We start from the raw sequence: 144179 nt of genomic DNA, 5'->3' as shown, positions 1-144179 counted from the left end.
CGGGGTCAAAAATGTGTTTGCGCTTCCCACTCACAATGTATTACAGACCAACAGCAAAATTATTAATTTGCGTCCGTGTACATTATAGTCCTAGTATAAAATTAAAGTTAACATTCGTGCAACCCATGTACATGAATTTCATTTCACAGGTTTTAGTATAAAAAAAATTTGGTTTGATGAAGCACGGACTGGATAAAAATTAGTAATTTTCCTAACTAAGAAATGTGGTGAATGTAGCCGACGCTCGGTGGGTTTACTTGGGGCTCTCTCGTGTTTTATCACCCCTTGAGGAAAATATATTTTTAACAGATAATAACAATTTTGTCACTATTTATTACATACAGCAAGCACTACGCGGATTTCACAAGGGACTTCCAGAAAAAAAAATCTGTCGCTCTCATCCCCACCCTGCTGTTCCTCCCGCGGATCAAAACAACTGCATTCCATGGTGAACACACCACAGATTGCACAAGTCACTGGTGATGTTCTGGCTTGCGATGCTCGAGCCGATCCCCCAAGAGAGACTTCACTCCTCACAGCACCGAGTCGGCACACAAGTCACACAAGTGATTCAAAGCCCACTATCGCCAGGCTCAGGCTTACACGCTATATTAATTCTTCCCCCCCCCCCCCGGTAGCATTTTTCATTTTCTCTCAATAAGTATTGGTCAATAGGTAGTACTGCTAATTAAATATTATATTTCTTTGCGTGTGTTGTTCTGTCACAGATATGTCCAACTGATATTTATAAAGTGTAATATAACGGGCGTAAAATGTTGCGTAAGTGTTAATTATTAGCAGTTTCGCAACTGTCTACACTCATTTTGTTGTAGTAGAACTACAAATGCAAAAGAGTTCTAAAGATAAAATCTATAGAAATAGCCCTTATAGTAGAGAAATGTCGTAAAAATGAAGTCATCAACATATGCAGGCTGTGCTCGGCTTGGCTTCAAGGTCACAGGTTGTGGAGTTAAGACGGGTCCTGTTGTTTTTCTGTAATATAAGTTTATTGTGTTGGTTGGGGGAGGGGAGTGGAGAGGTTTGTAAGCTGTCACCAGCTACCTACCCAGTAGCAAGATAGGCACACATAGTCTAGCCGTGGTTTTACTTCGCTCCTGACTGTGCGACCGGCCGAACCAACAGCAATTAGATACGGCACGCGGCAGAAGCGCCACGAACTCTTCGGCTGTGCACTTGATTTGCGCTGTAGGACGCAGCAAGCCTTGATCTTTACATTTAATGACCAATCCCCAGGTGCTTAGTCGGAGGAATTAGATTAGTTTTTCTGCGAGTCCGCCGGGATTCTACTCTAAATTAAAAATGACAAAAATCTCTACAGAAATTTGTAACATAAATTAACCTGCCCTCTGTAATAAGAGACCAGCATTTAGTTATGAAGATACCTTTATGAATACGTCCTGTTGACAGCGACGAGTTTTGTTATGACTGCAGAATTTTTGAAATTAAACTTTATGCAGACAATAAACGCATTTATCCTTAATACTTGATCTATTATTTGCAATAAACGATTTGTTCATCTCCAACTTAAAGGCGTATATAACACTTGGAAAGCACTAATAACCATCAGTTGTATATTTTTGGATTATATTTTCGTAATAAACCTTCAGCCGAAGTTTGTTGTTTGAATTCTTACTCATACTGGATAGCATCAGTTCTTCTTCATTGCACTAACGGCACAGATATCCATGAACTTAAATCATCTCTCTATTAATAGACGTAATTGTGTCAATGAAGCAAAATTTCCTTGAATACACCAGCAATAGTCTCCAAAAATAAAACACTTACGTAGGTTGGTTACTAAATGAGATTTTCTCCATGGTATCTCGGCTTCCTACATATAAAGAAGAATATTATAACAAAGTCTTACATTACAAATAAATAATAAAAATAATTAATATGGCTTAGGAAAATATTACTTATTATAGATAATATCAACACATGTAATAAATAATTTCTTTCGTTTCACAATCATAATCCTTGATTTATCTTCTCTTTGAAAATTTTATTTTTTACTTCCAAAATTTTCCTTGGCCCTGTATATGATTTTACTTATCTTTGTAAATGATCAAATCTATAGGGAAAAGTCGGTTAAATTACTCGTTTCCTTCGTTTATGCGAAGTGGAAATGAGCAGAAATACTGGCCTTCCTAATTAAAATCACTGTGGTTAAGTAACAAACGGTACATTGTGTGTACCTATTTTAGTTATAATCTGCTTTTTTAACAGTTTAACTATAAAAATGCGAGTAATTAAAAGCACGTTTTTAAATATTACTATTAAAGTAAATAATTTTATGATAAGCGGGGGTGAATATGTCAACAGCACTTAACAGATCAATATAGTTGCTAAGTTATTTAAATGCACTGTATTTATTTCAGTAACATACTTATTTTATAGTACACGTTTTAGTCCAATTACTTATAGCGTGAGTGTAATAAATACTATTCATTATTAAATTATTTTTTAGGGGCTAGTGTTATAAACCAAAAGGTTATGCAAGTTTTGTTTCCAACAGTTGACCGTATTAACACGTCCGTGTACCACAACATTCTCTAGTGAGAAGTTATAAACATAAATTTCAACAACAAATATGTTTATTGGTTTAAATTTTTTAATGGCTTTTAAGTAGATAAGTTTATTACATTATTTACGATTGGTATATTTCGTGTCCATTTGCTGGCTATAAACAAGAGCGATTATAATAACAAATACGTAATTTATAGACAATATTCCATTATGATTTTATAAATTATAATTTTTTCTAAACAATTATTATTTATAAATTAACTCAAAGAGAGGTAAATAATAATTAAAAAATACATTCCTAAGAACTACAGCAGAAAATTTAAATGTGTAAGTGAAACACATTTCTCAAACATGCATGTTATTCGGAAAGTCTTAGTTTTGCACCACGCGCGCAACGCGTTAGAAGAAGACGTGAGAGGATGACCTTGCGAATGGGTTGGTAACCTTCCAGGAAGGAGTTAGCAACGCAGCCGGCCTACGCCTCCTCTCCCAGACGCGTTATGGAGCCTCGGACCCTCTATGTCTCCATTAGAAATGTGCTTGCTGTGTTTATTCTGTGTTTTTACTGTTAAGTTGATTAAATGACTAGTCTGGAACCTATACTATTTTGAAATTCTTCATTTTTAAATATAAAATAAATATTTACGCCATTCCTCTACAAAGCTCTTGAAACTCTCAGTTTTTTTTAATCACAATGGTGATAACAGTGCGAAGATTTATTTTGCATATGGATACCTGTCCGGCAGCCGGTCTGGATTCGAATGATTCAACCATGCGACTTCGAAATCTTCTTAAGAGGATAGGAAAAGTAGCAACGTGCATTACTGACGAAAATATAAATACAAAAATAGAATTTGAGCGACCTCAAAGAATACAACGGGGTTTGTTATGTCGTCTAAATATTTTCATTAAGGTGACCTGAAGTACAGAGACAGTAAAAAAAAAGACAATATTTAGTTTTAAAATTTTTAACTTTCTTCATTAAAAAATGGGCTTTAAAATAAAATTATATGGAAAGAAAAAATTGATTGTAAAGTTATAAAAATCAGTTAAGTTAAACCTCTGCAATAACCAAATAAAAGAAAGAAAGAAATTCATTACTATTTTCGTTTTCAATTTTTAAATTAATGTGAAAATAATTTAAAATTATTATTTTGTTAAAATATTTAGTAATTATATTGCTTTTTCTTTTATGATTTCAATAATTTTACAGTCATGTTTATTTCATAGATTGTATTTTTTTCTAGTGTTTCACAAGCCATTATTTTATTTTAAAAAAATTCGACTAAAAATAACAATACACTCTATTATTTCAGGAAATCCAGGTCTCCATAATGAAAAGATCTAGTCGCCCAGATTATATATATAGATAGATAGGTAGATAGATAAGATAGATAGATAGATAGATAGATAGATAGTTTCTCAAAGATGTTTTTGGTCAGTTCGCCATATCTTCCTTACAACTTCAAAATTAATGATTTAATAACGTAAATAGACAATTTACAAAAATTAATGTTTTGAATTTAATTATTATAAAAACATGTTTATAAAAGCCTTATTTTGGTCACAAGTCTACGCCATTTTTGAGATTGCCATAGCTATATAAATAATCTTACATGCATGACAGCTGTTGAAGCGAATTAACCGAAGTAAGTTCCACATACTTTTATAACTTAATTTGTAATATAACTTATTTAATTTTTTCATTAATTATTTATATAGGGTTTGCAATGTTACTTTATATTTATCTAAACCCCAATAACACTGATATTCTGTCTGCTGTTAGGCTATATATTATTTCTCAAAGGTGTTTCTTTGCCGTTACGCTAAATCTCCCATTGTACTTCATCAAAATGTATGATTTGCATTTACACAGCAACTTTGCTCATAGACTCCGCATTATTCTCACAATTTATTATAAAACTTTGTATTTCCAAATGATGAGGAAATAATTCCCAAGAAAAGTAGGCATAACAATGACCATTAATAAATCACAAGGTCAGACGCTTTAAAGGGCAGGTTTATATTTCCCAGAACCTCTTTACCACATGGTTTTTTCACGAGTTGGTATATTCAATGGTAGGCCTATTTATGTTTGTATCAGGCACATAAGCCCAAAAGTAAAGGATTATCACATTATAACTTCTAACATTGTTATTGAAGAAGATTTTAACTGTAAGAAGTGTAAAAATAAATATTCGATACGGCAAAAATCTGTTGGTACTATATTTTCAATACTTTGCATTAATAAATACTTGCATTTACATACTACCCCATTATTATATTACCATTCGATGTCTGATCAAGATAAAATGTTTTATTCGCACGGGTAAGTTATTTGTTTTTATATTCTCGTCATTCATCCTTACAGCTCCCGCACACTAGGCGACTAATCACACAAATGACATGGTCTGCATCCACCTTCAAGTCGTAGCGACACGCCTGAGCCTGGCCGCCGCAGACAAGTGTGTGCTCTCTCAGTAGTTGCCACGCACTCTCAGGTCGCGGCGAACTGGCCACGGCAACTTGGCCGTCTAGTGCGGGAGCTGTTAAACATTATATTTTAGGATTGGCATCCATGTTTTCTGGACCCGGCCACAGGCTGAAAGCAGTGATTTTGTTATCCATGCGGTGTCATTATTGACAGTTGAAATAACCATAAAGCCATTAATTATTATCTCCTTTAAAGAGTTACTTTATGTGATTAAATACTACATATCTCAAAATAAATAAGCTACTTTAAAACACGTGCTGTTCTGTTAAAACCAAAGTTAATTCAATTGTTGATATCAATCACTTCACCACTTGATGCCGGGAACATAAAATGGGAACGTTTTAAAAACTGATCTCATCTAACTTACGTCAAGTACGTCACAAACCATCTCCCGAATGTTCTTTTGCTATAAAATACGTAAAGAGGCCGGCAAAAATGTGTTTAGTTCAAGTCCTACAAACGTTCATGGAAGTTACTTAGTTATATATTTGAGTTCAATTATGATACGCAAACACAAGTATCTATAGGTGTAATTTTGCAGAACTACACAGAGTTGTCTATGTCATTAACATTAAACTAGGTCAAAGTTATTCTGTTTATTTTAACAAGGCGTGAAAGTGAGAATTTCGCAAGAATATCTGAATAACTGTTTATTTATCCTTACATATACATTTATTATCTCAAAGGTGGCCATATTGTGTTTTCGCTACGTATGGCGACATGTGACACAACGCTAAGGCGGAAAAATACTTTGTGATCCTTACGGTGTTCCCGAGCCGTGATAAAACAGTCTGCGTTTGAACTTCACTGTGAGAAACGATAGCAACAATATTCACTGAAATACCATTTGCAAGTTTCATAAAAATTATAATTTGTCATCATTATAAAACTATTGCAAGTAGTGTTGTACGTTTTCTCGTAAAAATACATATTTATAATCAAATTCCCATGAACTTAATGAAACACGCAGTAAAATATTTTCGGGGCAGTAAATTAATCTTAAGAAATATTTTGTTCAATAATAAACTTTTTTCCCAACAAATATATTTGTTTAATGAAACAACGTAGGTTACGTAAATTATTTTTATTTATTATCTAGGGATGAGCAGTAGGATGGAGGTTAGGGGGAGAAGCAAATTGCCAGAAGTATTAAAAAACATTGGTTAAGTCAAAGCGTTCAGAATCATAAAAAAAGACTTTATTTGATGCCCCTGACTTTTTACTTACTGACATCGGCGATAAAGTAAACGTGTATAGACGGTTGCAGTGAATGTCCGAAAATATTCGTGTATGGACTGCACTACACAAATCTGAAATAACAACTAAGAAGGCAAAATTCGTTTGTAAAACAGCGTTTTATACATTCCAGGAAAACGCAAATTTCAGCTATTGTATTCAAATGGTTGCAACTTTTATGTTTAACCGCATCCAGTAGGCTAAATTGAACAAACTTAAAACGTCCACACACCATTTGGGTGTATATATACACATATATATATATTCATATGTGTAACATATAAAATCACTGTTCGTACAACGTACAAGTCCTCGTTTACCACCAGAAAATGCAAGGCCCTCTGATAGCAGTGTAAATATCAACGTGTGTGTAAAGCTATAGGTCCGCACTTCATATGGGTATATTTATATCATATTAACACACTGTGCCTACAAGTCCTCGTTTAACACCAGAATATGCAAGGTCCTCCGATTGCAGTGTAAATACCAACGTGTGTTTGAAGCCATAGGTCCGCACTTCATATGGGTATATTTATATCATATTAACACACTGTGCCTACAAGTCCTCGTTTAACACCAGAATATGCAAGGTCTTCTGATTGCAGTTTAAATACCAACGTGTGTTTGAAGCCATAGGTCCTCTTTTCATATGGGTATATTTATATCATCTAACACACTATACTTACAAGTTCTTCGTTTAACACCAGAAAATGCAAGGTCTTCTGATTACAGTGTAAATGCCTTTGTGTGTTTGAAGCTATAGGTACGCATTTCACATGGGTACATATATATATATATATATATATATATATATATATAGTTTGGCACCGACTTTAAACCGATTAGTAGGTAGCACCTACCAATTATAATATTTTATTAAAATTATAGGTAATAATTATGTTTGGACAAGAACTGTCACATTGAAATTTATTGTATTGTTTATACAATTTTATTGTTTATACAATTATAATGTGAGAATTCGTGTCCAAACATATTACCTATAATTTTAATAAAATATTATAATTTTAATTATTTATTTTTCGATTTCTAGTACCTATAGTATTTTTTTGTGTTTTTTTAGGGCCGTTTGGTTTTTTAAAAATATTATTTTTATGTTTTAATCTTCATGTTCGAAGGCTTATGGTAGTTATGACTTCCAAATAAAATTAAAAATACATATTTCTAATAATACATATTCCTACATATTACAACTAAGAAGTTTATGAATTGAATGTAAGATAAAGGCTGTAAAGTAACGCGTAATAAAGAATTAATTGTTCATGTAGCACAGCTTACATGTATACGCCTGAAATGGCACCCAGTTAAGGTCCTCGGATCATGCGTCTGTGGCTTCGTAATGTGTGAAATGAGAGACGTCCACCACGTCCTCGCAACCAGCGTTAGACACTACGGAGATGTGTATTAGATGTGTGTAAACTCGAGCGAAATGTCCTCGTTTGGAGCGTTGAGAAACATGGGATACACACCGTGTGTAAAGGAGTGTAAGTGACAACGATACTAGCGCGACGTGGTGGTAACACACACACACTACATACTTGATTCTCTACGGTCTATCCGAGGACCTCAAAAAAAAATTTAAAAATCATGTTTTCACACACTAGGTTGACAGAACAGCGTGAATCCGAGGTCTTTTAATCCGAGGACCTGGGGGAGGTCCTCGGATTGCCAAAGGTCCTCGGATCCACGCTGAAATATCATGCTCAAGTCCTCGGATGATACCCTAAGTCCACACACACACACACACACACATGGTGTGTGTACATACAGACACTAGCTGGAATACCCGTGCTTCGCTACGGGAATCTACATTAAGAACCCTCACGCCTGCTAATGGATACGCAGAAGGCATCAACAATGCACTCAATATCCCGTTGCCATGACTACAAATAAAGTTGTAATTATATTAATTTATACTATCCGATACGGCTCGCGCTCCACCTATTTTACGTTGATGGTATTAGGTCAGAAACTATTGCGAAAGTGCCAAAAATAAACTGCACAAATTTTCAACTTAATCGGATGAACGATGCGCGAACGCATTTAAGACGAACACACAAACACGTACTTACACGTATCTATATACATTCATATTTTTATTTTAACCTGTCACAGGTGTGATATAGGTATTAAAACACGCGAGTATTGGAAAGCAACGTTGTGTCAAAATTTCAAAGCAATCGATGAATAACGTTGAGAGATTTAAATTTTGTACAAACGTTTACACACACTCTCAAACACGCACACAGATTCACACATACACACACACACACACATATATATATATATATATATATATAGAGAGAGAGAGAGAGAGAGTTTCGTATCCCAACAGCCTTGCGCTCTCGTTGAAACGTGAAATGTATCTGCGGATTGTTTCCTACCTACGTATTCTCGTTCCATATTTTGTAGTTCAATGGTGCTTGAATTTCTTTTTGTTCCATACTTTAATATATCTACAAACTTTAATATTGAATTAAAGTTTCAAAGAAAGCGCAAGTCTGTTTGACTACAAAACTAAACTAAACGCGCGCGTCATTATTCGTTTCACGTGGTTTTCGAAATGATTGTGTTAATGTGAAAATTCAATACATTGTTATTTATATGTGTGTTTCGCTACCCAAACCTGATCATGAGTAACAGAACCAGAAATCGAGAGTGTTATCCTCATTTAAAATCTTACCCATCGCTTCCATCACATAATCTATACTAATATTATAAAGCTGAAGAGTTTGTTTGTTTGTTTGTTTTAACGCGCTAATCTCAAGAACCACTGGTCCGATTTGAAAAATTATTTCTGTGTTGGATAGTACATTTATCGAAGAAGGCTATAGGCTATATTATATTATCAATAACATTAGGGATCCTTACTAAAAGTCCAATTTAGAATCAAATGCAGTGGAGGGGTTTAGATACAACATGCAGTACACGTACGAAGTGTGTGTTGACAATGCCGCAGGCGCTAGAAATTTATTTCCTATTGCCTATTAACATTGTTGCCACGCACTAGATGCCTTATCATTCTTAATTTTCCCATACAAGTAAAAAAAACACCCGTGTGATATTAACAACGAAGCAACCCTCATATAGAATACATAGAGATAGTGTGAGGTATATATGTAGATATAAAGAGATAAATACAGATAGAAAGATACATAGATATATAGGACTATAGATGTAGATAGAGATAAATATATATTTATAAACATGGATAGATTATTTTCATATGTGTAACTACTTCAAACATATTACAAAACAAAACTGAATGAGGCATTGCAATGCATGCCGAGCATTAGCTAGATAATGGAATCTTTTCAATATTAGTAATCCCTTATTTTTCAATTTTTTTTCTATATTGTTTTATAGAGTCTAGATTACATACAGACCAGGTAAATAACTATAAACTGGCAGAACAACGTCTGTCGGGATCTGAAAGGGATATAAATTATTTTGCACACTTGACATTCAAATTAAGAAGACAATTACTAACTACATCTGATCTCTAAACAGTTCCCCTTCACCCTGTGTTCATCCCGGGCAACGCTGGGTACTGCAGCTAGTGTGCTATAAAATAATAATAATAATAATAATAATAATAATAATAATAATTGGCCTCTGCGCCTATTATAACTTCCATATCGTGACGCAAATAAATAAATTTATGTGGTTGGAAATCAACAGTTGGAAGAAGTAAGTACTGTTATTTTCAATGACAAGAAATAAGAGAGAAATACAAGATACGACAGGATATGGAATCAATTAAATGGAAAAATAGGAAAATTCCAGTGCTCAGTTAAGTTGTACGTAATATAAAGAGGTAGGTAAATATATTTGAAAGATGGGACATTTTTTATTTTAAACGTCCCCGCAACCCACCTTCGTAGTTAATTAAGATTTGAAAGTGAGTAGGGAATTAAAAAGTAAAAGACATCGCCAGTAGACGCAGAAGGCAACAAAAATGCAATAGCCGTTGCCATGGAGACGAAGAAAGCACTAGCAATGCAACACCGATGAAAAATAGTGAAATTAGGATCTTTAAAGCAATCCTCTTTGGAAGATGATTTTCGTAAAACCCTTTCTTAGCTGATGTCTATGTATCAAAAGAAATACACGTGCAAATTTTCAAATATATAGGCTTTATAGTTCCTGAGAATTCGTGATGAGTGTGTCATTGGGTAGCATTTCGCTTCATATGAACTTTACCACCCCTTCTCACCCCTTTAGAAATGGAATTTCAAAATATATATATATCCCTCCTTAGTGCACCCCTAAGGTACTCAAGGAATATTTCCTCCAAAATTTTAAGTCTCTAAGTCCAACGGCTTAGGCTGTGCGTTGTCTGCCAGTCAGAGTTATAGTTTTATTCAGTAGATATTTTATATATTAGACATTTAATCTATATTATTATTATTAAGATCCAAAATGAATATATCCTCAACAATCTAATACACGTTGCCAGTACACGAAGAAATAATCATCAATGTAATAGCGAAATTTCATCAATAAGTTTTACAATTATGCTTTAAGGGTATGCGAAAGGGATATGGTGTGATTTTTGACGTGATAACGTCTTATAAATCGATGAACGCCGGCTGCACGCTCGAAAAATTGTCTCGTTCCGCCTGAGCCGAGCGTGCAAGAACCGGCCAACCATCGTGCGAGAAAATCTTCTATAATATCAAACAGGTTAAGGCGGGCTTTTTAACTAATTGTTCGTGATTATATTTAAACAAATCATTAAATTAAATTTGCAAAAACTGTAAATAATTTTTGAAATTCAAAAAATGTGTAATTTTTTATCAATGTTTTCTTTCTTATGACGTTATCACGTACAATTACCGACCGTAAACCGACTTTACAGACAACACCCCCCCCCCCCTTTTTTTTTTAACTCTCATGTAGACAGGGGCGTTCATCTTGTTTTGGAAGCTCAATTGTACACAGATTCATCAATTTTGAAATAAAACAAACATTCACACACACTAAAGAAATCTTTTCTTTAGATATACGTGATGTGAACCAAGCCTATATTATAAACTTCATGTTAATTGTCGTGTTGCGATGTTCCCCATTGGCCCGAGGAATTAACTATCAATAGAGCTATAAATATTTTTTTTTTCCAAGAATATTTTCAGACCAGCTGTGTGTTATAACTTTGTAGCATTTTTTTCGTTTCGTGTTTCCTGGTTGGCTGGGTTTCTTCCAGATGCATGTACACTGTCAGCACGCCAACTGTAGAAAATTCACAGCGGTGGAAAACGTGTCCTTAATGACCCGCCGGCCAAAATAGGGCAATGCTTATCTCGCAGGCAGGCCGCCAATCACAAGGAAACAATCGCTGGCGTAGGCGAACCTTATAGCAGTCTAACGAGCGACAAATACGACGTACAGCGCCTGATAGGTAGGCATCATCCACCACAGTCGAGGTGGTATGGTGGCGGACTACACCGGCTGCTTCGAAGTACACGAGGCACGTAGGGAACCCCAGCCATCGGCTGGGGGTAGGTGAACGCGGCGTGGTCGGGATGGACCTCATCAAATCGAATGTTAAAAATATTCTCGAAGTCGAATCGAGAATCGAATTGCGAACATTGTGCTCGTCGAAGCTGTATTACTCTTATTTCAATTATATACAAGATTAAAGTAAAAAAAAAATGTCGTTAAACATTTATTTATATGATTAACCACTATTTTAGTAAAATTACTATTCATAGAAATAATATATAGTATTCTTTTGATTTTTTTTAAGTAACCAACTTTATTCAAGCAAAGCGTATACAACACAAAAAAAAACTAAATATTTACACCAAAAAAATCTTAATTTTTAAAGCTTTGCGTCAAATGCGAAGTTTCACACCAGACGCGGAGCTTTGCAACACAACCGAAGCTTCAGCTAATACGAATAGTAAGTTTTCTGGCCAAGTCTAATTGCGTATTAAAAAAAAAAAAAAATAGGCTGATGCGCGTAGTGGAAAGCTCCGCACAGACCTGACCCCGGGTGACGGTCTCCGACTCCGCCAGGCTTGGGACCTCGTCGCCCTGCCACTCGTTCCTCGGACTGCGGGACTCCGTCGCTCGCCGGGTTGACACGAGGGTCGCTCCTCTTCGGCCCCTCTTCAGCTAGCCCCCCCCCCCCCCCCCCCACACACACACGCGACCAGTCCAGCTCACAGCCCGGACCGCTCAGCCGGACTGACAGTTGGACCTGAACTGAAGCCTCCTCCCCCACACGGTCAGTCTTGTGGTTGCTGTTGCTGCTGGGTGTATCGTTTCATCGTAGAGTAACGGAAGAAACTGTCGATGTTGCAATTGCAGTTGCAAGTTTAGTGATAAAAGCAAACCAAAGAGTGTAAACAATGGTTACTGCCACGACACCCAGCTAATGGACTGATTTTTTTTTGGACTGACGGTTTGGACTGGCGAGACGGCTGTTCCCAAATTTTGATGGGAAGCCATCAGTTCGTCAGTCCATCGGTTACGACTGATAAGTCCACCGTCCACGCTCACACAACGACGGTTACGACTGTGCATTTCCAGCTGATAAGTCCGAACTGACGGTTTGGAATGATGGTTTGTGGGGGGGAGGGGGGAGGGGAGCTTTAGGTACGCTACGGTGGCTGGAGAACACCTCGTCCTCTTGCAGGCTCACGTGGCCGACTGCGTTGAGAAACTGACAACCTCTCGCCTCCACTCGCTGCCTCCGCCGAAGCGCCCTGCTCGCTGCTCGACGTTCCTCCAGAGAACTATCGTCCGGTCTGGTATTCGGGCAACGTCTGGTCTGGGTATCGGACGGAGAACGGAGGACGGAGGACAAATGAACGGAAATTTGTTACCACGTTGCCGAAGTCGTCAAGATCGCGGAGCCACGCGTGGCAACATAAACCCGCACATAGCGACTTTCGTAAACATTAGGGGACATAACAAACGTATTGGTATGCCAATTTAAACTTTTTGATAGTGAAACTACCCTGGACTATAATTGGTAAACTAAAGTAGTCATGGAAAAAAATAATAACAATTTTTAAAATACTTAAGAAAACTGACATTACAACGATTGTAATACATATTCGCCTTACAAAATCCCGCTTGGCAAATTGCTGATATGGTTCAAATCCCGTCCCTTAAAAATGTTGTTTTAATTTCATAATTATATAATATTATGTAATAACAATGTTGAATCAGCTCAGTAATTAAAATTTTTATTTGCATGAAGCATTACAGACTGATTTAAATTTTCTAAGCAAAAACAAATATACAAATATACAACTACGTAATATAATATGTATTTTAAAATGCTTTAGGTGAATATTTTAGAAATGCTACAGAATTATAATTTCCAACGTGTGTTAAAACTTTATGGAATTAAGTTTTCAGTAAATATTAACAAGATACGAGGTATTTTAATAAAATTCCTTTTTGAAAATCATGTCCAAAACCGGGATTTGCGTTTTTTCAAGTATTTCTTACTTTTATCTGAGCCGTTTCAAATAATTTAAAATTTCCTTCTGTTTTTTGCTGCTATCTGGGCGTGATGGTGGCAAGCAACGTTTACGAATTATAGCGGCGGGCGCAAAAAAAAATTGTGTGTGATTTGCATTTAGAAATTTGATATTTAAAAAGCGAATAATATTTATCATTATATGTATCAAGCTCGGCATTATTTTAAACAATTATAATTGAAATATCGTGTCCGAGTTTCAATTTATTAGCTTATTTGCAACATGAACAACATGAGAACACATGAATTTACTCGTTACTGACATTGGATGTTTACACATCACTGCTAAGTATTAAGATATGATCATATTTTTTGTCAATCGTTTTTAAAACAAGGAATTTTAATTTAAGTGTTTGTATTTATGAATTCTGTTAATTCGTTAAGATAAGTATGAAGCTATTCAACAAGTACGACATAAAATATTTATTGTTTCTTACGCACAAAAACATGATTCATCCTGGTTGTAATGAATTATTCAAATTTGCAAAAATATTATTCAATTATATTCAGTAATGATTTTAACTAAACAAGTATATAATTAAAATGTTTATTCACTCTAATTCACCAAAAAAATGAGTTATTTTAATTGATAAATATGCAGCTTTACAATAACATTGTTTGTGTTATGAATGTTTAGCACCGAATTACTCAGAACCGAAAACTAAATTATCAGCGTTTTTTTTTTTGGAAGGAAGGGTTGTGTGAAACATGTGCATACATACATCAGCAATATAAAAGTAAGTATTTAAATAAAGCAAGCAAATTTGTTTTGCAATCCATTATGTCTTAATATTATCGTATAAAACTTCATTTACAATGAATTATATTAATTTAATTTAATACACTCATATTAAAATTTATTATTTTCAGTTCAATCTTGTTAAAATTATAATTTTCTTTGTGATTTTAGCTGCATTTCGATGCCATATGGCGAGTTAACTAGTATTTCTGTGTTTTACAGTGTATTAACAATCTTTTCGGTGTTATAACGGTTTCGTGTAAATCCACCATGGAATATTGTCCATAGCGGCGAGTTACTTTCACTAAGAAGTAGAACGGCAAATATTGAATTAAAGGGCTCGCTGTATTTCGAAGCCTCCGCACGATGTTGGGCGCTGCGACAAAATGGCGACGCCACACGCCGCCACAGCACGCCTCCAGTAGCGGCCTAATTCTGGCGGTGCGCTACCTTACTATTTCTCTCATCCCCTCCCCCTACCCCTTTTTACTTTTTCCCCCTCAAGATCACAGCACCTTTCCTTCCTAATCCCATCCTGTATTATTCTCTTCCTCCGTTACCCTCCTCTCTTTTTTTCCTTTGCTTCACCCCCTCTCTGCAAGGTAGGTCGCCTTTTCAGCGATGGTAAGAGGCGGGTGGGGTGGATGGAGGGGGCTGGGGAATAGGGGTTGCGGGAGCAGCTCGCAAATTGAGTTGTAATCAAATTTGCCGTGACGCTTTGACTAAGCGCCGCGGCGCCTCTTAGTGACACCGGAGACGAAGGCAGGCGTCGCGTCGCCGGGGACTCTCTCGACAGAGAAGCGGCCGTAACCTCGTCGCCGACGTCGCACTTCCGCGATAAGGCTTAACTGTGAAGGACAGGAAACTAAAGTCGCCATCTTGGTTTCTCAACGGTTTTTATGGCCTTGAACGTAATTTGATCGCGGGCCGTATTCCAGAACGTGACCAAACTGCAACCCCTGCAAGGAAACAAATCGGCAACCGTTTTAATAAACAGTAGGCCTACCCTGCGCGAGGCTAGAAAATGGTTTCAACGCATTCACGCGGACGTTTCGCAACCATCGACACAATTGTTACGGCAAAAACACTAGAGGTAGCACAAAATAGAACCGCTTTTCTAATTCTCTCAAGTAGTTTTTAAGTTGCGATTATTTCTTGTAATAAGCATTAAAGTGTAATAAAAAGGAATTCCAGGATAGTTTCGCTATCATTAAGTTTCTTTTGTCACACCAACACGTTTGGTTTATTCCCCACTGTTCACGAAAGTGACTATATACGAGTTAACGGCACCCGACGCGGGTCCGCCAATCTGGACGAAATCAACGAACAAGCGAGATCTGCGCATGCGTGAGATTTGGGCGACAGATAGGTCACGGATAAGACAACAAAATAAGTTCCCTAAAAATAAAAGATTGACCGTGTACTATCGTGCGCTAGGAATACAGTTAGGGCACTGGTGTAGCATATTCAACAGCTTAAACCTTATTTTCGTGTCTTGGAATACCGGCCTTAGTGGAATGCCTGAAGCTAAAATTGCTAAAAGTAGCTTTCCTTATGAAGTCATTGACGCTCAGTATTGAATTCAGTTTTGTGGATGACAAAAACTGTAATAACACTGTCAACAGAAAATATTCCGTGTTATATAAAAATTTATTGATGTATGATCTCTGCGGTAACCAAAGTTAATATTCAATACTAACTGATGCCTTGCTATGCCTCTTTCAATTTTTTTGTAATTAATTTAAAGTAGGAACACCTATACAAAAGCATCTCTTTCTGTATCTTCATACATGCCCATCTATAAATCTTACTGTATTTCTCTATAGATATAAAAATCTCTCCATACCTCTCTATCTCTCGCCATATATATATATATATATATATATGTTTCTTTCTATATCTCTATCCATATCTCCATCTATATCTCTCTACACCTCTCTATATATCTATATATCACTCACTCTATCTTTCTTTATCTGTACCTATATCTAGTTCTATTTACTTCTCTATGTCTATATATTCCTATCTATAGTTTTATATACCTGTCACAAGTGAGACAATGGCGTAGCCTTTATAAACACACGAGTATTCGAATGCAACGTTGTGTCGAAATTGCAAAGCAATCGGTGAAGAACTTTCTGAGATTCAAGATTCTGAATGAAAGACATTTACATTTCTATTATTACAGATTAGTCCTTAAAAAACGTTATGGCTTAAAAAATATTTAAACCAATATGACTGTTTTCGTTTTCAATCCCACTCCATACAGTTCAACAACTCTATATTGAAGAAAAACTCAATACCAATTTGCAGCTTTAAAAATGGTGGTAGTAATGAAGATAGTTCAAGAGCATATCTATAACATTTCTTCTTCCGGAATTCGCCTCAAATAAATGCTAATTATTTATAAAGGGGGAGGGATGGGAACAGAAAAGCACCACCTTAGAATTAAAAAAAAAAATCTTCTTTAAATGATTTACGCAACGGGAAATTTTAATTTAATACAATTTTTTTGGGCATGTAATTTCAGTTTTGCACTAATGGTGGTGTCTGATATTTTAAGTTTTAGTTTGTTCGTCTGTGCTGTCGTCGTTGTTGCCCGTAACACGTGCTTTTATTTTCATCGTTGGATTCATTTGTATGACATCACCTTATTTAGGTTTGTTCTCTGTAGGTTGACATTTTAAATTTTAAATTTTTTCCACGACAAACAGTGCAAAATTGCAATGGCGTATGTCCAAAAAAATTATTAAATTAAAAATAATTTTTTTCCGCTTGTTATTGAAGGGGTTTCTTTTTCTTTTTCGTTAGAGCCTAGCACATAATTTAGCCAAACATTTTAAAGCTTTATAGAACTTGATTTGACTGAACTCCTGAATTAGACAGGTATGCCCATACCAAATAATAATCACCCTTGAGAAATCAATGGCGTAGGTTTCGAACTCCTACGTAAGAATAACTACAACTGTGATAATACTATCAAATACCACACAAAATATAGCCAAGTGTGTGTGCGCGATCTGTTTTCCCAAACGAAGGCAAATGTTCAATCACATGCCCACTTCCCCCTCCCTTCATCAATGTTGAACGTCAATATCAAATATACCTGGAGCGGGACACAGGCGTTTAACTAAGCTAAGGTAGGTCCAAGCAAACCTGAGAAGACACAGTGAAGACCTTGGTTTCGGTCATGCGTGGTGCGGCATGGCATGCACTAGAGCAAGCAGGATGGATACAGGACAAGAGGATGGTCCATTAAATAGCTGGACGGGCAGAATGATCTACCACGCAAGAAGATTTACCGTGGACAATGTGGCCCGCATTAAATTTTCCGCGCTGGGTTTAGTAACCAGGGACGGCTAGATGGCTGCCTCCCATTTCTGGTCATTATTTTATTTTTAAGTTAGCCACAGATAAAACCTAACACTTTTTTTTAAATGGTTTGACTTCTACGAAGTGAAAAATACATACGTCGCACACTTTTTGCATAATTATTTATTAATGTTACTTTTTTATTGTTTTTGGGGAGTACAATAAAGAATAATAAAATTATTGCATAACAGAGACTTTTAAGGTTCAAAGGCAATGTTGCCGTCTACTTCATGGTAAGGATTGCATGTCAATTATATATATAAAAAAATATTTTGCTTAGCTGCCAAAATCCTCACAAATTTGACAATTTTGAAAAAAAAAGTAAAATTAAATATACGTTTCCTGAAAAATATTTCCAACCATTTCTTGAAGTTGCCAGTAGCATTACCGTTACACAAAAAAAAAAGCTTTAGTCCTGTTTTCCAGTTTATTCTCATTCGTACGCCCCAAAAACGTTAAAAATTCAACTTTGACAGCTAATAATGTAAAAAGTATGCGATGTAAATACTTTTATCTTCATGGAAGTTAAGCCATTGAAAAAGTCCACATTTTAACCAGCGTTTCCATAAAAATATAATGATGACTTCAAATGTGACGCATACCCTTAAGAAGGACTCTCAATTAACCGTCGAGTCCATCCGATACGCGTCTTTCCGTCATGCGTCCTTCCGTCAACAACCCGAGCGATTTACAATGACAAACACTTTCTCCATCTTGATGCTGCCCACAGATTAGAAGGCTTAAATATAGGTGAAAATTTTTCTTGTATATGTATATTATTTTGACAATCACGAAAGTTAAGCTCTTATAAATCATTAAACTCAATTTTTTTTTTCGCCCTGAAATTTAATTATATAATTTCAGTTTTACCATACGTCTATGTAGGTACCTCGATCAATTTTCGTACTAAAACATGAAACATTTAAAACTGGTGAGTCTCGTTTCAGGTCATAATTATAATTTTACGTTAAAAACCGCTTAACTGATCTAATTTTTTCGTGGCATTAACCTTTGCAACGTGAAAAAAAAAATATGTTACGTATTTTTCACATAATGAGTTGCCAAACTTGTTTTTTAACGACTTTGTACCATACAAATAAGAAGAATCAGCTGTATCGCAGAATTGAAATATTTTAGGCTTAAAGGTAATGCTGCCTGGTACTTTATATATATTTTTAGTTTTATTCAGAAATGTAAATTTCCTTTCCGTGTCTGTAAATCCTTATGAAAAAGATCATTTTTTCGGAAACATATTCAAACCGTATTATGAGGTCGCCAGCAGCATTGTTGTAGCATGTTTCAGTTGTGCGATACATTTGATTTTCCTTATTTGTACGCCCCAACATCGTTAAAAATGTAACTTTAGCAGCTAATTTTGCAACACAAAATATGCAACGTTCATGTTTTTACATCGTCAAAGTTAAGCCACTAAAAAAATCCCAATAATTTAACATTTTTTAACGTAAATGTTAAATTATGACAAAAATGATTTGCACGCCCTTAATGGAAGCAGCTTAACAAATAAACAAACCACGGAACCTTAAAAAAAAAAAGCAGAGGTAGCTGACAATACCTTGTTAACATTTTGGCGGTTATAATTTCATCTGACCTTCCGTCGAAAGTTAAACCTTGGGAAGCTTTTGATGGACGGAAGGAATTTTTCTGGCCTTCTGATGGGCTTGAGGTCACGCGATCGACGGAAGGATGGGAAGCGGATGACGGGTCATCGTTAGGGGCATGCAGATTTCGCGAAAAGATCTGAACACTTATTAGACTGCAACAAGGTATACCCGCAAATGTGGTTTCTTCCTTGTGGTTGGCGGCCGTCTATGAGAGAAGTCGTTGCCTTATTTGACTGAGCCACTCAGGACGCGTTTACTTCCGCACTGAATCACTGTGATTGGTGTTGTTACAATGGATATGTACCTGGAAGAAACTCACCCAATCACGAAACACAGACGATGCTACAGTGTTTTGACTTTCATCTAGTCTCGAAATCTTTTCGCGAAATCAGCATGCCCTTAGTCATCGTGAATCCAATTTAAGATGCAAGGTACGGACAGACTTTGCAGCTGTGTCCGCAACCGGCTACTCAGTGTTATAGTCCAGGAAAACAAGACTTAAAAAGGCACAAACCTGTGAAAAATTTGTCCAAAGCTGAATTTTTGCACAGTTGCAGATTTGACTATGCTTAATAACATACCGAAAGTTTACCGCTGTAGACCTTGTGCGTATCACCGAAAATTTGCATTTAAGTCCTAGATGACAGCGACTTACATCAGTCAATTTAAATGCTACCCATTTGTACAGTTTTTAATTTAGACTGTCCATAAAACTACCAAAATAATCTTGAGACTCTAATACAGCCACTAATGTTGTAAAAAGCATAAATTGTTAATATTAAAGATTTGATATTAAGCGATTAATTCATGACATATTATTTTTTATCTTTGCCACTCAGATAAAAATACTATTTACACCAATTTGAAGAGTCCAATTCGAAAAATGTCCAAATAAATGTTTTTGGTTATACCTTTAGCTTTAAGACAGTATATTTATAAAGAGTCTAACGTAATTAGTTGGCTCATTAAAGCGGCCCGAGCGTTGCAGTGTACTGCGGCCGTACTGATCTCTCACGGCCACCGCCATTCCAGCGCGGCATTGCGACACACTGCGTACTGCGACACTCATTCAACTGGGTCTTATTTAGGTATTACTTAAAACATAACTAATTCATATGAGAGGGTGTATGTTACATGTAATGAGATATGCATTTTTTTTCTTATATGAATGTTTTTTGATACAATAAAATTAACAATAAACGATTTCTGCTTGGAACTTGTAAATGAAAAACTCTAGAGGACCTCTGGTTTTATATATGCATGGATTTATTCTGTTTCAAAAATTTTATTATTAAAAATTATTTTTTAGCAACAATTTTTTTTTTATTTCTGATACATCGTTTTATTTTCGATCAGAACAATGCAAAATTTTAATGTAGCCTGTATTCGACAAAATTAAAAATTATATATTTACTTCTTTAAAATCAGTTTACTACATAAAAATTGAATAAAACGATACATCGTAAATATACTCTGAGTTTTTTTTTTTCACTTTTACAACATAATTCCTATAATAATAGGTTTTTTTTCTTCATAAAATAAATAAAACCTGAGTTGTGTTGTAAAACGTATAGGTAGCATTACATATTCAGTTTTTTTTAAATAAGTTAATGTATTTGAGTGCTGCGCCTAGCTGACGTCGTTGGATTGCTAGTGGCAAAGAGCGGTGGTGGATGTTTTTGCAAGAGTTTGACCGTATTTTATGACCCTACCTGTGAGAGGGCGTTCGTACCAGAAATCCTAACGGTTAAGGAAACTATCCATTCTCTGTAGTCACGTACGGGTGTGCTACTCGCGCAATATCGTCAAATATCACAACTTTCTGGGACGTTCGGTCATTTCTCGGTTAGCTCTGGTTTCACCATAGTAAACGGAACAAAATCTTGTCTGTAGTGATTTCATATTCCTATTACCGTAGTAGTATGGTGTTTGAGGACAAACCAAGTTTGCTGTATAATGGGAGCCTACTTAAAAAAAGTATTTATAGAGTTATTAAATTATTTACGAAACACAATTTTGTAGATCGTTTGGGAAATTATCATTTAGGACTTAACTGCTCGTTATTGGTGAAATCACAAGGGATCATCGGTAAACTTTTGACATGTTACTAAGAAATGTTTATTCTACAACTGTACAAATTTTCTACTTTGGGATAATTTTCCATGTTTCTTAACAGCGAAATTCGTCCCGACCCCAAGCCGACTTCGGCAACCTCACAGTAGTACACACTACACGGCTCGGATAGCTTCAGGGGTCAAACAAATTGTATGAGACCCTTAACAAATATACCCATTTAAAGAAGAATAAATATGCAACAACGTTTATTGAAAGCGATTTTCACGTAGGGCTCTTTATATTTATGTAAGATGTATTAACTTTTCCGTAAAATTGAATGAAAATGAATTTCTCAACTTTAATGATTTAAATTGTCTATTTTATATTAAGATGTTAAAACTATGTACTTTTTATTACTATCCTCATATAGGACAATGTTTCTAGATTATTTTGGGTTCCATACTGTCAGTCTACTCCATAAACTGCATTTGCAATATTCATTATTGTGGATCGTTGCAAAAAATTGACATTTTGGGCTTAACTGCTCGTTTTTGGCGTGACGCACAAGGTTTGCATCGGTAAACTTTTGATATGTTACTAAGAAACGTTCATTCTGCAATTGTACAAAGTTTTTTCTTTGGGATAATTTTCCATGTATTAAAAACCTTTGTTTCTTTACGGCAAAATTCGTCCCGACCCGAGCCTACTTCGACAACCTCGCAGTAGTATACACTACGCGGCTCGGATCGCTTTAGCGGTCAGACACATTGTAGCAAGCTCTCAACAAATAAACTAATTTAAAGTTTAAGAACTTTGCAACTACTTTTATTTAATGTTTTCACATCGGGCTCTACGTGTTTTTGTAATACGTATTTTCATTTGTGCCCTTTTTTCCAGAACACATCTCTTCTAATATTATTGAATAAATATCATATTTAGTCAAACGTAGTGAAAGATTTTTAAATTTAATCATTTAGAATAATGTTTTGAGTAAGTTTTGGTTTGCTATTCTGAAAGTATACTATAGTAATTACGTTATAGTGCCATATTGTTGAGTGGTCAATAAAGTATTATTTAGGACTTAACTTCTCGTTCTCGGTGTTCCGCGCAAGGTTTGCGGAGGTAAACATTTCAAATGTTGCTAGAAAACTTGAATGTTACCACTGTTTTAAATTTCAGTTAGGAGCAAATTTTACAAAGATTAAAAATCTTCGATTTCGTGGGAGTGAGAGTGGCCACAGCGCTTGCGGCTGTGGCTCTGTCGCAGTGCGTAGACGACATTGATAAGCTCGGGAGTCTCTAGTGATCCTATAAACTAAGCTAGACTATTGAGAGATATGTCCCTGTAAAGCTTAAGAACTATACAACAACTTTTGTTAAAGAAATATTTGCGTAAGACCCTTTATTTTTAAGTGAATCGTCTTTTTATTTCCTTGACTGATGTAAAAAAACTTATTTCATTAATTTAACATTTTTTTCTTACCTTTAATATTAACTTTTAGAACTCTATTCATTATAAATGTGAGTAGTAGTGCTTTAAGATTATTTTCATATAGCTATCGAGAGTCTACGGTAAAACGTGCGTCAATGGGAAGCATTTTAATGAACTGCTGCAAGTCGCTGTCATCTAGGACTTAACTGCAAATTTTCAGTGATACGCACAAGGTCTACAGCGGTAAACTTTCGGTATGTTATTAAGCATAGTCGACTCTACCACTGTGCAAAAATTCAGCTTTGGACAAATTTTTCACAGGTTGAAACCTTTGTTTCCTGGGCTATTAGTGCGGCCTCCTCCTGGTACGCAGGGGGCGTCGTCGACTTGCGGCGGCGCTGGGACCTCTGCAGGTACGCGCAGCGGCATTCAGACCCCGCCAACTCGCCCCCAACCAACAAACCCCTTCCACTTTCACCCCACACAAACACCCCTTTCCCTGCTCCCATGCCCGTGCGGAGCGCCGCGCATTGGCGTTGACAGGTTCCCTCACCCACCGCCGCAGCGCTGGATGTCCCGACCAGAAGTCCCGTCCCCCCCTTCCAGGCACGCCCAGCGCAACTTTTTAACTGCTCGCCCCTCCGCACCGACCAACCAACACACCAAACCAACACTGAGCTACAGTTTGGTCCGTGCCTGGTCGAACACCATCAGCCAACCTAGGGCACTCAGCCTTGGTTCCAACAGAAACAACACCATAACAATCCATCCATCGTTTGGTTTTCAAAAAAAAATAATATTGCCTTCGTCAAAGCGTAGTATGTAATTAAGTTTAACGTCTGAAGACATGTTAGCTGGCTGCTACAAGAATTTTCTCCTATTCAGTCATTGACGTTTAGTTTTATAGTAATGACTACGACAGAAATAACACAGTGAAACCTCATCAATAAAATTTGAGTTGATACAAAACTCTCATTAAAACAAAAGGTTTTCACAATCCCTAGAAAGAAAAACGCAGGAGTTATAGAGCTAAAGTAATTTGTAATACAAATGTGTTTTCTTTTTTGTTCCAAGGATAAAGAATTACATTTAGTAAGGAGTGCTTGATATAAAAGAAACAATGTGATGTTTCAACAAAAAAAAAATTACTAAAGACATTGTTTTTGGTTCGTCTTGGAAATTTTATTCTTCCAATGATCTGTAATCGTATTGTACAATCCCTGTTGTATTTTTCATGAAGTTTAAACTGTGTAAAACATTTAACTTTATTTGAAAATGATTAAGAAATTACATTTGGTTAATGCAAATTTCTTTATTGCAAAGTGACTACTGACAATAGACACTATGCTTTGAAAATTCTTAGAAAATCTCTTGAGGTGTTATCTCGAGTCCAAACGAATGATAATTTTCAATATTAAATGACAACAAAATGATTACACAAGCATGCAGCCATTTCCCAAATGTACCTACACTTCGGGGCTCTGATACAGGAAAGATGATCTAGATGCAAAAGGTTGACAGATAAAAAACTTGTCAAAATATATTATTTGTAAATAACTGAAAACGATATCCGCAGAAGGAAAGTGTGTGTGTGTGTGTGTGTGTGTGTGTAGGGGAGAGTCTTACAGTACCGACCATTCTGAGTTCTCACTTCTGACACTAGATAGCAGCACTTTGCAGGCGTTCGTGAATAACTTTTATCTTCATTGATTATTTTCTTTGGACTGTCGTCCAGTACCGACCAAGAAATATATCAACAAAAAAAAATCATAAGCTTTTTTTCTCTTTTTATAAAAAAATGGCCGAAAATGAAAGAACAAAAAAAGGAAAATGGAAAGAAGACGATATGAGATCGGCAATACAAGGAGTTGTTTCGCACAATATGACACGTCAAGCAGCTGAGATGTTTTCTGTTCCCAAAACCACATTAGAATATAGACTGAGAGCCATTAAAACTAGCAAAACCTTAAATTTAACCCCTCAGATGGGCAGATTTCAAATAACTTTTGATGAAGAAATGGAAAAACCACTTGTTTTTTATATGCAAGACCAAGATAACAGATTCATGCCTTTCAGCAGGAGAGAATTTATGAAATTAGCATTCGATTTGGCTGAGTAAAGTTGCCTCACCAGTTTAATAAGTAACACAAAATAGCTGGGAAGCAGTTTTATTACGACTTTATGGCTCGTCATCCCGAGCTTTCTTTGAGGACTCCAGAGTCCACAAGCCTTCAGAGAGCTTTAGGATTTACCAAACATCAAGTAGATCGCTTCTTTAATAAGTATTCCGAGCTACTTTCTAAACACAATTTCCCAGCCAATAGAATTCACAACTGTGATGAAACTGGGGGCTTAATTGTTCATGACAATGATGTCAAGGTGATCTCACAAAAACGGAAAAGGCAAGTAAGCAAGATTACATCAGGAGAAAGATGAGAAAATGTTACAGTTTTACTGTGCATAAATGCTGCTGGGGAAATTTTTGTTCCCCCCTCTTTGTTTTCCTTAATAAACAATGAGTAGATGCTGTTCTGAAAAAGATGATCCTTTTAGAAGTTTTTTTTGCAGCTGAGGAAAGTGGCTGGATTACAGCTAAAGCATTCTTGAAATGGTTGGAATTATTTGTTGAGAGGACTCATCCCACTAAGGAAGAACCAGTCCTCCTCATTCTTGATGGGCACAGCAGCCATAAAGATCTCGATGTTATCATGTTTGCTAAGAAAAATATCACATGATAAGCCTACCTCCACACACTACACATCAGTTGCAACCATTGGATCGGGCGGTTATGCAGCCTTTCAAAGGAGCATTCAATCAAGGTTGTAGTGCCTGGATGAGGAAGTATCGGCCTTTAAAAATTGCTCAGAGGGATGTTGCTGGTCTGGTTAACAATGCATACACTTCAATCTGTAGAATGAATTTGGCACAGTCAGCTTTTGCATGTACAGGACTTTGGCCTTTGAACCAAGGTGTGTTCTCATATTTAGGTTTCATTCCTTCTGAGCACTTTCGAGAGTCAAAGATTACTGATGATGAAGATACTCCAGTAACTTCAGAGGATCAATGCCAGTCTGCAACATCGATGCCAACTGGAGAAATGGAAAGGAAGAAAGGCGAAAAGGTCACTAGAAAACATATGAAGAAACTAGACTTTTGTGAAAATTCTGATTGGAAAAACCATACAGAAGACAAAACAGAGTGTATCATTTATAGTGAATCATTTGAAGAAGACTGGGTGCAGTGTGTCCAATGTAAAGGTTGGGCACATGTTGAATGTACAACTCAAGAAGGCATATTATATTTTAAATGTGACCTTTTCAGAAAGTGAACTCATCCTTAAGCAAGTGTAGTGAATATTTTTCAATTTTTTGTTGGATTAAAATGTTATTATTATTAAAATATTAGTATATAAGATCTTAAAACTTTTATAATAATTTTTGGTCGGTACTGGACGACCAATTTTTGCACTCCACAAAAATAAGCTTTTTTATATTTGGAAATAAAAAGATTTTTAATATAATTCAAGAAACATTATATACGTGCTTTTATAAAGTACTAGTTAAGGTAACAGATTAATGTTTTAAAATGCAATATTTAATAACACAACCTAATTTACCGTTAAAAAACTTAAGGTGGTCGGTACTGTAAGACTCTCCCCTATATATATATATATATATATACACACACACATAAACTTGGAATGCTGTATTTTCGACCACAGTTGCAAGGGGCGTGTTTAATGAATTTAATTTCCATCGTACTGAACGGGATATGTGAATGGAATAAATAAAATAATTCAACAAAATTTATGTTGCTTTATTTTTTGAAATGAGCTCGTTACACGTCTTATTTGGCGGTCGGGCGGCCACGCCAGAAAAATTAAGAAACCAAAAAAATTTGCGACACCAAACCGCGATAAACTCGGCCCATCGTTCACAACCACAGGGTCGACTGACTGCATATCAAAACCAGAATCATCAGAGGGCATATCCACGTCCACTACCAAACAATTCTCTGCATTCCCCGTCGCTTCTCGCGAGGCAGACGGCTGAGGTTCGCTCGAGCGCAAATTTCGCGCCTCGTACAGAAAACTCGTTTTGCCCCACTGGCTCTTTTCTCTCGGCTACGTGTTGTACTTTTCTGCATTTTTAATTGTTTCTGCTCAGGCGATTTTCCTTGTATTCTTTCTTTTCTCCAACATAATGTTTTCGCTTAAGCATTTTGCGATTGATGGCTCCAAAACGAAAGTTAATAACTTTATAGTTATTCCACTCAACTGGCACCACTCAGTGATCCCTCACGAGCCACTCAAAGTCTAAATCAAGCAAATAGGTCAATTACTCTCGAAGTCACAGCTTTCACTGACTTCAATTCGACGCTCACCACCCACGCTCATTACGTCGTTACTGAAAATTTTAACCGGGTGAGTCATACGTAAAGACCAGGAGCAAAGTCTGCTCTACTAAGATATATTTACTTAAACTCTGTACCTTTCATAGTTTACGAGTTTTAAGCAGTGTATAAATCTCAGCTGAAGTGACACTCAAACCGAGATTAAAAACTTTCATATTCCCGTCGGAAATTCATGTCAAAAATGTGCGCAGACATGTGGTCAAAACAACGAAAATCCAGCGCCTTCAACCCTTTTTACACTGTTCAAATAAGGCATACCTTAAGCTTAGTAGGAGGTACAAAGAAAGGTGCTCCCTCTCCCAAACTGCCATCGAGCATCCCACTCCTTTGCCCCCTCTCCCTCAATGCCATCGAGCATCCCACTCCTGTGCCCCCTCTCCCTCAATGCCATCGAGCATCCCACTCCTGACCCCCCTCTCCCTCACTGCCATCAGGCATCCCACTCCTGACCCCATCTCCCTCACTGCCATCGAGCATCCCACTCCCGATTCTACGGCTCAGACATTCTGTAATGCGGCACCAATCGAGTTTCTTGCGTTGAGATTTTGTTTTTGTATTGATTCCTGCTTTTGATCTTGGCCGTCAGGTCATATTACTGTGCTTCCGGCGTGTTTAATTCGCTCAGAGTTTTTTGTTACTCTTGTTTTTCAATTCAGTACAGTGTTTATCATTTAGTATCATGTTAAATTTCTTATTTTACGAGTAGATATATTTCCCTTTTTTTGTTTTAGACCAATGCTTGTTCTTTATGTTTTTTTTTATAGAGCAGCTTAAGATGATAGCGCATCGTGCATGAATGACGAAAATATAAAAATAATAGAATTTAAACGACTTGACATAATTCAATGTGATTGGATTTTTTTTGTGTATAATTTTCATTAAGGAGACCTGAGTGTACAGTTATATTCAATACAGTGTATATTTTAAAAGAAATCGCAAACTGTTTTTCATAAAATATGGGTTTGAAACAAAATAAAAAAGATACAAAAAATGTTTTATAAAATTATTAAAATCTTAATAATAATCAAATCTTAGAACAAAAATACACATTAGAATTTTAAGTGAATTTTAACTCATTTTAAAATTTTATCATGCAATTCTAATGAAAATTATTGAAATATATTTAGTTCTAAGATTTGGTTATTATAGAGGTTTTTCTTAAGTGATTTTAAGTTTTAAAGCCATTTTTTATAATATTTGTTTATTTGTTGGTTTCATGCCCTTATTGAAAAAAAAAGTTAAAAATAAACTATACACTGTATTGGCTACCTATATCTGTTCGTTCAGATATCCGTAATGATAATATCTAGCCGACAGAACTAACCCCAACAAATTCTGTCAAGTCGTTCAGATTATATTATTGTTTTAGGTAGATTTATAAGAAATACTACCTATTGTAGCCGTTACCATGGTGAGACTTCCAGAAAATTTTTTATATTGTTTTTCGTTTCATGGTCTATAGGCACCAAAACCATCGTCACTCAAAAGTGAATGTGTGTTTATTTGTATGTGTGTGTGTGTGTGTGTGTGTGTGTGTATATATATATATATATATATATATATATATATAACTTTTTTGAGGACACGATAATCACCGTAATTTTTCATAAATTACTTCCAAGCTGGTACATAAAATCTAATAGTGGAAAATCTCGGTCTTGTTCGTTAATGGGAAATAAATGGGGAAGGTTCTAGGCACAACATCGAATTCGCACAAGTGTTAATCTTATAATTTTTTATCTAGAACATGTCTGAAACAATTTTTTGATTAGACAATCCATTGCTGCAATGGGTTGAAAATACCTGGAGTTGAAACAAGAAAATAAATTAAACTTCCCTACCATGTAGGTACTCTATCGAATTAATGTTTTTTTTTTTTTACTTTTTAAATATTGTTGAAAACTTTTGTCTAGAGTAAATTTCATGTCATAAATCATTCCTGCAAGGGGTGGAAATAACAAGGGCGGACAGACAAAATGTTATTATTTTTTTTAACAGATATATCAAATATATTATAATTTATTGTAAAAACCCCTAAACATTATCTAAAAGATTTGTCTAAAAAAAATTTTATACGACAACATATTAGCTGTTTGGAGGTCCAAGACAATTGCAAAACTACCTTAGTAGGCTTAATATGAAGTTCTTTAAGACATTAAATCTTGGTTGCAGTATTTAAAAATATTCAAACTCATTTCGCTGCCTGGAATGAGAAAATTTTAAATCAATCTTTTTTTTTAATATTGGCGAACATATAGGATGTTATGTAGGTTACATTAAGTTATTAAAATGTTCCAGGAATTTATAGAAGTTTTCACAATATTTCCAGAAGAAAGAGGTACTTCGAAATCTACTCACGCCTGACGGCTGTGCCGAAAGGGATTTTTATATTCTCGTCATTCATACACGAAGCTACTTTTAAAATACACTTAATGCAACGTTTTTTTTTAAATACCACTGTATTGTAGGTATAATAATACTTCTTTGGTGATCTAGTTAAAACCATACTGACGTTCGATAACCCGACAAAATGCTAGTCCGGCATATAAGTGGTCCAGAACTAGTCGTATTAAAAACCTTTCAATGTACACACATTGTTACCCTGCAAATTCTTGTAATATCTCAGAATGAAATGATGTACTTTCTCTGCCAATTTTGCACAGTGTACGTGCATCTTACGATTAAAAAAATATATTTTTTTCTCTGACTTCTTCTCAATACACGGCGGAGAATACTTCGCAACAGGTTTTGTGCTGGTAATTAGTTCCTGTTAAGACGTTACAAATGAGCAGCTGACTGGACCACACGTACCCACACTCGTAAAATTTTAAATGCGTGATTCATTTTTGCCTTTTGACCTCAGATTTTTTTTGCTGGTTATTTATGTTTTCAAGAGACCGCCCTTTGATGTCCTGAATACTGTTTGTCTACGCCTATCGATGCTCACAACGTAAACACACGTGAGTGATGATGGCTATTTATCATGGAAAATATTCGTGTCGGAATAGTTTTCAGAATGTTATATCTCTTTCTGGGCTGTGTTTGGTTGGCATATTACTTATGTACTGTAACTGACTATTTTTTTTTTATTCATATCACGATGTGCTAGTAGCCTATCACAAACCAACCAAATAGGAAAAATATTTTCCCAAGCTGGCAGCAACTAAAATAAAACCCTCAAGTACGCCCTTTACGCGATACATTGATTGTTTTGCACACAAGATACATTTATTTTTTAAATTTTCATCGACCTAAAATTGTAAATATGAACTTCTTGCGCCAAATAATAATTTTCTAGAGTCATAGTTGACATGCATATGCTTTGCCCTTAAATGGATCCAATATTAATTTTTTAGATATGATAACGGACCTCCCCCCCCCCCCCCCCCCCCCCGCAAAACAATCCTTTAAAAATAAAAAATGAGTGTGGATGAGAGCTGTTATTTATAATATTTCTATGGTTTCTGTTTGTTTTGATTTATCTTTAAACTTTGTAATATTTTATTTGTACGTATTTCCTTGTGTAAATGTGCATGGTATTGATATGAAATGCTTTTTAAAAGCCTTTTTGTTGTTAGTTGTGTGTGTTGGTGTGTATGTGTGGGTGTGTGTGTTGGTATGTGTGTGTAGGTGTGTGTGTGTGTGTGTTTCCAGGCAGGCGGGCGCCTCGAGCATACCATTCAGCACCTGTCCAGTTCCGTGGTCCAGGAATACCGCTGCGGGTGATGCACGGCTGGGTCGCGTGTCGAGAGGTGTTTCCGACACGCCTTCGCAGGAACCGCAGGAAACTGCAGGTCGTGCAGTTAATTATTTCCCAGAATCGAACGCAACCTCAAGTCGAGACGACGAACGTGTATATCGCGTCGTCGCGCGGGGCGAGTTATCGTCGGAGCCAGGAAGACGAGAGCGCTGAAACATGCATCACGCCGACAAGCAACGAGGCGGAAACTCATTAGCAGATATCTAAACCCTGTTTTGTAAATAGCTTACTTCGCCTTTCCCTTTGTTCGGATTATGCACGCAGGAAATCTGAATATGAAATATTCAATAGCCAATTTTTTTTTTTTTTTTTTTTAACATCTTAGCTTTAGGTGTAAAGCATTTGGTAGCGGCATCTGTGGCGGATGGCGCGAATCAAAGTTCACAAATCCAAAATGACACGTATGGAATTACCTCTTTAATAAAACTCCTTGTTGAAAATTAGGTCTAAATACCGGGTTTCATACTTTCTCAAGTTTTTTTTTTCCGCTTTTGTTAGAGTCGTTTCATTATATAGTTCAAAATTTTGGTCTGCTAATCAAATGATTCAATAGTCGACGCCTGTACGCCTAATCATGCTGGGAATTAGCCATGCAAGGAAAGGGTCGCATGCATCGTGTCCTTTGTTCAGGGATTGGCCAGCCATGGCAGCGATTGGCACTATGACTAACTCCCCTATCTTGAAAGAATTGAACTATGTTCATTTGGGCTCAGGTAAAACCGGCATGGACACAGGGAAAACCCTGGGCTCAGACATGCGGTGTGCAAAAGGCAAGAATTTGCGTCTTAGAGGAATGCAGGAGTCGGATTTTCTTAAACAGCAGTAATAGTCGACGAGAAGAGAGAATGTGCTAAGAATCTACCCCGCAAAACGTTTAGCTGTAAATAATGTCGCAAGAATTTGCAATAAATGATAAGTTTAAAAAGACACATGAATACATACAAAGGTCTTGCTTTTCAGCATAAAGTAAAGTTTTCGCTACAACAGCGATTTATTGATGTGCTTATGAGTACACCGTCACATCAGTTACAATAGCATCTGGTTCGAGCCTGAAATGATCGTTTTTATCAACTAGGCATCCTTGCAGCTACTGTGATATGTCGTTCGCATTTTCCCATGATGCACGAAGACATGAGAGGAGCAAATGTGTAATGATTTTTCTCGTATGAAGTTTCGCTGCGATGAATGCCATGTTTGGTTTACGCGTATAGACAGTTTACGACGAAATGCAAAAAACTGTAAAGGCGAAGTCCGTGTGCCTACTGTTGAACTACCTGCAGACATTTCGACTCCTCGCTTTAGATTGGAGACTTGTATTCGTACAAGAACAAAAAACAGATGTTCAGCAACCAATTGCTATAATACCTGGATATGAATCTAAACCTAAGACTGTACTTGGTGCATTACAGGTAAATGATAATGCATTCCACTTGGCGAAATATGTATTTCGTGGAATGTTGAAAGCCTATCATTATCTAAATACATTTAGTGAGTCAAAATACATTTGTACTTTTCTAGATGATATCACTCAGAACATAATCAGCTTACAGATGAAGTAGCAACGTACGGATATTTAAAATATAACTAGTGGTTAGACTGTGTGTATGGCAAACCATATCCGTTCGAGGACAAAGTGGTGAAGTGTGCATTCAAGACAGTGAATATGCCCATTTATAATTCCAACGATGTGAAGCAGTATGTTATGGATATCCTGTATTTGACTGCGCAACTTATCTCCAGCTGAAGGAAACGAGTGGATGGTATAAAAAATTTGGCATTGTTTGTAAATAGCATAATTATTTTAGACCAATTTTTTTTTAATTTGGGAGCCTGAAATGTGTTTTTTTTAAGTGCAGAAATGTAACACGTGTAGAAAAAAAATAAAGTATCTTAAACTCCGACAGCGAAAGCAAAAGGTACCTACCTCTTCCGCGGAAATGCAGACCGGAATGGAGGGAGAGTAATAACTCTATTTACTCCCTTCTGGACTATGCCACTGATCGCCTTCATCAGTCCATGACATGGCCTCACTTGTCTCCTTGCCGCCATGTTGCCTCAAGCCGCGGCCAGCTTCAAAGAGATGCTAATTTCTCCGGAGCTGAAAGAAAAAAGTAGGTAGGGGGAGGAGGGGGGAGGCGTCGTCTTGCGAGAGCGGACGAATCCTACGGCGAGTCGTAGGAAGGGAGAGGAAACCTAATTTGTAAAAGGAAGGAAAAAAAAAAGGAAAGGGGGTTATGAATCGTCTTCCCAGGAGTCATCAGGAATTCAGCACCTTTGTCGTTCGCATGGACGATGGTTACAATCCACTCTCTTTCCATTTTCATCCTCTTTTCTCATATCACCAACCAGTCAGAACATGATGTTGCAGTGAATTCAAGCTGGAGCGATGAACCAGTGGTGACTCCACAAACTGTTGTACAGAGATGAATTTAAAAGCAAGAACAGATGGTGCCCCACACGTAGTTTCAATTAAAACAAGAAAGAGGTCAGAGTGTCTTTCGCCAGAGACGTGTAACATATAACATCGGTAAAGAGCCAAATCACGTGTTCTCATGTTGCAAATACATCTGTAATACGAAACTCGGACACAAAAATTTAACGTGAGAATATTTTAAAATAATGCCGAGCGTGATAAATATACGCAACATTGCGTTTTCAACTACACTTATAGACGGTAATCACTCGCAATTTCCGCACCAGCCGCTAGAATTCGTTGCCAGAGCAGCTACGTCGACTATCGAATCATTCGAATTGCAGACCAAAATTACAAACTATATAATGAAACGGCTCCGATAAAAGCGAAAAAGATTTGAAAAAATATGAAACCACGGCTTTAACTTTATTTTCGTAAATTTTTTTATTTAAATAATGCCCATCTTGTTAAATTTCATTAAACTGTTAATACCTACTATAAAGTGTCCTTGGCTTTGTGAAATATTTATTGTTCGCGCCATCAGCCACAGACGGCAGCACCGTGGTTACACATTTCCGTTCCATTCACGAAATTACTTCTACCAATGCCGTATACCGAGAGCAAGGATGTTTATACATAAAAAAGAAAACTTTATGCATCTTAAATCTAGGTCATTCAGATACACTAACTAATTTTTGGTTTCTGGGTTGAGCCCACTTTTGTATATTTGGAGTTTCTGATGTTCCGGCATGCCTTTGTTGGAGTCATTTCTCACTGTCAATCCCCTTTATCAATTATAAAATAGAGTCTAGAAACATTTTTTAAATTATAACGAGGCATCCCAATTTGCATGATATACCACTGGTAATTTTTGCTCAAAATTTCTCCTCGAATTCAAAGTTTAAAAAGCTCGAAGCCCAAGCATCAAGGGGAAGATATGGATGGATTTTTTTTGTTGAGGAGGGGTGGTGAAGAAGGGTGAACCAGCCTCTTTGGGCCCGAATTTTTTATGGCGTATATTTATGTACGTTAACTTAAATTAATGTGTAAAATTTTTTCTTTAGTCAAAAGCTGCTTGGAACTATTAAGGTTCTGTATTTGAGGCCATGAATTGTACATATTCCAAGGCCAATCTCTGACCTTATTTAACGTCGTGGTTTTCAACTTTTTGTACGACAGCCCCTCCCGAAAAGTCTTCCTGACGATGCTAATCTTTTATTAAAGCCCAAAAATGAGCCGCATTTCGAAGGAATGTTCTAAAGGCAGTCTGGTGATTCAAGAAATATTCCAGCTGGTTTAATACTTAACATTTATGCAATTTGACTGCAGCAGGTAGCGCAACGGTAAAACGTTAGACTGACATGGTTCGAAGGGCCTGTGTTCGAATCCTGGCAAAGTTACTTAAGACAAGTTTTGGGATGATTCCATAACAGGCCAGACTCGATCTCTTCCACGATGACCTCAAATTGAACAAGATTAAAGTTTGCGTTAAACATTTCAAAACGGGATCGCTACGGTCGACACTGACTCTTGAAAACAAACGCCGTGTTGACTTTGAGCCATGGACAATCCCAGTGCAGATGTCGTATACAGTACGAGGAGACATGGGCTAATCCACAGAGTCGTAGGAAGCTATTCGTAAAGCTTGGATAAAATCTTAAGTTATGACTACGATTGCTATGAATACATAGTGAGTACTAAGTACGGCAATCAGAAAACTTCATTCAAAAATGGGCTTTTCGTTAGAATTCATAACTAGCCACTGATTTGTTTTCTTGTCCAAGATGATTTTTTTTTTTTTTTTGCGTTGCATCGTAGTCATCGCTAGTTTTGTGACTCTTCTCACGTTAACTGACCTACATGTAAATGTGGACAGTTTTTATTTCAAAACCCTGAGAGTAACCTTTATACGGTTAAACGATAAATAAGTAACTCTTATCACTCAAAATAATACCAAATAATATTTAATAATAGTTTCAAACATTTTCACCACGAAAAAAACAAACTAGAAACAAAATTTGTACTAGGAGAAGGTTCTCAATTTTTGTTTTTAATAAATCGTTTCCCGTTTAAGCTGTGCAATATAATATGGCAAACTCAATGAATGTCCTCTCCATCTTAGATTTGTGTTTGTATATACACACACACATATATATATATATATATATATGTATACATATACTTAGTCATACATTAATTTTGGAGCCAAGTGCTTAAAGCTAGCCCTATTAGAACTTAAATAATGCTGTGACCATACAGTTAAATTTTCATCATTTTTAAGCTACTAATGACTTCGTTACATCTGTATCCAAAGTCAAAAGCACTTAGTTAATAATGTTTTCTTTTCTTACGGAACATTAAAAATAATTAAATAGACGGCAATCAATCTGTACCAGTAGATATAATACTAAGTAAGTCTCTTAAGAATTCTGCGTGGCAGTGGGAACTTTGATTTTTATTATTATATTTTTTTCAGTACATCATTAAACTATACTAAAATATCGCCGACGGAGGGCATCGCTCCGACTCTGATGATCTCCGAGGCATCTGTTGAGTTTCATAACAAAGTGTGAGCTTTAGCCAATAAGTGTGTGTCGATGTCGGCGTCGAGAACATCAGGCATGGTGGCCAGAGATAATCAGCTTGTTTATATAAAAAAAAAGCGCCAACAGTTAAATGAAGGAATTTTTTGTCACTTTCGTCAATAAGTTCCTGAATGTAGACCCTATATTCTCGTAGTTACGGCTGAATAAGCAGGACCTTTCTTTACCCATGCAGCACATAAGTCTTGGGACAGAATTCTTCGCAGCGTTGCAGAAATACCTGCAAGTTACTGCAACTTTCTCTGAATGGTGACAGTGTTCGCCTATCATTGCCTGAAGGTGTGAGAAACACGCCTGTTCTTCCGGTGTTCGCAGTTTGTTTGTGCCTGATGACGGGAACAAACGCCAGTTCCCGAAAAGTCGCAGCAGCGTTGTCTCAGAAAGCTTAGTGTGTTCATACGTGCTGTCATCGTGGTCGTCCAGATCATGTTTAGTTTTTTCATCACCGAGTTTTCCTGTGAGTTGCTGTTTTGTCCGAGACATATATATATATATATATATATATATATATATATATATTCCTTTCTGAATTTACTGTTCTTATTGCAATTGTCTCGTCGTTGTCAACTTATAGCGTACTTGTGTGTGTCTGACTAAATTCCTTCCACGAAATTATCTGCGTTGCCCAGGAATGTAACATTTGACAACAGCTGATACTGGCTTGTTCTCGGCGTGTTTACGTTTATGATAACCAGATAAAAACCCGCAATGGCGTATGTTCGAAGATATTATGTTAAATGAAGGTACTGTAATAATTCTGGAACCTAGCTATTTTTTTTTTTGTTCGGGGAGTGGGTTAGCGCGAATGTCGCAAGCCGCTGGCAATAGTCGCTTCGCGTTCGAAACGTTCGCCCTAGGGAAGGCGCGCAGACACGACCGCCGCCATCTTTGGGCAGCTCTTCTGACTAGCCGCACATCTATCACGTGTAAATTGAGCCTCCATCTCACCCCACGTCCCCTCCCTTACCACCCGCCGCAGCCCACAGCCCCTCAAAGACGACGTTAAACGCAGAGGGCGTAGGTGCGGGTGGGCGGACGGGCCCCGAGCACGCCAACAAATGGCCACTTTCTGAACGCTGTCATTACGCTTCATTTGTCTCACTCCCAGGTGGGCCAGCTCTGTCCGTCCTCTCGGCCGAAGAACCGAGGAACCGAGTGCAGCCAGCGGCGCGCACCGAGTTTCCAAGGCCCGTCTCACGACGAAGCGGAAACGGATCAGGGCCCGCAAGATATCTAAGTTTCACCATCCTTCTGCCGCTTCCACAACGCACGGAAGCAAAACAAACGGCGGCCAATGAGATTAGAATCTGACGGTCAAAAAAAATTAATTTAAATTGGAAAACTTTTCGAGGTAAGAGAACAAAACACGACCAAAATGTATGTGTATAGTTAAAATAAACCACAAAGTAATGATATGATATACAATTTAGTTATATATTCTAATACTTGAAACCATTTTAAAATTATTAAAAAAAAGTAAACAAACATGGCGGCAAATATTTTAACTGTGCGCCATTTGTGCGGTAAAGTTTTGCCAACGAAAAAAAATAAGACAGCGTGACAACTGACAGTTCAGGATTATTATGCTGTTCGATACATAGCCCTATACTGTATACTTTATGGATGAACAAAATATTTACTAAAACCTGAGTTTTGAATAAATATTATTTCTTGCGTGAATTTTGGGACCCCTTTTGTTAGTTGCATGTAAACGGAAGAGCTGGGAATTGCCGAGCTAATTTGTACAGGTCTTTGTCCACAAAGAGTGCCATTTCAGGTACTCCGTTCCCTGACATGTCTCCGTTTACATAATCTGTCTTGGGATTGTAGACCGGGCCTTATCGGGAACTCTACACTGACATCCCAATCTGTCCCGAACATATCTGAAGTTTGCCGCTCGTTCCAGTAAATTTTGCGGACGAAAAAAAAAAGTCTGAGAGATTTAATTTATTTTCATCAGAGAATTTCAAATGTCACTGACTAACCTAAACAACTTTTCAATTTAATTACATGAGAAAAATCTACAAATCAGGAAAAAAAAATTGTAAAAACAATATGCTGGGCCTTGTCGGAGGGCATGAGCGTTGGTTTAATGTGCAAAGTCTACGGCAGAGAGTAGCTTTCAACGTTTTGGATTTAAATCAAAACGAGACATGGACTGCATACCTAATTTTACTTGAACTCGTCGAGGCAGTCACTGAAAGTCGATCGCACGAACGTTGCAAGATAGACCAAACAGGCTGGTTTCGAATATCGCTTTGAAGCGTTGGTCTGCTGCACACCACTGGTCCTGCATATCATCTATTAGACTGAAGTTCAAGACGTCTTAGGCAGATGTATGGATGTCGTCTTCGCTCGCCATGTGCATCGGTCGTAGAGCTGCTCATGCCGTCGTCGTTCACTGAACGCGCCGGGTCAGCTTTGCAATGGTTCCAAAACCGTCTCCCTCTCCCCACCTCTTTCTCTACCACTCTCCGCCGCTCTCTCTCTCTCTCTCTCTCTCCTCTCTACACCTGACATTAAGGTACCTGCGTGTGGCACACAGACGCCTCTTTCCGAAGATATGCAGTATTCTTTACTGGCGACTGGCTCTTGCACGGGCTGAAGCCGACAGATTCCGTTAAGTTATTTGAACAATCACTTTAAATTTGACAAAGAAACTCTGTCCAAATTACTCTTTATTAAGTCGCTAGAGCTTGAGAAACTCTATACACAAGACACCTGAATCACCGCGCTACCATGACTCGGGTCATGAGTTACACTGAACGGAAAGAACCAACAGCGTCTGTTTTTATAGGTTAATGCTGCAACCCCCCTCCACAACTTTCACAAACCGCGCTCACCCACGACGCAAACTCAAAGTCGTATTAGCGAGCTGACTATTCAGAGTGGGTCTAAAATCGACCGACAAACTTTGGCCGCGCGTTCATCACGAAAAAAAAAAAAAAATGTTGAAAACATTCTTTGTGACATAAGGTTTCAAGCGCAACCCAAGGCTGGTGGTTTACGACTTTGAAGTTGAAGATTAACAACAGGTTTATTGCTAATTGAAGGAAAAGTATTAAAGTTGTAACACGAAGTTAGGCAATAACTTGAGACATAAAGTAATAATGTGGTTTTTAAAGGTGTATTATTAATATTAATGTAAAAAATAATCAAATATTCTAACTTGTGCAGACCTACCAACATTCAAATTTAAAAAATCATGAGGTCCTCGATAACAATTTTCAGGCCCATAAATACAGGTTAGATATAAAAAACAACAAATGAGAATCTTTAAATTTAAGTGACATACCTGTACATATGTTACATGGTCTCTGCTTCAAAATTTATTTCAACAAATTATAGGTTGCAGATTTAATTTAGTTGAACATAATTTGGCGCTGTCGTGTAGTGATCATGCAGAGCCGCAACTAAAAAAGATGTAAAATAACATTCTGCTCGTGTAACATTATTATCACTGTTCACAGCAAAATTAATTTTTTTTATTGGAAGCAATACACTTCACATGTTAGTTTTTTTTTTTTTTTGTAGTGACATGTTTCACAATGTCTCCTCTTCCACTATGCGAGATAGAAAAATCAGCATGACACACGCTACAAAACGCAAAATTGCTTCCTTTACGTGACTCGAGTATTGATGGCAACTCGTTAGGGCCTACTGTAAGCTTTCGTAAAACTTGTTTTGTAACTTTTACAAACAAAATCTTGGGGCCCCAAAAACTCGTGAGGAAACACTATTTTGGCGTGAGGGCGTGAGATGGACCTTAAAATCATGAGCCTCACTCCAAAATCGTGAGAGTTGGCAGGTCTGCTTGTGTTATTGCTTTAAACACTTTCTTTTTCAGAAATCCTAGTGTAATAATTAAAAGAAAAAAATTATAACGCCTGGCCCCTATGCAGCATGCAAAACACCAATTATTCAGGCACTGATTGTTATGTGAGGTATACGGCATTGAATGCACTTATAAGAAAACATTTAATCAATAATATAACTTAAATAATTGTCAAAAAAACCTGAAACATTTAACGTAAATCACCACACAAGACAAAACAAGTTCCTTCTTTAACAAGTTAGTAAATGCCGGACGATGGTGAGTGGATCGCGGCCCACGGACGCCTGCGTGCTGTTGCTTACGTCCTCGACGTAACGTCGTTACGTGCCGGGGTTGCGTAATGACGAGTGATGAAGTCCGCCGCCGGACGGTGGTGAGTGGCTCGCGACCCAGGAGCAGCGCCCCCTCGCGGACTCGCTGGTGTTCCCACAGCCGGCCCACTATATACACCGCCTGCGGACTGCGATTCCTGGTCGATGGCGCTAGACCGTCCTTTCTCAGTCTGGTTTGAGGACAGAGTCACTGACCTAGACTCAGGCTCGACCTCGTCACTCCTGATCGGTGGTTTGTGAATGTAGTCAGAATTCTTCTTTTGTTCAGGAGAAAATCACACCGTTCCATTAGCAAAAGACATTTCCTCGCGGATTACATAACATACATATTTTTTTCTCTTGTGCTGATTGATTGCACACGTAGTTAGTTCAGCATTCATGTTTTTGGGCATAAGGTACAGTCTCCAGTTGTTTCAGTTTATTATGAAATAAATGTTTTATTCTTAAGTACCTACAATGGCACATAACTCACTTGACTATCAGTACCCCTGATTAGATGCAGCTCATGAATTGTTAGTGTTGTGCATGTTGCATAGGGGTCAGGTGCTGCAGTTTTTGTTCTAAATTTCATACTAAGATTTCTCGAATATGGTAGGGTTCAAAGCATAAACACAATATATTTTTCGTCATTATTGACATATTAATAATACACCTTCAAAAATCACTGTCAAAAACAGTGTCATTTAGACTGATACATGACGTTCTTTTCAACATGATGATTTGTAATAAACATGTCTAACTTTTCAAAACAAATAAAATAAATGTGTTTAAATTTTCAGTGTATTTCATACGACTTATGCAACTAATTTTGAAGACAGTAGGTATCTCATGCTTCTAGTGGGTGTCAAAGTCACTGGCCAGTAAGTATTTCTATGTTTAAAAAATGTTCTAAGGTTGTAATGTGAAAATGAGTAACTAATAATTGCAAGATTAGAAAAAGGGAAACATTTTCCAATCTCTTTTTTTATTAAATTGTGGTACAAAATCATGCTAAATAAATTACTTTCACTGAATTTAATATTTAAAAGAATAGGTATTTTATTTCACAGTAAAGTTCTGATTGAAAATGCCTTTCGATTTTTTGTGGTGTATTATTTTGAATTTCGGTGTTATTTGGTGTATTGACATGACTTTCAGAGTTATTTCTGGTTTATCACAATTCACCATATAATCTTGTCCTAGAAACCGGGCATGGTCATCACCCCGAAAGAAATGGATAAAGACCTTCTGCCGTAGAAAGGAGGTTTGAGAGCGAAACTGAAGATACATTCAAGGTTGAAAATTTTTTATTTGAGACAATGACATTGAGCAGCCCTTACTATTTGTTTCCCTGAAACAGAGCTCTCAGAAGCTTTGTCCAAACCAATCAATATTAAAATGCAAAATTAAAACAAAAACATTTTATTCTAAGAATTAAACTTCATTTAAACCTTTAGGTTCTAAAACTAATGTACTTTACATTAATTCATATAAAAATCTAAATTTATTCCAGAGTATGAAAAGGCACAATCGTATATATCTACATGTACAAAGTGACAATGTCCTAACTAAAAAAAAAATGGAAACGAAGTTTCCTACAGCCAGTGTAAAAATTTCTTTGCTATTATAATAGTAAAAGGTTCGTTTACAAAGCACAAAAAAGTGAAAATATAGTTCCATACAAAGCATATATACCAGCTTATAAATACATTTCTTAATTTATTAGTAAGTAAATGATAAATGTTAACAGAAATAGCTTTATCTACACTAAAAATATTATGTTGAATATTCAGTAGTTTATGGAAACCATAAATCTCTAGATAAAAATGTTTTAACATTAAAACACGCAAGACACTTTTAGTAATACACTTCTGGCTGAAATTTATTCCTTAATAAACTACCTAGATAGAACAGGTTACCAACAAAATAGAAACAATAACTTGGGTTGATTATGCAAATATTAAATTAAATTATTTCCAATTTTTTGTATATTAGATAATGGACTAGTTATCTACAAAATACAAAATAATATAAAAAAATTTAATTTGTATAAAAATCTTTCCTAGAGCTCTCACTTTCCAAGCTGCTTTTGACAAGACATAGTAGGATTGGCTTCATACCTTTCATCTGGAAAATTACCTATAAGCACAAATTTGTGGAAACATATTAAATAATACAGACCTACGAAAGTTATTTTTTATCAGAGTGTAATAGTCTAGATAAACATAAATTAAAAAATATATATATATACATGTTTTCATCCATATAACTAAAAAAATCACAAAAGTGGCCATATTTGCATATGTATTACATGGTTCAAAACTGCTCACTTCACTAGTTTTCTTTAAAATTATATTTTATGCAAATTTAAGAACTGAATTTACTTGAGTAGTTTAGTAAAACATTACTTTTTCAAATATTTTTCCATAATTAACCTTCACACCCTTTAACTAAAAATTATGTTCAAATGTCACTAATTTAACCAGAAGGGACAGTCATGTTTCATGTTTACAAGTATCCCACAAAAAAAATTTGACCTATTTAAGAAATATAATTTAACAGTAAATGATAACTCTCTGTGCAGATGTAGCCATTGAGTAGACCAAAATAAGTGAACAACTGGGCTGTAAATTGGCCTACCATCAGCACACCAAGGTGTGATTTAATACAATTTCTTGGACATATGCCATTGCAGTTTTGCACTGTTTGTCATGGAAAAAATTCAAGAACGCAAATTAAGCAATAAAAATGGAAACACAAAACACACAGAAAACAAGCCTAAATCAGCTACGTAAAACAGATAAACCAAACTGTGTACCCAAACAGGTATTATGGACAATACAAAGACATCACAGACACACACATTTAAACTTAAATATCAGACAGCACAAAAATTCCGTGGAAGGAATTTAGTCGAGAAAAAATAATAACAGCACACACAAACACAATGGGCTAAAAATCATGAGACAGTTCAACAATAGTAAATGCAGGCCGACAAAAAAGCTGTATAATGCAGCAAATATATGAACACAACAATGAAGATAAACAGATATTATAGACAACACGACAATATCAGGCACAGACTGATGCTTGTCTGATGCCAGTCTGTCTGTGCCTGATGATGGGAACATATGCCATTTACCAAAAATTCACAACTGTTTTGTCATAGAAAACCTACTGTATTGGTGTTGTCCACAATATCTGTTTAGGTACATCAACTGGTGTATCTGTTTGACATAGCTGATTTAGGCTTGTTATCTGTGGGTTTATGTATTCAATTTTTATTTCTTAATATGCGTTCTTGAATATTTTTCATGATAAACAGTGCAATTTGTTTAAAAATTGTATTAAATCAAAATAAGGTGCAGTTTCACAGTTTATAAGAAAATAAGATAATTGGAGCACATTTAGTACTGTAGTTTTCTTCAATAAACCAAACATAATTTTTCGTAAAATAAATTTTTAAAATCATGGTGCATAGCTTATTAAAAACCATACAATGCCACATGGCAATGCTGCATAGCACAAGTTCCATCAAGCTCCAAGACTTGTTTCTTACCAAACCTCTTCATTGTGGATTATCAGTGTGTGTTTTTGTGAAAAAGACATATATTGAAATAATGATCAAAGGTTTGCAGTTGCGACCAATTACGGCTACTGAAAAACCACAAATGATAAAAAAAAAGGGGGTTGTCAGTAAAGTTGGTTTACGGACAATAATTTTACGTGATGTCATAAGAAAACACTGATGAAAAATTGTTTACTTTTTAATTTTCAAATATTATTTACAGATTTTGCAAATTTAATTTAAATAATTTGTTTAAATATAATCATGAACAATTAGTTAAAAAGCCCGCCTTAACCTGTTTGATATTATAGAAGGTTTTCTCGCACGGAGGTTGGCTGGTTCTTGCACGCTCGGCTCAGGTGGAACGTGACACATTTTTGTGCATGCGGCCGGCGTTCATCGATTTATAAGACGTTATCACGTCAAAAAAACCCTGGGAAATAGGAAATCATGTTGCCGGAAGAAAGTATTTTAGCATGTAAAGTTGTATACCTGAATTAAAAGAAAAAATAATATTTTGAAGTGAAAGTTCTTTGCTGAAGGGCCTACAATTTTCGAGCGTTAAAAAAATTCTGATCGCATAAGGAGAATAGTTAGGAACGAGGTAGGGGAACCGTAAGATGAGGGGAATAGTTAGTTATGTGGTGGTGGTGGTGGTGGTGGGGGAACCGGTAGAGGAGAAGACGGCAGGGGAGAAGAAGAAATGATGCAGCATACTTTAAACTCTGTCGTGTATGAACTCCACGCACACACTTTTTTTTTTTGTAATTTGAATTAGAAGTAAAAAAATTTGTTACACTTGCTTCTTCAGCAATTTTCTAATTTGTTTCTTTTATAGTCTTTGTAACACAGCATTTATTTTGGTCAATCATGACTAAGTTATTAATGGTGCCTCACTGCAATAAACAAAACAGCCCAGTTCAGTAGCCATTTTACATTCATGACAACTTTTTCTTTCCATTACAGTAAACAAGTTATCAGTCACAGCTTATCAATAGTTAAAATATTTCACTGAAAATATTGCTACATTTATTAGTACTTTTGTTGTAAGAATAAATAATGATTAACTAACAATGTCAGTACTAGGGATAATATTTTACAAAAACCTCCAGAGTATTTATAATGTCCTATAATTATCTCCATTATAAGCATTTAACTAGAAAAAATAATTAAAAACTACAGAGTTCTTTTCTCAGAGTTTAGAATGGGACTTTTGGGTAAATAAATACGGAATCAAAGGTAATATTTTAAAAAGCAGGTATCTTCCACACGAAACTTACAATATGATAAAGAAAGATCGAAGAAAAGCAAACCATTGGCGTCCCAGCACCACTCCTTCAGCTAGTGGCCTAAATATAGCATGCAGTTGGTAATCGGTGTGATTTTGTTTCTACATTCTTTTCTGAGGTGCTTGTGAGGATCGAGAATAACAACCTATCCATGAGATTAATTTTCATAGACGTGGCCAAATTCCACACGAATGGCCAAGTCAAAAGCCAAAACGTTTTTTTAGCGAACAGAAAATCCTCATGTCACCATTGAGCATGAGAGAGATTCCCTGAAAGTGAACGTGTATTATGGCATGTCGAGGAAGAAGATTTACAAGCCACTCTTTTTCATTGAAAAAATTGTCACAGGTCATTCATACTTCAACATGCTTACCTTGTGGCTTCTACCTCAATTGGGAGAAGATTCAAAAAAATGTAATCTTCCAACAAGATGGTGCCCCGTCACACTTCCACATGGCTGTAAGGGAACACCTAAACACACATCTTCCTGAGAGATGGCTCATTCGTGCAAGTGTCGATGATGCGGTGTGGGGCAGATAGCCACCGCGATCATCAGAATTAACCCCATGCGATTTCTTTCTAAGGGGTTGTCAAAGACAAAGCATTCGTGCCATCACTCCTGCTATCTTTGCCGGATCTGAGAAAGCGAATCACAGTGGTTGAGACCATTGACACATTTAACAAAGTGTGGGACGATTTTGAATACAGTCTGAATGTTTTCAGCACATATTGAGTCACCGTAACTTAAAAAAAAAAAAAAAAAAAATTCTCTATTGACTAAAAAATGTTTTAGGTAAATCTGTGCATCGTTTATTTTATGTGATTTACCATTAAGTGTTAAAATTTGTGTGTGGTAATAATATTACGGTGTAGTAATAATATTAATGTATAATTATTTATTTCATAACCATAAAGAATTATGTCCACTAGAATGCAGGCACACCTTAACTCATACATTAAAGGTTTAATAAACTCCAGGTATCATAGAGATATGAACTGTCCACTCAGTAGATGAATAAACTGAAGGGTTCAATGCACTGGCAAAATTATTTTATTACTCTACTTCACAGCAAAAGAGGCAAACTGCTGATACCTGAGTAAATTTTGTTGCAATTTTTACTAGTAATGACTAGAGACCTGTAAAATTCGCGATTTCTAGAGACCGGGAAAATTCGCAAATTCATTTCGCGATAGGCTAAAATACAAACAGTTATACATCAGTGCTGCCTCTGCTATTGGCTCACAACTCACCTGGATGACTATGAGCCAATGAGAAACACCCGGCCAAAGCTTTTTCAAATCACAGGCTGCTACGTTGGGACGTCTCACAAGACAGCAGCCAATGAGTGGGTGACATTTGACCGAGTGTACGTAGAACTGTGGAGTTCATCTTATAGGTCATTGAACCCACAAATTTTTCCGGTCCCTAGCGATTTCAAACCCCTAAAGGATAGAATCCATGATCCTCCATGCACTCGTGCAAATTACATCTGCTGATTGGTTACCGACTCGTGACACCTGTTGACTGGAATGATCGTGATTCGCTAATTCTTCTGTTGGCCCAGAATCCTTCAGATAAACTGTGGCTCAATCACTGAAGCAAAATACTGTCAAAAGTATTTGGACTCTATCCTATCGCGAAATGAATCCGCAAATTTTACAGGTCTCTAGTAATGACTTAAATTTGGCATTCATAAAAATTTCCAACACCAAAAGGCAATAATACATTGCATGTTAGAAGTAATAAGACTACTCAACATTCTGAAAGACAAGCAAATATTTTTTTTGTGTGTGTGAGAGATTCCATAACTTTACTTGTAGGACTTCCCTTCATTGCACAGTCAGAATAATGATCAAACCAGTTTAAACTGAGCATTGCAAGTGATAGGATTAATAGTTATGTTAATGGCTTTAAGACACCTTTTAGAATCATAACTTAGTTGTTACTAAAGATATATTAGGTATTTACAACTAATATATTATTACTATACAGGAATCATAACTATAACACACAAACTACATAGCTGTTGTTTTCCCTGACTACATTTACAGCAAGTATATTACAAATGACTATCACCAGCAAACATGTTAAGATATTTGATTGAATAACTGAATATGTACGTATAAAATCTACATTAATTTTATAATAAACTTTATAGGATTTAAAGTACTTAATTTTAATCTATTATAATACAGTCTCCAATTGCTGCTGCTTCTTCATTGCTCTGAGACTGCACTTCAGGAGAATTTTCAGGCTTCATAGATGCTGTTGAATTTTTTGGGGACTTAAGGTATTTCACGAGGCTGTGAGAAGATTTGGGCAGACTTGTCAATTGTACTTTCTTGCGACTCGATGGCAGGCTAGATGGCGAATCAGCAACGGGAAAAATTATTTTCCTTTTAGTTTTAGTGGCAGTGTCACGTTCGCTCTTGGCAGCTATCGGTGAGAGCTGTTTCTGGCGCTCCTTCTCCGAGAGAACCTTGGTGAACTTGGTTATGAGCTGGCCCGAGTTGGGACAGGATCTGTGGCTCGAATCTGCCGCGCCAGCACAAGAGACGGGCGAATTCACTTTCTCGCCGTTGTCCGCCAGCCTGCGTCGCTTCAAGTTGTACTCCCACATGTTCAGGACCTTCAGGTCGGACAGCCCGAGAGCAGAGCGCGTTTCGCTCGACACGTACCAACACATCTGACCGTGCATCGTTCCTTCCTCCGGGCACTGCTGCCAAGTGGCTATTTCCTTTATTTTGTTCAAGATGCTCTTCTTCGACAGGACGGGGGCACTCTCAGGTGCCGGCAACACCTCCTCGTCGCACTTGTTGCTCGCCGTTTCCAAACTGCGCTGTTTCAGCCAGTGGGCAAGGAATTCTCTCAACAGAAAGTTCTGACTATTTTTGTTCCCATGAATTAACTTCACGAGGTCAGGAAGTGCTGTGAAGAAGGAAAAAAAAGCTACTTAGTTCAATTTGAATTAAGAAATGAATGGGCTTAACAACACTGTCATAGATGATAGAAGGTAAAGAGAGAAAATGGAACACTGACCGAATGAACATGTTGCGGAAACCCACTAGCTAGCTAACAGCAAAATCTGCCAGGTTTCCCACTTGTATGATGCCAATGGGAATCGAACCCAGAATGCCTTTTTGGAAGACATAATCTGGATGCTCAAGAAACTAGGTCTCTGGTTTAATTTGAGAAAACTGTTTTATTACATTATACAAAACACTGATTTGTATATAAAAAAAAAAACACGTAAATCAGGAAATACAGTAAAACTCTCTTAAGAAAATCCTAATTAAAAAAATTTCCTGCAAAATAAGTTTTAAAAAATTTAGCACTCGATGTATAAATATATACAATTATACCATTTTAATAAAATTCCCCAGTTTAGCATAACATTTAAGCACTTTGAAATACTTAACATGGATTTAAAATTAGTGATGGGATTTTCGATACTTTGATACCTCGATACCTTCGATACTTGACGGTATCGAAAAGTATTGAGTATCGAAACTGTAAGTTCGATACATTTTTTCGATACCGGAATGCTTGTTCATTTGTATTGAATTAAGTTTTGAGTCGCCATCGTACAAAATACAACTACAGTAGAACTTCGATGATACGTTCCCGTTTCACTCATTTTCCCGTGTCACACGCCGATTAATTTTGGTCCCGCCGAAAGTACTATACTATTTACAATGGTTTACTTTCCCGGAACATACACTTATAAAATCATTAATTTCCCGTTTCATACGTTTTTACGAAGCGGAAAAGTCCCAAAATTCACCAATTTTTTTGTTAGATATATTCCACCTGATAAATTACGTTTTAATTAATGCTTTTATTTTGAAAAACGTTCATTGTTTACCTTTGCAAACATAAGAAAAGAACTTTATTACACCATAGATATGGATAGTATCAGGAGACTAGTGGCGCAAACTAGCAATGATTATGAAAATGGTGCACGCGCTTTACCAAGGCACGGATCTCATATTTTGTGCATTCATTAATCTTTGAACTGAATATATCCATTAGTTATTGTTTTCGTACGATCGGATTGTTTTGTATTTTACGTTTATCAAGTTAAAATTTTATTGAAACTTGTTCTGTTGCATAAAGTTGTTTCTAAAATGAAACAAACAAGGAAAATATTCTGATTTTTTTTACAATAGCCTAATTTTTTTAAATTTTAATTTAGGCTTAGTGACTTTCCCCCCCCCCCCCCCCCCCCCCCCCCACCAAGAAAGGATTTCATAACATTTTGTAAGGCCACTGCTTTACTTGATTATGGACTGTATTTTACATTTCTGGTGGTTTTATTATATGTATATATAATGATGAATTCATATCTTTCATTAAAATAATGCAATTATTTACACATTATGTATTTAAGTTTAATCTGACATTTTGCTGGTATGATAGATTGAATTTATATAGTTTAAAACTAATTTATGTTATTTGTAATAATTGTTACTTAATGGGAAAATATTTTTCCCTGGAGTATTGAAAGTATCGAAGCATCAAAAGTATCGAACTGAAAAAACAATACAGAATCGAGTATCGAAATGTGGTATCATCCCACCTATATTTAAAATACATGATAGTAATTCTTAAAAATTCAGCAGCCAAAGACATTAAAATTCTGTGTATTATATTCACAACATGACAGAACTTTCTAAACTATTGGTATTTTCTGTAACTGTGCAAGGCTAATGACCAAAGCAACATATGCCCCTTCCTCACAGTCACTAACACCAACAATTTGTTAGAGATGGACTAGTCTGTCGAGTCAGTAGAGTCGAGCCGAGCGGAGTTCAGTATTCACACCTTCAAGTCAAGTAGAGTTCAGATTTGATTAATTTTGATTAATTTCTAGTTGAGTCGAGCTTGAGTAGTTGCAGAATATATTTTGAAGGTGTTTTAGGCATATGCTGTAACATAAACTATAATACTAAGAGTCAAAATAAATAATGAAAGCAGAAACTTACTAGTAAAAGATTATATTTTGGTAAATGTTGGTAGTTCATCATTGGTACTAAGGTATTAAGAAGATGGATAAATTATACTATATTTTAACATCATCTAGGTTTAAAACGTATTTTGCTTGTTTAGGAATATGTTAAAATTTTGGTAATTATGCAGGAAAGTAGCATCTACTAAGAAAAAAAAAAGAATAAGTGAAAGGTTGTAAGGTTGGTTCAGCTACATTAATTAATTATTACGTCATGGTATCTACCAAACTAGAGTTTTGAAATTCACAACTTTTCCCCGGTTTTCCTGGATGATTTTTTTTTAGTTTTCCTGATTACTTGTAAGACGGTAGTTAGGCCAGTAATAGAAGAATATAGAAAACAAGTCAGGTGAAACTCTGAGTGACCCTCTAAGACATCAAAATACACAGACAGACAAGACACTACGGTGTAAACTGGACTGAGAAAACTGTGGGGAAAAAAAAAGCCTTGATCGTAGGTGGGTGCATCCAACCCATTTCATTTCATTAAAACTCAGCTTACCATACTATCACAATGATACATTGTGCATTAAAAATAACCACCACAATAAGTAATTGACGGCATAGTTAGAAAATCCAATGGCTATTTTTATGTAAGCTACACATCCAATAATCGATTGAATGTAAAATCACAAAGTCAAAACCTTCATTAGAAAGTAGTGACATGGCTATTCATGGTTTCCACATGATTTTTAAAACAATTTATTTCCTTCATTTGTGTTATTCTAAATGTTAACATATTTTACTTGGGTTATTTTACAGGTAAAGTAAAATAGTTTCTGATTAGAACACTTTTAAAGAAGCTTTCAAACGTTTTAAAATTTAATTTTTCGTCGCAGCTGCGTAGCGCATATAAAAATGTAGCCAGCACTAGTTGCCATCACGTTTGGTTATGCTGAAGCCCATATAGTGTGTGTACATGTAGTCAGTACTCCGATGATACTTGTGGGAACACTTTAATAGTTTCGGGTCATGTTTTGGATTTCTATCTTAAGTTTCCCAAAAATGTTTTTGTGTGACTAATTAAATTACATTTTTTGTAGTGCATTTGCATTCTCTGCTTTTTAATTTAATTTAATTTTAATGCAACATGTATTGTTTTTATGTAAATAAATCTAAAAAAAACAATGCTTTTCTCGCATAAAAATAGCACCCTACCTTTCAAACCTGATTTTAACACAAAACATGTGACTATTATGTAACAAAACACTATAAATTACATGGAAATATATAGTTGTAAAAATCTTTTGTAAATCTAATACTGTAGGGATTAGAGGTGGGACGATACCACACTTTCGATACTCAATTCTGTATTGTTTTTTCAGTTCGATACTTTCGATACTCCAGGGAAAAATATTTTCCCATTAAGTAACAATTATTACAAATAACATGAACTAGTTTGAAGTGTTACGTACGAAAAACGTAACTTCTTGAACACGAAACAAAAACAACTGAACCTTACTTTACCATTTGTTTACTATTGGCAAGTTGCAGTAACGACTTATATAATTATAATTTATTCTGATGTAAGCCTATTGGTTATCATAATTACAACTAATAAGCTGTTCTAGTACAGTAGAACCCCTGTCATACACTTTTCAACGGAGGGCACAAAAATGGTGTATGATGCGGGAAAGTGTATGAAAAGGGAATGGAAATAATACATTTTTTTTTCAATCTAGCAGACCAGCACAATGTCAGATTAAACTTAAATACATAATGTGTAAATAATTGCATTATTTAAATGAAAGATATGAATTCATCATTATATATACATATAATAAAACCACCAAAAATGTAAAATACAGTCTATAATCAAGTAAAGCTGACATGAGAAACAGTGATCTTACAAAATGTTATGAAGTCATTTCTTGGAGGGGGGAAACAGTCACCAAGCCTAAATTAGAAATAAAAAAAATTAGGCTATTGTAAAAAGAAAAACAGAAATTTTGCTTGTTTGATTTATTTTACAAACAACTTTATGCAACAGAACAATTTTCAATAAAATTTTAACTTGAGAAACGTAAAATACAAAACAATCCGATCGTAAGAAAACAATAAACGGGTATATTCAGTTCAAAGATTAATGAATGCACAAAATATGAGATCTGTGCCTTGGTAAAGCGCGTGCACCATTTTCATAATCATTGCTAGTTTGCGCCACTAGTCTCGCTTGGTGCTGGCCATAGATGCTACTAGCGAAGTGCACCACAGTCTTCCTGATACTATCCATATCTATGGTACGATAAAGTTATTTTCTTACGTTTGCAAAGGTAAACAATGAACGTTTTTTCAAAATAAAAGCATTAAAACGTAGTTTATCAGGAGGAATATAACAAAAAAATTTGTGAATTTTAGGACTTTCCCGCTTTGTAAAAACGTATGAAACGGGAAATTAATGATTTTATAAGTGTATGTTCCGGGAAAGTAAACCATTGTCAATATAGTACTTTCGGCGGGACCAAAATTAATCTGCGTATGACATTGGAAAATGTATGAAATGGGAACATATCATCGAGGTTCTACTGTAGTTGTATTTTGTACGATGGCACTCAAAACTTAATTCAATACAAATGAACAAGCATTCCGGTATCGAAAAAATGTATCGAACTTACAGTTTCGATACTCGATACTTTGCGATACCGTCAAGTATCGAGGTATTGAAAATCCCATCACTAGTAGGGGTGGATTGTAGGCTATTATGCAATTAGTACAACGATATGATAGTGATTCAAAAAGAATCATGAGCTACTACTTACAGTGTGTACTATTGTGCCAGTATTTTATGTTAGTTGAGCTTAAATTGAAAAGAAAAAAAGTTATGCTGACTACTTGACAACATTAAAATATGCTACTTGTAGACCCCTAAAGATAACCATCTCTGGCAGTTTTTAAAATGCAAATGGGAAGAGGCAGGTAGCGGACTTGCTTGTGCTTTTAGATATTTTTCTGTTGCATCGTATTCTACGCTTCGCACCCTCATGCTACTGTGATTCCAACACCATACGTTCACTCACAAAGATGTTCATGTTGGCCTGGCCGTATGGAACTAAAGGAGGGAGGGGGGGGGGGGGGATGAAATGAAGATGCTAAGTGTCACCTGCTGCAAAGGGAAAACAATACTAACGCAACTTAACGTTTCTGGAATTATTTAGAAACTCATGGATTTTTTCCGGTTAGTTCCCGGTCAATTCAAATTCCTATAATTTTCCCAGTTTTCCTGGTTTTCACAGTTTGTAGACAACCTTTACATATTATTTACATATTTAATTATTATGAATGTATCTGAAAACCTAACGTTACTTTCACTTTTGTTTGTATTCATCTAACTTCCCTGAATATGTAATGTTTTCAGAATTAAAATAATTGAATTATAATTTTTAATACCACTCAATAGACGTATCAAAAAATTGCCCTCTAACTATAAAATCCCAAAACAACAAGTGTAAAGACAATTCAAAGATTATTTTTCAATTTTTCGCTGCCATATTATGGTTAATGATTTCTTCCACTTCAAATATGAATATTCATAGGCATTATTAAAATGTATAATTATGTATTTATAAAAAAAAAGGCATCAACTAGATGGTAATTGGATTATAGCCTTGTGTATAAACAAAAATAATACCATCCAAAATTTTGAATAAATAGAGATATGAAGATAAACGACAATACGTATCACTTAGGTTTTCCTACGTTCGTGACTAAAACTAATGCTATTTACTGATGCTGCAGTAGAAAAAAAAAATCATGGGAGACAAAAATATATTTTCTGCGTACTGCTGGCAGTTAATTCCAAAATGGGTTCTGTTTTTAGTGTTTAGAGACGCAAAAAGTAAGAACGTAAAGTCGTAAACACAAAGTTTCACAGTAAAATATTTACTTAGTAGTTGTATGTTGCACTTGTCAGTATTGAGTTGAAAAAAAATAATTATACTCTTGTTTCTCGTCCGTTCAATACAACAAACTCGACGTTTGAGTAGAGTCGAGTCAAGCAGGAGCTACTTGCTCGACTCTGCAAAAGTTTTAGAGTCTCGCCCCTTTTCTACAATTTGTATTTGTATTTGTATTTGTAGGTTTGCTGCAACACGCAACATTGATTTTTAAAATATTTTGATGAGTTTAATACTTCTTTACTTAAAAATATTTCTCAACAAAAGCTCAAAATCTGAAATAACTCTGACCTCTAATTCCATTTGCAAAATTGGAGCATTAAGTAGTAAATTTAGCTAAAAAAACAAGACTCGAATAACTTACCACTTTCAGGAAACTTGACACGCCTACGGCGCTTGGCAGATGACTGGTTACCCGGTGGTTTGGCTTCAGAGTTGGGACTCCTCGGACAGGCTTCTTCGTCGGGCACCGACAGTTCTATAGGGCCATTGCTTTGGTACACGGCTCGCCATGCAGCCAGAAACTGCCTCATCTGCTCCCCGACTAAAACAGTTCAATAACTGTAATAACCCTGATGTACTCATCAAATAACAAAAAATAAATCACATGAACTAATATATCCGTTTGTCTCTAAGTAGAGACAGTAACAATAATCAAAACATACCTTATTGTTATGTACCATGGGGAATGACAGTTGGAAATACATAGGACACAACTATTTTTCAAAAGTTCTCTCACTGTTTATTAAATACCAAATTATATCAGATTATTTTTGGGTCATCAACAATTACAGAATATAATATTTACACTCGAAATACATCTCAGGAGTTTGTTGGCATAGAATCTTTCAAAGACCACTGATTTTACCATGAACAGTAGGAACCGTTTACTTTTCTCCATATAAAAGGTTTACATATATACACTGAAATATATAATTTTATGGTAAATTGATAGATAATCGTCCACAGACTTAGATTTAACCACAATTTATGTCCTCTGGACACTACGTCGTAGGAGTAGGACTACCTTAATAGCTGCATTTACATTCATTTAAAAATCACTCCTATGTAAGATATTATGTTATATCTCCCTATGTATCTGATAACTCGTCTTCCAGGCACGTCCTACTCAATTTTAAAGCAACGGATTCCTAGCTATATTTTAAAATAAGCTGGACTATATATGTAACAGTGTCATTTGGCATCACACAAAATGAACGCTGACCTGGAAGGAATCATTTCATTAATTCCTGTTTCATTCAAATTAACGGTAATAATATAGATACTCTTGACGATATTTCAACATTAAAACAATAGAAACACACAGAACTTATTTAACAGTTACTGTCTGCAACAATACAAATTTAAATTCAGAATAAGTGACACACACACACACACACACACACACACACACACACATACACACACACATATATAACTTTTACATAAATAGATTATATAAATACTAAACGGTATGTAAACAGAAATCCATAAATGTTTATGAACATACTCTAGATTGTATACAAACAAAACAATTATGGCTCTGTTCATTGTTTAACACTGCTACACTTCAAGAACTTTCTGAATAAAAAATAGTCAAACCCCATTAATACGAATCCGCTTAGTACAAAATTTCCGTTTATGCGAAGTGCTTTCACAGTCCCAGAAAATTAAGTATACTTTCCTTCGTTATTCAGTACTTTTAACATGAAATACGAAGTAGTTTTGATCCCTAAAGTTGCTGTTAACATATACAATTAATTAATATCATTTTCACTACCGAAGTTTAAAATAATAATCACATTTTCATAACCATCAAATAAACAAATGTTTTTCAAAGATGTTTGTATACATCCTACAGTGCAAAGTTATTGAAAAACAAGATGAAAAGTGTAACTCTAATGGTGATGTTAGTAACTAAACTAGAAAAGATGCAATTTTGTAAACTGAAACTAAAAGGAAGGAACTCTATACCGTATTAATTCGTTCAAAAGGCACATATGAAGAAGTTTAGATAATCTATGGTAATAAGTTCTTGCATTTTCTTTTGTTTGTACGTGTGCCATAACCTGAATTTTGAGTAAGTTGTGTTATAAAATGACTGAAAAACAGAAACGTAACATTATTAGATTGCAAGTTAAAACTAACTTATCAAAATAGTTTTAAAAATTTAAAACTAAATTATCAAAAAAGTTTTAAAAATTTAAAACTAAATTATCAAAAAAGTTTAAATAGTAATTTATAATCGCTACAGATTTAAGATCTTGCAATCGTCTGTGTTAACAATATAAAAAAATAATAGTGAAAAGATTGAATTACATTTTACAAGTTCTTGTGGGTATATAAAAAGAATGTGAGGTACAAAACATGAAGAAATACATGCAGCAAATTTGCCAATTTCTAGACCTACGATGCAGAATAAGGTAGATTACTTAGCACTGAGGTTACGGATTTCCGAATTTAAGTTCAGAAGTGGTTGGCTACAATGGTTTATATAATACAGTGTATATAATATTCTTTATGGTTTTAATTAGGGATGGGCCGGTCGAATCCTCGAATCCTCGAATCCCACCGAATCTCTAGTATTTGAAAGATTCGAAATTCGAGGGAAAAGATTCGGGATTCGAGGAAAAATATTGATGTAAATGTAGTACTTTAAAAACTTAAATGCTTACAATTTACTTGGCCTGTTTACGTTTTCCTTGGAACACATCCTATTGAGGTACAGTAGAACCTCGTTAATACGTGATGGTCAGGACAGAGATAATCACGGATTACCGAATTTCACGGACTAGCGATTAAAAGCCCGGAAGGTCTTGTCAAGCTTCTCAGACACCGGCGTGCAGCTGGGTTAAGGTTCCTATCTACCTGCCTTTGAGGTTTCAAAAACATGTACATTGTTTTATGCAATTTCCAATAAAACTATTAGAGCAACAGCTCTTAAATTTTTTATCCGACAAGTAAAATGAATTCTTTCTGGAAGCATATTTTTACATTTTCTAATTTCGTGATGAAATTTACTAAAATTAATTGCTCAAAACAAGCAATTTGATGCCTGAATTCCCGGTTACTTATCTAAAATTGGTGAAATATGAAACAATAAAACTAAAGACGACATTGTTATGGTCAAAATGATAGTATAAAAGTGTAGGGTCACCGCTTTGAATTTTAAAATATTCGTTTACGAAAATTGGTAATTTTGGTGTTCTTTGTGTCTGACTCGTGCTGCCTGGCGGGAGAGACGCGTCAAGCTCGAGGCGAGGACTAGAAGGGAGGGGATGGCGTGGTCTGCAGGGCCTGGCGGCGCTGGAGGGGTGGTTCTGGCCTTGAACATTGCCGCGAGAGATAACTGTAAGCTGATTCTTCCCTACTCGCAGCAGCAGCAGCTTGTGTTTCCTGCCGTTGTATCCTGTACTTTGATGTTTGAGATACCTCAAACCATTCCGCACACGAGAATGTGGATGTTTGTAGAGGAAAACACTCCTAAATAATTATGTAATGTTTGTCTAGTATTCCACTAAATTGCCATCCAACATAAAGTGAATATAAAGTATATAAACGCATGAGGTAATAGTGATTATATTAAATTGGTTAGAGAACTATAGCAGAAATATTATTAGAAGTAAGTAAAGGCTCCGGTTATTAGTCATCAGTAGAGCCACGGAATTTTCGCGCATTCATTTAGTCGCAAGCTTGAATGCAAACCTCCACACTGTCGCACTGTGTTCATGATTGGACCACAGTTATCTGGACACGCCCCTCTACGACCGTGAGCCAACGATGTCCAGCTAGGAGAGAAGTAAGCGAATCAGGTAGTGCCAAATAACAAGGATAAAAATGTTCTCGCTAAGAAATCAACCAATGGGAAAGTAAACATGGGTCGAGCACACCTATAACTTTGAATTCTATCCTGAGGCCAGAGGAATCCGCGAAATTTCCGGGACTTTAGTCATCAGCTTCATATATAAAGATGGAAGCGCATGTAGACAAAATAAAAGCAAAATCGGGCAAATTGTTTATGAGTGCAAGAAGGAAGATAAGAAAAGGAACAGCCTTGATTGAATATCAGAAACAAAGGTATGTCGCATTTTTTTTGCATGGACTCAAATGGGGAACTAAATTTTTTACCAACCACCCTTTTTTTTTAATTTTGCTCCTCTTCAAAGTGGGTTAGTAATAATAATTTTTCGTGTTTTCAGAAAATACAACAGACTTCAGGAAAATTCGCAAGACATTCTACCGCAAGCCAGTAGTACAGTGCACAGCGCAACTCATGTTTCGCACTCTGAAGTCGGTACAGTGATTGATACACCTCAATGTTCAGTACATGAAACGTGCGACATAGAGAACTCATGTCACGGCAAGAGCACCGGAGAAGTGTAAATAATAATAGTTTATTTTATTCAGCCATGAAAGATTTTTTCCTAACGTCCCCACTTCTGCGTACTGCAAATCGCTACCAGTACCTACCACCATATTTTTTTTTGCACTACAATGTTTTTAATGTCATGTTGTAAGAAAAATTGAGTCTTATTCAAAAGATTAATTTTTAGTAACTTGCGCGTTTGGATGATATACGAATGCATACCATGTGTTTCTATATTTTTAATTAATTTTTACTACTTTGTTTCGTAAGTTATTACCGTAGTTTTTGGTTCCATGTTTCTTTCTCAATCCAGCTATTTTGACTTGTGAAAATAATACAGTAACATGTTCGAAAAAACATTACCACCAATAAGTACAGTATTTTTGCTTGTTACCACTTGCTTCTTGAAAGAAATTTGCTCTCAACGAGTTCTAAATAACTGACGTGATTGGACAATGCCATGGTTACTTCTCTTGAGTTTTTAGTTCAGACTAAATTGAACTATTTGAAAATGAACCTTTGAAAAAATTAAAAACACTGCTTGTTACTAGAGTGGATTATGCATTGAATATTAGTAGTATTAAAATATTTGGGGAACAAATTATAAGAAAAATTGCCTAACAATTATTATCATGGTAAATTTCTGCCCCTGATATATTATTTGAATAGGTTTTAAATATAAAATAAAATTATTTTTGCCCTAACTCCCATAGTCTGCTAGGTGTGATTAATTGTTTTCCACATTACGTTATTGCACGTAAATGTAAATAGAAGCTAGTTTAACCTACAGTGCTTCACTGTGGCAGAGTGATAAAACATTCTTAACTTTGCAACTTATTTTTAAAATAAGTATTTGTAAATAACATTGAAAACATGTCATATATATATTTTTTAATTTGTGTATATATCCGCTGATCTTTCGTTATGGGTAGGTTTGCAAATTTAGTACGGGAATGTGTAACATTTACAGGAAAATTCCAAAATCGTACACGTTACTTCAGTCAGTACTTCAGTCAGAGAGTGAAAACGGTATTTCCTACTGGAGCAGGCGGGTTGCTGATGATGTAATTATGGAAGACGAAATGGTCGATGGTGTAGAAGATGAAATGCTTGATGGTGTCGGCATAGGAGCAGTAAATGGAACAGTGCTCGTGGCGATGGATGTATTTATTATCAGCAACAATAAAATAACTAGATACGTAGGCTTATAAATCTTTTATAACAAGGCCTTAAGAAAATGTTTCTCGTGATATTTTAGGATGAAAATATTACGTCTCATGTTAGTTCTGTTTTGGATTGGCATTAGTTTTTGTAAGATTTTGTCTCAATGATTATCCCCCATGTGGTGGCGGGGTAGAATCCCACCATAGCCTGGTGGACTTGGCATATTACATATAATTGCCAACCTTTTTTTCTTTTTTGTTTTAAAACACATTATTGAGTATTTCTCAAACCAAATAAAAACTGAAGTTGCAAAAATATAAGCTTCTGTGCATACCGTCTTTCTACATAATTCGAGTTAGAATGTGGTTTGCTATAACCTTCTGCAATTAATTTCAGTCACTAAAAAAATTCAATGTTTTTGGACAGCTATTTTATTTTTTAAAGAACTGGAATTATCACTCGTAAATACTTGCAGTATACCTCCTCTGTTACTCAGGGCCGTTAGTACATCTAAAACCTCTACCGAAATCTGATGTAACCAAAAACCGGAGAGTTTTTTAGTATGCCAGAAATCTATTAAAACACGCAATTTGTACCTCGTCAAAAACTTCAGGACATAATTCAAAATAAAGTATTTCATAATATTGATGCTATCTATAACATGCTCATAACCTACAATAGAATTCCAGTTATTATAACAAATATGCTATCTTCTGACATTAAAAAGAAATGAGTGTGCACGTTGTAAAACTACATAGTCTCAGATTAAACGGGACTTTTTATAGATAAACAATACCCCTTCATCGGTGCTACACCTGATGGCCTCATTGGAAGTAATACAATAGTGGAAACAAAGTGCCCTGCATCTGCATATGGAAAGGATCTAAGAGAAACCATGAAAGAAGGAAAACTGAAGTACCTGATGTTTTCGGATGATAAAATGAATTCTGTCGTTTTAAATAACAAACAAGAATATTTTTATTAAATTCAAGGTCAGCTACATGTCACACAGAGAGATGTTTGTTTATTTGCTGTCTGTACATCTACCGAAAAGGAAATAACAATCACGAAGATCGAAAAAGATGACACATTCTGGGAAAACAAAATGAAAAATAAACTTGTCACATTTTATAAACACTGCATGTTGCCTGAATTGGTGGATCCGAGACACACGCGTAGCACGGAAAAACGAGACCCCATTTACATAACTGATGCTTTACTTCAAAAGAAACAATATAGGATGTTAAAATCATCCAAGAACACGCCTTCAAGTTCTCAACAACTGGCTCATATTGAAGTGAATCATTAACTTAGCTATACAGTCAACAGACTGATGTTAGATTCAGTTGGGATACAGGCTTGACAGCTCTGAACTTGAGCAGGACTGAGGTACTGCACGGAAAGTAAATGCAGAATTTTTTTTGTTGCAATAACGATTCCTATCTCGTAATTAACACTTACGACAAAATTACGGAACTAAATAATGCATTGCAATCTAACATGCATTCAGGGAAATGTTCGACAGTGCTTGTGGACGATATGGTTTGACAACAGTGTAAGTTATGCTTTGTTATAGAGCAATCATCTATTTTTATATAAACTTCTAAGACGGAGGAACATGCGTGTTGGGGTTCTTTACGTCGTAAATGTCTTCTTTTTGTTAAAACAATTTTTTGTTAAATACTGTAGTTGTACAAATAAGTATTATGACTGTAAATTTAAATATATATGTGTAATTTTTTATCGTAAAATTAACGACGAAATAATAACAGCAAGTGTTTGTATTTTGAGATACTACCTATAGAATCTAAAATACTTGGTTTAACAGTTTTATCATGTGAAATTATATGCTATGTAAGATTTTGTACATAACCTAGCTGAATGTTTTAAATTTGTCTATATCACTCGTTACCTGTCAACAAAATGTTACAGCAGGCGTATGTATTTTATGATGCCATGGAATCTAACCACTTGCGTGAAATTGCCCTCATGTAAAAATATGTCTTCTATGAGATTGTATATACAAAATGGCGGATTGTCTTAAAGTTGTCTGTATCATTCCTGTCGACGAATTTACCACAAGTGTAGCCTATGTATTTTGAGATGTCATACAAATTAACCATTTGGTTTAGTGTTGTTTTCATGTGAAAGTATGTATTGTATATTATTGTGAATATAAATATATATAATATATATAATGTAGTGGTTGTTAAATCGGTCCACAGCTTACTGCTTCTCAGCCTTTCGTTTACAACTGATAAATTTTGGAAAATTTATGTACATATATAAAATTTATCTTTAGAAATTAGGCAACAAAAATTCAAAATAAATAATTTACGTGTTATCTTATTTCCATTAAAATATTTATCACTATTCCAGAGTAAAAAGACCAGCAAGTTACTAATAACGCAGGTGAATTTTTTTCGTTTTGCCGCATAATGCCGGATTCAGGGTACACAACGACATTCCGGCTGCTCTGGTGATACTGTGAGCTACACCTGTCCTTAACATGAATAAATAAAGGTAAAGCAGATGGAACAGGCAAAAAAAAAGTTTTGGAAGTGTGTCTTTTGCAAGGACCTACGTATATTTTCTAATAATATTTAATTTCCAGTAACCATAACAAAAAAAAATACCTGTAATGCCAGGAATTTATAGCTTTACAGAGTAGAGTTAGATTACAATTACAGTCAATTTATGTATACGTTCTTAGCATGAAGTATTCAGTTTATATTTATATTGCGGTTTATTTTTTGCGACAGAAATTGTGCGAGCGGGAAGCACTGTTTCAGAACTCTGCGTACAAATGTCATACGACTGTGCTGGGACGAAAGCCAAACACAGGTACATTAACGGAACTGGTGGTGGATTCCAGCCTTCCTTCCTCCACGGCGCCTGCAGCCGACTGTCTGCGAGGGAGGGGTGGTAACGCGCCGTCATCCCCTCCCTAGCTACTGTAGATGCGCGGCGAGCCAAGAACTGTGACGCCCCCAGCTACAAACTCCGCCTCCAGGGCGCTCCGTTCAAGGTCATCGGGACAGATACCGAGTTCTCACGCGTATAGATAGGAACCTTAAGGCCGTTCACGGTAAAGGCCGGCCGTCTTGGAATTAGTGTCTCAGCTTAAAAAAATACAGCACTGCCTAGCCATTAGTTCACGGTCATTTACAACAGCCGAAGAGAGAAAGATAAGATCGTGCTGACCTTGCACGCCCCCCTCCCTTCCCCTCGTACAACCGAATGCCAGCCAGACACGTCACTCGCCAGGCGCCTGCCGTGCGTTGGCGGGCGGAAACAAACAAAGGGAGACGGGAAGCAGAAGTCAGGACATCCCCCTCAAGTTTAAAGAGTGACAAATGTGAGAGCTGAAAGGGGGGCGACACAAAGGGTCGGTACAAACAGCGAGTTTGGCGGCCCACGCGATGGCTTGTAGTGTTTGCCGGCCGCCGGCCCGCGTGACGTTAATTTTAAGCGCTGACAATTTTTACTTCTCTTTTTTTTTCTTCTCTTTTAAATCGTCCCGGATTATCCGATTCCCGAATTAGCGCATCACGGATTAACGAGGTTCTACTGTATTGTACTTTTAATTTGTTATTATATAAAAAAAAAATTATGAAGCATGTACTGATTTGGGAAACTTACTTTATATTCATGAACATGGATGCATTGTCGCTACATTGGCATTAAATAAGGCATAAATCACATATGTATTCTCAGAATATGCTAAAAAATAAAATAAAGCACATTTAGGATCTAGACTAAATATGAATCTTGTTGTTTTTTTTTTAAATAACTTAACCGAGAAATCTGTTACTTAGTAATACAACAATAATGCCGACTTTCATCACAAGTTACGGTCGCACATGTAGTAATAACAATGAAATAATGAATGACAAAAATTAATACATTAGAAAATTATTATTTTAATCGCAATTCAATTTTAAATATTCTGATACACGTTCTATTAATGAATTTTGTTAGGACCAAGTTTGGTTTGTGTAGACTACCAACGTTAAAATATGTATTATCTGAGAATTCCATGATGGCCAACCAATGATTTTGTTAGCCAATCATTTTGAGCAACATAAAAAATAACTAATTTTAATATAAAGAATTTTAATGGGTAAACTAGAGAAAACACCCCGTCACTTTTAACTTCGGGCATATTAATCACTATGCTTTAGTGAGGCTTAATTTTAAAAGACGCACAACAATATTTCTTATGGCCTAAAACCATTGAAGCCAAGATGGTGCCTTCATTTTCCATTAAATATTTCAGGAAAGCGTTTACCTTCATTTGGGACTTTAAACAAATGTCAAGTTGGTAACTACAAAATATTGTTCCGTCGGATGTTGAATTTCGTTTTCCGATTTCCGTGGATACATGAATCACTGTACTCACAGATAATACCTGAATGACTTAAATCCACCAAGTCGGATTCTACAGCAATCGATGAAGTGACCAGAGACAGTGTTCTCTGAACGTTTATTCAGCACTGCAGGAAACATATGTGACCAAAAACGGAATCGTCTTGATCCAGACCGTGTCAAAATACTTGTTTTTTTAAATAAAAATTTAAAGGATTAAATAATTCTGCATAATGTTTAATTTTTTTCTCTTAACTTATAAATTATTTTATAATTAACCCTTGAGAACTGGATTCGGATTCGAGGATTGGATTCGAGGTATTTTTTTGGATTCGGATTCGAGATTCGGATTCGAGAAAAATGGGATTCGAACCATCACTAGTTTTAATTATAAGAATCAGAAGGTAATCAATTTATTTATATCGTAATATTTTCCCAAAGTTTGGTTAGTACAAACCTCGTTATTACAAAGTGCTACGGTCCTTTCAGGTTTGCAATAATGAGGTTTGACTTTATACATTGACATAACAGTTAAACCCTATTTTAGGACATTCTTTATGGTTCAACCCACACACCAAAGTCACGATGTTTTCACCCCAACCAATAAGTGAACTACGGATTAAGGGTTACTTGTCGCAAACAATTTACCTTTAGTAGAGGCGGTGGAACCGCGAGTCCAGATACAGCCAATTAGACCAGGTTTCAGTCGCTGAGTTTTTTGCATTCTCTCTTCTTCAAACTCAATTGCCAGAAGCTTCAACTTAGCCTTCATTGTTTCTGGAGACTGTACACCAAAAAAATAATAAATTAATAAAGAGTTTCATTACTAACATTGCATTCCATTTAAAATATAATGGACATTTTAATTGTCTTAAGTTACTATTTTATAGATACACACACACAAACATTCACAAACTCTCCCCCCCCCCCCCCCACATATACACACACTACGCTGACTACTTGACTCAAAAGTACTACATTTTATGCATGACTAAACTCCTCTTGACATTTCAATATGCTACTTGTGCACCAAAAGTCAAAACCCAACATTTTTCATTAAATTCTGCCGTTTTCTGCGTTAACAGACACCATTAGTACCTCTTGAATTTTTTTTAGTACCACGTGGTATGTTGTAGAATTGTATCGTAAGATATTATGATACGTACTATGATACCAAAGTATTTTGATATCTACAACATAGGAATTGTATTTACAACACAACCAATTGATAGTTGATGGAACGCAAGATATGATATGTTTGCTATGCATACCAACACATCCTATATCTTCATCTCATTGGTAATTTTTTGTAAAAAAAAAAAAAAAAAAGATGGGTTGTTTAAAATTGAAACTGATACATATTTTATACTTGAACATCATTCTTACCTATTTCAAGGGACCAGGGAAAAAATATATAAAAAAACAGGAAAAATGTAGGTAGGAAAGTGTTAAAAAAAAAAAAAAATTATTTTGTCTTCTCACTATGATGGGAACAATAAGCAAATATACCCCACAATAAAAAAAAGTCAGAGGTACTTATGTTTTTATATAATAACTAGAACTTCATTATCTGACATGGTGTAAACCATAAATCCATACACTCTTACAGTTCTTCAAAATTGTTTGAAGTTGAACATGTTATTTTTGGTTCTTGAGTAAGACATGTGTTGTTGAAGCACTTCAAAATGTCCACTTATTATGGTGAGATTTTCTTACACAATTTATTTCTGGACTTTGTGTATAGTACGAAAGAAAAAGTCAAGAATGTTTACTTTGCACTGTTCGGAAATTCATAGCAGACAACTGCCTTTCCAAAATATTTCAAATGTAGTAAAACGAACATCGCCGAACATGCATGGAGACATCATATTTACAGGAATGTGATACACAGCTTTCAAACTTACTTTAATAAGGCACAGTAATCCGATGTTTATGTAAAAGCTGCATTTACAACATAATTTTCATGCATAATATATTAAAGTTTGAAGGGGAGATATATAAAAATGAACTTATATTTTGAGTTCACTGCGTCAAAATTTTTGTTCAAACCATATGGTTTACGTGGTACATGGCACAAAAAAAAGTTGTTCACAATGGCAAATGAAGCTGAATGTACAGTGACCACAAGCAGTGACATGCAGTAAATAAACTTCACACTACATATTCACTTTGAACTTTTATTTCTCAGTCTAAATTTTTCTGATGGTTTGCTATTAAATGTAGTGCTGTTGCACTGTAAATTGCTGGAAATGCTTTTGCAAAAAGCAGGAAAGTAATGCATTAATACTATAGGGAAAATGATAGTACAAGTAAAAAAATATGTTAAACAGGGGAATTCATAAATCCCAAGTACGTAAAAATGACACGTGACTCTCATAAATACAGTCGTTTTTTGTTTATGCTTTGTGTTTAGAAATTTATACTATCGGTGGCCAAGGTATAACTGTTCATGGCACGGAAAGTCATCTTATCATGTATTTTGTATGGTTTGCCGTATGCCATTTTTTTACATTTAATTTAGTTAATTTTACAACTCTAAAAAGATACACATTGTGCATGATTTGTCCAGTATATGCCAGATGAGAGTTGGTGTGCTGCTTTATTTAATGCTTACGATTAGTCTACATGATTCAACAGTAAATGTGTTAATGCAAACCTGTCCTCCCTCTTCTTCTTCGAAATTCTCTTCATCGCTGAGGTAACCATGAGGCACAAAGAAGTCATTGTCCACTTCGTACTCATCTTCAGACTCTTTCTCGTCCTCCGAGCCATTCAAACTCTCTCCTGGTTCTTCCTCCTCCCATTCGTCGTCAGAGTCCACATCGTAGTCGAACAGGTTCTGCAACAGGGCAGTCACAAGTTTTGGTGGTGGTGAGACGTTCCTAAAGTTATGTATTTCCAGTCGACTCTAAACTACCCACTTTAGGTGTGTCAATTTTGCAGTTAACACATTAAAAAATATTCTTATCATTAAACAGGCTGTAAATTATTTCCCATATAAAATAATGGCTAATCCTACTTACTCAAAATTAATCTAAACAAAAAAAAACTTATTGCATTATAACATGGACGTAGTTAATACTTTTTTTTTGTTATGTTGATCAGAAGTCATAATGGATTAAAAAAACTTGTGAAAAGTTGCAGATCTGCTTCTCATTTGAAAAAAAAAAAATTGTTATTATTTATACCTTAAAATATACTAATAACTCTACCCAATACAATCCAATTATTTCTCATTACTACCTTCACATGAATTGCCAAGCTAAAATATAATGTTAAAAAAATACAATTATAAAAATATGTATTAATCTACATATTACGATTACAATTTACGTAATAAAGCTTGGAGCTGCTATATATTATATGGCAAGATGTTTTGCTACAAACTGCATTAAAAATATTAAAAAATAATAATAAAAGAATTTGACCGAAATTTGTATGTGTTCTTTGACGGGCAATAACATTAAAGTTTGTTGTACACACTTTCAGCAAGTTTAACGGGGCACGACATCACTAACATCGTACTTTAATATGGAAATTCCAGAGTAAACGTAATTCTCATACCATAAATTACGTGTCTTTACAATAGGCACTCAAACTCATTACTTGTGTGCCAGTACAAATGGTGGTCACCATTTATATGAGTAACTAGGGACTCAATTTCATCCCTGCAATTTGTCTAGTTTCTCACACAGACACCAGGATCCTGCTGAACATAAATAATACATGTTCATGGCCACTTACTTGTAAATCTTCATTCCGCCTATTACCTGAGCACGACAAAGGCATTCTTACGTGCTCTGTTGTAGGACTGTCCCGACGCAAAACATTTAACACGCATAGCTGCGCAATAGTCTCCCTATGTAGGTGAGAATACTGGAATACCAAAGCTTCTTTCCACATGTAATTCTAAGTCTCTCGGCACAACGCTAAAATTAAATCCATACCATAAAAACACCAGAAACAAAGACCCGGTGCCCGTACAGCCGAAACGCGTACCCCATGTCGATGCAGTCCATTTACCGGCCACGCCGTGACTGCCAACCAGTCAACCATGCTCAGAATTAAAAGACCTGCCTAAAATTACTCACTCACTGATGATTAATATTTAACGTCCATTAAAAATACATCCAGCCATATTAAGACTAAAATATTACAAAATAACTTTATAAAAACTATCTCCAATATTTTATATACCGTGTTTTCTCGCATAATCGTAGCACATTTTATTCTAAAATCAAGTTTGAAAAGTAGGGGTGCGACAATTATGCGGAAAATTTTTTTTTGTTAGGTTCATAAAAACAAAACCCGTACATGGAAAGTACGTTTATTTAAAAAAAGGTGGAGTATACAAGAGCACGCCATACAATTTATATTAAGAATTCATTCAACTAAACTTCAACTTAAAATAGAAAAACCAAATCCGTAACCCGAACGCAAGCGACTTGAAACTGTGACGTGAACTAACGCATAACTACCGTCATAGTACATACTTGCCACGAAAGAATGCCGGCTATCAAATGTAGTTAACTCGACAATCAACAGAGAGCGCGCTGTAACGTACGCTGGGCTGCAGGTAAACAATAAATTAATAAGTAAAAATTAAGGCCTTGGAAGCGTCAACCCAGAAAACAAAACAACAACCATAATCACAGAGGTGCCCAGACGTACAAAGGAATTTATTTATAAACTACTAGGAACTCTAGGAGGCTATGTGGATCGAGGATTAATAATAATGAAATAACAAGACTGGTAGTTTGATTTATAAAACTGCCCTTTTACTAAAATAATTTACTTAGTTTTTTTCTTTTATCTTTAACTTTTAAGTACACATGTATTAAAATATATTAATTACAAAAAGGAGGGAGCCCCGGCGCAACAAACTACATATAAAAGTAAAACAATCATATCTCTTGAACTTGACCCTGGTTTTAAGTGAGCTCGCAGGCTCAAAAGAAAGAAACATTTACATTTTGTTTTTTTAATTTTCTTTTCAAATGAACTTAATTAAATCCTGTGTCCTGGCACTGGAGGTTTCGGTAGATTAAAGTCCAGAAGAAATCATTTTATGTAGAAACTTGTATCTCGACCGGAGAGGGGAGAAAACTTCTGACTGCATGAGCCCAATCACGGACTGCTAATTTGGCAGTGAAGTTCCATTCTAATTTGGGGTCTTCAAGCTGATCTTGCAGCTAATCTTGCACATTATTCTTGTGCCTAATCTTGCACCCAATCTTGCACCCCGCCTTAACCAAAGTCCCAAATTGCTTAGACTGGTTAACAGGCGGCTAAGTCTGGACAAGACTATGCCCAGGGAAAGGCAAATAAGGGGCGGGGGAGGGGGAGGTACGACGATCACTTACCCAAGTAGCGGGATGAAGTCATGTAGGGCTGGCTCCAGGAGCAGAGAAGGCAGCTCCCGGCGCGGAAGTTCGCGGTACTCATGACGAGAGACAAAAAAATAATTTAGATTAAAAAAAACTATTACGGGCAGCCAAATTTAAAAATAAGAAAATTAAGGCGTCTATGCCTTGACGTTGGTGACAACATGACGTAGTGTTGAGTCTTGGAAGAACAACAGAAATTGACTCTCACGAATCGCAACGCGTGGTCTGCACAGACCAGATGCTGCCCGCAGAATCTTCGTAAATGGCGTCGGTGCGCCTAATTAAAGAAGGTAACTGCCCCCATCCAAAGAAAGGGGGGGGGGGGATGGTGATTACCCGAAGGGGTTCCAGAGATGCCGGAAGCAGCGAAGCAGACTGCAAAACGTTCGCCGCGCTCTCACGCGAGTCGCAGACGAACTAAGATCGCAATCGCACTGCGACTGCTGCCAAGGTCGATTGTGACAAGCTGTCTGTTATGGGAGGGATGAGTAGTACGCTCTGGTGGCCAAGATGAGAATCTGCCTGGAGGGTCACAGAAACGTCCATTAGAGTGCTCTGGGTGCACTCGCCACCGGCAGACAGAGCAAGGTTAGGGATTTTTCCCGCCGCTAGGCTTCGCTGAGGGCTCTGTTTGACAAGGGCAAATGTCCTTGGGGAGACCATGTACCCTGAGCAAGTTCATTGGAGGTCGATGCTCCGGGTTAAAGTTCTCGTGAAGCCACAGGTGGGAGATGAGGGGAGGGGGGTCTAAACTTGCTAAGTCGCCTGGGAAAGGCGTCGTGTGGACCGTCCCGAGGCATCGCCGAGGACTGTAACATGGTCCTGGACGTTCTGGCAAACAGCTTACCTATGCTTGCCTCAGAGAAATGGAAGTTGCTAGCGGTGGGCTTGGGGTAGCGTTCGCTAGCACGAAAAGTCATACTGTTACAGGGAGAAAACGTGATGCAAACCGCTGCCAAGATGCTGCGATAACCATATGTCAGCAAATGTATCTGATTGGGCCTGCGAACAAGCGCAGGTAAACTGGGTTGCACAAGATTATGTCGGAGTGTACACTAATGGAAACAAAATTAAATGAAATTAAAAATGCAACCTTATTTATGTGGTATCCTTCTATAAATACCGTATTCACCCGAAAATAAGAAGATAGTTTTTTCCTTCTAGAAGATTCAAAAAATTGGGGGTCGTCTAACAACAGAGATCAAACTTTTTTTTGAAGATCGTTTCGTTGTATAACCTACCTATAATAACAAAGGCTGTTTATTTATTTATTTATTTATTTATAGCCTCCAATATAACCGAAACAATGGGTTTCTCATATGCCAAATATTGCAGCACTTCATGTTTTCCATAACTTCCTCATTAAAAATGCTGTAATGTTACACCAGCTAAGAAATGAGCAAATAAGCAGCTAAGTAAAAAATAGCCGTGCTCATAGAAAACACGATACGGATGTGTATACGGACACTTTCTCTGCTGCATGCCATAGCCATGTTCCAGGCTGCCAACATCACAAAGCGAAAGATCAGTAGTCCCGTCAATATGGAACATACTTTGTGTACTTTATCTTTGAAGTGGCATATGTTAACGATACATATTTATCTATGGTGAACGGAAATTGCATACTTTATTTGTGAAAAAGTTGTTTTTACATTCAGTAATCGTTATGGCTGACCACGTGGATGAAGACCGTGAAAGTGATGAAGATGATCATCATAGTGACAATGGAGAAGAGGAAAATGTGTAATGTAATTAACTGAAATTGGAAAGAAAAAAAAGCAGTTGAAATAACTTAATTCAGTGTTTTAAATGTGTGATGTTATTTGTAGAAGACAATTTTAGAAATATTTGTAGATATTGCTTATATCAATGTTTTCTTGTGAATCCAGGCAATGGCACCAAAAGAAAGAAGCTAAGATTGTGAATTTATAATTTTTCCTGAAACATGTTTTCATAATTGGGGGGTCGTCTTACATCCAGGGTCGTCTTATTTTCGGGTGAATATGGTATTAAATTTAAAATCGTACATTTGTGCCTGAAAGTAGCACTGAAACGGCACAGCGCATTGCATGCAATCGGCGAGATATCAATATTCGACTATGTGCGCGCGCTCTATACGGGAAGCCACATAACCAAACACGAATGATGCCAACTAGCGCTGGCTACATGTTTATAAGCAGTCACCGCGGCGACACAGGCGGTCAGATAAAGGAAATAACTTTTAAAAACGCCTATAAAAGAAAATTTACACGTCAAACAACTTTGTATTTCTGTTATTAAATAAGTAAGTGGTAAATTTCCGAATAAATATTAGATTTATACTTTAAAATACATCGTTTTATATGGAAAAGATACCTACACAAAGCGCTCGGCATCTAATAGCGGGACTAAAACATCATTCAACGTATACGCAAGAATTTTTTTATCCCAATTTTGACGGCCAAAAATATAGGTGCGGCGATTATGCGAGTGCGACGATTACGCGATAAAAGAGGGTAAGACTTACAATTGACTAAATTTTTTGAAAGAACCGTAACAATCTGGAAGCGTAGCTTTCTGCTGTAGCCTTTAGGCCAACAAGGCCAAAAGACCAAAACTAAAATGATTAAAATAAATACAAAAACATCTTAAAACAAATAAGCAACCAAATAAATTAAATTAAAAAAATTACGAACATCTTCGAAACATATTAAACCAGAAAGGATGAGATATGTTTGCCACAACAAAAACCGGAAAATTTTTTATTTTTGCAGTTGCAAAAGAAATGTAAAACAAAACTATTTATCAATTATTTTACCAAGAATAAAACTTGTTCGTTTAAATACCTGATTCTCAAATATTAGGTAATATGTATCTGCATTCATATAATAGTTTATATCTTTCTGGATATGTAACAAATTGGTAGGGGTAAGAAAAATTATCACTTTGCTATAGATGCTATTTTTTTGTGCAAAATATACTATAGATGCTATTTCTCGTTAATTTCTAACATAAATTATATTTTTACTGATTTTCTAAATAAATTCTTTTTTTCAGCTAAGTTAGTTTAAATGTCATTCATTTGCAAACACATCCTTTATAAATTGCCACATAACTGCTACATGTAAGTATTTTGACAGTTTTCAAAATTATTTTAAAAACATCTCTCTCTTGAAGACTTTCAGTGACCTGATTCAGCTTGCAGTCATACTTTGCTGTTTTTCTAGGATGCATGTGCAAGTATAATTAAATTATTTCAATTTATGTTTGCCACTTAAGAATTATCAGCACTTAAGTTTATACACAAAAACAACAGGTCCACCACCTTTGCCACAGACTTTCTCATCTCACAGACGAAAGGTGTACGATTGGCTAATAACATGAAAACAAAACAGGCTGCACTTTCATGGTAAAACCTTTTTGTTGCGACCCCATTTATTGCGACCACCTCTCTATTACAACCCGATTTCGAGGAACCGTGAAAAAATTGCCGAAAATCCGAAGATAAACAGACAGAAAATAAGTTTCTTGTGGTGAGTAACGTGTTGCTGCGTTTCTCTTGCCGAGTGCTTCCTGTCGACCGCTGTCAGCGCTTAACAACCCCCATTCCACGTCCCTTTGTCGGCAGGGTGCAGATAAAGGTTTTTGTGGCAACGTGTTTACGTTTAGCTTATTGCGAGTGTCTAGTGTGGTACGCAGTTAAGGCAAAGCTACCTGCTGGATTTCTCTTGATTTTGATTACTATCGGTTGACAATACACAGCGACCGACTGGATGCACGCCCGCCTCGACTTGTTTTAACTGCCGCAGCGATGTTTATTTTGACAGCTCAAGCAATTAATTTTTCCCGTGGGTTGATAGAAAAAGGTCGCTTCACCCAGCATAAAAAAAAAGGCTACGCCACTTATTCCCCGCGCAGGAAACACACTGGCTGCCGTCTGTCTACCCCGCATTTATCTTTCTTCTAACATTCCACGTTCTCCTCTCGCGCGAGCAATAACTAGGGCCACGATTATATGGTGAATCGCGAAATCGCGAAATTTTCCGCGAATTTATATGGAAAATGCGAAAAAAGCGATTTTTAAGAAAAACCGCTAAATAACACCGAAATTACACAATACAAGTCTCTTATATTTTAATGTGAAAAGCTTAATAGTCAAGACTTGCCCGGGTCCTGGTTGATAAGCTGGAAAAATTTCCTGCCTTGCATTTCTACATGCTTCCTCTAATCAGCTTTAGGGCGCCGTCTGGTCAGTGTGTGTGTTAGTGAAGCGGGATGATAAGAGCGACGCTCAATGGTAGTTCTAGCGCGGTAAAACCTCTAAGTGCAAGGCTTCTGAACTGGCGCGCAGTCATCTCGTTCCCGTCAGATAACAGTGAAATTTGAGCGGTGACCATAACATTATATGGCGGAAAAATAAAGATAAAGGTGTAATGCATTTCCCTATGATACTTTCAAGAAATTTGTAACGGGTTTTTTACACCTAAAACTTCGAAAACATGTCTTTTAGCCATTTTATCTCAAAAGAACCATTAACAAATTCTTAAATGCTTTTCGTAAACAGACTCCAGTCGGATATATAGTATAGTTTGGAAATTGCGTAGGTTTTTCGTGGCTGTGCGCGGCACACGACTGTAGTTGCCATGCGTCACGCGCCGAGAATGTTGTCCGGCAGGAAGGGCGAGTATAGTTCATTTGCGGCAAAAATGAATACTTTTACGGCCCTGCTAAATTTTTCCATTAAATAAATTTTGAAGTTTCAGTGATTTTCCTTCAGAAATAATGTTGTGTAACTAACAAACAATTTGTATCAAAACAATTAACGGTAAATGGCTGTCGCGGGGGCCCTTAAAAATTTTTCATTTTACCAGAACTGGACTATACAAACCTGGCTTTAGTCGCACACAGTTTGGTGAAGGTGAGGAAGGATGTTGACAGTTTCACATGCCAAAGGACGTTGAAGTAGGAGGGGGAGAGAGACACGATGGTTTGTATGCCTGGGAGGGATGAACCTTGAAGTCTAGACAAGGGAAGGAGAGGTAAGCCGTATGACGTCATGCATCCGCCGCCTGTGCTGCCGCCAGCCTGTCTAGACGATATTCCCGCGCTCCCACTTACGTTGCACAAGCTACTGCTGCCGTATTTTTAAAGGAAATGTCCCATTATTTTTTTGTTATTCTCACATGAACATTATTGGAAATATTAAAGCCGACACAAAAAATACGCTGTGTGTTAAAGTTAACAGATTTTAATAATCTTTCATTTTGTTTTGTTTTAAATTTTTTTTCTTCTGATTTTCACATTTTGGTCAAAATGTCCAATTTTTTGACGGTTCTCGAGAATGTATTCGTAAAATCACTGCTTCGTTAAATCCGGGGTTCGTGACATCGGGGTTCTAGTGTATTTAACTACGGCAAGCAAGAAATCGTACATGTAATCTAACCAGTAAAAATAAACTGTCTATTGACATATTTTCTTTAGAGGTGGCCTGTAGGGCGACGGACTTGTCATGAAGGTTTAAAGCACAGCCGTCTAGCATTGTGAGTGACAGCATCCTGCCATTGTATGGCTGGTTTCTTAGCGAGTAGCGGTTTGGGAAAAGGGGTTGGGGGGGGGGGGGGGGGGGGTTGAAATCAACTGAAAATTTCGGAAAACATCTATTACGACCCCCCCTCTATTCCGACCCTATTCCTGGGAACCGTGAGGGGTCGTTTCAGAGAGGTTTGACTGTATTAAGCTTTAGCGGGAGTGAGAATTAAACCACAGCATTGGCATTCCCCCAAATGTTCCACTTAATCTTGCGTTGAGCTCTATTGATCCTTCTCTACACTAGTTTCTGTGATCATACTTTGACCATGTGTCTGTGATGCATCCAAGTTACATGCATTCTGAGTTCACTTCAAAATACAATACAACCCAACCCAATTCATCTAGTATTTTTGTGTATTATTGTGAATTAAACCTGCAACTTAATGTTTGTTGGCAATTAGCAGTAACAATTTTTTTTATGTACATAAGCATTCAAATTTTTTTGTGGTTTCAATGTAAACATACATTTAAAATTGTAGTTTATGTACAAAACTAAACTAAAGGGTTATTTGCAGGTTTTTGTCTATATGAATATTAAGTCTACAAATGTTTAGGATGTGAATATTTGGTTTTAAATAAATTGCATTGAAAAAGCTAATTTCACAAACTTAGGTGCTAATTTATAAAATAATAGAAGCTAATTTTGAAGAAAGAAAAAAAAAAGCTAATTTTTTTCCAACCCCTAATAATTGGTAATACTTATTGCAGGATTTTAGAGGTAAATACATAAAGTATTTAAATCAGAACCAGCAAAACATTTTTTTTTTTTTTTTACATTATTGAAATTCACGAATGACATTGTTTTTTCAAATATTTTGCAACTTTCATAAAAAAAGAACGTCTTACCAGTTATTTCATGGTCCGTGCAAATTTCCTGAATTTAGAGATGGCTTGCAATGAACCCACTGAGTTCATACTTAAGCCAAAGGTTACTTTGATTTTCTGATTTGAGACATTAATATAATATTTATTTGTTAGTGGGCAGATATATATCACTCTACAGTCAAACCTCATTAATACGAATCCGCTTTGTACGAAATTCCCGTTTATGCGAAGTACTTTCACCGTCCCAGAAAAAAAGGTATGCTTTCCTATGTTTTTCAGTACTTTTAATACGAAATACGGTTAATATGAATTACGAAGTTTTTATCCCTCAAGTAGCTGTTAACGTGTATAAGTAAACAGTTAATACGAATTTCACAGCCGAAGTCTAAAGTAAATCACGTTTTCATAACCGTAATGTAAACAAACGTGTCTCCAAAGATAATATGTATGTATCCTACAGCGCATAAATGGTCGAAAAACAAGATGAAAAGTTCAACTCTAGTGGCGATGTGAGTAACTAAACTAGAAAAGATGCCATGTTGTAAACGGAAAACCAAAAGGAAAGTACTCTATACCTTATTAATATTAGTCGTCGGAAGTGTACATAAGTTTAAACAATCTATGGAAAAAAGATCTGTTATTTTCCATTGTTCACACATGTGTGTCTTAACCTCAATTTTGAGTGTGAGTTGTTTTGTAATATGACTGCGAAACGTAAACACAACAACCTTACATTGCAAGTTAAAGTTAAAATTATCGAAGAAGTAGACAATAGAGAGAGAACGAAAACCGAAATTGTGAGAGAATTTAAAATCCCAGCAATCGTCGTTGTCGACAATACTAAAAAATCGTGAAAAGATTGAATCGGCTTTTGCGAGTTCGTGCAAATTATCAACAAGAAAAAGATTGAGAGGCCCAAAACATCAAGAAATGGAAGTTACCTTGTTGAAGTGGTTTGAAGAAATGCGTGCAGCAAACTTGCCTATTTATGGACCTATGATTCAGAAGAAGGCAGACTACCTAGCATTGAGGTTAGGAATTTCAGACTTCAAGTTCAGCAATGGTTGGCTACAACGGTTTAAGGATCACAATAATATTGTTGGCAAAACTATGTGGGGAGTCGGCAGGAGTATATACGACCAAAGTTAAAGATTGGATACAGACTGCTCAACCAATACTTGATCAGTACTGGCCTTTGATAAGCTTTGTAATGTGGTAAACAATGCCTATAAGAAAAAAATAGTGCAAACCAGAATTGATGCTTTTTTTTTTAAAACCAAATGTTTGAATAGAAAATGTGTCATGAATGCAAGTTCATTGAAGTTTGTATTATGATTTATTCTGTAAGTGTTGCATTGTGTTTGTTTTCTTCAGTGTTTAATAATTGTTATGCATGTAGTGAAGCCAGCTTATACTACCAACAGTGTATATAATTTTCTTTATGGTTGTAAATATAGGCATTTTAAGTTCAATCAATTTTTTTGTAATGATATCACAATAGTTTGGTTAATACAAACCCTCGTTATTACAAAGTGCTAAAATATGGTCCCTTCAGGTTTGTAATAATGAGGTTTGACTGTAATAAGCTCTTATTACAAAACTTCAAGTATACAATTTAAGCAATAGGAATGAAATATCAATGCAATATGATTGGAATTTTTTTTTAAATTTATATTGCTAAAATGTTGCAGTGTTTCACACTGGCTAACAAAAAGGTTAAGTTATCACAGTATATTAAACATTATTCAGTTTACACCAACTGTAAATGGTTAACTTCTCAGCTCTAATGCTACTACATATTGAATATCTGCCTTATGAACAGTATTTTCAAAACGCAGCACTCAGCATACCTCTTCTTTGCCAAACGGCCTGCGAGGCCCAACACAGGTACTTTTCTTGGTCCAAGTGCCCCAGTAAGGAGGCCGCTTATTCTCGTGAAACTGAAGCAGTTTCGGGTGAGGAATGTTAACTGGCGGGTGAGATTCCATCACGAGGTTGTCTCTGTCCATTCCACCCATGTCATCATCTGGGGAAATATGCAAACAATTTCAAAAACATCAATGAAAGGTCTCCTACAAGAAATGTAACTCAGAAAACAGAAACTACGCAAAAAACACAAGGATTGTTTGAAACTACATAAAGAATCTGGAACCCACAAACATTAGAACAGTAGAACCCCGATTTTGCGAACACAGATTTAACGAAAACAGCGACGTAAAGGTTTTCAGGAACGATCAAAAAACACCAATTTCTTAAAATAATATTATAGATTTCCAAAAAATGAAAGTAAATTGTAATGGAATCTTATTAAAAAATACACTCTGTGGTGTCAGTAATAGAATAGAGCTACTATATATTAACATGTGCCTTTGCATCCTCTGTCCAAACACGAAAAAAAAAAATAATAAAATTGTTCAAATCGCTTAAAAACTCCGGGCGCTGTAACTGAATTGCGTAGGTGCGTGCCATTGCGCGCGCCTGGATAGATAGACTGTCCAAGACAAATGACGTGAAGGGTTTCTTTGTCCACATCCCACTCCCCCTCCACTATCCCTGGCTTGACTCACCACGTTATCTTCCAATCACGCCCACATAGTAACAGTGCTAGCCAATAATCACACGTTTACAAATATTCCCTTTCTTATCCTCCAGGTTTTTTAAACTTGTGACCACGTCACACCAATACGCCATTATCATTATTCTCAGTAAGAGCTTTGTGCACGGTGTTTAGTTTTTGGAATACTTTTTTATAAGTGCTGTTCGGACTTTGATTTTTTGCTTTTCTTCTTGGATTTTGACTACAGATTGCGATTGGAATTGACTACACTGCCTGTTGACGACCTGCTTAGCTTTTACATTGGTACATGACTTTATTTACTGTTATAGGATACCGGCTTTGTTACTCTTTTTGACGACTTGTTTATGTTATTTCCGCTTTGATTGTGAAATTATAACAGTATGAGTGGGAAAAAACGTACTTCATACACACTTCAGCAGAAGTTTGAAATAATCAAAAACGTTGAAGATGGAAAGTTGACAAAGTCTGAGATAGCACGGCAGCACAAGATATTGGCGTCGACCCTGTCTACGATATGGAAACGTAGGGACGCGATTATGAGTGCTGTAGAGAGGGAGGGTCGCAACGTGAAGTCTAAACACCTTTAAGGGGTCAACAAATGTTTAACTGGAAACTGCAGTCTTTGATTGGTTCGCGCAGCAAGGAGCCCTAAGTGTACCAACCAGCGGGCCAATGATACAGCAGAAGGCTGATATGTTTGCACTGAGGATGGGCATCAAGTTCAAAGCCTTAAGAGGGTGGCTCGACAGGTTCTAGAACCGCCACATCATCACAGCCCATAAAATCTGCAGCGAGAGTGCAGATGTACCAGATGGCTCTGTCGAAAATTGGCTGCCAGTGCTACAGAACATTCTGTCGCGATACCACCCACGGGACGTGTACAACGCAGACGAGACTGCCTTGTTTTACAACATGCTGCCGGAGCGGACCCTTGTGGTAAAAGGGGATGCATGTAAGGGAGGCAAGAAGATTAAGGAACGCCTCACTGCCCTCCTTTGTTGCAACATGGATGGCAGTGAGAAACTGAAGCAAGTCGTGATTGGCAAGTCGCAAAACCCACGTGCGTTTAAAGGACATTCACGTGTGTTGTTTACATGTCAATATGAATAAAATAAGAAGTCATGGATGACATCGGTTCTTTTTACGAACTGGGTTTGTGCGTTGGACTCCCGCATGCGTTGCAACAATCACAGTGTTGTGCTCTTCGTCGACAACTGCCCCGCCCATCTACAGATTGAGAAGCTGACCAATGTCGAACTTGTATTTATACCACCCAACACAACTTCCGCCCTTCAGCCATTGGATCAAGGAATTATTAAGGCGATGAAAGCCCACTATGCAAGTAGACGGACGACCAGCATAATCATGGATCTAGATCTGGGGCGGGAGATTAAAAATTGGAGCGTATTAAAGGCGATGCACGAAATCCGTACAGCAAGGGACAAAGTCACGTACGACACGATACGAAATTGCTTTCGCCATTCCCGCTTTGTTGTCGGCGAAGCCCCGCCCTTCCTCCGCCAGTTGCTGCTGATGAAGATGCAGATGACCCTGATGTCGCCATGCCTAATCTGGCCCGTGAGATCCAGCCAGGACCGTACAACGAGCCTCAGCCAGGGCTGTCACGCGAACCCAAGCCGCACGCCTCCCCATGTTTTAACATCATTTCACTATGTGACGAGGGAAGGTGGAAGGAAATTGCTCCAGACTGTAATTTTGAAGATTATGTTTGTGCTGCCGACGGGGTTGCAGTCTGGGGCGAACGCAACGACGACGACTTCGACCGACACGAGTCAACTGATGAGGGGGAGGAAAGTGAAGAGGAAACAGAAATGCTGAAGCCATCAAGGGAGGCATGCCTTAATGCGCTGCAAATTTTTGAAGACCTAGTAAACAATGACCCCAATTCCACCCCGGAATTGGTGGGTCATCTAGAGTTTTTCAAAAATATGTAGCACAGAAGGTAGTATACAAAAAGAAGCAGACCTCCATCAGGGACATTTTTGTTTAAAGTTTTAACTGTTCGTGTGCAGCAAACACAATACAGGTCACGGCATAGCGCCTACGTACTGTGGGCATTCGTGCCAGCTTAAAACTCACAAAAAATATGGATTTTCAATAATTGGGGGGACGGGGGTCATTGAAAATTGGTACATCAGATTTAACGAAACATTGATTTAGAGTAAACATTTTCGGTAACCATAGCACTTCGTTAAATCGGGGCTATACTGTAGTAATATTTGTGCAAATAAGGTTTTATGTGAATTATAAATTACATGAGTAATATATATTCTTTGGTGCTGTGAGGAGGAATCGTACCATGTATATCTTTCAGAATTAACGTAAAATTGGGAATTAGAATTGGAATCAAACTTGGAATCAAGGGAAACTGTGGAATCAAAATCGAAGAACGTGGGAATCAACCCATCCCTCGTCAATATAACAAGAAAGTTAAATGAAAGTTGCAGTTAAAGCATGCGCAAGCCTTCAAATGTAAATTTTACATCAATAAACCAACCCATTGGTGAATATTAGTAAACTATTAGTAAACTGGCATGCTTTGTCTCACATTCCCTTACGAACTGAGGACAGCAGGTCTTAAGTATCCTTTGGCTTGCACTTTCCAAAATTACGTTTGGTGTTGGTTTTCAAATCTTTTGCTGCAATGCTTGCTCGGCTCGCAGCGGCCCAGCTTCGGGCTGGTTATTTTATTTTATTTATTTATTTGTATTTGTGACATGCCCACCGACAGCTGAAACACTTTTATGGTGGGCACGAAAAAAAACAAAAAAAAAACTAAAATACAAAATACATAAAACACAAAAAAAAAAAAAAAAGCTTATAACAACACAGAAACACAAATACATAAACAAGACAAACAAAGATATAGAAATAAGAACAATAACAACTAGGTCTGCTGGTTGTCGTGTTCACTCACAGGCAGCACGTACGTACAATGTTGTTTACGCTGCACGGTTATGCGCAGAGGCTCAAGGTGACAGGACCAACACGACCCTCGACGTGCCGGCGACGTGCGGGCACCGGAGGGGGGGGAAGGGGGGGGGAACCCACCTATGATCATGACCTCGTCCTGCAGGTCCTTGAGGGGCCACGTCTGCACGTCGCGCCTGGACGTGATCTTGCCGCTCCTCAGCTCGCGCAGGTACAGCTCCGTGCAGGACTGCTCCCTGATGGCGCGCTCCAGCTCGTGCTTGTTGCCGCCGGACAGGCTTGCGCGCGACACCGTCGCCAGCCTCATGTCGTTCTTCACCTGAGCACATCGCACCGGACGGAATTAAAACCAACATGTGTTAAAAAAAAATTGAGGAAAATAATTCCCACAATGAAATAAAAAGAGCACACATACGTTTCTATGTTGCAGTTTTATAAGCTTAAGGCAAATTCAACACTATACATTTCTTCCATTTGTTCTGTAACAAAAATCTGCAAAAAAAATTTTTTTACCAAGCATTTGGTAAATGACGAAAAATGAAAAAATCACAGAAATGTTTGTAAACTTTTATCACTTGCGTGACTTTTTACACCCATTCAATAAGACTTAGAAATTATCTCTGTTGAAAATATTTGTGAAAACAAATGCGAGAGAGGTATTTATGTCAAATTTACAAAAGTAGTAGTACGTAACAGTAATGATGTGAGGAAAAAAAAATGGTGCATGAGATTCAACCTTAAAGATGACAAGAGGGGATGAGATAAAAACGGAACACTCGATTAAATAATTCAGTGGGCAAACAGGATCACCCTGGAGAAAAAAAATATTTACCCTGCTTGGAATCCATCAACGATTGTCATACTAGCAGAAAAATTACGTGACCACTCGACCAACGTGTCCTTCAAGAATTTAGAATCTGTAATTTTTCCATAAAGTAGAAAATTTGCCGATTTGTTACAACTGTAATTTTATTATTATTATTATTATTATTATTTGCTGTAACCTTAATGTCCACTTGATCTCACTACATGTACTGCCTGTCAACAGAGTATACTTCACCATTCACTTCAAATTATCTATGTAATTAAGAAAATATGTACATCATGTCATAATAAAACTGACTGTTACACAGTAATGATACATCAATCGTTTATTACTTTGATATAATGTATTTATACTCGCCAGATACTTGTGTTGAGAAAAACTAATTTTAATTTGGCTATATGGTTATACTTTAAGGCAACAAAATTGATTGTTCACATCCTTAACACACACTATTAAAATTCATGAAATGTAACCCAAAATGAAAAGGGCACAGCGCTGCACCACTTTGCAACTAATTAACGCAATTTTAATTATGGCACTAGAAGAATTATTAATACATTAACTCAACACTGTCTTCCTTTCCAGTGTTTTAAGTTAATGTGCTGACGACGAACAAAGTCGCCCACAGACAGGGGGCGCATGCGCCATTGGTACCAACACAGACGCGCATAAGCACCAATGCAAACCACAAGGCCCAAGCCTCAAATCCTAGCATGTTTGAAACTCTCTGCCTCGACTATCTCTTCTTCCTGGACCTTCTTCTCATCCTGTACTGAACATGCCTGCTTAATGCTAGCAATAATTAACCAAGCACGTCTGAACCCAGGGTTTTCCCTGTGTCTATGCAGGTTTTAAATGGGACCAACTAAACTAGTTATAGTATAAAGTTTAAGATAAGGGAGTTAGTCATGGCATCAATTGCTGCCATGGCTGGCCAATCCCCGAACAAAGCACATGATGCACCCTACCCTTTCTACATGGCGAACATGATTAGGCTTAAAGGCTTCAGCTTGGGATGCACCTTGACTTATCTAACCCAGACACAAATACACTTTTTAGTTAGGTTAGGAAAAATAAAAATAAAAATTAGCTCAAAAACACTAAATTAATGACTCTGTGGTCATAAATGTGAAATTTTCAGGGTGTTGGGACACAATGAAAATTAGAAATAATTCCCAAGATTCAGAAAAACCTTAGTAATTCCTCGCAATCCAAATTAATCAGTGTCTGCAAATACTGTTTCGTGAATTTGAATTAAATCTTAAGATTTTTCACAAATATAAAACATTTTTTCATAAAATTCAAACATTATAGTGAAAATATGATTTCACACTTTAAAGGAGGCCAAGGAAAAATGATGCATAATGCAGTAAAAAAGAGAGAGAATTACATAATCATTTCACAGATTATTTGCTATTGTTACATGTATGTATTTCAGAAAACCAATAAAAATTTCTAAATAAATGACCGTATGCATGTTACTCTTTTCCATTAAAATTTTTTTACGAATGAGTCAAATTTACTGTGTTCGAAATAAATTTGATTAAAATATTGAATCAAATATCAAATTATTCAGTTTGAACTCAAAATTTTTCAGTGCTCACAAACCCCTACAAATTAGTTGCAAAAAGCATGCAAATACTCTCACAGCTTTGGAATGAGTAAGGTTCTCACCATGAAAGGCCTAAAGCTTCGCCTTGTGTTCTGCTGTGCCTCCATCTGCTTTGGTTCGGATTTCTTAGGAACGAAGAAACTGGTAAATGCAGCTGCTTCCTTCTCTTTCTTCCTTTTGACTTCTTCTTCGGCCTGCTCTTTTAGCTTCTTCTCTTGCATTTTCTGCTCCTCGCGTTTCCGCCTCTCCTCCTCTTTCGCCTTCCTTTCCTCCTCCTTGGTTCTCCTCTCCTCCTCTTTAGCTTTTCTTTCCTCATTCTTCAACCTAAAAATCAATTCAAATATTAAACCTAATTTTATACCTACATACTGAAGAAAAAAAATTGATAAACTGTTTTTGAAATAGCAGCACGAGGATAAAATAAATTAAATGCACGAATATGATGTGAGCAAGAACCAAAACTTCAAAACATTTACAATGAAATTATTAAATAGTACCTAATTCACTTTTAATTACACACTTCTTTCAAATGCCTACAACATGTTTTACATTTAACAGCTTTTGTAAGCCTATATGAATCTAAAATTTTTAGTTTAAATTGTGTAGAAATATTTATGTCCAAATATGTTTTCTTGAATAAAAATTTAAATGAAAATAATATTAGCAATGAAATTAAATTTTACTTTTGGTGATAGTTCAAATGTAAGATTTTTACACTTAATTGTAAATGATTTCATGAGACATCAATGTTTACACCATATTTTCCAGTCTAAAAAGTAAAACACAATTATATAATAAATCATTTCCCAAGCCTTCTAAAATACACTCACAAAGATTTAGATCCGTGCTGTGGAGGCCAAGGTGATGATCCACCTCTGATATGGCATTCCACATAACAAGGATCCAGTGAACATAACAGTGCATGGTAACGGCTCTAGCAATGAACAGAAGCATTTCCTTAACATGTTACTAGAGTTTCTACCCCCTATAAATTGCCTGTAAATGGACCCACAGTTTTGACGTGTATTTTAGATATCCGTGTAATACACTGTGATTGCCATTAAAGATGCAGAGGACAGGTTAATTGTTAACGTTTGATTAAGTTTCATAAATTTACCATTTCTATGTATTCTGCATTTTTTCCTTCTTAAAAGTGGTGCTGTAAATAAAACACTCTAATACATGAGTTTGAAAATGTTAACATGTTATTTCCACAAAGAAGATCTTTGTTCAATATACAGGCATCCCCATAAATTAACTTCACCATGACAAACATATGGACTCACTCAAGCTCAGCTAATCTCTTCTTTTCCTTTTCTTCTCTTTCCTTCTTTTTCTGTTCTTCCTTCTCTTCCTTCTCCTTTCTTTGCTGTTCCCTCTTTTGCTCTATTTGCTTCCGTTTTTCCTCTCTTTCTTCTGCTCTCCTTTTTTCACGCTCCTAAAAAAAATTACATAATATTACTAAACAGTTTAAATAATAACAAAAAAAATAATTCAGCATACACATATCAGGATGCATGTGAAAAAAGGCTACATCATAGAAATATTACTGACTAGAATAAATGAATGAATGCATTAATGAATGAATGCATTAATGAAAGAATGGTAGTTTGAATTCTCAAAAATATCAAACAAAATTGGTTTCCCTAATGCTGCATACACAAAAAAGAAGAATTAGAATGCAGAACTAACATATATTTTGCTATAGACTATACATTTGTAAGCAATGGAACTTTTGCTTAAGAGAAATATAATTATGTTGGAATCGCCAAATGCATACATACCTGCTTCTGCCGGGCCTTTTCTTCTTTCTTTTTTTCTGACTCCAGCTGTTTCTGAACTTGTCTTGGAGTCCTTTTACTCATATTGGCTACTCTCGGGCTGGGCGTCTTCTTTAATGGTGTCTTATGCGTTTCAGACAGGTCATTTTTTTCAATTTTAGAGTCTTTCTCAGAAGACTCAGAAGATTTCTGTGCCTTTTCTCTGCCGGAAGACTTTCGCGTTTTTCCATTAACCGGTGACTTACACGTTTCTTCTTTGACAGGTGATTTGTGCATTTCTGCTTCACTAGGAGATTTTTGTGCTGTTGCTTCTCCTTCGCTATCAAGATCTTCACTTTCATCACTCTCGGTTTCAGAAGATTCTGACAACACAATGTTGTCATCGTCGTCATCTTGGGACAACTTACCTGTGACCGCAGCACTGTAAAGTTTAATGGCTGCAGATTTCGTGCTAGTATTTTTCTTAAGAAGTTTGCCATTTTCCACAACTGTGCTAGCAACCGATTCAAGCCTCGAGGCAACTTTTCCTGCAGCACTTTTTGATGTACTTTCATTCCCATCATGCTCTGCAGTTTGCGAATCACCAATAGGCTTGGCAACTGGCGTCAGATATTTCTTCTTTGATTCGTTACCTTTCCTGCTACTTTGTCTCTTACTTGAGCTAGGAGAATTATTTGGACCCCGCAATGAAACCCTCTTACTAACGCTAGAACTACGAACATTCCTCTCATCCGGCACTTCAGCGACACAAGCATCGCTCTCAGAGTCGCTGAGGCAAATTACATCACACAAGTTTTCAGTCTTGTCCTCTGTTTCAGTTTCACATTTCTTGGGCTCAATTGAGCAACGTGCAACGGGTGATGTAGCGCTGGCTTTCTTCTTGTTTTCCAATTTACCGGCACACTCCACGGGCTTTGCAGGGTCGTGAACATTCTCTTTCGACTCTCGCTTCTTGTTTGTGCAAGAACGCATAACCTTCACCTTCACCTTGACATCTTCCGAGCTTTCGCTGAGTTTGCGCTTCTTTTTAACTAACTTGCACAAAGGTGAAGGCGTTGAGCCAGCCGGACTGGCCGCCAGTACTTGAAACGGCAAGCGAGCTGGAAATCAACAAGTGGCATATTAATGGAACCACTTCAATTTCTTGAAAACACAAAACCAACAAACACTGCGGGATTGGAATACTTTGCAACCTGATTCAGAACCTCCCAGCCCTTCAAATCATAATTGTTTGGGCACCCTACTAAATAAAATGTGTAACTTATTAAATATTACTGTCATGTAATGACTCAGTAATCAGGTTCAACTCTAGATGTTAATTTTTTAGAAACCTTTAAACTAAGCAAATTCTTTTAGTGCCAGGCTATGTTTAACACACAGTGAAACTTCTGTGACTTTTGTTTTTGGCGTTATGGTTTGATATTACAAGATTTCAAGCGAGAAACAAAGGGCTGAATGTTGAGCAGCCAAATCCTGCACAACTGAGCGAAAAAAGAAATATGTAATTTATTTTTCTACAGCCAACCAATGAGGAAAAAAAAAAAAAAAAACACTTTTATGAATAAATTACTGAAATTTTAACACAGGGGAGTTAATAGGTTTTAATGTTGTGAAAACATGAATGATGTATAAAGACAAGGTTCTAGTGAAAATTAACTATTAACTATACAGAGACTGAACTATCACTTCCAGTCGAGTGTCAGAACAGCACACAGTAAATTCTAGCAATAAAATTTCCCACAGAGTTTAAGTACCAAACTCTAAAAACTTCTAAGTCCTGATCAGTGATAATATTTTAATTTCTCCAAGACTAGAAAATCATGCATAATTTATGATCATCTTCACTGATACTACTTCACTATTGCTGCAACCATCTACTCATGCCTACCTTTAATGCTTTAAAATAGTTCAGCTTATCACTCTGCTCTTTGTAAACTTCCACCACCTATTATGTGAAATTATTCCCAATATTCATGAAAAGTGTGTGGTTAAAACCAGAAAGCAAAAAATGGAGTTAAAAACACACAACTGTGATATACCACATTATCAAGAAATGACAGAACAACTGAGTACTCTCAAGCATTGGCCCCAGAGATGTATGCAAAATATTTTCAATGAATGATATACATAATGTGAGTCAACATTACATAAATTATTTTTACGGCAAGATTTTGAAATATCAACATGATGCCAGAAAAAAGTGAATAATTCTATCACAAGATTACGTAGCTGATGATAAAATAGCAGAACATGGTAAAGAAACACATACCATGTTGTAAAGATACATAGTACTACTGACCATACTGATAAACAGACAAGTGACACGGATTATAAAGCAATCACCAATCAGATAGAATGTGACTAAGTTAGCTCTTTATAGAGTTATAGAAATACCTACTTGAATGAAAATAAATTAGCAAAGTAGGTATTGTAAAAACAATTAGAAACAAGGACCAAGGAAATATTTTTACAAACAGCAAGGTATTTCATGAGAATGGCCGGGATGAGAGATGCAGAAGAAAGGACTATAAATTAAATAGAAGAGGAGACAAGCAGATTTATAGATCAAGAACATAGGGATAGATTCAGAGGCAAAGAAAACAGGTGAAAACAAACAGTGAATAAAAGAATCTTGTGGAGTGATACACAATAGATGATGACACAAGAATTGAGTAACCATAGTAGGCACACTACATATTCTATGTGTCTACATGTACGTGGTGAACAAAATTCAAAATTTTTTAGGACCTTTTAATACAATTCTTAGAAACTTTTTCGTATCAAAGGTCATCTTCTAAATAAAATAATCAAATATGAGATGGATCTACTATTCACAGGAACGGCTCATATTATTACGTGTGTACAGAAATCGCCATAGAACCATAGATTATTCACACATTAATCAATAAATTCACTTTACCTTGCTTCAGTTTCTTGGCTGGTGGTGTGACTTGCACTGTACAGGCTGAATGTCCTATCACAACAAACAAATCACACTTAAATGAATACATTCAGAGATACATGCCTATACGCTATACATTATTATATAATGGCTGGACAGGTAAGGGTATGCTGCAAATTCCCCAATTTCACTCTTCCTTAAAAGTCAATGTCAAACGTTTTAAATAAAAAAAACTTATCCCAACAAGATTTTATGGTTTTATTTTTAGTTTAATTTCATTTTTTACAACTGAGGATTACGGTGTAATTGTTTTAAATTTTATAAAAAGTGGTTTGTAATACTTACTCCATCAAAATAGGGGTAGATAAAATTTACATGCTGCACTTTTAGTGTAAAATAATATTTAATAGATTAGTCTGAAACAGATACATTCAGAATAAAAATAAATAAGCAATCATGTATGGTTTGAATTTGATCCAATAGGAAATACACAGTAAAAAAATTTAATTAATTATTCTGATCCATGCACTTTAGAAGAATATTTGTCAGGAAATGATGACATTACTTCAATTGCAAAAAAATTAAAACATTCCTTTTTTTAAATTTGAGTCAGGGTTTGATTAAATGCTACTTAATTTTTATGATATAATGTGCATACAGTGCTATATGGTGTATTAACGTGTATTTTGGTGTTTTGCAGTGTTTTGACAAGTTTTGTTTTATCGCAATACACCATATCATCTTGTCCCTACTTATTGCCATACATGATTATGACACAAATACAATACTCTACTGACCTTAAGTACCTACATTACTTACAGGCAACAACGAAATTATAAAAATCACTACATAATCCTCTAAAGACGTTCCAGGAAAAAAAAAATGTTTTCCTGGATTAAAAAGCTTTAATACTATTACACTCCACGAGAACATGAGTATTACTGCCATTTAAAACAAGTTCATAAGTAGCTAAGCACCTAATTTCAGTTTTCAGCTAAGTACAAACTATTTATCCTTATCCACCCATCCTGGATACAGAAATAAAATTAAAATGGCTTTGTATTGAACTAATTCTATACTCACCATTAAGGAAAATAACTGTTCTTAAAGCAAGCACGAGGTTTCACATAGAACACACTTTAGTGACCCAGAACAATGACAATTCTGACTTATTTTATAAACTTTCACAAAATTTTTAGGTAAGAATTGTTTTATATAATGATAAAGGTAAGGTTTTACAATGTAAGCTGCAGATCATTTGCCTATGCTACTGATATGATATAGGCTTAATACTCACGTTTCAACAGTTAAAGCATTGTTAATTTTTTTAGTTTTGATGAAAAATAATGTTTTATTGTAACACGTACAGTAACTAATGTTACGAGCAATTAAAAAAAAATTATTATTTAGGATTTATTTACTTTCATTTATATGCATTGTTCAGGTACGTAATTTGAAATTTAGGGTTTTATTCATCTTAATTTTCTAAAAACATACAAAATTATTAATTTTTTTTGTTTGTCAGCTGAATTTATATCTATGGACAAATAAGTTATGTTATTTTACACAAATTTTTAACTTTGTTTCAAAAATTACGAGTTTCTAGCATTTTCAATATACAGAAGCAGTGTGATAAAAACAGCATGTGTTGGTATAGTTGGCCCTGGTGGTGAGAGTGGGTCAACTATGCAGTTCACTCACATTGAATGTGTTTCACAATAGCAAAGTGTGGTGAGCTTCGACGGATGTGACTTGCGTTGAGAGCGTGGCACAAACAATTAACACTGCATTCATCACAAGTCACATGCAAATGGATAGTAACAATAAAGCTGGACTCACAATCATCCGTCTCGTCCGTCCGTCAACGAGCCAAGCGATTCATAATGATTCGCACGGCCGTCAAATACTTTTCTATTTTAATGCTGCCAACAGACTATAAATCTTAAATAATGGTAAATATTTATATTGCATCGATATATTATATTGACGATCATTACAGTTAAAACTTAATAAATCATTAAGTTAAATTTTTTTCGCTGATATTTAAAAAAAAAAAATATTTTCAGTTATTACAATAGGCTATGTTTACGTAAATAACATTTAATGGAAGCAACTAAACATATTAATATGCTTCAAAACCTTTTGAGATAGGAAAGGTTGCCGGCAATTGGTATTTTGCTAACATTTTGGAGCTTATTTCATCCGCCCGTCGAAAGTTAAAGCTTGGTAAGGTTTTAATAGACGGATGGAATTTTCCGACCTATCTGATTGACTGCAGGTCACATGACAGACAGGTGACGGATGGATGAGACGGATGTTTATGAGTCCAGCTTAACTTTTCACTTCAGATATGAAAATATCTTAGTTTAGCTGACAGATGAATTTAATCTCAAAAATTTTCCACAACAGAATAAATGACACCACTTAAATACCTCAATCAGCAATTACCAATAATAAATTCATCTCAATGTACATACCTACACAAATAAAAATTGGAGTAGAATGCTGAAAAATTATTGCATAATTATGAAACAAAACTTGTTGTTTTAACTCAGCGAGAGCTAAGGAATAAGTAACGGACCACCCTTTCTATTATTATACTTTCTAATATATTGTTTAATATGGACTAGTACTATCAATGTACGTACCCATACACACCTGAATGTTAGGACCTTCAGAAATATGTCTTAAGAGTATTACGAGATTTCTCTTAATCCTGTTCAACCTTTGTCTTACTGTTAAATGCCAAAAATTTATTAAATTTTTATCTTCTAAAAAATTGCGAAAACCACTTATCTCTGCTTAGAATTTTTGAAAATCTTAGAGAAACCACAGCCTAATTAATCAACTGTGAAGTGGTGATAATATGCCTACTTTGTCATGGAAAGACTGTAAAATAAACTACTTTCAGTGCTATTAAAAAAATGCACTCATTTGTGATATGTCATATCACATAATTTAGGAGTCTTACACTGAACCAAGATATTTTGTTTTTTCAAATGAAGAAAATTTAGGTCGTTCACAGTCTTAATCAGCACCCCGGCATTAACTCTAAATAAAATAAAAAATTGCCAACAAAATAAATCAACAAGACAGCCACAAACTGTTTATAATATTATACCAGTAATCAGTCATCCTCTCTAGTGTTATTAAATGCAAGTCTCTTAGGGGTAGCTGCAGGCTGAGCCAGCTGGGCCCTGCTCTAGGGCTTGTCTAGTGTTCTGTTAAAAAATATGGACATTAATAGGAAAAGGAAAATTAAATTTTTCTTATCTTGTAATTTAATGTGGTGGTTAATACCTATTTCGGTTCACTATTTTGTATTATAAAAAATTATATTATGATTTTATTGCCACACATGATGACACATTCTACCGGATATTTGATCGTAAGCATTTATAAAACTGATGTGAGAATTATTTACAGGAAAGAATATCAAAAAAATAAATATTGTTTAAAATTTAAGTTCGGGTTGAATCAATAATGTTGTTTGAAAAAGTAAATTTTTTAAATTTTCAGGGGTAGGGGGGGGAGGGGTGTTTCTCCACTGGGATCTAAATAAACTACATTTGTTATTCTCGAAAAACAATTGTATCAATTTTCCTTACCTTCCACAGTCATTTTCTTTGTCTTCATTACTTCCTTACAATCGCTGATTGTTTATAGATTGCATGCAGAATCTAGTAGGCGCTGAAACAAATTAACGTAATCACAGTTAAAACCAAAGGAGATAACTGGATGTTTAGAGAAAAAAAATTTTTTGTAATGGACTGACCACATCCAACAGTACGGACTTATTGGTGTGTTTAAGGTACACTCGACCCGACATACACATGGAAAATTACCATAAACCCACCGATTTGTAGAGACTTTAACTTTCTTAGAAATTTTCCTTCAATTTACTTGAAAATTTTCTTCAAAACAGGAAAAATCATCTAACAAGTTATAGGTACTTTCACAGAAAATCAATTAAATCAATGTTTTTTGAACCAAATAAATAATACATTTGGTTTTTCTTTACCAAAAATAATAGTTCACTTAACATTTGAGATTTGGGTAGGACCCATGCCAGCTTCTACCAACTGACACAAAAAAAAAATTTGTGGTTTAAACAGAATCTAACAATCTACAAAAAATAAATTACTATGTAACATATTTTAGCATATCTTAAATTACATAAATCTATGTTGGTTAGCAGAAATAACGGAAAATTCTCCCACTCCTATCTCTACCAATTAGTCCATGTTCCCTCCCAATTTAATTTACGTTGACTCTAATGCAACTTCTTTCATCTAAACAAAATAAATTATTATTAGAAGGTTTGTAAATATTTTATGATTAGGAGCGGGCATGTGTTATGTTTGTTTATGTTATATTGTGTCTTAAGAGCTCTCTCTCACTTCTGAGCATGTTTGTGTAGTTAGTGGTAGCACTGACATTTCTGAATACCATTGGAAGTTATTGCCGTCAAGTATACAACATGATACCGTGCATTATAAATGATTTTAAATGAGTGAAAATAAATTAGGGGGAATGTATGACTTAATAGAAGTTTTCCAAAAATAAACTACAACTGAGGAACGAACGAAAATACACTATGTAATATTAGTAACAGTGAAAATACTGTACATTGTTGTGAAAATAAATACAAAGACGATAAGGAAACACCTGAAATGAAATGGAATATCTTGATAATAGATATGTGATTAAATAACAATACCATAAATATTTTATAGTTGTATTTTTTGTGATGTTAGATGAAATATTTGTTTTCTTTTGTTAAGTGAATCTTAAATTTCTTAATGGTAGGTAATGTAAAAAGTATCACATCTTTAGGTTATGTTACTTTCGCACTCAAAGAAATAGTAAAAAAATAAAAATTTTGGGGAGACTAGTTCAGCTAGACTTAAAACCATTTTATAAGTTGCATCATAATATGATAGCGATATTGATGAAGTAGTAAACAATATGGGGTGAAGCAATCATAACCTGTAGGTACATTCTTATGGTACAAGTATGGGAATAGAGCATTTTGGATGAGAAGATTCACATAATTATTTTGCACAATATTTTTTTCTTGAGGAAATTACATTACGATACAAAAAATAATTTATCTTCAGTATCATGTTCCATTCTATAATAGGTAGGGCTTTAGGATACTTTACGATACCTGGGACGCTTAGCTAATAGTTGAATGTTAATAAATACAATTATATAAAAACTGTATCACAAACTGTACTAAACAGGGTGGGACTATAGTACAGAAAATTATTCCATAGGTAATAATGTTCGGTAATGTTTTCTAGATTAGAATAGGTAGGACTGCAGTACACAACACGATAACCGAACGTTATTTCTATTAAGAAATGTATTGTGCGCAAAAAAAGCATGTGAATGTTCCCTGCTCATTACCCCCACATGTAGGGGTGGTAATGATGCAAGCACCGTCATGTTGGTGATGACAATATTGATATGTTATCGGGACCTATACTGTTCCCGGTAAATCGTGGCTTTTTAGAAGTAAATTGAAAAGTTAATTAGGTTATGTCAGCTATAATAATATAATTCCCAGAAGCCGCGAGACAAAAACAGATAAAAACTGAGCTGTCATTGGTCAAGGTTAGTAGAGAGAGGTTGTCCCAATCACTTGTGCATCATGTAACTTGCAGCCCTGGGACAGCTTACCACCCCTGTCCGCTCCTATCCATGACTGCAGTTTAGAAGCGTATCTGCTAATAATGTTTTAAAACACAAAGTAAAGTTGTACCAGTTATTGTTGCTAGTTGTGAGGAGTTCGATTATACATAGTGTGTGTGTTATAAAATGTTTTATTACGTAAGTATATTGTACATGTGTAAATGCTTTGTTAAAAACAAACATGCAATATTTTTAGAGTAAAAATTTGGAGTGGATTTGTTTTGTTAGTTTACGATGCTGTTTGAAATTATATTTACACATTATAATACAAGAACACGGTGTAGTGACTGTGTACAATAGATTGGTTAACAGTAAATAATTTACTGAAACAAATAATATAAAACATTGATTCCAGAATGATGAAATTATGTTGATTGTGTGTGTTAAAAACATGTGGATGAGACATGTTCAGTACACTTCACAGACAATAATTACGAGTGAGAGTTGAAAGTTGATTTGTTAAATACTTACACTAAAAAATGTCTCAAACTAAATGCTATATTCTCACTCAAACTTGGAATTAAAACACCCATAGAAATAATAAAAAGTATGTGCTCCGAGCAGACAAAGTTACATGTAAGGGAAACAAAAAAATTTGTATGTAATTGCATTGCAGATTCAAATAAAAATGTAAGATGATGAAACATGTCTTTGTAGTCAGATAGAGCATTTAAATTATCGTTCTAAATATTAAATGGTTGAAATGCTTAGGAAAGAAATCCGGGACCTTGAAAAAAAGTTGTTTCTTGCAGAAAGAAAATTAATTTCAGTTTTGGAATTCATGAAAAAATTCAAAAAACAAAACTTTGATCTTAAAACAAATGAAATAATGCTTCATCATCTATGGATCCACATGTGCAATATTATTTCAGATAGTTCTTCAAAAAATCAGGCGAACATATTACCTGCATTGAAAAGGAGAATAAATTGGTCCAATGAATAAATTGAAGATAAGTGACTCATAATTAATTTGAAAAGAGAAAAAAAGTCTGGCTTTTTTTATAAAAACTTTGAATTTTTTTTTTTAACCACTGAAAAACAATTTTTTTAAATATCAAGATATCTTTGATTTTAGGGCACAGCATGTTAAAGTCATTTGAAAACAAACGGAAGTGATTCTAATGAACAATATATACACATCATACACGTTATTTTTTTAATGAAAGGCAAAAAGTATTCTTACGAACGTTAGCAAGGCGTCACGCGCAGGTGCAGAGCTAGCTGGGCTGATACCACATGCCGCTGTAACATGAGATGTGCCGTGCGCACCTGGGTCACCGCTTCCCCTCCCTCCAGCCCTCCACTCCCCACTCAGCGCTGTTAGTTTGGCATCCGAAACCTGACCGCTGCGGAGGTACGCGAGCCGCCGACACGTGTTTCGAGAGATTTCTGCCGTCTGGTCGCGCGGAATGACACGACTGGCCCCGGCCGCGCTCGTGAGTTCTGGAAATTGCGGCCGATATATATAACGAGGACAGTGGCCTTGGTGTGGGAGTCAGTGAGAGTTCAGTCGGGAGTTCTCCCGCAGTGGAGTTCCGGGGGATACAGCAGCGAAATCCCTGGACGAAGGTTCCAGGGCAGAGAGTTCAGTTCTGGGCGATAGTGTCGCGGGCGCGGCGGAATCCGGAGCTAAATTCCGAGCGAGGCGAAGGAAAGTGCGTCGGCGGCGGCGGAATGCGGCGACGGAGTCCCGAGGTGGAGACCCACGAGGGGTGCTGCGGCGAGAGTTGCGCCAGAGGTACGGCCCAGCGAGGTGTGCGGTGTGTGAAAACAAGTGACTGGGGAAGCAACATTATTTTTAAGTGCAATTGATTATTTGCAATTTTTGAAGATTAATTGTGACTAAGTAGTGGCCATCAATAAAACTGTGTAGTGTAAAAAAAATCTTTAATTGGGCTATCCTTTAAAAACCCGCGGTAAATCGTAACAGTATTTATTAATTCATACATAAGCAGCTATTTAAATCATATAAATAAGCTGACGTAAATGTTATAAGTATGATGCGAATACTTCGTAATTGGTGCCAAAAACACTATCTTTTAAAAAATGCTTATAAAGGAAAACAGAAAACATGCTTGAGAAAACTATTGCATTATTTTTTCAAGGCATACATGTGACACTGAAAAACCTAAACTGAGCCTTATAGCATGTAGTTGTTTTGCAACAGATGATGTGTAGCGGCAGGCAGCGATTGGATTGCAGAGTGCAGATGACATCATAGCAGAGTGTTGGGCTGTCTACATTGTCCTCAAGGGATTGAGGAAATCTCTCTATACTAACAATGGTCATCAGAACCTATCGGCAGCCAAGATCAGATGATGGTCAAATGCTATATAGTAATAATTACAGGTAAATTGCTAGTCTGGGCTATTTCGTAAATAAAATAAAATTATGAATGTGGTGTTATTCAAAACTACAGACCTACCTCTACGTACCCTAAAAAAAGTTTCTCAAATGCTATTGAATTCTGAGAATCTACAGTTCATAGGTATAAATAGATAGCCCTGTGCAGTGATGAGGCCGCCACCATTTTGTTATTTAATACCGTAGCCAAGACTGTTTTTCAACAAGATATATATATATATATATATATATATATATATATATATATATATATATATATATATACACACACACACACACACACACACACACACACACACACACACACACACCTGATCCTGCTTACATGATACTAGATGCAACATGATCCTGTGGTTTTCCAGAGATCATTAGGAATACAACATTGCCGAGGCTGTTTTCTAAAGACAGGGATGTTTAATGTCAGTACAATACGGTGCAAATACAACTGGATGTGTTTCACGTAACAATTGCTCCCGGGGACAATGTTTCCAATCACGTATCCAGTTTACTCATCAAAGATTTAGAATGCATATCTTCAAAAAACCAAAATACTGGCAATTGTATAGTTTCAAATCTCAAACACATTCACCTTGCAGTGGTTTCTCCGCCACTTGCACACGCAACGTCTAGCCTCCTGTCATTCGTTTCTCTGAGCGCGTCTTCCCCTTCCTTGCCAGTTGTAGCGCGGATGCGCAGTGTAGGGGCGAAGCCTGAGAACCCTTGGGTGCTGATCCCTCTGTTTTATTTGGCTATTATTTCTTGTACAGTTTACTTAATTTCTGTCTTAATGTAAATTTTCTCGCAGCCACGTTTCTTTAATTTATAATAGAGTCCGAGGTAGGCATGGCTTAAGTTCTTTCATTGTGAGTAATGTCTTTCATTAGTGCATGGTAATGTAAAAAATAAATGTCTGTGCACCGGTTTATTCTTGTTTTCAGTCATCACTTATAGCAGAAATTTCAGTAAAGTTAATCTTCGTGTGCTGGTGCTAGTGAGTTGTGTCCCTTACTGCCACGTCGTGAGTCTCATGCGCCACGTTCTTGCTTGTTGCTTTGGGTTTTGTATTCCTTCATTTAAATTTAACTTCTATTTTCTACATGAATTGCCTTTCGGGATCGCATACCCTTTTTGCTAGTTTCATTCACGTGTCTGGCTGTAGCATGCAGTATTCTTTATGGCTTGTATTAATTATTTGGCCTTACAGTTTATTTAGGCTGTTTGGTTCTTGCTTAATTCCTTGGCTGTTAAATAATTGCATGCTGTATATTGGGTGCACGCAGTATGACAGCTAGCTTTTCAGTAAAGTCTAACTGGGCTGTGTAGTGTGCAAGCTCTGCGCTGTTGAGTTTTCCCTTACGTGGTTTACCTTGCCACATAGTTTTTTGGGGCATGAATGTCATGTGTATACTCACTTTCAGTAATTTATTGTATATAATTATATAGATTTAATCTTTTGGTCTGTAATCATTTCGGTAAAAAAATTTATGCAGTTGCTTATTTACTGCTATGTTCATTGCATGCTTGAAGGCACGCATTCGCCTGAAGGATGCCATGAGTCCGTTTCCCTGGCACAATAAATTAGAATTGTTTTCCATTTCAGGAAAAAACATAATTTTTTTACCTTAATTTGTGGATCACCAATTTACTTACAAGCTAAGTATCCCTCTGTCTGTCTGAAAACTTTCAGACCCCTCGTCTGTCCGCTTACTGCCCACTGGTTTGCATGCCATGGTTTGGGACTCAAACCAGGGTCAACGCAACCTGGTTACTTTAACTGAATACTTTACCTTTAAAATACAAATGGATATATTAAACAGAACAGTTGCTACCAAGAACAATGTTAATTAAATATTTTTTTTACATATATTCAAAATCAAATAGTTTTTGGTCATTCTACAACTTTGCATTAACACAACCCATCACTCGCTTAAAATTAAAATTTTAATTAAAAAATACAACTGGGTACAGAATAAAGCACAACAATTAAGGTGAATAATATGATGCTACTAACTTGGTATCTTGTCACAAAATGGCCATCACTAAGTAGGTAGGTATAACTTAACTAATATCATGATTTTACAAGTAAAAAAAATAATAATAATTCTGCAAATAACAACATGTATGTAATGATAAATTGACGTAATAACATGATTTTAATAATAAACAGTTCTCCATAAATAGAGTTGGAATTTGTAACGTTGTTTTAGGATTAAATAGAGAAATTTCTGTAGTGTTGAAAAACACATTTTTCGTAGTATTAAGACTTTAATTACAATAAAGCCCTTAAACTAGAAATTCACTTGTGCAAGGAATGTCATTCACATGTAGCAATCAGAAAGTGTCATTGAAATGAATCTACTGATGTCAATGGGCACTTGCATATCATTGCTAAATTTTTATGTTTTACATTGTTTTTAGTGTCAGAATGCATTAAAGCATGGGGGAGTCTTAACATCAGAATGAAGAAGTGTTTAAAGGCTTAAGAATTCAAACAAAACTGTACTCAGGCAAAGTGCTAACATAACAAAATACCAGCTAATGTGTTAAGTTCCACAACTACCAATTGAATTTCTCTACTGTAACACAAAACATGAGCTAATAAGTCTACTATAAGCTATAAAAATTATAAGAACAAAAAAGGAAAAACCAATATTTTGAAAGTAAGAGCTGTCACATTGCCAAACACAGAAACAATGCAAAAATGTATTTACTATCCGAAAATACCGATTCAAGGCTTTAGAAAAATGTGTACTTCAAGAACCTTTTCTCAATATTAGTGAATACGGTGAATATTAAAAGAATGACTTCCTCAGAAAATGTTGAAATCTCTTAACAACTAGGCTAGTCTATTCTCCAGGACTTTCATTCCAAACAATAAGCATCATAACACCTCGCTCTTATCTACACATAAATAAATACCTTTCAAACGCAAATACCACTGTACGATCACAAAATTATAACCCCTACCTAACCAAAAAAACAATATCAATAATATTCACTCCAGTAATCTTAACAAAGATGGTATTAATTAATGTTGCATTAACAGAAATTTAGCGGGAAACTTCGCCGCGGAAAGATAAGTATACACAAAAGGTCTGACAACATAACTTTATTTTCTTTCCGCTTATTGAAACTGAAAACTAACAGCGCTAGTCGTAATTCAGCCCAAAGTTAACATAATGTTTAATGTGTGTTTAGGTTTAAAGAGGGCACTTCTCTAAAACTTGACGCCGTCCCCGCTACCTCTGAGTATTTAGACGTGATTTTGTTCAGTTCGTGATCTCAGGGAAGGTTCGGCCTTGTGGCTAGAGGTAGGGGTCAACGCAGTAGGGCCCCCCGAGCTGTTGAGGCCACTCGGGACGCCTGAATAATAACACAAAACCTCTTCAGATAGTTGGTGAATTTAATACAGCACAGCCCAATACATGGTGCTGCCCGTTCTGGCCGTAACGGTTTGCCCGACGCGACTAGTCACACGCGCAGCTCACTTCCTCAGTGGCGGCTCACGATTCTTATGCGCGTGAGGGGCAGACTCGTATACGTGACGCGAAAGTTACAAAAGACACTCTGACATGGCACACGATATTTTGAAGCACAATACACTACACTAATACCTAGCTCTGGATAAACTGGGCTAGCAACACGTAGGCCCGTGTCTCCGGCGACTCTACGTGGTGACTAGGTGTGTCCCAGGGACTGAATCGTTATTAAGTTTGGTGGCGCACTGCAGTACGACGGTGATACATAAGCCCTGACATGACGAATTACACTTAGGCTAACAACTATTCCGCTAACACATTACACTTGATAAACTGGGCTAGCAACACGTAGGCCCGTGTCTCCGGCGACTCTACGTGGTGTCTAGGTGTGTCCCAGGGACTGAATTGTTATTAAGTTGGATGGCACGTGTCGCCTGCTGGCTGCCCCGTGCGGGCCAAAACTAAGTAGCCTGTAGGCTAGGTTGGGCGTGAAGCGCCGACGTAAAAACACATACTCTCCCCACAGTACTTACGTATGACGTAAACACTCATCTCGGAGCACTGATTGAATTAAGTTAAGTACCTCATGGTAAATTTAGGCCGACCGCGGAACTGTACAAAAGGTTGAAAAGAAATTACACTATGGAAAACTACATGTCGGTGAATGCAAAGGTTGAAGGTTCCGCGTTGCGCGCAGGCTGCCGGCCTGGTTGAGCTCTCGAAGGACACTAGCGGTGTCGCCGCGCGCGACCCCCCTCCCCCGCCAGCCCTCCCGCGGAAACGTGTGAATTTCGCGGGAAACTGAACCGGCCAGGTTCGGGACAAATCGCACATTGAAACATGATTTTGCAAAGACTTAATTATTAATTAATAAAAAATAATGTTTAATAAAATCCTGTGGAAAAACATAATTATAACAATTTGTTGTAGTGCGGCGGAAGGATATGCCACACCCGGCCGGATCCTTGCGCCGGTGTAGCACTCGTTGTATGGCGTTCGCCTCGTCGCACGAACTGCACTTTGCTGCGCGCACGGGCGCGTTCGGTGCACACGCTTTTGCGAGACGTTGATGAGGCATAGCGGTCTATGCGACAGAGGAGCATTGGCGGTCGGCGTCAAATGCCCCCCCTTCTCTGAGACAGCTATGTGCATCAACGCCTCGCTTCACACGCTGAGCACTTCACTGACGTTCGCCGCACTGCGAGCCCTACACTACGCGGCGGAGTGGTGGTGTGTTGTGATGTAAACATTCTGCCCTGAATACCTCTCCCACTCAATGAATGATAAGGGGTTACGCCCTGACCCGTGTCCTTTCCCCCCCTGGGACTGGGCAGCGACGTGCGCCTCTTCTAGCTCAATATGGTGACAAGTGGGTGGGGGGGTCAGTGTGGTCGGGGTGTGGCAGGGTGGTGGAATGGATGACGTGGGCGGGGGGAATGATAGGGGTCCGGCCACGAGTGTTGGCACACCTGGATCGCCCCTTACGGGCCGCGCCCGGGTGGAGTAGCTCGACGGGGACCTGGACCACTCGTAATCCGCCAGGTAGGCCGGGGGTCGGCGGGCCCTCTGTGGTCGTGTGGTGGGGACTGTGCTGGTAGGGGTCTCCACTGTGCAGAGTGTGGTAGGTCCCCTCGTGTCCGGTTGGGTGGTCGGGCAGCTCGCCTCCACGGCGGGGACAGGAGCGAACTCTACCGGCTCGCTGTCGTCCGCGCAGTACGTCCTGACCGGGGCCCGACGTCTGCGGGTGGGGCGCCTATCCCTACTGTCCGGCTCCTCCTCCCCCTCCTCGGGCTCGTCCACGGATACCCGGAACATGGCGTCCGCCAGGCTGAGGTCCAGCGGCCACAGTGGCTCGACGTCCTCCTCCTCACAGACCTCCTCCCCCTCCTCGTCAGGAAACCAGACCAACGGATTCCCCACCTCCTCGGGGACGTGCGGAACTGTGGCCAGCGGCACCGGGGACCTGCTCGGAGTGTCCCGGAGGTCGGGTTGGTTGCACTCATGTGCCTGATCAGGGCTACCCACGTCTGTGTCGCCCGTGTGCATGTCCTCCCGGGTGGTGGGTTCAGGTGCTGCTCCTTCCCGCGGCGTATCTGTGGCTTCCTGGAGTGTGGGGGATGGTGAAGAGGGGGTCGTTGGGCCAACTCTGACCCCGTGCGCGACTACGCGCAGGTCGTCCCGGTGCACTTTAGCGGGCCGCCCCCTTGGCGTCCGGACCGCATAGGATGAGGGGCCCGTCCTCCACAGGACCTCCCGCGGCTCCGACCATCGAGGCGCCAACCCCGCACAAAAGTTACGCGCCCCGGACGACAAGTGGTGCTGCCTGACATATACCAGCTGACCTGGCTGGATGGGGGGTGGGGGGTGACTAGTCATGGGCGTGTGGGCCGCCAGGAATTGGGCCTGCCGTTGTCTGGCGTGCTCCCTCCCCTCCTCATGATTGGGGCGCGCCACCGTGCCCATGGCAACATCGGCCACCCTGCTTTCCCCGGGCAAAGCCAAGTTCTTCCCGTACAGAAGCTCGGCAGGGGAATGACCGGTGACAGCGTTGGTGCGGCGCCGGAGGCAATACAACAGCTTCGGCAGGTGGACGTCCCATTTGGAGTGGTCGTCCCCCAACCTCAGCCGCAGCTGCGCCTTGACCTCCTGGTTCCGCCTCTCAGTGGGGTTGGCCTGGGGATGGTAAATGGGGGTGGTGTGGTGGTCGAGACCCCAACGGCGACAGTCAGCTCTCCAGCGCCTCCCGCTGAACTGACAGCCGTTGTCCGTCAACAGCACGCGCGCGAAACCATACCGCGGGAATATCTCGTGGTCCAGCAGGGCGGCTATGGTTCCGGCGCGCACGTTGGACACCGGGAAGGCCTCGACCCACCGGGTGAAAATGTCTGTGATGACGACCAAGAACCTCCTTCCCCGGGTGGTCCGCGGGTTGGGCCCCATTATGTCCAGGGCCAGGGTGTGAAACGGGTCGCGGTGCCGTCGGGGGCGCTGCTGCTCCACCCCGTCAGACCGCCTCGTCTTCCTCTGCTGGCACTGCTGGCAGCGCCGCACCAGGTCCCGTACGTCCCGCGTCACCCCCGGCCAATGGAAGGTCTTACGGATGTCTAACTGGGTTTGGTGCGCACCTGGGTGTCCCGCCAGCTCGTGCGTGTGGTGGAAGCCCATGACCTGCTCGCGGGCACCGAGCGGCACATGAAGGCGCCAGGCGTCCATGTCCCCTGGTACCCGGGTCTCCAACACCCCGTCCACGCACCTGTGGTAGGGGTGAACCTGCTCCCCACATGACCGCACCTCGGCCTGTGTGGGGTCGTCTGTCCGCTGGGCCTGTTTCACGAATTCCACTAATCCGCTCAGGGTCTCCACAGGCAAGACGGCGGGATAATCGGGGGCCCTTGGGATGTGGAATAAAGTTGCGGGCGCCTCCCCTGGAGTGACCGGCGGCGCGACTCCCCCTGGCGGCAACAGCCCCTCCCAGTCCTGGTCATCCTGAAACGTGTTGTGTGGGTCGGGATGGCGCGACAACTCGTCGGCGAACTGGTTGTCCCGTCCAGGGACGTGCTCGACCGCGAAGTCGAAGTTCTGGAGCATCAACGCCCACCTCGTGAACTTCGACTTGCGGCCCTGGGCGGAGTCCAGCCAGCGGAGACACTGGCTGTCCGTCCGCAGCGTGAACCGGCGGCCCTCCAGGTGGTGGCGGTAGCGGCGCATAGCCCAAACGACGGCCATGCACTCCTGCTCGTTCACATGGTACCGCCGTTCGGGCTGGCCGAACTTGGCGCTGGCGTACTCCACCACCCGGTGCACGCCTTTGTCCCCCACCTGGTATAGGACGGCCCCCATCCCCTCCTGACTGGCGTCTGTCTGAAGGAACAGGGGAAGGTCAGGCTGCAGACGGGCGAGCTGGTGGCACTCGCGGAACTGCCGTTTCACCGCATCCAGGGCGGCGTCCGCTTCGCTGGTCCACTGAAACCGGAGCTTGGGTGACAGCAAGTCCGTCATCGGGGCGGTGACGCTGGCAAAATGCGGAATGAACGAGCGCAGCCAGTTGAGAAGGCCCATCAACTTCTGCAGCTGCTTGCGGGTTCGAGGGGCGGGTTTGGACTCAATAAGGTTCAGGTGCTTTGGCAGAGGGCGGCAACCCTCCGCGTCCACCATGTGCCCTAGGTACTCCAGTTCAGCCGCGCCCACGTGGCATTTCTGGGGGGCACACGTGAGGCCGTGTCTGGCCAGCCGCTCAAGGACCAGGCCGAGGTGCCGGGCGTGGTCCTCCCACGACCGTGACCAGATGATGACGTCATCCAGGTACGCGGCGGCGAACTCGCCCGCGTACCCGTCTAACACACGCACCATCATGGCCTGGAAGGTCGCGGGGGCGTCCATCAGCCCGAACGGCATGGCACAGAACTGGAAACGCCGGCCATCAGGGGCAGTGAACGCGGTCTTCGGGCGGTCCTCTGGACGTACCGGCACCTGCCAGTACCCGGACTTGAGGTCCAGGGACGTGAAGATGCGGGCGTCGCCCAGCCCCGCCAAAGCGTCTGTTATGTTGATGAGCGGTGGTGGGGCGGGTATGGTTACTGAATTGACTGGTTTGAAATTCACACAAAAACGCATGGAGCCATCTTTCTTGTTCGCCATGACAATCTGGCAGTTGTATGGCGACTCACTGGGTTCGATGACTCCATCGCGTAACATTTCCGTGATCTGGGTCTGGATGACGTGCCTTTCAGTGGGTCCGAACCCGTATGGTTTTACGAACTGGGGTTGGTGAGGTCGGGTGGGGATGGTGTGTTCCGTGGTTGTGGTACGGCGGAGCATATCTGTGGCCGCAAACACCTGTGGCTGTTGAGACAAGACATTGTTTATGAGCTCTACATGGGCAGCGGGCACACCGTTCCTCAAGTCCGCGAGCGTGATGGGTGTCCCCTGCTCGGCGGGTGGCCGATAGCCCAGGCTGTAAACTGTGCGCCGCTCGTGGTGGCCAACGTGCAACCTCCCCTCCCTGACTTCCACAGTGGCGTCCTCCTGCGCCAGCCAAGGCAGACCTAGGATCAGCGTCTCCCGTAGTCCCTCTACTACTAGTGCTGTTGTGTGACTAACATGGTCCCTGATGGAGAGGGTGATGTTCGAGCGGCCAACAATACGCGCTGTCGCCCCCTGCGTCGCTAACTGTACCTCCTCCACATCTGAGACAATGTCCCGTACGCTCGAGCATTGAGCCGACACATACGTGTGGCTGGCGGCCGTGTCGACAAGAGCATGCACCGGCTGTCCATCCATCCTGACGGGAATCCGGAGTAAATGCCCCGCCCCAGGTCCCAACTGCCCTAATTGGAACGACTCACCACACTGCTCCCGGGGCGCTGCCGCTGCCGTCAGGCGGTCCGCAGGTGCTGCCGGTGTCGCCGGGGTCACCTGGTGTCCGGTACTGCTCGCCGACGACCCGGTGCAGGCCGCTGACGAGTCGGGTGCGCCGCGCCCGTCCGTCCTGACGGGGCGTGCCGGTGTGTCAGCGGACACCGCAGGTGCTGCCGGTGTCGCCGGGGCCACCTGGTGTCCGGTGCGGCTCGCCGACGACCCGGTGCAGGCCGCTGACGAGTCGGGTGCGCCGCGCCCGTCCGTCCTGACGGGGCGTGCCGGTGTGTCCGCGGACACCGCAGGTGCTGCCGGTGTCGCCGGGGCCACCTGGTGTCCGGTGCGGCTCGCCGACGACCCGGTGCAGGCCGCTGACGAGTCGAGTGCGCCGCGCCCGTCCGTCCTGACGGGGCGCGCCGGGGTGACAGTGGAGGCCGGGCTAGGGTTCCAGGGACAGTGGCCAGCCATGGCACTACCCCCTAGCGGGCGTTTCCCGACGTAAGGCCGCCCGCCCCACGGGCTTGCCAGACAGCTGCCCGCATGGGACAGACGTCGTGCCAGTGGTACCGCTCCTCACGGCAGTACTTGCAGCGCGGAGCCCCCTGGTTTGGTGCCCCGGTGTTCTCCCTGGGTGCGGTACGTCGGGACGGCTGCTCCCCCTGTTGCCTCGGCACTGGCTCCACGTACGGTACCAGAGCCCTGGAGACCTCGGGGGCCGCCAACATCGGTGGCGACGCACCTGGCCGTCGGGTGGGCGGCTCGCGGCTGCGACGGACAGCTTGCACGTCGCGCTCCACCTCGTTCGCCAACCGCACGAACGTCTCCAGTCCCTTGTCGGTGGCGGCCCTAAGGAATGGCCGCAGTTCGGGCAGCATCAGCTGGACGACTACCCCTAGCATGCTGCTGTCGTCCTCCCCTTCCGCCAGCCGTCGGTGGAGCCGCGCCTTAGACCTGATGAAGGCCTCCGCGCTCTCCCCCGCCTCCTGAGGCCGGCAGAACAGTGACTGTTGACACCGGGCCCGGGCACGGGCGTCGTTGAAACGCTCCTCCAGTCCGTTGGCGAAGTCACCCCACTCCATGCCGTATTCTCCGGCTGTGGTCCACCAGTCAAGGGCACACCCCCTCAGCTGATCGCACGCCTTCTCCGTCCACTCATCTGTAGGCACCGCGTATCGTGCCAGCCTGTCTCGGCATGTCCGCAGGAACTTTGCGGGGTCCTCGTGCTCCTGCCCTCCGAACTCCGGCAGCTTGAGGGTGCCGCCGGGGCGCGGTGCGACAGGGGCCGCCGGCGTCGCTGACGGTCTGTCCAGCGCGAGCTCGCACGCGCGGCACATGAATAGCCCATTCCGGAAGTTAAGGAACTCCCGGGCCTCGGTGCACGAGCGGTGCCTCACGGTGCCGCACTGGTGGCAGAACGCCATCTCATCGGGCCGCCGATGACATCCCCTCGCGCCGCACTGAATTGTAGACGTCGGCCCTGATTTTCTGTCGTCAAAGTCTGTTTTGTGCTTCCTATCTGTGTCGCAGGTACAGGTGGCGAAAACCCCTGCCGCGGCATGATTTATTGGCAACCCTGGCAGAAGGCATGCGTGGCATACCCCTTCCATGTCTATCTTTACCGCTCCGTCACGGCTCATGTTCGTGCTCCTGTTCGGCGCGTAGCAGCTGCGCAGCTGCGCCACCTGATCCGTGTGCGAGGCGCGCGGACTTCCGCTCCCACAGCCGTTATCTCGCCTGACGCGTAACTTGATGCGCGTCTGGCGTGTAACTTGACGCGCGCCTATCGCCAGGTGCCCGCTCCTTTGGCTGTCTGCGCGTCGCGTCCGTTTCCGCGCGATTCCCGACTTCCTACGCGAGCCCTTACTGGTACACTAATTTGAAGTATAAAATTTGAAAAATTTGAGAAAAAATTTGAAAAATTTGAAACAAAATTTGGAAATTAAATTTTAGAAAATTAAAGCCACACTAGTCGGGCGCCAATTTGACGCCGTCCCCGCTACCTCTGAGTATTTAGACGTGATTTTGTTCAGTTCGTGATCTCAGGGAAGGTTCGGCCTTGTGGCTAGAGGTAGGGGTCAACGCAGTAGGGCCCCCCGAGCTGTTGAGGCCACTCGGGACGCCTGAATAATAACACAAAACCTCTTCAGATAGTTGGTGAATTTAATACAGCACAGCCCAATACATGGTGCTGCCCGTTCTGGCCGTAACGGTTTGCCCGACGCGACTAGTCACACGCGCAGCTCACTTCCTCAGTGGCGGCTCACGATTCTTATGCGCGTGAGGGGCAGACTCGTATACGTGACGCGAAAGTTACAAAAGACACTCTGACATGGCACACGATATTTTGAAGCACAATACACTACACTAATACCTAGCTCTGGATAAACTGGGCTAGCAACACGTAGGCCCGTGTCTCCGGCGACTCTACGTGGTGACTAGGTGTGTCCCAGGGACTGAATCGTTATTAAGTTTGGTGGCGCACTGCAGTACGACGGTGATACATAAGCCCTGACATGACGAATTACACTTAGGCTAACAACTATTCCGCTAACACATTACACTTGATAAACTGGGCTAGCAACACGTAGGCCCGTGTCTCCGGCGACTCTACGTGGTGTCTAGGTGTGTCCCAGGGACTGAATTGTTATTAAGTTGGATGGCACGTGTCGCCTGCTGGCTGCCCCGTGCGGGCCAAAACTAAGTAGCCTGTAGGCTAGGTTGGGCGTGAAGCGCCGACGTAAAAACACATACTCTCCCCACAGTACTTACGTATGACGTAAACACTCATCTCGGAGCACTGATTGAATTAAGTTAAGTACCTCATGGTAAATTTAGGCCGACCGCGGAACTGTACAAAAGGTTGAAAAGAAATTACACTATGGAAAACTACATGTCGGTGAATGCAAAGGTTGAAGGTTCCGCGTTGCGCGCAGGCTGCCGGCCTGGTTGAGCTCTCGAAGGACACTAGCGGTGTCGCCGCGCGCGACCCCCCTCCCCCGCCAGCCCTCCCACGGAAACGTGTGAATTTCGCGGGAAACTGAACCGGCCAGGTTCGGGACAAATCGCACATTGAAACATGATTTTGCAAAGACTTAATTATTAATTAATAAAAAATAATGTTTAATAAAATCCTGTGGAAAAACATAATTATAACAATTTGTTGTAGTGCGGCGGAAGGATATGCCACACCCGGCCGGATCCTTGCGCCGGTGTAGCACTCGTTGTATGGCGTTCGCCTCGTCGCACGAACTGCACTTTGCTGCGCGCACGGGCGCGTTCGGTGCACACGCTTTTGCGAGACGTTGATGAGGCATAGCGGTCTATGCGACAGAGGAGCATTGGTGGTCGGCGTCAAACTCCTTTTTATTTTAAACAGCAGGTTAAAACTTAGCATTTTTGTTGTGTATTCGTATGTATCATCTGCATTTTTAAGTGTATTTCAGGTGGAATCTTACCCGATTAATAATTTGTTTAATGTAATATATTATGCATGTTGGAATTGGTTATGTACCTACTTGAAATACCAGACACGATTGAACCTAAAAATTACATTTCAGCTCGTGACCTTGAATCCACAAACAAATCAGAATCCGAGAATATTTAACTGTAATATATACATTCTAGTTCATGTAATCTACTCCAAGCTGTGTTCAAATGTCTTTATGGTAGAGGTGGGTTGTTACAGCAATTTTCGGTATCTGTTCCAACTTGATACTGATACAGCATTGTACCATGTTACAAGTCTCTGATACTTCTGTATCAGACGGCCCCAGGAGGCAACAAAGCTCCGCGTACGCAGACCGTGCGACCGGAAGGCGAATCTGATACAGTATTTATCACGCCTGGTAATTCTCTACCTCTGATACTCTCATGCCCGCCTGATACAACCAGTATCAATCAGTTCAACATTCACTGCAGTTCGTCCTGGCCGTGTATCACCATGTTGCGGGCTGTCATGCTTTGTAGTTAGTATCTTTATAGTGAAATAAGGAATGGATAAGTGCACGAAAAAGACTTCATTTGTGTGGAATTTTTTCACGGAAAATAATGAGTTTGCTAATTGTAATTTGTGTAAACAAAAACTGAGTTATAAATCATCGACTAATCTGAAGAAACATTTGAAAAAACATTGATATAGTATGCTCACTAATGTACCTATCTGTTTTTTTTATTTTTGATAAAATCGTGAATTTTTAATGTATAAAAACACTAGTTACTAATTGTTTTCGAAAAAAGAAAGTCCATATGTTGATTACATCTGTTATTAGTGTCAACTGAGAATTTATTTGCATTTTCATAGCTGTTAGGTGCACAAATATAAATATTATATCTTGTATTAATGTACTTTTTAATATTAAAATTTCATTAGTTTTATTATTGAACGAGACGGTGCACGCACTGCGCACTGAGCGTAATTTGAAGTAGGACAATAAACAAAACGACTTGTAACCAGGGCTGCCACTCTGATATTCATGAAAAACCTAGATAACCTACAAAAAAACCCAGACACATGGGTAAAAAACCCAGATGCGTCTAAAATGCTATCGTTGAAAATGTTTGCGTACTAATTCAAAAATATAAACATAACTGGTTTTAATATAAAACAATTAATTACCTTACAAGACTGAAAAAGGTTAAATACAACCAATACAAGAAAATTACACTGCAGCAAAATGGCTGTATAAGTAATTCTTGGACCAGCACATATCATAAAAAAACCTACAAATATATACATGACAAAACAAACACCATCACTACATTCTTTAAACCGGTAATTGTTTTTATAAAACTGCATCATGTACGTTAGTCTTTATTCAGAGTCTGATTCTACAAGATTGGTTTGAAGGTTAATTGTTGCATTGGTTTTGTGTTCTGCAAGCCTCTTTGAAGAATGTGTCAAATTTAATATTCTACTTAGCTTCTTGAAAACTAGTTTTGTGTTTATATGTATTTTTGTGTGTGAAACACATAGACTTGTTTGCATTTATCAAACAGATATTGCAACAGATACAGTAGCTACTACCTTTATTATTGTTTTAGGTATAAAAATAATTAAAATTAAAAAAATATTGCTTTGCGCCTCTCCTTCAAGGCTTCAACGCCTTCCCCTGCGCTTCCTCCCCTACATTCTTTCCCTTCTTTATCCCTTATTCGTCGTTCCTGCTCCCTCCCCTTTCACAAGCTCCGCCCAAGTGACCGTCATCTGCGATCGGGTCCTGCGCTCATTGGCCGTGGTGTTGTTCCAGGTGAATTCTGAACTGATACTAAAGTCTCTGATACTTTTCAAGTGTACTCGTTTGCCGTTCCTGATACAGGCGCGTATCAGTGACAAAGTATCATGTTGATACTTTTCGACCCAGCTCTACTTTATGGTAGTAAATAATATATTGAATTGTAAAAAAAATATTTATATACTTGTTGTACATAGTAAAACAAGTGTTCACACAGATATTGACGCCGACCGCTAATGCTCCTCTATTTAGCATAGACCGCTATGCCTCATCAATGTCTCGCAAAAGCGTGTGCACCGAACGCGCCCGTGCGCGCAGCAAAGTGTAGTGCGTGCGACGAGGCGAACGCCATGCAACGAGTGCTGCGTCGGGGGAAGGATCCGGCCGGGTGTGGCATATCCCTCCGCCGCACTACAACAAATTATTTTAATTATATTTTTCCACAGGTTTTTATTAAACATTATGTTTCATTATTAATAATTAGGTCCTGACAAAATTATGTCTCACTGTGCGATTTGTCCTGAACCTGGCCGGTTCAGTTTTCCGCGAAATTCACACGTTTCCGCGGGAGGGCTGGCAGGGGAGGGGGGTCGCGCGCGGCGACACCGGCAGTGTCCTTCCGGGAGCTCGAGAGGCCGGCAGCCTGCGCGCAACGCAGAACCATCAACCCTTGCTTTCACCGACATGTAGTTTTCAATAGTGTAATATTTTCTTAAACTTTTAGTACAGTTCCGTGGTCGGCCTCAATCTGCCATGGGGTATTTAACTTAATTAAATCAGTGCTCCGAGATGAGTGTTCTACGTTATACGTAATTACTGTGGGAAGTTTGTGAGGATTTACGTCGGCGCTTCACGCCCCAACTTAGCCTACAGGCTACTTAGTTTTAGCCCGCACGGGGCAGCCAGCAGGCGACACGTGCCATCGAACATAATAACGATTCAGTCCCTGGGACACATCTAGGTGTCGCGTAGAGTCGCCGGAGACACGGGCCTACGTGTCCCTAGCAGTGGCGGTTATTGCATTAGAGCACACTCGCACGTGAACCCCCTCGCCCCATTTAAATAGGCACCTACTATAATACTTAAATATCATACACATCGAATAATAAATAAATGCAACCCATTTGGTCTTATAACCATTAGCAATATTTTCCAAAACCGCCGCTATAGAGTAAGCACAGCTTGCCGCTACTTTGTTTGCTGGGATCGCACGTGCGGTGGTGGCTAGGCGGGCGACGGCGCGCCGCTCGGCTCGGAGCGACGTGGTGGGGGTAGCTCCCCATAAGCCAGTCTAGGAGCTGCTGTCAGCCGCGGTCTCGTGTTCGAGTCCGGGCGCGAGTTCTAGCGGGGTGGCTGGTCAGGTTAACGTTTTATGTTCCGGGAGGGCGCCAGGCTAGCTCGGTGTCTAACCAATGGGGGATCGTGGTTCGTTGCCCCAGCATGGTCCGCTAGAACCGTCGGCGGTATTGCTTGGGAATTTACGTTAAAGAAGAATGCGTGGGATTGCCGTAGTAGCGACGTGCCTTTATTCAAGGGATTGACGTCACACCATACAATTACTGAGCACAGACATGCCCCTGAGGGCTACTTGTCCGTTGCGGGGTGCAGGCCGGTATATGTTCAATGTTTCGTGGCACTGGTTTCTCGGGTAACAGTACGCAGGCCAAGTACACTTGATGCAAGAGAGGCGCGCACAGATGACGTGGCGCAAAGTTACATTAACAAAGTACACTTAATGAAAATTAGGCGCGCACAAATGACGTGGCGCGAAGTTACGTTAACAAAGTACACTTAATGAAAATTAGGCGCGCACAAATGACGTGGCGCAAAGTTACGTTAACAAAGTACACTTAATGAAAATTAAGCGCGCACAGATGACGTGGCGCAAAGTTACGTTAACAAAGTACACTTAATGAAAATTAGGCGCGCACAGATGACGTGGCGCAAAGTTACGTTGACAAAGTACACTTAATGAAAATTAGGCGCGCACAAATGACGTGGCGCAAAGTTACGTTAATAAAGTACACTTAATGAAAATTAAGCGCGCACAAATGACGTGGCGCAAAATTACGTTAACAAAGTACCCTTAATGAAAATTAGGAGCGCACAAATGACGTGGCACACAGAGTTTGTGGGTGACTGGAGTCGGCCAGTCCCGTAAGCGATTGTTTCTACGCGGGTGCCGTGCCCACTGGGTGGTACACGCACCGCCACTAAACTTGGCGAAGTTTCCCTTGCGGGTTTGTGGTCCGCGCGAAGGCGCGTGGCCTTAAGAAAGTTCTGTGGTTTGCGGGAGACGGCCCGTGCCGTATGCTGAAGAACGACCCTGCGCACCAGGTGTGGTGCGGGGCGTCTTTACGTTTACGCGGTCGGATTAGGTCCTGAACCGTAAAAAACGGACCGGGCACGCACGGAGAGGTGAATAGAAAAAGGTTTGGTTTATGCTAAATGACTATATTTACCGGATGTTACTTGCGATGAAGACAATGGTTGTGGTCTCTCCGTGGGCCGTAGGTCCGTCCCGGTCCGCGAGTCGAGTAGAACTGCGGAACTGGCATGGCGTCCGGTGGCGCGTCGGCCCCTGCCGCGCCAAGCTTGACCTCATTACGTTAAAAACTAAATGACTGCGTCTGGAAGAGACTTTAAGGTCGCAAAATTCGTAATTAATTGTTTGAGGGGGAATGGGTGTGGTTCGTCTCTAGTCCACTCGGATTTAGTGTGCTTTATAATAATAATGTCTGGTTTGGCCGTTCGGCTCGGTGGCTCGCTCGACTCGGGTGGGCCACGGCCAGGGGTGCGTTCCGTTAGCGGGAGAGTATACTGGCGGTTGCAGGTCGGGCTTAGGGATGGTCGTCGGTCGGACGACGTCAGAGCACAGTCCAGGCGTGCGCAACGCTATCCTGTGCGCGGCGCGACATTTCTTGTCCTGTTTCTCCCAATTTTCCTCGCTTTTCGAAAATGATTAAGGCGCTGTTTGTAACGTGTTATTTTTTTACTTTAGTGCGTTTAGTGCGACATTTAAAAAGTTTGTTTTAACTACTAAGTTAAGTTACTCGTTATGGCCTTGAGTAAGTTAACAGTCTCGGACATAAAAACAATGGTGTTCTCTAATTTGTAATTGGAAAGGAAAATCGAAATAAAACAAGCAGGCAGGCCAATGCCTAAACTTACTATAGTGCAAGTGACTAAGTCAAAAAATAGTGAGTTCAGGAGAGAATTTAAGCAGGTCATTTACGAGAAAAACTCGTGGATCTGTGGATGCGAAGAAACCAACCGGCTCTATTGATTTCCCTGTCTGCTCTTCGCGAAACGAAGTGGTGAATCTAGATGGGTAAGTTTTGGGCGTCTCAGATTTGTCTCACTTATGTCAAAAAATAAAGAAGCATGAGAGTGCAGAAATACATTTGAATTCCGTCCTGGAGTTTCATCTTTTAGGGAAATTAGATATTCGCCCACATCTAGATTGTGCCTACCGTTTAAACATTAAACAACATAACGAGCAAGTTACAAAAAATCGTTATGTATTGTTTAAAATTATATATTGTATAAACCTTTGCGGGGCGTTTGAACTCGTCTAACATAAAGTCTGCCAATAATACATCAAAAAAGAAATTTCATGTGCAAGTTTTGTTTCAGTGATTGCAGACGAAACGACAGACATGTCATCTTTATGGCGTTGTTGGCAGGAGAATTCCTCGTGCTTCTTCTACAAGATGGAATTTTAAGAGTCGTACTGTTAACACGGTGTACGAGTACAGAAAACAACTGATTGAATACAAGAACGAAATTGAGTCGTCATGCAGGCAGTCAACAACAATCAACCAGTCGGGAGCTATTCGGCGCATGTTGAATAATCCAGTGTTTGTATTTTGGCTGACAGTTTTTCACAATATAATGCCGCACGTAGACATTTTGTTTAATCAGCTACAAAAAAGGAGCATCGATGCCGATAAAGTCAGGAAACATGTTGACAGTTTTCGACTTTCATTTGAGAAAGAAAGAGAGAATATGGATAAAGTGAGAATGCGAACGGAAATGTCGGTGCCAGAGCAGCATTCTAAAAAAAGGAAAGTGGAAGATGTTCATGTAAATATGACGTCGTACCGACCATGGCCTATAAGCCCGTGCTCCGCACCGCCAGTACCGTATCCCGTTTTCGGAGCGCGCCCCTTGGCCAGCCGGATTGAGTCAGGCGAGCGTCCCGGGCGTGACCCCAATAGACAACAAACCTCATTAAAAGTCACCGCGGCCACTGGCCTTAATTAAAATGCCCGTGACTATGATCGTGTCAGATTAGAAGAAATCCAACTAAAACGGCTCACAGTGAGACAATATGTTGATAAATTTACAGTCGCCAACTTGATGCCACAATTCAAATAATTAAATACTACTATAAAACAGTTGTTAAGCCTTAAGCACACAATTACCAGGTGCTACCTTTTAATTGAGCACCTGGAACATGTTTTTAGCTTATAATAGAGCAAATTAAGTTAATATAAGTTTTTTGACGCCGACTCACAAAGAAGAGAAAGTTTCACTTCCTTGCGAGGCGGCCATGTCCGGCAGTCTCGAACCACTCCGCGCCGGGAACAGACGTGTGTCCGTGGGCAGCATCCAAGTTTCTTTCATTGATTAATTTTTATTCTATACTAAATCTTTAAATTTAAACCTCATTAATTCATAGCTGCCCACGTCGACTCGGCGCGTATTTTACGGAACCGGGCCTATCCCGACCATCTTCACCGTGATACCGTGCTGCAGATCGTATCACTCACGTAAGTGTTTCGCCTAATTTGAATTATTTTCTGTTAAAAAACATATAAGGATGGATTTAGTTTATAAGAAATGCACTTAAGCATTTCAATTTCAATCATATTCTAAATAATATTCTCCTATTATGTTTTCCTATGTTTTTAAAACCAGAGTTCGTAAATTGTTCAACTTCATTTTTAGGCGAAATGAATTGTTCAGCTCATTTTACAGTGAATTGTTCAGATTCGTTTCAAGTTAAGATGTATGTAGTGATGCTCAAAGAAAGTTCTGTCAAAGGAAAAGATTAAAAATTAAATTAAATTTGTGAATACCATATGTTTATGTTACTATTGTACTACTGTAATTATATTTTAGTGCTTAAGGAAAGTAAGATCAAAGGAAAAGTATAATCTGCCGGTACTTCAAATTTTGTAAGTCAATGCCGTATTTAAATATTGTATATGTAATGCTGTTGTAAATACAATATATATATTTATATATAATTACCAACAAAACAATGGATAAAATGATACACCTTAATTAAAACTGGTCACATCAATAACACTCTTGCTAGAAAACTGTATCAGAATTTTGTGTACTTTACATTAAATGGTAATCATTTGTATTTATTTGAAAAATACTTCACACCGCATAATTTTGCATTTGCTATATTATCATTGTGAGCGGCATATCCGGTGGCTATTTTGGAGGTAAAAACTTCACTTTCGCCCCACAATAACTTGGAAAAAATTATTGGTATTTATGTGATTTAAAATGCCCAAAAAGCACCATTTTACACCGTAAAATCTAATTTTTTCCCAGGGGGAGGCTCCCGGACCACGGGGGTCGGTCATTCTTTATATAAAGAGCCCAATGCTGTGAACCCCCATTTTCAAAAGGCACCAGCCGCCACTGGTCCCTAGCCCAGTTTGTTAAATGTTAGATAGTAGTGAAGTGTATTGTTCGTCAAGAGATCGTTCGTCATATTAATGTGTATTTTGTAACTATCGCGTCACGTGTACCAGTTCGCCCCTCACGCTCATTAAAATCGTGAGCCGCCACTGAGGAAGTGGGCTACGGGTGTGACTAGTCGCGTCGGGCAAACCATTACGGCCAGAAAGGGCAGCACCATGTATTGGGCTGTGCTGTATTAAATTCACCAAATATCTTTCAGGAACTTTGTGTTATTATTCAGGCGTCCCGAGTGGCCATAACAGCTCGGGGAGCCCTACTGCGTTAACCCCTACCTCAAGCCACAAGGCCGAATCCTCCCTGAGATCACGAACCCAAGCCAAAATCACGTCTAAATAATCAGAGGTAGCGGGTACGGTGTCAATATTATTACATAATTTTTATTTTTATTTCTTGCATTGAATTGATTATGACTTTATAAATAATATTTAGTTTGAAATATAATCTCAATCTAAGAAACAGAAAAATCCAAAACCACTGGTTTTTCGCATGTCAATGCAATGCATAGAACCTTATAAGGACTATTAATAATGATATTTTTTGTAAACTGAAAAACTTTTATATTATGAAATAAACACTTTAATTACCTATGCTTATTTTCAATATGTGTTATTTTACACTTATATTATTTTTGTTAACAGTTTCTATTGTTATATTGATTTGGGAAAATATTTAATCTCATGACTTTTTAGCCAATCAGGAAGAATCATGACATGTCCCGGCAACAGTGTCCAGTGCTGAAGTGGCTTGAGGTGGGGCGAAAAACCCCCGGGGTGTGACATCCTCAGTCGTCACTGCCGAGCAGTTCCTGTAGTCGGGCAGGCAGCCGGGCAGAGATGGGCTGCGGCCTCGGGTCGCAAGGTGGGTTGGTGAAGTAACCCTGCTGGTATGCTGGCAGCTGCTCCTCCTTGTCTCTCGGATGTTGGCGCAGTCGGAGATGCCTGTGACATGCCCTCTGGCTAGGCATGGGAACAAGGAAGAGAAGAGGGGGGGGGAAAGCCCTAGAGCATATTCCTCGAAAGACCGCTCCATGAGGAAGGTCCTAGAGCGTAATCCTCGAAAGGCCGCTCCAGGGGAAGGGTCCTAGAGCATAATCCTCAAGAGGCCACACCAGAAGAAGAGGGATCCTAGAGCGTAATCCCGAGGGCCACTCCAGCGAATGATTCCAGAGCGAAATCCCGAAGGCCACTCCAGAGGAAGAAGGAGAGAGAGAGAGAGAGAGAGAGGAGTGGAAAGCAGAAAGCACCACACCAAATTCTAGACTTCTGCTTTTTTTTGGCCTGCCTTCATTAGTCCGAGGCGTGTTACTGGTGCTATGTGCTGTTGTCGCGCCGTCCCCTGTTGCCGAGCTCTTGTGGTGAGCGGCTGCGGTAGCGGCTGCATGTCCAGCTCAATTTACCTGGCCAGTTGCACGAAATCCTTCAGGTCATGTCCGGTGGTGCCCCTCAGATGTAGGCGCAGCTCCCACCTCATCTATTCGACCACCAGTCCAAGGGCCTCGCTTAGGTAGCTTCCAGTGGTAAGACGGCGATGAAGTCGAACTTTCGCTCGTATGAACGACTCAACATCCTCGTCGTCACCTTGCGGGGTACACAAGATGGAGCGCTGGCACTGCGCCCGTGCCCGCGCGTCGTCGAACCGGCTCTCCAGCCGAGAGATGAAGTCGTCCCATGCCATTTCGCCTTCCCCGACCATGGCCCACCAGTCACGGGCGGCTCCTCTGAGCTGGTCACTCACTCGCTCCGTCCACTCGTTGAGTGGAACGCCGTAACGGGCCAAACGGTCGTGGCAGGTACGGCCGAATGTTCGTGGGTCTCATGTTCCTGTCCGGCGAACTCGGGGAGCCTAATTCCGGCACCTGCGCGGGCTGGGCCGGCCATGACCGCTACGTGCGTCGGCGCGGTTGCCTTACTTTCACATGCCTGGCATATAAAGAGTCCGTCACGAAAAACCAGGAATTCCCACGCTACGGTACAGATTCGGTGGCGCAGCGTGCCACACTGGTAGCAGGTGGCTAACTCGTCCGACTGTCCGCGGCACTGCGCGGCCCCGCACTCGCCTACTCGTACGTTCGGTTTCTGCGGCTCCGGTTTTGCGGTCTGGTCACTATTGTCCCAGGGACACCCTGCAGCGTCTGTTTCTGCGGTATGCTTTACCGCCCGTAAGCACGTCTCCCATGGGTCGTCCCCGTTCATATTGACGTGTGACCTGTCATGCCTTCGCGGCAGACTGTCCGAACGATGGATCAGGACCTCGCTGACAGGGCGCGAGCAGGCAGGGAGGACCACCTCCCCTCACCATCGAGTCGGTATCCTGTGCTCGCACGCCTCCTGTCCCGTGGAAGCCCGGTGGTGCATGCGCGGCCGTGCGCGACTGTCTGTCTGTGCTTTCTGTGACGTCAATCTGCGCCGAGCAGCTGTCCCGCGGTTGCGGCGCGCCGTTCCCGCGGTGCCGTGTCGTAACTGATCGCGGTGAGACGCTGTGTAACCAATCCCGGCTGTATCTCGCGGTGCCAACGTTATCACGTCGCGGCGAAACCGATCCTCGTGTCTCCCATCGCTATCTCGCCGCGTCGTCTCCCGTCACTATCTCGTCGCGCCGTATACCGTGACCTCGCGCGCCGGCTTCCGCTGCCGCCTTGGTGTGAGACTCGCGTTGAAGTTATGAAAATAAAATTAAAATTTTGTGAAATACAAATGTTCCTTAGTGAATAGTCCCGAATTGTTATAAAAGTGACAAAAAATAAATGCCACTTGCCGGCCTTAGATTGCACTCGTGCTAAATTAATTTTGATGTACTTTAAAGTTTGAAAGACGTTCGAAAGTTCGTTTTTCAAAAGCCATAATAGTTGCGTGCCATTTGGCGCCACTCCCGCTGCCTGTCTAAGTTTTTTAAGTAATTATTAATTTGGAAAGTGATCTCAGGGATTTGTACGGGGGTTCGGCCTCGTGGCTGCAGGCAGGAGCGCGTCGCGGTTCGAAATCTACCCGGGCTGTTTAGGCCACCCAGGACGCCTTATAAATAAATGGTAAACTGATTGACACGACACTGCACTTTATTCAGAACTGTTACACTCACTGGTCCAAGTACTGGCCACGTCTGTTGTCTGACCGCTGCGGCACGCGAGTCTCTATGCGTAGACAGTGCTCGCGACCAGGATAGGTTGCAAAGTGATATGTATGGACTTATACAGTGGCCGATTATCAATGTGGAAAATGTGGCGGATAGTTGCGGAGCTACTGTGCTGCGACAGCTTATGCAGGCATTTACGTTAACATGGAAAACAGCACATACAAACGAATGTGTTATTTTCAATCTAACCTGTGGCAAAATATTAAAGTCCCGAAAAGTACGTAGACCCGGTAAGATGGAAACATACAAGTTACAGTCACTTATTGATCAGTTATTACTCGGTTAGATTGCACGTTACAAGTTACACTGATGCTGTCCCCTCTACCTCCATTGATTTTTACGTGATTTTTGTTTGGGTTCAAGATCTCAGGGAGGGTTCGGCCTTGTGGCTAAAGGTAGGGGTTAACGCAGTAGGGCCCCCCGAGCTGTTATGGCCACTCGGGACGCCTGAAGAAGAACACAATGTTTCTGGAGGGTATTTGATGAATTTATTACGGCACAGCTCTATACATAGTGCTTCCCGTTCTGGCCATAACGGTTGTCCCAGATCGACTAGTCACACGCGCAGCCCACTTCCTCAGTGGCAGCTCACGATTTTAATGCGCGTGAAGGACGTACTTTTACACCCGATGTGGCGGTTATGAAATAAACTCTAACATGACAAATTAAACCTTGACGAACAAAACAATTGACTATTACACGATACTTATTATACTGGGCTATTGGCACATAGGCCCGTGTCTCCGGTGACTCTATGTGATTCCTAGATGTGTCCCAGGGACTGATTCGTTAGTACGTTTGGTGGCACAATGCCGTGCGGCGGTTACAAGTAAACTCTAACATGACAAATTATACTTTGACGAACAAATACTTCACTATTACATAACACTTATTATACTGGGCTAGTGGCACGTAAGCCCGTGTCTCCGGCGACTTTACGTGATTCCTAGACATGTCCCAGGGGCTGATTCGTTAGTATGTTTGGTGGCACGTGTCGCCTTCTGGCTGCCCCGTGCAGGCCAAAACTAATTAGCCGGTAAGCTAAGTTGGGGCGTGAAGCGCCGGCGTAACGTCTAATAAAGTCCCACAGTACTTAAGTAATACGTTGAACACTAATCTTGGAGCACTGATTTAATTAAGTGAAATACCTCATGGTAAATTGAGGCAGTAAAAGATTAGAAAGAGATTATACTATTGAAGCTACATATCGGTGAAAGCAAGAGTTGATGGTTCCGCGTTGTGCGAAGGCTGCCAGTCTATGCGAGCTCCTGAAGGACACAGGTGCTCTCGCCGCGCGCGACCCCCCTTCCCCGCCAGCCCTCCCGCGGAAACGTGTGAATTTCGTAGGAAAACTGAACCGCCAGGTTCGGGACAAAACGCACAGTAAAACATAATTTTAAAAGGACTGAAATATTAAATGATGAAAATAATTTCGAATAAAAACCTGTGGAAAAATATACATAAATTAATTTGTTGTAGTGCGGCGGAGGGATATGCCACACCCGGCCGGATCCTTCCACCGATGTGGCACTCGTTGCCTGGCGTTCGCCTCGTCGCACGAACTACACTTTGCTGCATGCACGAGCGCGTTCGGTGCACACGCCTTTGCGAGACGTTGATGAGGCATAGCTGTCTATGCGACATAGAGGAGCATTGGTGGTCGGCGTCAACACATTTACATATGATGAAAGTTAGAGACGTAAATTAACGAGTAAGAACTCGACACACGTGGCTGGCTGAGAGCCTTCGACGATAACGATTACTTGGCTTTGAAGCCGGAAAACTGCGTAACTCAATCACGCTGTCCTTAAACTCTTGACATGAAATTATGTAATAAATTCAAAGCTCCCTGTTGGGATAAAAATGATTAGTTAACGAGTCGCACGAAATATCGTGCGACTGGGTGGGTTCGGCGCAGAGCTGGTAAAAGGATTTGAAGAACTTACACTATTGCTGAGACTTGGATGTAGCGCGAAAGCTGAGGGCTCTGCGTTCGCGGAGCGACCGACCCCTGCGAGCTCCCGACGGTAACTGAGTGCGAGACCGCCCTGTGGCCTCGCGCTGCGGCACGAGAAGCGCGGGAAAACTGCTCCGACAAGTTTTGGACTTAATGACATATTTCACAATATATGATTATTGAACAATTAGACATAACTTCCCTTGAATTAATTCTCTTTTAATTGTTATTAATTTGATTGTTTTTGTTTAAACAGAATAATTACATATTTAATTTGGTGCATTGCCACACCCGGCCGGGCGTTGTCGTCGCTTTGGTGTTCGTCGCAGCACGCTTTTACACACTCGGCGGACATCACGCTCTGGCGTGTTTGAGGCACTTAAGAGTAATTGTTGTTGTGACATAACGACCTTTGCGGACCAGCGGGAGCACCGGCGGTTGGCATCAGCATGTTATGTCTAAGACTAAAGGTTGATAGTAATGTCAGTCATTCCCACCAGGTATGGTGCTACTGACTTAAAAAAGTGTTGGAGAAATCCTTTATTATTTCATTGGGGCCATTTTTCATTGGTTCCAGTATTCACCCTTTTTAGGTGGCGTGGGTGAACACTACATTCCTGTGTGTCAGGTGTCTTGATGAGTGGGAAAAACTGGAGGTCCCGGCGTTAAAAACCCACTGATGTCATGCCGTGTTCTTAGAGGCTTGTTGAGTGTCAATCTGCTAGTCGTGGAGATGAACCTGGTAATCTTCTTGGAGGTGGTCCACTGTAAACAGAGCAAATGATACTGCCGGGTATAGGTACGGCTAAAGTTTGGATGAGGGGATTGTGGTGGGCTGGAAGAGTCGGATGGCGAAGAGGTCAACTTGACGACGAAGGTAGTAGGGGAGGCTCTGAATGATCACCTCTTCTAACAAAACGCGCCGAGGAGTTCGCCGGGGCATCCAAAGGAGAAGCCGAAGTGCCAGGTTAAAAGCAAAGTAGAGAGGGCGAAAGGCAGTTCGCCTGATGGTAGTCCAAATGGGGGCAGCGTAAGTGAGAAGCAGTACAAAGTACAGTAGAAGAAGGTTCACACGTAGTGGCAATGGTAGTGGTGTGCCAGGCTTGAGTACCAGGACGAGGGTATGAAGGGCACCCTTCGCCTTACCACTAGCGATTCTGATGTGGCTGTGGTAGAGTCGGTGTAAGTCCAGCGTGACTCCTAAGTATTTGGCAGTAGGCTGCCAAAGAATGTCAGCACCACCGAGTGTAATCTGTTGCATGTGGTCATCTCATAGGCGACAGAAATACACAGCTTGTGTCTTGCTTGTGTTGAGTGTGATGCCAATGGATGTAAAGAAGCGACTGATGGTCCCGAAGGCGGTGCGTAGGCGATGACTGAGTTGCTCATCCCTGTAGCTGCCCGCAATCAAGGCCGTGTCGTCTGTATACAACATGATTGTCGTGAACCTTGGTACAGGGATGAGGCGAATGAAAAGAACAAATAGGAGCGGGCTGAGCAGTGGTCCTTGTGGGGCCCCGACAGCTATGGGGTGCAGCCGAGAGATGCAGTCCTTCACTCAAATGCAAAATGTCCGGCCATCGAGGAAAGAATGAAGAAGTCGTAGGAGGTGGTGGGGAATGGCTGCCGCCAACAGATTCGCGATGAGGATGCCATGGTGAATGGAATCAAACACATGCTTGAGGTCCAGCAGCACTAAGCTGCACCGCTGCTGTTCGGCGATCTGCGAGAGAGACGAGAGAAGGGGTATCGGTCTATAAGAGTCTGGTAGTTCCAGGGGTTTGCTCGGTTTAGGGATTGGCACAACGACGGCAGTCTTCCATGCAGTGGGGTACACTGCGAGCACTATTATGCTGTTGAAGAGTTTCGTGAGGTACACAATCGCTGCCCACGGAAGATGCACCAGAAGAGCATTGGGAATACGATCCCTACCTGGGGCCGTCGAAGTGCGTAGGCCCGAAATGACCGTCTGAACTTCGCGCGGGGTGACAAGCTTAATCTCCGGTGTAGGGGCCAATGGCGGAAGCGCAAGTGAGAGCCTGTGTTCGGCAGCATGCAGTGTATCATCCGATGATGAGGAGGAGGATGATAAAAGCGGCATGGGTGCAGCACGAAAGGTGGTGGCGAGGTGCTCTGCAATCGTGTCTGCCCTCTCTTCCGCAGTGTTTGCAGTGCGCCTGCCAGAGGTAAGCGGGGGCACCTCTGGTGTGGAGGCCTTGAGGTGGCGAACGAAAGCCTAAATTGTATCACCCCTGCGAGCTATAGCACGAAGTCGGTGTTCTTCTTCGAGAGCGCACCACCACTTATACAGAGTTCGACAACGTGACCGCAAGATCTTGTAGCCACGCTGGTGGAGCAGGTCCCGTGTGCGTTGCCAGAGTCTTTGAATGCGGTTACAAATGTCCAGAAGTGTTCGCAAATAAGGTGGGAGGGGGTTGTCGAGCGCCGCAGAGTCCTTCAGGAGAATGGAGGTTGCTGCTGCTTATTTGATCACTGACACTAACTGTTCGACCCGAAGGTCCAGATCTCGGGGAGTACAGATGGATAAGTCCAGGAGTAATTCGCGCATTATGAGCTGCTGGAATTGGCGCCAGTTAGCTTGCTGGAAGTTGAACCTGGGGGCTTATTACGAAAAAGAGGTTGAAGGTGGATGTGGCCAATAACTGGATAGTGATCCGAAGTACCAACACGCACAACAGTAACATCAGTGATATTGAGGTGGCTGGTGGTAATGAAAATGTTAAGAATATTCGGTAGGCGGTTGGCAGCTGCTGGATAGTATGTGTCCTCTTGTGGGTGAAATATGCACAGCGGCGTGAGACGTAGGTAGGAGTAGAAATGGGCACCTCTCCGGTTGGTTGTGGGACAGCCCCAGTGGCGGTGCGTGGCATTAAAATCCCACGTCCAAAGAACACGCTGGTCCAGGTGCCGGATGGATTCCATGTCCGCGATGTGAAACCGATGCCCAGGTGGTATGTAGGCTGCGACGACGGTGGTCGGAGAGTTCACATCCTGCAGGCAGATGGAAAATGCCTCGAAGGTGTCCAGAGGAGGCAGCCGAATGGCATGGCATCGGAGAGAGGAACACACGAGTAGAGCAACCCCACCCCACGGTCATTATGGTCCTTGCGAAAGATGGTGTAGCCGGGAAGTGACAGTCGATGTTGTGGGGTGAGCCATGTCTCGGTGAGGGCTACAATGTCGGGGTGACGAGTTTGTAGCAGTTCGAGAAGATCCCCCATCTTCCAAGCGTGAGAGAGCATGTTCCAGGTGGCGACCTTAAGCCGTGTTGCCATCAAAGAACGAACACAGCACTTCGAACAGGATCTTGAATTTCTCGCTGGTGGTACGTGCACCGTGCAGGCGTTGGACTGCCGTCCTTACAATGGGTAAGAACACACGGAAAGTGTCTAATAGTTGATACAGTTCCTTCATGAATGTAAACATGTCGGAGATTGGAGCAGTAGTCGATTGAGTAGTGTCAAGAGTAGGTACATTGCTGGTCTGCCGAAGGTTGGCGGCAAATGTCTGCGGAGTCCCTAGACCGGAAGTCGACGGAGGTCGTTGCACTGCTGGAGACTCACGTGGCGGAGGTCCCTAGACCGTGGTTCGAGAACGCGATGAAGTGCGAGGTGGCAGAGGTGCATCGCCGGGTAATGAAGCAGATGGTATGGCCTGAAAATCTGAGGTCTTAAATATAGGCGCTTGGGAGCTCGACACAAGTGGCGGTGCCTTAATGCTTGCCTGTTTCCAAGCTTGTCTTTGAGGGCGCAACTGTGAACCACGTAGTTAGGACACTTAGGGGTGCGGTCCTGCGAGTGAGGACAGTCCTTGCTAAGGTGAGATTTAACACACTTCATACATTGAGGCTTCCTGTAGCAGGCCAAGGGCTGAGTGAACATACCACTGACAGTTGAAGCATTGAGTAGGGCCGTTTAGTGTGTAGTGCTCCGCTTTCACCAGAAAGGGGCCAATGTGGCAAATGGCGTGTAGTTCTCATTCCTGTGTGCGGCCCTCAAGGGTTATCAAGTAGAGCGGCATGTATCACCGTGATCGGGTGATTTTGGGGTCACCCAGTTTCCAGATCTTGTCATCACGGAAGCCCTGGGAGGCCAGACTATCAGCAATGTCTTGAGTGTCGAGTACTTGGGGCAGCCGAAATAATGCCTTCACATTGCGGGCCGACATCACTGGATAGGTAAAGGGTTCCATCCCCTTATCAGTAAAAAGCTGAACAAGTGATGTGTGAACTGTAGGTGTAGAGGGGTCGAATCGGATCTTGTGCTCTACTTGGTGCACTTGAACAGTTCCCGACTATTGCTCCAAAGAGCGAAGGAAAACAATGGGCTTGTCGCCCAGTGACCCATGATAGTAGATCGAGGGAATTTTCGGTGTCCGAGAAGGATGGTGCTCGGTGCGAATAGGGCCAAGACTACTCTGGTTTTGGATTGGTGGTTGAGTGGTGATGTTCCTCCGGAGCTTGAGTGGGCAGGATGTGCCCTGAGAGGTGTCTTTTCTCGTAGCTGTCTGTGCCTCAGAAGCCCTGGTGTAAGAGTCATCGGAGGATGACTGTCTGGGGGACGGTTTCCGCTTGGGGCTCTTGACGCGCTGAGAGCCAGTGTTGAGATCGTCACGACTGGAAGCCCAGTAGGCTGCAAAACCTATGGTGGACATATCACCACCATCATCAAAATCTGTGAGGATGCTGAACCGACTAACAAACACTCTCAATGAGGGGGCACCGTGTTGGGAGGAGTCATCCATCTGTTCCTCTAGGTGAGACTCAGCGACAGGGTGAGGCTGAGACTATGCGAGCCTGCAAGAAGTTGCCTCATCTAGCAGTCAACAATCACCCTGGGTGGGAGCGACATCTATCACTTGAGTAGGTGGTGTCTCAGGGATGAGCCACACAGTAGATATGCCTGGAGGGGTATCCTGTAGAGCCTGGGGCTTCGGACGAGCAGAGGAAGATGCTATGTCACTGGTTAGCTCTGGAGAGCTGGTGTGTCCACTAGGGGAGGGTCCGGTCACGTGTTGCTTCGGAACATTAAGTGAAACAAGGTTCGGGTTTGTGAGCCGAGGCTTTTCCCTACTGCTATTGCGCACTTGCGGGGATCAAAAGCACTGGTCTTACGACTACGACTATCGGAATAGTTGGACCATAGAAAAGGGAGGTATAGAACAGAAACTGCCATGTAAGCAACTGAGGACAAGTTTCAGCGCTCCAAGCAGAAGCGTAGTGAAATAACACTTTCGCAGCACGCGCAAGGAAGGCAGAAGTGAATGCTTGTGTTTACAGGGTTTTTTTTTTTCGCGCCGGCACACACACGAATTCAACACTTGTTTTTAAACATTACAACTGCTGCACTCGATCCATCTTCCAAACCCCACTGAAGATTTGTATAGTGAGTCCCTCCACATCATCTGGACAGCCCAAGCGTGGTGGTGTGCGCTGAGCATTGCAGGGCCTTGTATCAGCATCTCTGCCTGTTTCTCATAGTTTGCGCTAGCAACCGTGGTCGCTTACATGGTCGGTAGGGATGGTATAGGGTTCTACCAGCTGTTCAGTGATGGTGTCTGGTATCTCTGGATCGTCATCGTCTGAGGTCTCGGCAATGGCTAGACCCCATTTACTATTGGGGCATTCGAAAAGCCCTAGTCGAAACATGGGTTCTGGGGAGCTGTCCTTGGAAAAAAATTGGTCCACGAGCTCCTCAAGCTCCTCTAAGTTTACCCTGTGTGGCTCATTCGCAGCGAGTGTTAGTGTTCATTTTCGGGGGCAGTTTCTTTTGGTCTGATTATCTGCGATGGGTATGTGAAAATTTGGGGTGCTATTCTCATGTGTGTGCTGATCTGCCCTTACCTGTCCATGATCAGGGGATGCTAGGGTGGGTAAGTTCACCATTGTGTCTATTGAGGGCGAGTCAACTGAGCTGGGGTTTGGCAGATCATTGGGAGGTTGGCCAGGTGGTGGTTGTCCTGGTGGACCTTAGCCTTCGGCAGGATGGTGTCGCATGTGTGCTAACTGACCCAGAACCATTAGAGCCAGGGGTCAAGTTGTCTTAGGTGTGCACTGCGCGAGGAATTGCATTATGTTTCCTCCCTCTTCTTCTCTATGGGAACCAGGTCCACAACTACTCCTGGCTGCACCTCCCCGGGCAGGGTGAGGTTATGCCTCTACTCCAGTTTGGCCAGGGAATGTTCCGTGACGACATTTGTCTGGCATTGTAGACAGTACAGAAGGGTAGGAAGGTGCAAATACCACTTAGTTTGGTCCTTGTCTAACCTGATGCACAGCTGTGTTTAATATCCTGATTCCTACATTCGTTAGGATTAGCGTGTGGATAGTAGGTGGGCATGGTGTGGTGCTCCAACCCCCACTTTTTGCTGGATGCCTACCACTGTCATCCCCCGAAATAATTTCAACAACACCCCAGGGTACCCATACCATGGGAAGACCTCATGCTCCAGCAGAGCTATAATTGTGCCAGCTTCATATTGGCCACTGCGGATGCCTCTGCCCAGTGGGTGAAGATATCCGTGACCCCCACAATTAAGCGCCGGCCTCGGGATGTACGCAGATATGGTTCCATAATATCCATGGCGAGTGTATGGATTGGCTTGTCAGCAGCATATTCCTTAGCATCTGCTTGGCTCTGGGATGGCTGGCCAGCACATGGAGCATGACTGGCCTTACTGCCGGGGTTGCATATGCCTGCCAATGGCTGTTACTGTGGAGGCCCTTATTCTGGAGCAGCCCTTCAATTCTGCATTGATTCAGGACTACTGGCGCCCCACATTCTTTCAGGCGGACTCGCGTGTCCAGGCCACAATGCTGCTCATCGCGCATCTGTGCAATCAGTTCCACCAGTGTGGCAGGCACATCCTTGGGAGTTGGTGTAAGAGGGCCGCATAATGCTTACAAGGTTTCTGGCTGCAGATCTGGGCTGTGGCAGCCAGGCTCAGGTGCTGGAGGAAGAAGCTCCTGGTCGTCGAGGAACACATTGCCAAGATCTGGGTGAAGAGGTAGCTCATCGGCGAGCTGGTTTACCGGCTCTGGAATGTGCTCGATGACGAAGAAGTTTTGTAACATCATGGCCAGAGTAATCTTGAACTCTGACCGTGTGCAGAGTCCAGCCAGCACAGGCATTGACTGTTCGTATGAAGTGTGAATGTACGATCTTCGAGGTGGTGTCTGTATCGTTGGAGTGCCCACAGCACCTAAAGATACTTCTGCTTGTTCATGTGGTAGCGTTTTTCTGCCGGGCCAAATTTCATTCTGATGTATTTCAACACCAGGTTTTGCCCCTCATCCCCCTCCCGGTAAAGGACTGCGCCCATCCTATGCTGACGAAGAGCAACAGGACAGACTTCAGGCAGAACAAGGTATGGCACTCACGAAAGTGGTGCTTGACTAGGCGGCAGGCCTCGCCCACAGTGGTGGTCCATTTGTACTTAGTCTTTGATGAAAGTAGGTCAGTAATCGAGGTGGTGACTTAAGCGAAATGTGGTACGAATTAATGGAGCCAATTAATAAGCTTCATAATCATTTGCAGCTGCTTCTTTGTGCATGGCACTTGCTTTTGTTCAATTAGTTCCAATTGTGCGGGCAGGGGGCGGAAGCCCTGTGCCATCACAACATGCTATAAATACTGTATTTTTTCAGCCCCAATGTGGCATTTTTTCGGTGCGCAGGTAAGCTACTGCCTGGCGAGCTGCTCGAGGACCAGGGTCCTCCCACATACATGGCCAAATAATAATGTCATGGTAGGCTGTGGGAAACTTGCCGATGTAGCAATCCAATATGAGAACCATCATGGTCTGGAAGGTCGTGGGGCATCCATTAGACCGAACAGCATAGCGCAGAACTGAAAATGCCGACCATCAGGCATCGTGAAGGCCATCTTGGGGCGATCAGCAGGTCTTACTGGCATGTGTCAGTAACTGGACTTGTGATATAGGGTGTTAAAAATCGTGGCATCTCCCGGGCTGGCCAGGGTGTCAGTAAGTTTTCTGAGCGGAGGTGGGGCTGGGATGGTGAGCCAATTTATAAGCTTAAAATTTACCCAAAAATTTCATTAGCCCTTAGTATTTGCCAATTGTATGGAGAGGTACTGGGCTCGATGACCCCATCTCGTAGCATTTCACCAATTTGCTCTTGGATGATATCTTGCTCTTGGGGCCCGAGATCCCAAGTACTTTCTTGAATGGCGATTGATGTTTTACCATCAGTATGGAATGCTCAGTAATAGTTCTTCAGTGCAACCTGTCTGTTGTGGCGAAGACCTGCAGCTGGCTCTTCAGTGCAATGTTGATGAGACTGATATACTCACTGGGCATACTGTGCCAGAGACTGTCCAGGCAGGTAACTGAGCAGGGGAGAAAATGGCATTGATAAAGCTTGTAAATGGTCTAGTGACAGCGGCTGACAAGATGCATCTTCCCGGAATAGACTTCGATGGTGGAAGCCACTTCTTCGAGTCACAGAGCCTATAAGATTAGCTCTTTCATAAGTGGGACACCAAAAGGGCTTGCATACTGCTAACATCTTCCCTTATTTGGAGTCTTACCTCCATGGTGCCCATCGTAATCATAATGGCACCTCTGGTGGCCAGCTGCACCACTCCTGAGTGGGGCATTACCTTGGCACCGGAGATGTATGAATGGTTAGCGGCAGTTTCCACCAGCGCCAAGAGCTCTAATCCATTTGCTCAGTCAGATATCTGCAGTAGCCTGGGTTATTCCAGCCCCTGACAGAATCAGGGAGACTCCTCCTCGGGTCTGACATCTGTGGTTGGGGCACCGAGGCCACAGCATGAGTGGGGGTGTTCGCCAGTGACTCGGGGTGAGACCTACCATGGTGCTGTGAGTTGATAGGCCAACATCAGGCGGCCGGGGTGGCCCATCATGTTTGTCTGTAACTGCGGCCATAGTCACTGAAGTTGGGATGTGCTTGGTTGTCCTCATTGTGGCCTCGAGGTAAGGCTCGTTCTGCTTTAGCGGGACCACCTAACGGACATCAGGTGGGCGGGTTGATGAGGCTGGTGGGGAAGTCAGGAGCAGGGCCCAGCTGACTGTCCACCCTCTAACATGTATTTCACGACAACTTCTGATGACCTTCATCTGTCCTTCTATTGGTGGCTTTGGCAGTGCACTCGCGGTGCCAGTGGTACACTTCGGAAGGGCAGTATCTGCAGCGGGGAAGCTGCTCTTCGCGGAGTGCCTTGTTTCCATGACATTACTCCCGCAGGGCTTTTATCAGTCCTTCTGTGGCAGGCCCTGTGGCACAGGGTCACATCGCTGCGGCTGTCATCGGAGCAGATGTCTCCCTTGGTGGTGGCCATCCTGTGTATGGCATTATCGCCATGGCATCTTCCAGCTATATGACAGCCCAGGTGGAGCTGATCCTTTGAGTTCTCGAGGCTCTGAGAACTAGATGCAAGGCTTGGATGTCCTTTTCCACCTCCCTGGTCACAGCTAGGAATTCGTCCACACTTTTTTTGGCTGTGCTGCACATGAATTGATGTATGTCTGGAAGCAGAAACTCAACGGTCACTGGGAGTATCTAGGTCTCGCCTGTCGTCAGACATTAGTGGAGCTGTATTTTAAAATAGATGAAGTCCTCCACACTTACCTCAGTGTGCTTGCTGGTGGCAGAACAGCTGTCGGTGACAGTCAGTCCGAGTGCGGGTATCATTGAAACATGACTATTAGGGCTGCGAACTCGTCCTAAGGCATCTGGTACTCACCCGCCATTGACTGGAAATTTCCACGGAGACGTCCACTGACCCTCTCTGTGAACTCATCATCGGTAATGGAATGCATTGTTGGCCTGTCCTGACATGTCAGGGTGAATACACGCCAGTTTTCATGTGCCAAACTCGCGAACATTGGCAGTGACACAGCTGCAGTCACTTTACATTTTACCAGCTTTAGTTGTTCGGTGCGAGGGTTGTCCAATCTGTTCTCGCAATTTGGGCATAGGAACAGCCTGCAAAATTTTTGCGGAAATCACACATGTCAGTGCAAGTCCTTTGCTTGCTTGTGGCACATGGTAGCACTGCATCATCAAGTCAGTTCATACGGGACAGCCTACCGCTGCATGTCACACCTGTTTCGATTTTAGCACGATCAGCATCCAGTTTGACTTTCTTCCTGTGTGTGCATGAACACATGAGTGCAGTGCCCTCATTCTGCATGCTAGCCTTTCCATACAGTCTACTGCAAGTCCGGCATATGTCCGTTTTTATGACTACGTGCACGTAGCATTGCATGTCCTCTATGGCTGACCGGCCCGAGCGGCAGGCCAGGACGTCGGTGGCGGGGCATTGATAATTAGATAGGCCCACCTCTCCTCCTCCCTGGCTGGAGGTCCCATATCTAGACTCTGACTGCCACGCGGATGCTCGTGCTGGTCTCTACTCGGCTCCCCTCGGTTGGTACGTACTCGTGTGTAACTTAGTCGCGCTCATTCTCGCTCGCGCGCAGATGAAGGGGAAAGCGCCATTCCTGCTGCACGGCACTACAGATGATATGCACGTGACACCTTGTGAACCTACCAGGTGACATGATCCCGTGCTGTCCTGGTATGCCGGCTGCTGTCCTCGCGCTCTCCGAGATGCACCTCTCCCTGCTCGTGACTACTGGTACCATTTTTTGTACGATTTTGTCAGTTCGTCCCTGGACACTAATGTTCTGTGAGTTTTAATTTTAGTTTGAAACTGTACCACAAAAGTTGGGGGCCATTTGTTTAGGTTCCTCCCTCTGTCTGCTCCCCGATTGTCGTTTGTGCTGGTTGGGCTCGGCTCGGTCTCAGGACTAGGTTGTTGCTGTCGTGACAGGGGACGAGGGGTGCCTATGTTAGGAAATAAAACGACTGGATTCGCGCAGCTTTTTTTTTGTGTTGGCACATTAACCACTCGAACAAGATGTCTTCAAGTCCACCCCGGCTTCGGTCTAGTGATAGGACACGGCCCACCGCCCTTGGAAATGTGATTGGTGACATGCCCGGTCTACCACGGAATCGGACACACTTGCTAGTAAACGTTCGTGCCCGCGGAAAAGAATGCTACGTTACACAGACGAAAGCTCTGCGAGTACAGAGAGTACAGTCGCACTAAGAATCACACTAGCATTTACAAACAGTTTGTGCCAGTGGCATGGCAATCATTAACTAGCATACTATATACACAACTATTTATACTGGGTCCCACACATGTCCTACACTTAGAGAGGCCCACTCCCCACGATAACGTTCCTTAAAAGTTTCCTAAGGATCCACGGGTGTGTCCATATACCTGTGGTGCGGCGATGGTATACTGAAAAAGAATGATGCGCCACATATGCTTTCTGGGAGCCAACTCTGGGTTCGGCTGTGAGGCTAGCACTACTCGCGAGTGGAGGGCTAGCACTACTCGCGAGTGGAGCTCGAACGGGACACGTCTGTCGTCGCCACGGAGCTGCAGACTACTGCCTGGTCTTCGCCCGCACCGAGTCCAAGGCTACGATTCGCGCAAGCACAGGAAACGAGCTGGACTGCGCTCTTTGAGGTACTGTGCTGTAATCATATGCCAACACGCTTTACATAAAAGACATAATGCAATTGAAATACTTATTAACAAATATCTAATAATACCTATATTCATAGTTTAGTATCAGTCATCGGCGGATGGATACATAGCACACTACTGACGATAGCGCTGACGGCTACCGAACTCGAGGTCGTTTGTCGCACACGCAACACTGCACTCGGGTGCGATCACTTCACACATTGTTCACTGACCCACTCACTGCCCACGGGGGTGAGATAAGGGGCGGAGATGGGCAACAGCGACCTTAGCGACTGGGGAGAGCCCGACTGATGTCGTCAAATTCTTTAGTGTTTCAGGTGAATGTGATTTGAGCTTTAAATGTACATAGTAGCCCCTGAGTTGGGTAGAGTCTCGCTTGAAACTTATACAATAACTGTTTTAAACATCTTTGATTTCAACTTGCGGTGTAATCATTCACAGTTTCATTTTTTACTAAATATATTTTTTACAGCTAACTGAAAGTTATCCACTACATTGGGCAATTTCATTAATAAATAAACAAAAAACAAATTATGATAGCTAAAATTTATAGCATTAAATCGATACGGGGTTTCGTGGCTTCTGGGTTGTAGCCGCGTCGAAGGCGACGTTTATTAAATTTATAAGATTAGATACCTCAGGGATAACAGGGTAATTTTTTTTGAGTGTTCATATCGTATAAGGAGATTGCGACATCGTTGTTGTGTTAAAATTTTAAATAGTTGTAGCTAGGTGTTTGTAATTAAGTCTGTTCGACTTTTAAAATCTTACATGATCTGAGTTCAAATCGGCATGAGCCAGGTAAGTTTCTACCCTTAATTATTTTTATTAATATTAGTACGAAAGGACCATATAATAATAAGACGATGTTTTGGTCGACTTTGCAGTCGCCATCATTAGGGTGCAGTTACCTAGGTTGATATAATTTTTATAACTGCACAAAAATAAATATAACTACACTTGCATAGATAATAAAATTAACGAGTAAGAATGTGTTTTTTTTTTATTTATTTGTTGAGAGACCCATTGCAACAGTTACCATGGTGTGATTCCCGAAAATATGTACATATGTATTTTTCTTGTTTCATGGTTTGTAGAATCCTAAAACAACTTCATTTCAAAAGTATGTAGATATCTCTTTTTATGGACACGATAACTACCGTAATTTTGCAGAACTCAATTCCAAACTAATACATAAAATATATAAATGGAAAATCTCGGTCGGTTTTGTTAATGGGCAAAATTCTACCAAAGGGGTAGAAATGGGAAAGGTTTATTGGAAAAAAAAAACAACAGAAAAATCGCCATGACTCCTAATATGAAAAAAAAAAAAACCATCTGTATGAAGATATTACATATTTTTTGTGTAATACCATTTTTTATAAGACCAACTATAACTAAAAGGAATGGAAATAAACAGGGGTTGAATGACAAAAAATTCATAATCTTAGTAGGCACGTCATCAAATCCGTTTGAAAAAATTAGTTCAGCTCCAAATTCTAAGACGTATACTAGTCTAGAGAAGTACTTCATATACCATAAGTCGTATATATGTTTATTTTTTATTGTCATGATGAACCCACAACTGAAGTATATTGATTGAATTTAAGCTCTTTCTCTACTGACAAAAAATACACACAGTAGCCATCACAAAACTGTGTTTTCAGTGCAGATATATACATTATACACTTTTTTTATATAATTTTAGTCTAAGAATATTTTTCCTGTAATATTTTAATTCTTGTAACATAAAGGTAGTTGATATAAAGTAATCACCCCCTAAAATGCTTGTGACAATGTAAATATGAATATGCTTAAGGGGCCCGCCTCGTCAGGGGTGTATGTGTGTTAGTGAGGCGGGATGATAAGCGCGACGCTCGCTGGTGCTTCCAGCGCGGTATACCCTCTAAGAGCAAGGCTCTGAACTGGCGCGCATTCGTCTCGTCGTCACAGGATAACTGTGAAATTTGAGCGGTGACCGTAACATTATATGGCGGAGAAATGAAGATAAAGGTGTTATGCAAGCCCCTTAAGTGCTTTCAAGAATCTGTACTAATTGTTTAATGCCTAAAAATTACTCTGAAAACACGCGTTTTAGGCATTTTAACGCTTCTAAAAATACAGTTTAAAAACTTAATCCGAAATTAAAAATACTTTTCGGCCCTCAGCGAACTCTTAAATGCTATTCGTAAATAGGCCCCACTCGGATATCTTGAGTAGTTTTGAAATCGCGTTGTTTTTCCTGAAGCTCTGCACACCGTATGTGTGCCCAGGTAGGCGGGCCCCTTAAGGGGCCTCCCTAGTAAAAATGTTTAGCGCGGTGGGCCACTGGCCACGTGCTACTGCCAGTGGTTGGGCGGGGCGATATACCTGAGACTGTCGCCTGCGCCGTGGTGGAGGGGGGAGAGGGCGTTTCAGCGAGGGGGGGGGGGGCGGAATAATGGGAGGGTTGTCATTGTGTGGAGTCCATTTGCTACTTATACCTGCGTTATCTGCGAACAAGATCGTGGCAAGAAAGGTGACTGTTTTTCCCTTTCGCTACATTCAACCAAAAGATAATGTTCTCATATTGCCTTGCTTGCTTCCTGACAGTGTTTATTAACTTGAAACATTAAATTAGTGTTGCGATCCAGTCCATATCCATGAAATGCAAACAATCGTCAATTCTGTTTAAAACATGTATTTTTATTTTAATTAACGTTCTACATAATTAAGAGATTTACATACATTACAAAAAATGCTGTCACCAACAATCGATGTGTTAGCTTGTGTTTTCAGGGGGGAAAAAATGCAAAAATTATATCATTAAACAAATTTCCAACATTATACTTTTGAACTGACATTTGTGTGATGAATGGTTTTGCACGAACAGTTATGCTTTCATTCATAAAAGTATTCCGCACCGCGACGAGAAATCACGTCCTACTAATAATTGAGTAATAAAACTGGGAATAAAATGATGAAAATAATATTAATTATTTTTAATCTTAGACACAAATCAACTTTTTAAATCGCAATAACGACAAATAAATTTTTAACTTACTTCCTGAATAAAAAGTGCATGTCAAACTTACTTTTAAATTCTGTAAAGAAAAAAAATGTCAGGAACAAACAAGTGTTCCCACCAACGACACATCGTCAACTTTGTATTCTAGGGTTCACGTCGTATTTAGTTACACTAAATATTACTGCATATTATTATTTTCTGGCTCTTATTACACGTTTAGCATTTTATTTTATTTTTGCATATTTTTTTAATGACTTTAACGTTGCATAATATGATGAATAAGTATACACGAATGAACTGGAATCACGTTTCGAGTTACATACAGACTGTTCACTACGAGCAGTGTAAATTTCTTAGCTGTTGCAACAGCGGCCTACAGGTGGATTCAGACTGCAGGTTTAGTCAGTCACGCTGAATCCACCTGAGTTCAGATTTTATCGAAGACAAGTGCGGGTGGTATGGAAGAACTCAGTGTGCACTGACTGTTGTGCTCAAGGTGTCAGTGAAATGTATAGCTGGAATCACGGGCGAAAATTTGTAGGATTCCCATGAGGCCCACGGGATAACGTGAAGATTTTGCAAATGCAAGCGGGGCCCCCTCAGACGGACTTTTTTATTTCAGGGAGGTTCGGGCCACCCTAAGATTCTCCCCTCCTCCCGGAATCTACGCATGCAGCTGGAATTAATTTTTAGCCAAGTACGTCATTTGGTGCTGTATTTAGGCTGTCAAAGAAGATACGAAATATGGCTGCTTTGATAATTGACGATAACTCCTTTTTATTGTGGAATAGTACTTACCCATCTACAAATAAATCCCTAAATATACCACCACTACTGTTGGGGATTTTCTATACAAACTATCAAAATAATTTTGGTTTCGTCACTGTCACTAGCTATTATTGTATCATACGAAAACATGTATGTTTTGTGTATTAATTTACGGTATTCATCTCTGTCAAAAAAATATATTTTTAGATAATAGAGTGTAAGCAAGGTAGAATACAATGGCTAATTTTAAAATAAAAATGGAATAAAGTATTTTTTGCTTGCAGTAGTTCAAATTTTTGAATTAATTTAGTTGTTTGTTTAAAAAACCCTTCTAAAATCAAAGAAACTACCTACTTCCTTAATAGATAAATAGTGCTTTAAGATCACACACTTTCATAAATATTTAAACGCCAACATTTAAAATGTAGATTTCACATAATGATAAAATCTTATCTATTTTCATGGTCACGCCTAATGGAAATAATACACAACAATTCGTCATATATGTTTTTTATGCTTTTAATAACTACTCTACACATGAGTAAATTTCAATATACATAAAACTGAGGAACTCTGCATTACATTTTTAATCTGTGTACGACACTAACAGAAATTGAAGCAATAAACAACATTTTAATTTTTTAATTAATAAGTATTTCATCAACGTGAGCTTTACTTTCATCTCAATGAAGCCACTCTACATAGAGGAAGTGCACATGTATTCAGTCCTAACATTAGACCCTCCGGATCACAGAGTAAACGAATGAATGGAATTCATAACATTACGCAGGGTTTTATGACATATTTTCCCTTCTACTCAATCGCAACATCTCACTTAGCGCGTAAAATGGTTTCAGTAAACATAACATAAAAAATATTCCCCCCATGTACAGTAGAGGAAACTAAAATGTTTGGAACACTGTAAACTAATTGTATTGTCATTTCTGTAGTCGCTCGAAGTGGCAAACTATGTATCTTTGTTCAATAAAACGAAATATTAAAACAAACAAACAATAACATTACGTTCAGACAATTCGTTACGTGAAGTGAATGTAATAAAATACACAAGACAGTTACACACACCATTACCAAAACACAATCCCATAAAAATCAAAATATTACATGTCGACTTAAAATTATTATTATTCACCATGATAATTTCTTGCGGGTAGCCAGTAACAAAGGGACACAATTTTTATTCATTTAATTAACTTTGACAAAACTTGTAAAACCTGGCATGAGCAAAGTAAGCTGATTCACAATTTTATTTTGCGTCAAAATATTAAACATCAACTAGTAATGAATTAAGAGTATGCTTCGCTTGGTAGAACACCGAATATAGTCATCTCCAGGTATTAAACTGAATTTTGAAAGAGGGACTCAATTTTCTGAAGAAGTTGTTAACTTTCCTGATGATCCATCGACAGTTCGTAAACGGTCTCATCGTCGGGATGTCGAGCTTGGGACCTTTTTCCTCACCATAGTCCCGTGATCTGTTCTACCATTCGCACAGCTATCCCAACCTATACAAATAGCCGAGTGATACTACTCCCGTTGCTTCTATCATGGAGCTCGCCCGCAGTCGTACTTCCCTATCCAGCCTGCGTAATACACGCGTCCTACCTGCTAGCCGCCAAGAACGCGTCCATTTGTGAAAAAGCCTCACCCGCCAACAATACTGACTCATTAATTATAATATGCAAAACATAAAAACATTACATATGCGATAAAACAAAATTTGCTGCTGTCATAAGCTGAAGAAAAAGAATCAATTTGAAATATAACATAGACACATAAATCTAAAATGGAGTTATCGATAGTAATGTTTTAATAAACAGAATAATATATGTCGTATTACACTAAATACGTGTTCTTACTGACAACCGAATTTAAAAATAAATTAAATTACTTTTTTTTTTCTTTTTAAACCATAACCGCATAGAAGAAACAATACTTTTGATACAATTTTTTGCATAACTATACGACAGGACTAAAAGTACATTGTACATAATAAGTATTTGCTTATAGGAATTAATTCTGCAGAATATACGAATAGATTCAAATGCATAGAATTTAATATATTGTCAAATTTATTTGGAAATATGCATGTAACAAAAGATTGAATTTGAAATGAATTATCTGTTTTTAACTACAAATATAATTTTATCATATCTCACTTTCATTCAAACTTAAGAGTGTCATTTTCAACAACAAAATAGCCACAACTACACTTAAAAATATTTTAACTTGATACTTATATTGTATAACTTTTGATGAAATTAAATGTTAAGGGGTTCATTTAAGTTTGTAAGGAAACATAAATACAACGTTCAAAATAAATAACAAAAATTTTGTGTAGTTAGGAGCTCCGCGTCATGCAAATAAAGGAAAGTTAAACTTTTCAGTATACGGCTGCAATAATTATAGAGGAAAATGTTATTTATTCTTTACTTTTAATTCCCGTTTGGAGAAAATAAATCGATAAGTACTATACCGAAAGTATAAAGTTGAAGTTCAATATCGCTTGTCAAGTAAGTTCAAGAACAAAATTAAAAAAAAGAAAATTTGTTTTCTTGAATTTACTTTTTTCAGAAAAGTATACATACATACAATATTATTATATTATAAAAATAAAATTTTTTAGTCCTTAAGTATAAATTACTGAAATATTTTTTAGTTAATTAATTTTTTCATGCGAAGAAATATTTAATTGTTAAAATCACGAGAACATAATTTATTATATTTATGTATTCCAAAAGCTTATGTTAAAGATCGACTATATGCTATTCAATTTGCCCAAAAATTTTACTGAAATAGGAGAGCATTACAAAAACACAATTTAACTAATGTAGGTATTATAACAATAAGTTATGTTCATAAACTATATTAATGGGAAACAAATATTTATCATTTAATTATATGCAACTATTTACCTTTGAGGTAAAAATTTAGGTATATTTAATGTAATAAGTAAATCCTCTCATAAAATTTACTGAAACTAATATTCTTCATTGTCCGTCATATTATGATTCCAAACAGTTTAAATCAACTGAAACATGAAATAAAATAGTAAGGTTAACCATGAGGTGTGGAAGAAATTAGAGATTACTTTGTAAAATGTTTTAAAAATTTCTCATGAAATATTGTGATTATTATGTTCGTACATAATGTAAAAAAAATTGAATACATGAAATTCAACACATACTTTGTATTGCAAGTTATTAAACATATATTTTAAAAACACATGTGCGTATCTAAGTCGAATTGTTATGTAATACATGATGAACATTACCGATACAACTTCCCTTACAAATAACTTTCACCCAAAGATAAGGCCGCGGACAAATTATACACACTGGTCGCACGAGGAGCTGAAATAAGTAATATAAGAAAGCCGGCCGGAGTAATTCTTTTCAAGCCAAAGCTTAAAGTAATGGATGTTGTTTGTCTAAAGCAGGCAGTGAAATGACATACAAGTTTACAGAATAGCCATATAAGATCTTTGACGCTTCTTATCCCGTCAGTGGACTGTACGCGAAGAACCAACTGCATCATGGCCCGCCGCCAGTTTTATACTTACGTATGAATACACTTGTAAACGTTGGTTTGTATACTTATGTATGTTGCCGACATCGATAGGTATTCTTTGGAAGCTCGATGTGGATTCATTCGAACACGTTTGCGCTAAACACGACATATTTTTACATGAGAGTGACATCGCGCACTGAAAAAAGTTGCAGGTCTGTAACGCAACAGTGATACAAATATTACATAGTTCGAACATTTTCTGGAGCACGACATTCACTTTGGGTAATGCTAAGCTACTTGATAGGTACCCTTTACCCGCTTTAAAAGTGATAACTTAAAAAAAAGTGGACATGAAAGCAGACTCAGCCATATGTTTATTGCTGTTGTATTTGTCATAAACCTACCCTACGTTCAATACGGCCTGTAAGTAGAACCATGTTTTTTTTTTACTTGTGTACAAGCTGTGGTTGTAAAGCGAATTTATATTCTTAGTTAACTAACGTCTATCATAACATATTTGGAATAAGGCTACCTTAATTTTTTTTCTAGATTGCTATATTGTTATATATATAAGTATTACTTAAACGGAAATATCTGGTAATAAAAATAAATGAAAAAAAGCATGAAAGGTTAAGGATTATTTTTTTTCAACAACAAATAATTTATGGTTTAACTGCTTTGTGTACTATATAAAAACAGAACAAGCTTTCAAAATTTCCAAATTTCTTTGACTATCCGTTATAGTTATGTTTGGTTTTAACTCATAAATATTTAAGTTGATTGCCAACGTCACGAATGTACAATAATTTATTTCACACCGCTCCGGGTTGCAGGTAAAGTAACAGGCGTGCAATTTGATCAGAAACGCGTTCTACTTATTCAGGCCCTTTAATTGGGCGTGACGGACCATGTGCCAAATATGTAACAATTATAAGTAGGTGAAGTATAAAAAAATAAAGAACTTGAATGCAAAATAATGCATATAACAAAAATAATTTGCAAGGTTCTTTCGTGGATGTTGTAATGTGTGGGCAATATTTACTTAATTTTGGTTTTTGGATAAATTAATTGTGGTTTAAAATGTTTTTGTATAATTGCTGTAAAAAATTTATTTCCTGCCCTTATTAATTAATTGAGCTGTAGAAATAAGTTTATCTGAAAATTTACGTCATCTTTATTAAGGGGCCTCCCTAGTAGCATCAGAAGTTAGCGGAACACTATGTTTTTAAAATAATGATGGGACTTTATTAATCGACACTACGAATCTGAAAATTTTTCACCCACGAGAAGATAATACACGAATTGTCTGTATACTTTTACATTTTTGTTTTTTTCTATCAAAATATGAAATAAAAAATCACCAACTTGTCCAACTTTGGGGCCATTTTATACTGCTTAGGAGAATGACAGAAAAAAAGTACAAGTCTAGAAAAAAAGATAATTTTTTTCTGAAGAAATTCATGTATTTAAAACATATAGTCATCGCTTTGAATTCCGAGATATCTTTTCCACAATTTCTGCAAATCCTGAAAGTTTTCCACCGTCTCGTGCTGCCGCTCGGCGAAGCCAGCTCGCAGGCCACATCTCAGGTAGCGTGGTGGAGGAACCCGTTCCCGGAGGGGAGGCAGGCTACCTGTGTGTGCGTGCGTGCGTGAGAGGGAGACAACCCACAACCAGCACAGGTAAAAGATAATCCCGTGACCGAAAGAAATTCTCAGAATTGCTTTTAGTGTGCCTCGCCACAGTACCATGTGCTCGACTTACTCTGTGACTATATTCGTGTATCTCTAAAACATTGCTTTTGTTTAAACTACAAATATCCTAAAGCTTACCATACTAGATCATGTATTACGAAATAAAGTATTGAAACTAATCAATCAACACATTGAAAGTTGTCCTACAAACTATTTATTGGTGGCTTTACAGTCTCGCTAGCTAATTCGACAAAATTTATATTTAATTTTTAACATGAAAATACACTTCATTGTTTTTCCTTTTATTTTTAATAAAAATTCAAGAAACAATTATTATACCACCCAATATTTTTTAAAATTATTTTAGTTTTCCAAAATAATTGTACACATCTTACAATGCCGGGGAAAAATTTTATACTGGTATTAACCAAATGGTTAACTATTTACAAAAGTTTTGATACTTAAAAATGTAGGTTTTATATAAAATGTATTTTAAATTAAAAGAAAAATCGTATTTTGAAAACTAAATGTCATTTTGCTATGCTTTATGGTTAGATAGATATCTGATTGCCTGCACTGTTTTAAAAATGTTCATGGGATGATATATAAAAAAATAAAAACTAGGGAAGTTCTATATTAAATAAGCTAGTCAGAATTATGTAAATGTTCCTCCTGGCGCAGGAATCACGAGGAGGATTGAAGATGAGGTCAGTGACCGATCGCTCACATATGTAGTTATGGATGGTACGTTATTAATTACAAAATTCAAAAACCATTTTGAAGTTAAAAAGTATAATTAGTGGCAATGTTTAATAAAGATGACGTAAATTTTCAGATAAACTTATTTCTACAGCTCAATTAATTAATAAGGGCAGGAAATAAATTTTTTACAGCAATTATACAAAAACATTTTAAACCACAATTAATTTATCCAAAAACCAAAATTAAGTAAATATTGCTCACACATTACAACATCCACGAAAGAACCTTGCAAATTATTTTTGTTAGATGCATTATTTTGCATTCAAGTTCTTTATTTTTTTATACTTCACCTACTTATAATTGTTACATATTTGGCACATGGTCCGTCACGCCCAATTAAAGGGCCTGAATAAGTAGAACGCGTTTCTGATCAAATTGCACGCCTGTTACTTTACCTGCAACCCGGAGCGGTGTGAAATAAATTATTGTACATTCGTGACGTTGGCAATCAACTTAAATATTTATGAGTTAAAACCAAACATAACTATAACGGATAGTCAAAGAAATTTGGAAATTTTGAAAGCTTGTTCTGTTTTTATATAGTACACAAAGCAGTTAAACCATAAATTATTTGTTGTTGAAAAAAAATAATCCTTAACCTTTCATGCTTTTTTTCATTTATTTTTATTACCAGATATTTCCGTTTAAGTAATACTTATATATATAACAATATAGCAATCTAGAAAAAAAATTAAGGTAGCCTTATTCCAAATATGTTATGATAGACGTTAGTTAACTAAGAATATAAATTCGCTTTACAACCACAGCTTGTACACAAGTAAAAAAAAAACATGGTTCTACTTACAGGCCGTATTGAACGTAGGGTAGGTTTATGACAAATACAACAGCAATAAACATATGGCTGAGTCTGCTTTCATGTCCACTTTTTTTTAAGTTATCACTTTTAAAGCGGGTAAAGGGTACCTATCAAGTAGCTTAGCATTACCCAAAGTGAATGTCGTGCTCCAGAAAATGTTCGAACTATGTAATATTTGTATCACTGTTGCGTTACAGACCTGCAACTTTTTTCAGTGCGCGATGTCACTCTCATGTAAAAATATGTCGTGTTTAGCGCAAACGTGTTCGAATGAATCCACATCGAGCTTCCAAAGAATACCTATCGATGTCGGCAACATACATAAGTATACAAACCAACGTTTACAAGTGTATTCATACGTAAGTATAAAACTGGCGGCGGGCCATGATGCAGTTGGTTCTTCGCGTACAGTCCACTGACGGGATAAGAAGCGTCAAAGATCTTATATGGCTATTCTGTAAACTTGTATGTCATTTCACTGCCTGCTTTAGACAAACAACATCCATTACTTTTAGCTTTGGCTTGAAAAGAATTACTCCGGCCGGCTTTCTTATATGACTTATTTCAGCTCCTCGTGCGACCAGTGTGTATAATTTGTCCGCGGCCTTATCTTTGGGTGAAAGTTATTTGTAAGGGAAGTTGTATCGGTAACGTTCAT

The 144179-nt window shown here is 39.4% G+C and overlaps 1 protein-coding gene across 1 annotated transcript; it reads right to left on the bottom strand.

Annotated features, from left to right (window-relative positions):
- Nucleotides 1–41637: 41637 nt before the first annotated feature.
- On the bottom strand, nucleotides 41638–99581 carry LOC134535428 (chromatin assembly factor 1 subunit A-like). The gene is made up of 12 exons (XM_063374521.1): nucleotides 99417–99581; nucleotides 92045–92126; nucleotides 88455–88508; nucleotides 85538–86634; nucleotides 85040–85191; nucleotides 83816–84077; nucleotides 81436–81634; nucleotides 77636–77811; nucleotides 66662–66844; nucleotides 64654–64789; nucleotides 54472–54651; nucleotides 41638–48134 (listed from the first exon to the last, which is right to left on the bottom strand). Exons 2-12 carry the CDS (start codon nucleotides 92070–92072, stop codon nucleotides 47383–47385), a joined length of 3219 nt encoding a protein of 1072 aa, XP_063230591.1. The 5' UTR covers nucleotides 92073–92126; nucleotides 99417–99581; the 3' UTR covers nucleotides 41638–47382.
- Between the last annotated feature and the right edge of the window lie 44598 nt (nucleotides 99582–144179).

This window comes from Bacillus rossius, chromosome 1 (genome assembly GCF_032445375.1).
Source record: "Bacillus rossius redtenbacheri isolate Brsri chromosome 1, Brsri_v3, whole genome shotgun sequence".
Lineage (NCBI taxonomy): Eukaryota > Metazoa > Arthropoda > Insecta > Phasmatodea > Bacillidae > Bacillus > Bacillus rossius.
This window is presented reverse-complemented; position numbering and strand designations above follow the sequence as displayed.

Excerpts from the sequence above, each read along its gene's own strand:
- LOC134535428 (XM_063374521.1), bottom strand. The coding sequence starts at position 92,072 with ATGAAGACAAAGAAAATGACTGTGGAAG. Across the intron at positions 81,635-83,815 it reads GAAGCTTTAGGCCTTTCATG|GTGAAGAACGACATGAGGCT; the intron begins GTGAGAACCTTA and ends CGATGTGCTCAG. Across the intron at positions 64,790-66,661 it reads AAGAAGAAGAGGGAGGACAG|TCTCCAGAAACAATGAAGGC; the intron begins GTTTGCATTAAC and ends TTTGGTGTACAG.